The 144179-nt window shown below is 38.2% G+C and overlaps 8 protein-coding genes across 14 annotated transcripts in view; 5 read left to right on the forward strand and 3 right to left on the reverse strand.

Moving 5' to 3' along the window:
- Positions 1-724: 724 nt before the first annotated feature.
- Positions 725-16558, forward strand: LOC109034747 (membrane-associated guanylate kinase, WW and PDZ domain-containing protein 1; the record flags this gene model as incomplete). Its single annotated transcript, XM_072301990.1, is given in 10 exon segments — positions 725-1011; positions 1788-2437; positions 3148-3313; positions 5157-5346; positions 6075-6191; positions 7125-7292; positions 7917-7957; positions 8665-8832; positions 11009-11153; positions 12044-16558. Coding segments are annotated over 10 exon segments (2015 nt in total), but the record flags the coding sequence as incomplete, so codon positions are not given.
- Positions 16559-17682: 1124 nt separating this feature from the next.
- LOC109035270 (uncharacterized) lies at positions 17683-25393 on the forward strand. Its single transcript, XM_019048845.2, has 5 exons — positions 17683-18523; positions 20618-20790; positions 22569-22665; positions 23589-23713; positions 24917-25393. The coding sequence occupies exons 1-5, from the start codon at positions 17974-17976 to the stop codon at positions 24944-24946; spliced, it is 975 nt and encodes a 324-aa protein (XP_018904390.2). The 5' UTR covers positions 17683-17973; the 3' UTR covers positions 24947-25393.
- Positions 25394-29769: 4376 nt separating this feature from the next.
- Positions 29770-37486, forward strand: LOC109035250 (uncharacterized). Of its 4 annotated transcripts, none has more exons than XM_072301384.1 (3): positions 29770-30132; positions 31738-31750; positions 37090-37486. In XM_072301384.1, exon 3 carries the CDS (start codon positions 37105-37107, stop codon positions 37282-37284), a length of 180 nt encoding a protein of 59 aa, XP_072157485.1. In that variant the 5' UTR covers positions 29770-30132; positions 31738-31750; positions 37090-37104; the 3' UTR covers positions 37285-37486. The 4 variants fall into 4 exon arrangements, 3 of the variants coding, with proteins under 3 accessions (XP_072157485.1, XP_018904381.2, XP_018904370.2); XR_011900025.1 differs by having other exon boundaries at positions 29968-30132; positions 31738-35160; positions 37077-37486; XM_019048836.2 differs by lacking the exon at positions 31738-31750 and having other exon boundaries at positions 29923-30132; positions 37077-37486.
- A 3393-nt stretch (positions 37487-40879) lies between these two features.
- LOC109033584 (cilia- and flagella-associated protein 43) lies at positions 40880-63543 on the reverse strand. The gene is made up of 16 exons (XM_019046264.2): positions 63193-63543; positions 62219-62373; positions 60853-61048; positions 60059-60200; positions 58399-58484; positions 57421-57612; positions 56390-56536; positions 55239-55393; positions 54043-54240; positions 51926-52157; positions 50768-50920; positions 50305-50424; positions 47410-47553; positions 45024-45128; positions 41867-42054; positions 40880-41214 (listed from the first exon to the last, which is right to left on the reverse strand). The coding sequence occupies exons 1-16, from the start codon at positions 63511-63513 to the stop codon at positions 41076-41078; spliced, it is 2673 nt and encodes an 890-aa protein (XP_018901809.2). The 5' UTR covers positions 63514-63543; the 3' UTR covers positions 40880-41075.
- A 1179-nt stretch (positions 63544-64722) lies between these two features.
- Positions 64723-82288, forward strand: LOC109033617 (coiled-coil domain-containing protein 112). The gene is made up of 10 exons (XM_072301371.1): positions 64723-65843; positions 66928-67037; positions 67980-68055; positions 69362-69512; positions 71386-71530; positions 73012-73226; positions 75198-75293; positions 76134-76276; positions 77859-78104; positions 81887-82288. The coding sequence occupies exons 1-10, from the start codon at positions 65677-65679 to the stop codon at positions 81915-81917; spliced, it is 1380 nt and encodes a 459-aa protein (XP_072157472.1). The 5' UTR covers positions 64723-65676; the 3' UTR covers positions 81918-82288.
- Positions 82289-111035: 28747 nt separating this feature from the next.
- On the forward strand, positions 111036-126393 carry LOC109034889 (uncharacterized). 3 transcript variants are annotated; one of them, XR_011899987.1, is made up of 5 exons: positions 111036-111211; positions 112173-112277; positions 112961-113241; positions 115096-115326; positions 125429-126393. XR_011899987.1 is itself a non-coding variant. In XM_019048288.2 (4 exons), the coding sequence occupies exons 1-4, from the start codon at positions 111167-111169 to the stop codon at positions 115145-115147; spliced, it is 483 nt and encodes a 160-aa protein (XP_018903833.2). In that variant the 5' UTR covers positions 111036-111166; the 3' UTR covers positions 115148-115436. The 3 variants fall into 3 exon arrangements, 1 of the variants encoding a protein (XP_018903833.2); XR_011899988.1 differs by lacking the exon at positions 125429-126393 and adding an exon at positions 122864-123190; XM_019048288.2 differs by lacking the exon at positions 125429-126393 and having other exon boundaries at positions 115096-115436.
- Positions 116934-133660, reverse strand: LOC109034875 (alpha-glucosidase). Its single transcript, XM_019048275.2, has 11 exons — positions 133068-133660; positions 131925-132121; positions 130285-130464; positions 128065-128228; positions 126628-126753; positions 124386-124621; positions 122292-122481; positions 121433-121655; positions 120323-120518; positions 119187-119330; positions 116934-117698 (listed from the first exon to the last, which is right to left on the reverse strand). The coding sequence occupies exons 2-11, from the start codon at positions 132091-132093 to the stop codon at positions 117515-117517; spliced, it is 1812 nt and encodes a 603-aa protein (XP_018903820.2). The 5' UTR covers positions 132094-132121; positions 133068-133660; the 3' UTR covers positions 116934-117514.
- Positions 133661-136053: 2393 nt separating this feature from the next.
- LOC109034639 (uncharacterized) overlaps positions 136054-144179 on the reverse strand; it is a 13824-nt gene continuing 5698 nt past the window's right edge. Inside the window, exon 3 of one of the 2 annotated variants that reach the window (XM_019047889.2) lies at positions 136054-137520. In XM_019047889.2, coding sequence (XP_018903434.2) covers positions 136913-137520 — 608 coding nt within the window. In that variant the 3' untranslated portion in view covers positions 136054-136912. Of the gene's footprint in view, positions 137521-141402; positions 144014-144179 lie in introns of those variants that run through there. The other variant, XM_019047898.2, reaches the window with a different exon arrangement.

Consider the following 144179-nt stretch of genomic DNA (forward strand, 5'->3'; position numbering starts at 1 on the left):
TTGAAAAAATCAGGGAATTTCAGGAAAAATAGTAGGAAATCAAGTTAATGTGATTGAGAACATGCTTGCATTTACCAATCAAATAGCCCTTTGCTGCTCTTCATTGCCCATAAGGTGAATGATCTTATTGATAGTTTAGCGTAGCTTGATTGTCACTATGTTCATTAGTATTGACAAACAGGGCACACTGCATGAATCAGGACAAAGTTATTAGTTTAAAAAGTGTTTTGTTGTTATGAAAAAAGGAAAAGTTTTTGTTGAAAGATCAAGGACTTCTAAGAGCTAAGAATTTTCTTGACATCAAAAAGTCAGCGAATTTTTTCCTTTTTGAAGAGTCAGAAAAAGACAGAGAATTTGAAGATCCACAAATTATAGTCTTCCCGAATGACCATAATTTGTTAACCCGCAAAACATCTATAAAATGGAAAGATTGTGAACCAATGCACGGTTTTGACGCTCATTGGACAGAATTAATGGAAATTATTCAAAGGTTTTTTTTAACCAAAATCAATCCTATACTTCCCCTAAATTTATATCATCATCCTTGAAAACCACTCGCTAAATTTCCATTCGGGAAGTAGAACCGAAATTTTGCAACGGAGAAGTTAGTTGCAGAGGGCATGAAAAAGTTAGCGAACCTTCAAAGAAATAACCAGTGCGTTTTATTGATGATTATCAGTAGTTAAGGTTCCTTTTTTAATTTGGATTCTTTTTTCCATGTCAGAAACAGAGAACAACAGCTCAAATGCATTCATAGAACAAGATATGTACTTGAAGAATAATTTAATGCGAGGGAATGTTCATAACAATGCAAATGATCTATCAAATCACTCCGTGAAATCGGTGCCTGATCTTTACGCATCAGAAAAAATGCTGAACATTGAGCGGCCGAACAGCACAGACTTGATTCTAGAAGAAGATGAAGGCAAACCAGAATATTTAACAATGCAAATTGTTAAAGGTGCCATGGGGTTTGGTTTCACAATTGCTGATAGTGCCTATGGACAAAAGGTAAGTGATTTTTCTAACTTTTCTGATGTTTCTACTCTATGTAAATCAAACTCATACACAAAACTTTTCAAATATGCACTTACCTAATATTTATCAGATTTCTCTCTTAAACCGTACCAAAAAAAAAAAAAAAAAAAAAAAAAAAAAAACTGAAATAGCAAATTTGTCGAAAAGAAATCATGGATTATTTTGTTTGTTCACTTTGTCAATCATAATGTCAATTAGTATCATTTCAAATAAGTAAGTTATTTAATTTATGGTCAGTCTAATTTGCTGAAAAGTATCTTATAGAATTATCAATAGTTTTCTCCCGAAAATATTTTTAACTTTCACACAAAGCGAACTGAAAGAGTGCAAGGAGGCACTTGAAAAACAAAACTCTAAGTAATGGAAGACACAGTGAATTTAACATAGTAGTCAAAATCATGGGAAACGAAATCTTAAGAGAAAGCCTCTGGAAGTTTTGATTTTGCAGGAACTACAGGCTAAAATTCAAATTTTTGGCAGCTCAATGGAACGACATTTTGCAATTAGGAACTACAATATTTGGCTCATCCGTAAAAACACTTAAGTGCATAGGGAAACTATTAGTACATACGTTGTTTCTGAACTAAGCCACAATTTGAAGTCCTTAATTGCAAAATGTAGTCCAATTTGTTTCATTATTGAATTATGCCTTTGCAAACTCGCAAGAGCTCAGGGACAGAATTATGCTCCTTTTTTTATTTGTTTTCTTGCTTTCAAACTGAGAGAACCAACATATTCAATTTTTTCAGGTGAAGAAAATTCTAGATCGTGACAGGTGTGAAAACCTAATGGAAGGAGACATTCTTGTCGACATAAACAACATCTGCGTCCGGAACATGTGCCACGCGGAAGTTGTCCAAGTACTAAAAGACTGCAATCGGAACGAGGAAGCTTCGATCACCGTTCAGCGGGGAGGGCCCAGGCCTCGGAAGCCCGATCTCAAGCCAGGACCCTATCGAAGCAAAACGCCCACCGTAGACTTCTACAGCTCAAGACCCAAAGAAATAGTCACAAGTAGACCAAAAACTCCACTCATCGACACGAGGTCGAGGCCGAAAACGCCGACGAGAACCGACCAACCGCCCACGCAGACGGACATGTACATCATGGAAAATAGCAATAGTCATCATAATTATTCCCGTAGTTACAGCCCCGGAAATGAGCTGGAACATAACGAGAATAACTGGAGTAACAAAATCCCGGGTCACCACAACGATGATCTGATGTCTCGCGTGTCTCCACACGGAACGTATTACAATGGATATTTAGAGCCCTCGGAGAGGAGTTACTGCCTAGATCTGCCTAACCAGCAAGCTGCATACTATAATGACTGTTTCAAAAAGAGGAAAGAGACTACCAGCTTTGAGAATGAGCAACCTTTGTCCAATTCAGATCTGAGGTAAGGCGATGATTATTGTCAGGTATCAGAAAAACTCTATTTATCAATTCGAGAAAAAGAAAAAAATTTGCTATTAAAATTAGTAATGAAAACCACCTCAAATTCCAAATTCTTTAAAGCACTGATTTTTAAATTTTGCCGCTCCTTTATGTATATCTATTTTATTCGAATGAGGACAAATTTTAACGCTTTACCTCATTTCTACCAATTTTTCATGGTTTTCCTATGGTCACCTCTTTTCCTATCTTCTCAGGTTTGGAGTATAAAACTCCAAAATTTTCCTCTTTTTTTTTAAACTTCAAATGTGCACGAATTTAAGTGCATCCGTCAAAAATGTTGCGTCAAAAACTCTTCTAAGTATTCTGGTTTCAAAAATTCGTGGTCATAAGAAAAAATTTTGAACTTAAAAATTGTCAATTAACTTTCTCCTTAACATTGAGGCCTAAAGAGGAGTAAAATTTCAAACCACTTTTCCTTGATTCAAACCTGGTGGGACTTGTGCGTTTCTGTAAAAACTGGTCCATTTCATGTGTTTGACTGATGGTAATACTAATACTATTTTATAAAAGTGGGATAAGGCACAGACTCTATATTTTTAAGTGAATCGGTAATTTGATTTGTGGTTTGGATCTAATCTTTTATAACTAAAGCTGAATTTATCAATTTTGGCAGCATTTTGTCCTCACTTTTTTCCTTATTTGTCCATGTAGGTACGTCGACCAAGATATGGGTTATCAGAACAACGTAGGTATCAATAGGGTCGAAAACCATCCTAGGCTTCATGGCGGTGATTTTGTAGAGTCAACTATCACATTGATCCGGCAGGATACTGGATTTGGCTTTCGCATAGTCGGAGGAACTGAAGAAGGCTCGCAGGTATTGATTTTTATAGTTTCATCAGAAATTACTGTTAGAATATTGAAAAGGAATCGCTCTGTCGTAGATTTCTCGCAAATACTGGCTTCATTGGTGCTCAATCATTTATTTTCAAATGCTTTTTAGGAAATTATTTTTCAGGGTTGCCACAGTTGGGGAAAACTGGGAAATGTCAGGGAAAATGATGAAAATGTCAGGAAAATTTGTTAAATCACCTTCATCTGCTTTCTAGAATGGGTTTGAGATTTTGAACAAGAAATTTTACGTGAAGACTACTTTCAATTATGCCTTCTTAACCATCCGTCATATCCTCAATTGTCAGGTAATTTCACCAAAATGTGTCAGGGAAGGATTTCAGTTTCTAAATTCTGTGGCAACCCTGATGTTTACTCTCTTGCTCCCCTAGGGTAGAGGAAGTATTGTCATCCGCCAAGAAAAGAAAAAAAAAAAGAGGTTGAAATTTCATCATTCCTAGACGTTTTAAGGTCCCTGGAGTCAAAATAACCATACTTGAAAAAATGTTTGTCTGTCCGTCAGGCGTCCCCCAAATCTGTGTACAGCCATATGGATTGCATTTTGCAAAAAGGAACCACTAGCATTGCAATGTTGCTAAGATTGTGCAACTTCTTTTGACTTGGAGGAAAAACCCGATTATCCATTAATTGTTTCTATTTTACTCGCTAAAAACTGTAAATTTAAGACAAAAATTACCATCTAAATTTCATAGTTTTTCACGATTTCCGCAATTTTATTGCAAAAGATGAAGTTGCACAATCTTAGCATCATTGCAATGCTAGTGGTTCCTTTTTGCAAAATGCAATCCATATCTCAGAATCTATCGGTTCAATTTCATTCAAAATTTGCATTTTTTGATATTTATGGTCTCCTTATCCACGTCAAACGATTTTGGGGTATGCTCAAATTGGGGGGGGGGGGGGGGGGGCTAGAGGCGAAGTTGATTCCTCGCAAAATCACACGGGAAGCTCATTTTGAAGGACTGAAAATTTTGTAAAATGCCTTTACTTCTTTTAAAGTGGGCATCAAGCACACCACCTGAGTCATTAATTTAAGTTCCTGAGAGATCTTTGGACTAAACTCAAAATTCAAGGGATACGAGGCATAAAAAAGGGCACTTTTTCTTAACACGTGTAACAACATTCGCAATGATTCATCATAAGGTTCATCATCAGCATAAACTTACCTGATCCTATGTTCACTAAAGGCAACTAAATGATCCCAACGACTCGAAGAGATTGATGAGCATTGGGTGAAATTATTGAGCATTGGTATGTAAACATGCCAGTAATTGGGCCGTTTGAATAGAACAGGGTTGCCACAGTTAAAAACAGGGAACACTGGGACATTTAAAAAAGGCAGTGTAAAGAGGGAAGTGTTAGGGGAAATGACGCATGAGGCCGGAAAAAATTATCTGATCACCTTAATTTACTTTTGCAGAATGTGTTTGACGCCTCAAATTTCAAATGTAAAGTGTTAGCGTTCGGAAGTGACGGTTTTTAAGTATTCTGCTCAGCACCAAATTTCAGGAAACGTCACCAAAAGTTTTGGAGGAAGCCTGGAAAAATATCTGGGAATTTCATTTTTAACTTTCTGCGGCAACCCTGACAGAATCGAACCATGCCGATCGTTTGGCATGGAGTAATTCCATTTCCGATTGATTTCGAACAGTTCACTTGGACAATACATTCAGTATCATCTCACCCTTTAAGTTTTCTCAGATACGTAGTTATATTTTTGCAACTTACTTTCTCCTTTTGATCTTGAAACTATCAAATTATCTCTATTTTGTGTTGGATGGCCTTTAAATCTGCTTTCTCTGTTGTAGGTCTCTATCGGTCATATCGTCCCAGGAGGTGCAGCCGACTTGGACGGACGCTTATGCACGGGTGACGAAATAGTGAGCGTCGATGGTCAGTCAGTCATCAATACATCACACCACCATGTAGTTCAGTTGATGGCAAAAGCAAGTCGAGTCACGTTAGGCATTCGGAGACGAATATGCTTGCCTGGTCAAGGTCAGTTCTTTTTTCCATTACATACAAGCTTTGCATATTAATGCATCTCCAACCCTTGAGAGGAGAGGTCCTGAAGAAAAAGTGAGAATAATGTAGGACACCTGTTAAGGTTCTTGTTCGCACAATCCAAATCAAGCACTTTAAATGCTTAAATTTTCTCTCCTGTAACAAGAGCGGTAGGATTGAAAAAAGGAAGAAAGTCCAACTGTTGTTTTTGACTTGATAATAATCCGTTGAATATTTGCCGCAGCAGTTGAAATGAAGCAAGTTTTATTTGAACGAAGGTCACCTGGAAATTTTCAAAATCGAATGTAGATTTTTGGAGTATAGCCAATTTTTCCTCCTTCCTCCCCTTTTTTTATTTATGTTCCATTTGATTTGCGTCTAAAGTTTTAAAGATTGAAAAGATTGCACGATCTCAGATGTGTTGTTTCTGTCTCTCTAGTCCATTCTCCTTGAATTTCAAATTTAAAATCTGATCCGTTCATGACTGAATTAATTCCAAAGTAACTTATCTACCCCACCTCTGCGCATTGTCTATTTTTTAATATGTCTAATAGAACTATGTATCTTTTGTCAAATCTAATCGTGCTAAATTGAAACATCTATTGACAAACACTATTTTTGCCCTTTTCCCTGATTGGCCTTGCTTTTTGCAACCTGCTTCAGTTTTGTTTATGCACAAAGCCAATATTTTAATTACTTTTTTATTTCTTTCATTTTCTCAGATATTCAGTATGACACCATGAATGTTTATCCGTATGATGTGACGGTGAAAAGGAGTGAGAATGAAGGCTTCGGCTTTGTTATAATTTCATCTTTGAACAAAGCTGGTTCTACAATAGGTAAGTGTACTCTGTTCACTCGATATTGGCCAAGGCTTATTGTAAGCAGATGAGTTTCTCCTTTTTTTACTGTTTCCTCTATTTTTTTTTCCTCTGACGTAAAAGCGTAACTGTTTTTTAAGTTGAGCCTTATTGTCTGTATAACTCTATCCTGTCAAGGCTAACATAGGAATATAGTTGCGACCTCACGTCAGGAACGATGAATTGACGGTTTCAGCAGAAATAAATATGAATGTGCCTGTGCCTCCATTGTCAATGTATCTCAGTAAGTTTTTTTTTTTTTTTTTTTTTTGTGCTGATATGGAAAGAAGAAAATGCAGAAGTTCCCCCTTAAACGACGAAATCTAATATAAAAACAATCTATTGATCTTCAGATCAGTTCCTTTGCTTCCTATTTAATTTTATACTTAATTTTGTGGAAGTACACTAATTCAGTATAATTTTGTAGCGCAATTGTTTTCACACTGATAACTACATCGATAAGTTTGTAAGAGGAAGTTTATCAATTGAAAACCTGAAGTTGTAGTAATTGTTCCGTCTCATTATCTATAATGTTAAGCGTGCAATGTTGCTGGCATGGATAAAAGTAATCAGCCTATCATAGAGTGTCAAAAAGTCACATGATCTACTTTCAGTGCTCTTGCGGCGGTCCTTTTGGATCTAACAATCAGAAACTCAATTTTTAGGTTATGTATACATCAATGATAACATATGGTGCGGGGCATATGTTAGTCATCGATGTGATTAAGGCTGTTTATTGATTTAAGTCGTACCTTCAGCACAAATTGCTTACCCCTCAGAATTATCATCCCTGAACTTTAAATTAGTACCTGTCAATCAGAACTGATAATGTTCCATGCATCGGCCACAATTTTTCTGATCGGTTTTTAGTGCAGTTTCAAGCGTCTAATCCTTTCTCTGCGTTTTCATTAGGTCGAATAATTGAAGGAAGTCCGGCAGAAAGATGCGGGCAGTTACACTTAGGAGATCATATTTTAGCAGTTAATGGAGTTAACATAATGAGTCTGCATCACGGTGATATTGTCAACCTCATCAAAGATTCAGGCTACTCTGTGACTTTGACCATCGGGCCTCCTTTAGGTAAGACATATATTCTTGTGCAAAATGTTCTTGAGAAGATCTTTAAGTCGGATAAACAAGGAGAAAGTAAAAGTTCCAACTGGACTAAGATAGAAATTCCATGAAAAAGATGGATTTGAAATTTCAGGCTATTCTTCATGACATTGCAGGGTTGCCGTGGCTACAGCCTTTGAGTCCCCGTACAAAGTGGCAACCCTGCTAATGTATTTGCTCCCTATCTACACATTCAGAGTTTGATTTGGTATAGGTATGGACTCTCATCATTACGTAGACAATCCCCTCTATTTCAACCTGAACTTAGAGAGCTTTTTTTTGAGCCTCGGAGTTAGTTTCAGAGAAAACCAGCGGCACCATCGTGTTTCTCATGAAATTTTACCTACAGGTTAGTACTTGAATGGTAATCAGAGCTTCATTGCAGACAATTTGTAATGATCTTGTAGGAAGCTCTTTGATGCTTTGCAAGATCTTGTAGGATCTTGAAATAGTATTTTAATGAAAATCTGTCTTAATTTTTTCAATGCTTCTCTTAAATTTATGAGACAAATTTAATCAACTACAGTCAGCAACAAACACTTCCTTTCCAAGTATATATTTTTTTAAAATAATTTTTTCTTTTCTTTACAGATGATGCATCCAGCACTGCGTCAATGACAGCATCGCATAGGGTAAGACATAATCTTAGGTCCTCTATAAAATTCACTCTTTTGGAGCTCTTATTGACTCGAAAGAAACCATCAAGTTTAAATCAAAGACTAAGAGCATTTTTCCTGGTCTTTTTAGAAATATCATTAATTCTTTCTTATTAAATCTATACTTTTAGCTTTGTCAAGTGCGATACATTTTGAACATAGAGTAGCGTCAATCAATTTTCCTGTGATGCGTAATTACGTAAATACGTAATTTCATCCAATAGGTAATAAACAGGGGTGCCGTAGTCAAGGAATACCAGGAAATGTCAGGGAATTTTAAACTGTCAGGGAAAATAACAAAAATTTCAGGGTAAAGTTGTTATGCTGCCTTTAGTTGCTGTCTAGAACAGGTTTGATGTTTCTAACAACAAATTTTGCCTAAAAAGTGGTTCTAATCACCATCTGGCGTATCTTCAATTGTCAGGGAATTTCACCGAAATGTGTCAGAAAAATCAGGGAATTTTGTTCTGTAAATTCTTCGGCAACACAGATACTTTAAGTTGTGCTTACTTTAATTGTATTGTTTATTCTTTCCGTAGGTTTAAATAATCTGATAACATGAAAGTTGTTCGAATTCCTCATCCTTTTGCATCAGTTTTTTTTTTCTGAAAAAAAATTGGAGAAATTTGATTCATAAATTTTCATCCTTTCTGTAATGGTTTTTGGTCCTCTGGTTTTTTCAGCAAGAAGATGTCATGGAAGGCGAAGAGCAGTACCACGCTGTAGAGTTGAACAGAGGATCTCGTGGATTTGGTTTTAGTATCCGTGGTGGAAGGGAATTCCAGAACATGGCTCTATTTGTTTTGCAGATTGCTGAAAACGGTCCTGCAGCATTAGACGGTCGCTTGAAGGTTCGTTTTATTTTCAAAGATTTTTAACAATTTAATTATTTTATTTTTGCACTCATGACAAAGAAAAATTCATTAAATCAAAATTACCATAAGTAAATCTCAACGCAGCCTACCAATATTGCTTTTATTGGAAAACCAAGCACCCACCTGTCACAGTTCATGATCCTATATTTCATCATCTGCAAGAACCAGAAAATTCAGGTTTGAAAATTTCTGGGAATGTCGGAAAATTTATTAGAGAATTGGTGATAAAAGTAGGAAATGTCTTTCCTTTCTGCTCTGAATTCATTTTGTGTTCAAGGTTGGTCTGTGTTTACTCAGATTCAAAAAATTTTCAGAATTATTGCAAAATCATTAGTTTTACCATGCATTTACAAGAAATGTATTGATTTCTCATTAAAGTCCCAAAGAAAATGAAGGTATGTAGTTTTTATTAAATCATAGCCACCATGGTCTAAGCTATGAATATATCAGTGAGTAGCGTATTTTTGAATGAGCAAAATGCTTTGAAAGTTTTCATTATTTGCCGCGGAAATTTACTTTTTCTTGTGAGAAAAGTCAGAATATGGCCGACAGATTTGACAAAATTCATTATTTAATTAATTTTTTCTACAACTTTGAACGTTTCATCTCAAAATAATGTATAATAAATATTTCAAACCATGTTTTAGTCGTTCAGCAATAAATGCCAAAGATCCAAAATAAGGTATGCAGATTTTTTGAGCCTTTTTACAGGATTTCCAGTGATTTGAAAAAGTCAAGAAGTTTATAGGAATAGTCAGGAAATTTTGTGAATAGCAAGTAGACTCAGCAACTCCAGTCAGCACCATTCAGGAGAGAGCAAACAACTTTTGAATGCCTTTTTCCATAATTTAAGTCTCTAATAGTGGACAAGTTGTCCCAAGTCTAGCAAAAGTCAGTGTAATTAAAAGAAAAAAAAATCTAAAAAATGGAAACTTTGTCAGAAGTTAAGGAAAAAGTCATGAAATTAAGAAATTTTGATGTTAGAGAAACGAGAAAAAAGTCGAGCAAAGTCGTGGAATTAGATATTGATAAAATTATGGAAATCAGAGACTTACCCTAAAGGATATGTTCTTTGTGATAACTTCCAATGACCTAACTTTGATGGGGAAAACAATTAGGGCTGTGCGAGTACTCGAATTTCGAGTCGAGTCGAGCCGAGTATCGAGTACTCGACTCGGCTCGAAAGTTAGGTTAGGTTCGAGCGAGTACTCGAACTCGGCTCGAGTGTCAACAACACGAGTTTTTTCGAGTATTTCGAGTTTTTTTGAGCCGGAAACGCTGAAAGAGTCCAACTTCCAAACATTTCAATCATACTTTAACTATTGTTAGTTTTGCCATCATTTTAAGATTGAATAACATCAGAGTCTCGTTGGCAAATTTCTACCATCCGCAGCGCCAACACGCTACCGCCCGGCGATTTCCTGCCGCGCGCGCGGTTTGTAACTACACGGAGTCATATGAGCGCATTTATGCGCGCGACAAATTTCAACCTGCGGCGGCGACCGCCGCTTGGAAAACTGAAAGTGAGCACGTGTTTTGGACCTTTTGCGCTACAGAAAAACGGTGTCGCGGCGGCAGAAAAAAGGTGCTGCGGCTACAAAAATAGGAATCGCGCGATTCCAAAAAACGTCGCGGCGACACGAATTGCGTGCCTAAATGGGCTCTAAAGCCTTTACTTGTGCCGCCCGAAGTTCCTTTGATGTACGCCGCGCCACGCCGCTTCTTGCCAAGTTTTGTCCTCTTTTCAAATTAAACCGCGGGAAGTTATTTTAACGCGTTACTGCCGAACATTTTGTAATTTTAGTGTAAATCCTTCCTAGTGTGTCATCGTCAATAATTATTAATATCATATTATGAGTCTTGTTTGAAATTATTTGTTGTAGAAAATAGATTAAATCACGTTTTAAAACTCGAAATTACTCGAACTCGACTCGAGCTCGACTCGGCTCGAGGGTCATTTTCAAAGCTCGAAAAAGCTCGAACTCGGCTCGACTTAGTGAAAAAATACTCGAACTCGGCTCGAATCCCAAAAACCAGGCTCGCACAGCCCTAGAAACAATGCTTGAAATCAAGAGCTAGCCCTGAAATTTAATTGATAGTAATAATATTTTTCGTCTATAATTTAAAACTCAATGTAATTTTGTGATTTCAGATTGGTGATCAAATAATTGAAATCAATGGAATAAATACCAAAAATATGACCCATGCTGAAGCCATTGAAATCATACGCAATGGAGGACCTTCTGTTCGACTTCTCGTGCGAAGAGGTGGTCGAGTCCCGCCCATTCCTTTGGAAGGTAAAAATTGCTTCAACCTTATTGTATGATTTTCTTTGCTCCATTGAATATATTTTTGTTTGATGAGCTAATCCTCTTTTTAAATATCCTATATATAGTTGTAGCGCAAGTCTGCTGACCCCAAAAATTGTCCAGTTCAAATTTGCGTCAGATCTGTTTTAGCGTTGACAATTAGCCGTTATTGACCTGCCTTCCTTTGTTATCATTTTCCCCTGAATGCTGCCTAAATCTGCTGGAAGATAATTTCTATCTATATATATTTATCAACAATTTTCTTCATTATTATTATTTCTGCTGTCAGCCCATTTTTACTTGAAAGTCTAAGAAAGAAAAAATTTTAAAAAAAGGGAAATATGTACATTTTAAAAATTTGTGCAAACATCTTGAAAAAGCTCTTGTTTTTCTCATGCCTGTCACCACTAGACTGATACAGTGGCCACATCATACTTTTTAAATTGCAGCTTGATGGTTCTAGCGTAAACAGACGCATAACCTTGTCGTATTTGTGCCATGGTGGGAAAATGGGCTCAGGTGTCTCTTGAAATTTCTCGAATTAATGAGTCGTTAATTCATTTATGACTTGTTAATGACAAATTGTTATGGAACAATACATTTAATCCACGCAGAATTTGGACAAGATTATGTTTGTTTGTCTTCATTTTAACTCTCAAAAATCAATAATATAATGTATCAAAATTACTGAAAATCAACGTTTTAAATATCGCAAGACTGATGCAGCCCCTAAATTAGTGTATGAAGAGTAATTTAATCGGTGAAACATTATACTCCTAATTATGTTCCATCATTCGATTGCTTCACTACTGTCCTTTTCAATATGATGGTAATTTCAATGTTAACAACTTACTAAAGAACTTTTCAATTGTTTTCAGATCAAATGATGTCCGGAAACAACATGCTTCAACAACAACCGAACAGTCTCATGTGTTTGAACATGGCCAACAACGCCTACTAGTAGTGCTGTCTCGCAGCCATCGCTTAGCCTCTTACTTCTAAAACTGGTTTTTCAGTTACCACTCTCAGACTCTGAACAAATGCTCATTTTACGTCATCTGATGTAAGTTGTATATTTAAGACAAAAAATGTTTTTCTCTTTTTTTTTTCATTTGCCAATGTGACCAATGAGAAGGATACAAAGGGTGAAGATTTTAAAAATCAAGTCCCTGAAATTCATTGCTCTCATTCCTTTTTGCCATTTTATGGACCTTTTAATGATGGTTGTGATGTTTGCAGATAATGCTGCCTGTCTGCTAGCAGTGTTGTTTGCTGTTCAACATAGTATAATTTGTGTACTATACTTTCAATTTGAGGTATTGCTGTTTTTAGATTATTTTCAGGGGTGCTTTCTGAACTCATCTGAAAATTTCTGCATCAGACAATCCCATATTTTCGAATATTCTACTGTAGTAAATTTCAACCTAATATTAGAATTCTGTCCTTTTTTAGTATTGTCATGAGTTCCCGTAAAGCACTATTTTGTTCTTGTTTATGGAGTTCAAGATTGATGACGTCCAGTAATATAATATATGTATAAGAAAAGTGTAGAAGATCTGAGCTTGTTCTGCTTTTTATTGGCTCAAATGCTTAATTTTTTTTAATATCTTATTCAGTACGAATATTAAATCTCAACATATTTCAATACGAACAGGTACAAATTTCAGTATTATGATGTATTTTTGTCATCAAATTTTCATGTTGAATACAATTTTTACCACAGAAGTTATTGAAAGTAACTTCTAATCAAGATATTAATGTTCTCCGGTGCAGAATTTCAAACTTCCCAATCGTTGGAAAAAACCATTCTCTATTCGAGATGAATGGAAGGGACAATAATTATACCAAGACAGTTTCTGCTGAATGAAAAATGGCACCTTTAATTTTGATGCTGAAGCTCAGCTGTTGCACATCGTCCAGACTTTGAACAACTCAGGGTGGGGAGAAACACTGCTCAATTAAGAAGCCTGCCTAAATCGTTGTAGTGCATGATTTGATTGACGTAGCCCCTGGTTTTTTTTTTTTTTTTTTTTTTTTTTTTTGTGAGCGAGAAATTCAAATTTGTTGTAGCTAGGGCTGAAGAATTCTGTTGATATCTTGGTTGGGAGTCAATTTCATTCAGTTTTATTCTCCCTATTGTATTCTATGTGAAATTTTAAAGAGGAAATTATCAGAATGCTCAAATCGGTGCCTTGTGCACCTGTACGGATACTGTATACCTTGCACTATTGCTTATTTGGCAGTGTATTATTTGATTCTACATTTAATAAGAGTGAAATTTTATTGAATGAATGAAGATACTATGAAGAGAAAACCTGGAAAATTTCAAAGGAAAAAAAGTCATCAAAAAACGCAAGCTGTGTCAGAACAAAAGGGCTAATTTGTAAAACATGTTACACTTTTCGAATCAATTTTCAAAGACTAAAACAGCCGTGTTCAAAAAACCTCTATCTGATTTATTCAGTGATTGCAAATTGTATTTCGTAAAAAAAACTTGTATTGGTTGTAACATGAACCCTCCATTTAACTTAAAGGTTTTTTTTTAATGTTGAAAGTTGTTTCCTTGATGTTGGCGAAGTTCCTTTGTAAGGAAAATTATCGTTCTTAAAAGAGTTGCACGTACATTTCCAGTAGCAAAGTACGTCAGTTATGAATACTGCCAATAACTTTTTGTTTTTTGGCTGATTAGCTTTACTGATTGTGCCAGTTAATGCACATGTATTGACAATTTATGTCTCTAAACACAGGGTTCTCATAGGCCTCGAGTGCCTCAGTTTTTTGTGATGCACTGTTTCCACCTTTTACTTAACTGAAACATCACAGCTTAATTTTTTTTCGAAGCTTAAAATTGCATTCTGTGAATTTTTCTTCAACAATTTTTGCTGTTGTACCTTTGGACTCATTTTATTGTCTTGAAACTCATTCTTTCTTGGGAACATGTTTCAAATGTCTTAATTTTTGCACTCCCTCGATGCACTCTATCTAGGGGCAGTCAGGTATTTCTCGTAGGATAGTTAGCAATTACAACTGAACAATTTGTATGGTGATTTTGTTGGTTTTTTTTACTCATTTAGGGTATCTTTTAAGACTGTTTCTTCTCCCTGAAGACTATGATTACCTAAGTGCAGCTTCTCTGTTATTCATACTAGTGTTTGACATGATATTTCTCAGGGGTGCAGAAAATGAGGATCTCAAGATAGTGCACGGTTCAAATCGCCGTAAAAAGTATCTTGACATTTATTTTTCTAGGCCCCAAGAGTGATTGATGAATTGGAAGATCGACACTTCAACTCTTGAACAAAGTATCTCATTCAAGGAGGTTTTAAAATCTCTGCTCATATTTTTGTTTTATTAAAGAAGAACATTTTAATATCACTCCTTGAAGTATTCATAGAATTTTTTTTTTGCACGGCGGAGAAAAATCGCGAAAGTTTTTTAGAACTGACATTGAGTAGTTTTCCATTTAAAAAATTAAGTATGACTGGAAGTCTGCATTGTCAGAAATGAAGATGTCAAGATGCTTGAAAAGCGCTTGAATTTCAGCAGTTCTCACTTGCTGTTTTAAGAAATTACAGCATTTTACCTTAAATAGATTGTTTGGAAAAACAAGACCGTTACGAAGGTGGGACATGATGTACCTTCCAAGTAAGCCAAAAATTTCTGACTCGAACTCATGATACAGAGGAAAAAATTGTAAATCTAGAAAAGAATCATGATGAAGATTGTGGAAAGTGCTTGAAAATTCTTCTAAAAGTGCTTTATTTATTATTCTTGAGGCTGCATGAATCATTAGTAGGTAAAAAAATTCAGGCTATTTAATGAAAATTTCTTTCGCCATCATAAAATTTCCACAAGCCATGTGCACTCTCAATAATTTTTATAATTTAGGCAGTTTTCTATCATGTAATATAAAAGTAAGAGGTATTTATATGGAGGAAAAAAAAATTGAGCCAAGTCTAACTACCACAAAAAAAGATGGAAATCTACAGAGAAGGGAGATTTCCACCAGGTTCCTGTGATTCAAATAAAAGCAAATTCCACCCGATTGTGAACTCTCAAAGTTCACCAAATGTTTGCCAGTTTTTTGTCATAGTGCATTTTTTATCGATCCTCAAAGTACTTACACAGTCAGAAAAAATGTTCCTATAATTTTAAAAGAACCAGACATTTTTTCTGTTTTCGTTTCCTGCACCCCTGGCGACATTTCTTGTTGACTTGCTGGAATTGATAGATCATCATCTTATTTTTAAAATAATTTTTGCGGGCTCGTGTCTTGACTATTAATTGAGCGGAGTCCACAGGAATCAGTCTAACTACTTGAGACGTTTCCTAATTTTCTCTGATGTTTTATTTTTAGAACAGATAACTAAGCAACACTGAAACGTGAAATTCTGTGAGTTTATTCTTCTTAATCTAGGATATATTCACAGAAAATGTAAAGATGTTAAATAGTTCAGTACTCTTTTAAAAAAATGAAGAATTAGCGAAAATGTGGCAGTATAAAATGCAGTTGGGGTGATTCTGGTTAATCTAGATAATCTTTTTTTCTTCTTCTTCTTCTTTTTTTTTTTTTTTTTTTTTTGCTTTGAAAGTGCTTTATTTGAATTTAACAGAAGAAGACTTTTCCTACAATATCTGTCCACTCGGTACGCACACTCCTTTGATTATACGTAACTCAGCATTTTCTCTTTTTCACCTATTACACAGTATTTCAGTATTGTAGATATTTTGTACATACATATGTAAGTTGTATATTTTCTTCAGGGTCTTGTTATAATTTTAAGTGAACCCTTGTACGGATTGAAATAGCTAACTGTAAATGAGATTGTGATATTCTCTCATGTGTGTACTATTTATACCGTGCATTTGTTTCTCCACATTTTAACGTCTCTAATTCATTTTCATTAGTGTTACTTTCACCATGATCAACGTTTTATTATTATGACCGAACACTTTTCACCGCAATATTTTGTTGTACAATTCCTATCTTTTGTAGGATTTTCATGCAATATCATTAATGAGACCCCCCTCACCTACAAGTTTTTCAATAGCAGATAAAAGCTATTATGCAAAAGAAAAAAATAAGTTCTCAGTTTTTTTTTCTTGAAAATGCTGTTATTTGATTATTTTGTGATGAAGTGGACTCTTGTTCACAGTATGTGCCTAAGCCTCTTTTTTTATAATTTTAAATTTTTTGTAGAATTTTTACCCTCTATTTATTTTATCTTAGATTTGTCTATTTCCTGTTAAGTTAATCTCAATACAGTTAATGTTTTGTTGCATATTGTAATTGATCCTTTCAGCACTTGCGCGCATGGATTTATCATCGCAAATGAAAGCGCAAAAGTGTACGCTATTTATGATATCTATTAAATTGATTTTTATTCCTCCAATATTTTGTCATTATTTTGCCTATTACCTCATGTTAAATATTAGTATGAAAGTCTCAACCCGTTGACTTTAAGCGAAGGCTGTGGGTGGTTTGGGCTACACTGAGCCAGGTCCGAACTGGTCTCAGAGCTGTCGGTTAACATGGCATCTAAGTTTACAATATGTTCAACAATAGACTACGTTCTTATCAATGTTTATGTGAGTAGTGTCATCAATGTTGAACTTATTTAGTGCGGTAATTTTTTGCTTGTGTGCTCTGTTCTGAGTGAAGAACAGAGTTTCAAAAAATTTTATAAAATTTAATTTTTTACAACTTCTGTAGTGGTCTCAGTATGCCATGAAACACATAGTAACAATGCAGTCTCAAATCTGAAACTTCAGAAAATAAAATTTGAATCAGATTTTAAAGTGTTTTATTGAATACCTGGAGAATTGTTGCGGGTTGCTCTTTTCAGCAAAATTAATTTCCATGTGGAATTCCATTTTGCATTTCCTGGCTGGAGAAACAGAAATGAACCAGACAGGGCTGCTCAAGTCATGCCGGAATCACATGCTGAATTTAGCAGCTGAAAGTGGAAGTCAACAGTCATCGCCCAACGGCTGAAATTTCACAAATTCGAGTATTTTTATCCAGATGTGTATCAAATCTATTCAAATAGTTCAGACAAATATAACATTATCTGATGGTTGCTGAGGATCGTTGCTGAATTTTGCGCAACACGCACAAAATTCGGTTATCGGGCCGATGACTTCCACATTCAAGCCACATTCAGCGTGTGATTGCGGCATCAAAGGTCAAGTATGACAGATAGGAAATCTCTGTGAAATATTCAATGGTACATAAAGCTATGAAAATTATGGAACATATTTTCAGAGCAGCTGGGTAGGTTTACAACATACACTTATCACATGAAAAAGCAAAAACCATAATATGCCTTTCATTTAATGATGCATTTAATTTGAAAAATATTTTTCAGTATCTTGTATAATTTTCTGAAATTTTCAAATTTTCCTCATTAAAAAACTGCAACCCTGGTACTAACTTTTGGTACAATTGGCAACAACGCCGTACAAGTGGCGGGAATCATCAACCAATCACTTCGCATTACAGTGACCTTGATTCTTTGTTTACTTTTCTGTTTCCCTTCCCCTCTCCTACAGTCAGCGAGCGAACCCACGTGGTCACACTGCTACTTGTAAGTGCCTTTGTGTTAAATTACCGTGAAAATTACTGCTATTTTACAGAATTATTAAATGTGAAGCTTTGTGCCAGGACCCTCTACGACTTATTCACCTAAATTAGCGTGAGAGGGTAGTAAGGTGCCTTTCTCGACCTGTACTAAATGAGGTTCATCTCTTGCCGGTGTTCGCAGGTAATCATTAAATGTAACTCTTTAAAATTAGAGAGCAAATTATAATGGACTCGACCGCAGCAACGACTAGTGATCCAGCTCCTTCCAACCCGACCCATTTCAGATCTCTTTTTTTTGACCGCAAACAAGGAGCAGATGAAGAGTTTGATCAGTTTCTCACCGCTGCAAGGACCCTGGTGGAAAAATGTAAATTCGGGAATCTCACTCAACAACTCTTACGCGATAAAGTTGTCAGTGGAATTTCAGACAGTCAACTCAAGAGAATTTTCATCGCTGATCCAAGTATTTCTCTCGAGACGATCACTCAAATGTGCCGTGCAAGGACTTTATCAGAAGAACAACTATTGAAACTGCTTTCTTTAAAGAGAGAAGAAGGCATTTTGAGATGTTGTCAACATGTTAATCAAGTTGAAAATCTCTCAGCACGGACTGAAGTCTTGGATTCTACCCAGAGAGGCGGGAATTTACCTCAAATATTCTCCCAACCCAATATGGAAAATGGTGTGGTGATGAATGGAAGTGCTGAAGAGAGAGTATCTCCAGCCAAAAGAATGAAGTTGACGGAGGAACCTGAGATTTCTTCACATGCTGCAAGTGAGTATAACTCTGAGATCCCATATGACTCCAAGTAACAGTGATTGCGATAAATAGGTAGCGATTTTATCTGTTGGTTATCACTATTATAACGGCAGAAATATATCGAGATGTTATCACATTAAAAATTGTGATATATGGCTATTAAATTGCTACACATTGCAATTTTTGGTTCGACAAAATCACAATCAATTTTTGGCAATAAAATCAAGATTAAATTGCTATTTATCGCAATTCTTATTTCGAAAATATCGCGGTAAATTGCCGGGCAATAAAACCGCAATTTTAGCCTGATACGATGGAGGATAATCGCTCAGATGTTGATGATCCTAGCAATTTTCTCTCCGATAAAATTATAATATATAGTGATTTTTCCGTCGAAAAATTCTACCTACTTGGGTCTAGCCACATTATTCATGAAGATTCACAAATACTATAAAAATTATTTCTGGTCAAATCACGAGTGCTGTGATTATCTACTTAGATTTTCTGCTCTGGATTTTCTGCTAGTCTTGTTGTTTATCTATACATCAAAAGTATCTTTATTCATTCAGGATATCGATTGCTAAGTGCCCTAATTGCCAGCATAGGTATTTAAGAAAATTGCAATGTTTAAAAATCTTCCATTGCGTTTTATTTTAAATTTATTAACTTGAAAAAGTCTGAAAAGTAATTTTGAAATTTGGTACTTAAAGTTATCACTGAATATAGTGTTTCTAAGAGAATCGTAATTTTAGTGCACAAAGTAAAGTCGGAAGTGGCTCTAGATGGCAGAATTCGTAGCCAAAATGACCTCAAGTCCATGATTATTGCAACAAAATTCCTCTGAAACTAATATAAACCCTGATCTCAGTGTACTCTAAGGATCTATTCTGAAATCCAATTGAGGGGCTTGGAGGACAAGGCGCGTAAGTATAGTTTTTGAAAACATTGAGATATTAATGATTTCAGTATGTAGGCAGGTAAAATTAATTTTAATGGATATGCTGAGAAAAATTCGCTCCCAAATTCCAAATTTTGAGCATCAAAAAGTCAGTTTGAACATTTTTCTGCCGTAAGGATCCATGTAATTTCGAAACATGTAAACACATATTTCTATAAATAGCTAAAAGTGCTTTTATGTACGTTTTTCTCCAAGCCCCTTAACTGTGAATTTAGCATCCAGAAAATACTCATTTGACTCAAGCTTGCTCTAAAGGCCCTCAAAAAAGAAAGCAAGTAAATACTTAACAGAAAAAAAGAAGAAGAATATGACTCCAAACTTTTGTCCCATCAAATGATAACAACCTAAAAGTGGTTCCCCATAATAGATATGGATTGCATTTTGCAAAAAGGAACCTAAAGCATTCCAATGTTGCTAAGATTGTGTATCTTATTTAATTCAATGAAATTACTGAAATCATGCAAATAATTAAATTTACATAGGTAATTTTCTTCTTTAAGTTATAATTTATTGGGAGTAAAGATGAAATTAGTCTAGATAATCTGTGTATATTTGCAAGGCAAACCAAGCTGCACAATCTTGGCGACATTGGAATGCTCTTGGTTCCTTTTCGCAAAATGCAATCCATATCAGACTTTTGTCCCAGATTTTTTGACCTCTCCTCCCTCAGGTTTACTCTCTGTCGGCTGTCCATCATCTCTCTTTAAAAGGGTTTGTCAGGCAGTCCCAGAATCTTCTCCCCGAAGTATATACCTGACATTGTTAATGGACAACCAAAATTAATAGCAGGGTTTTCTAAAATATTGGTAGCATCATTTGCAATAGGTACTGTGTTCATCTTAATCAGGAGCTTCATTACCCAGTCTAGGTAAAACTTAATCGACAGTTTTTTTGGGAGGGGGGGGGGGGATCTAACTGTCCGGCTGTCAGTCTGTACCAAGTAAATGCGCTGAAACCACACCCCTCCGAGAATAGAGCCTGACTTACCAAAAATTCAACTTAAGAACAAAGCTATTCAACTTCAGGTCACAAAAGAGGAATAAGAATAGTTTGGCAACACTGGAAAGGCGTAAGCGGAAGTGTCATCTTTTCTGTTAGAACTCGTCAGATTCTATGAGTGTTCATTAATCTGGAGCATCCCTTGCTTTTAGGTGCAGAAAGTTCCAACGCAACCTTCAGATTCAGGGTCGAAAATATCAGCGAACTTCGAGAATGGTGGCGATCACCTGAATTAATCGTCTCCAACATCTCTTGGAGCATATTAGTGAAACCAATAACATGGAAAGACAACCCGTATGCAAAGTCCCTTGCCTGTGCCTTTCAGGTATCTTCTATTTATGTTTTAATAATATATAATAACATATTGTTAATTTTATACCGGTTTCAGAGAAATAATTATGTTAAGTACACTATTGAGCTCCAGGTATGCATAGATTCACTCATCTGCTGCCTCCTTTTCGTCAGGGACAATTTGCAATCTTGCCGCCCTGGGGTAACAAAACTTTCAACCTCTAAATTTCCTTCAATACTCAACTCCTATGCCTTTGCTTTTTGGTTTGACATGATTTTTTTTGGAGCATGACGATTGAAAAGCAAAAGAAAAAGATTGTCACTTTTGAAATTTGCTCCTTCCCTGCAATGATTTTACCACCCCCTTTTAATGCAGCCTTAATTAGGCCACGACGTACGCCTGTAGCCATACCTGTTGAGCTCAGTGATGTAACAATGAAGCTTCATGAAATTTCGGTAATATTCTCAGTGTAGTCAATGTACCTAATAACACATATTGACTACCTTGTGAGAATTGCTAAGTAATCAATTCATTATTGTGCTAATTCTTTGGTTGTGAACTATTCACAATCAAATTCTTTAGATGTGAACTATTCACAATCAATCAGTCAAATCAATTTAGAATCAATGTTTTTTGTTTTTACAGAAGTACTTAAATGTAAGTGAAAATTTGTTATTACCTGAGCAAATTAAAGTGAATGAAAAGCACCTTGAAGAGTATCACAGATGAAAGAGTTTAGTGACGATTTTTTAAAACGCACTTATCTAAAGGTATATTTCTTCCATGAATCTAACATCAAAATTAATTTTTTGCTTCCGTTCTGGAATCTGAAAATTCACCTGTGCCTAGAGGGGTCTTTTGTAAAATGGACGTATTTCTGTCAAATGGAACTATGTGCATTATGACGTGAGCCTTATTATGCATATATTCTCATGGGTCTCAGGGCTTATGTCTTAATGCACATAGTTCCGTTTGACAGAAATACTTCCAAATATGTAACACTCTAAGAGGGAAAGGGGTTGAGGAGAGTGCTCCACCATTTTTTTACATGTTGCAGTTTAGGAACCTTTGTCATAAAAGCATTACAGGAGGAAAATTTAGCATCACTAAATATTTTATCAACAGCAGGATGAAAATATGACAACCTTAATATTGGTGCTTTAGCTCAACCATTGCACATTGTTCGTACTTTGAACAATATAGGGTAAGGAAGGAACTCTGCTTAGTGAGAAATCCATCAAAACTGTTGTAGTGCGTGATTTGATTCAGACTTTTGTTTTTCTTGTGAGGGAGAAATTCAAATTTTTTATAACCAAACCCAAGTAAAAACAACCATATTGTAGCTGGCAGAAGTTAAGTAATATCAGTAACCTTTGTTGTGCATCATGAAATTTTGCGTCCTACATGATTTTTTGTGTTCTCCATGAAATTTTGCAGCATAAACTAACATCAGGATACTTTTATTCGCACCTTGTCTAGGGATCCATTATGTTATCAAGAATTTTTCGCAGAATGCAGATTGTTATTAAGTGCAATAAACTAATCAATTCTAACTGATGCCTCACAAGGCCATAACTAATCATGTAGCACTTTGCCATACAAATCATATTTCCAACCGTAAGGTTTCTGAAAAATGTGTATGTCGCATAATTTAATTTTAAAGGATTTATTTCTGTGTATCATTCCTTCAGAAATTTCATTTTAGTTTTAGAGTCACACTTCAGTCCTTACTTGCATCATTACTTAAACCCCAGAAGCATTATAAATTTAGGGATTCTTTAACTTTTTCTCTTTTTGCTTTTAATTTTTAGTGTGTTCAGAGACCCACCGGATTTTCTTGGAGTTGCTTTGTAATATTAGAGCTGAAAATTCTTTCTCAGAAAAATGGAGTAAAGCCGATTTCAGGCAGTAAGTATTCCTGAACAACACTGTACTCCTGATTACAGGTATTATTGGCTTGAAGATGACCTCGAGGGATGTGAAAATAATTTGAAAGGAACTGTCAGTATAAATTGTGTATGTATGGAGGATGCAATAATAAACTATTATCGCTTCAAAAATAAGTATATTACCTACGGAGGAGATGATCAATTTTTCCTCATAGCGTTTATAACTTGTTGGCAGCTATGTCGCTACCAGTGACTGACGGTGTTCTTAAATTTTGGATGGCATCACCCATAGGTGACAGATTTTCAAATTTATTGAAAAAATAGCTCTTTCGCCCGTCATGATGTCATAATCTCTTAGAACATCCTAAATTCATGCATCCTACTTAAATATTGTTTACACTGTCATGTTATTCGGCACCTCAGTTTGAAAATCAACAAGAACTTCATTTGGGCCTGTATCAGATACCAGGAGCTGCTACTAGCTGACATTAAACTGTTGTGTTGTTTCCAAGATTAAGGAATGTATCTCCATTCCAAGGTTGCATCATTTACCTGAAAAAGTCAATTTTTTACTGGAAGTTGATTTTGAAATTCTTGTCCAAAATATAAATAAGTTTAGCTATAAAAAAAATATAAATAATTTTCAGTCTGAAATACTTACCCAACATTTTCCAGGCACAAGCACGATCAGAGAGTGGAAATGTTACACTGCTGAAACGTAATCACATTTCTCTGTCAGAGAAAGGATGATTTTTTTTGTTGCCAAAAATGACCTAAGTGCGACTGTCAATAATCGTGAATCAAAAGAAATTATAAGATTTTTCAGGTAGAACTTAAAATATTCCAGAATTAACCAATACAGATATCTTGAAAATGGCTTTATTTCTTGAATTCAATCTTTCTTATTTTTACTAATGAGGATTTTTGCATTGCTCTCTTTAGGAATTCAACAAAAGTTTGACAGCACAAAAATGCGGAAGAAAAGTCTTAGAAAAAAATTCATTCCTTGGAGTGATTTGTTTAACTATGAAAAGGTCTATGTCGTAGATGACTCTATCACCCTAGAGGTAAGCGTTTTCCTTGATGCCACTTTTATCTTTCATGTGTATTCCATCTGAAGGCAAAAAAGAAGCACTTGATATGATTTGTTCCAGGAAGGTATCCAAATTCTTTATTCAAAAAGAATCTTTCAAATTTGGTTTTGTTTTTTAAATGATATCATTTTAAAGATTCTCGGAGCATAAAAAAGTAGGTATGAAATTTAAGTTTTCTCTAATGCAAGAGTAGATGCTTCCATTTGAGCTGAAAAATAATTCTGCTCTTCTTTCCTCATCACATTTGACAGTATTTTACACGCATAATGAGAGACGATGGGGCCCTTCTGAAGGAAGTTTCTGTGCAAGTTCCATGAGAGTTGCCCGAAGTATGTAATACGATAATTAGTTTGAGCAAATGCAAAAATCTATTGACGTATGGTTCAGACAAGCATCCAGACTAAGTTGTCCAACTAAATCTATTCAAGGTCATTTAGTTGAAAATTTGCTCAGGCATGGCATTTTTAAGCTGATTTTTTGCAACTGGCTGCCAGATCTTTAGGATATTTTGCAAAAAAAAAAAAAAAAAGAGGAAGGAGTCATTTTGTGATCAGGTAGAGATGATCTAGATGGATTTGACCAGATGGTAATCACAAAAGCGTAAAATAATCGTGTATTAGGGAACAGACGACCCAAAGCATGTTGACTGGGACTTGGAAAAACCAAGTAGTATACTGGGATTCATCAGGGAATGAAATGTATCTGTAAAAATCAGGGAATTGGTGCTGGAAGTCTTTTCTGTGGTCAGTGTTGACTCGGCTTTAGAAAATCAGACAGAAGATGGAAAAGTTGTTTTTTTTTCCCCTGAGGTTTTTTTTTATGAGAATCTAGAGGAAATTTCAGGTCTTCATCCATAGGAATCAAGATAAATCTGGGAATGGACAAAGTAAAGAATTTTACACACCTCTGCTTATGCTCTTGCCATAATTTCGCCAAACAGAAGATTTTCAGGCTGATGCGAGTTTTTCTGTTTTAAGACCCCTCTTCATGACTCTCCTATTTTCAAAACTCGTTTTCAGAGTCTATTTTTCCTTACGACCAACAATGACCTGCGGGCTGCAATTGGAAAGTTTTTGAATCTCTGTGTATCCCTTGAGTTACCCAAGTTCAACCTAATTGTGCTTCGCAGGACCTGATGAAATTGAATGAGTAATTAGTTTTTGTTTTACTTAACAGGGCACTTTATCCGTTGCAATGGAAGTTTAGAAGTCTAGCATTTTGTGTCTTACTGGGTACTGAAGATACTCAATGAGCTCATCAAGTTAAGGCAGTGATTTTTCCTATGATCTCTGTGAGATTGTTATAACAAAGTATTCTGTACGTATTACAATAGTTTAAATTTGAAGAAATATTTACTCAATCATTCAGAAAATCATTCCAAATCAATTTGATTCAATTTCTCAAGTTGTATTATTCAATCTTTATTCTTATCATTTTCTCGTCAGGACCTAGAGATGTTCTTTCAGTTAACTTTGTATCTCTTGTTTCATCTCTCAAAATTGTTTTTGTTTTTGTTTCTTGAGTGTTCTAAAACTATAAACTAAGTGTGATATAATAAGTATACAGTCTACTGTTTACTGTTTCAAATGTGTTTGTTTATATTTTATGTTCAACTGTTATTTGATAGGAAAAGTAAAATTGTGCATAATCATATTCTTACAGTACTATTTAATTCATATAAAGAGTTTCTAAGAGTGAAATAATCATCTGCATACCTATAATAGATCATTTAACCCTTTCTTGGACGCTTTGTAGCATTCCCTCAAAAGTACACACATTTAAAGATCATGTAAAGCAAAGGGCGCAGGGATTGACCCGGGACCTGAAGCACTCTCCAATTAAACTAGGAAGGACATGAATCACACAACACAAGAATTTTTTGTGTTTAAAAATGTGTGAATGTAAAACTCAGTATCTGTCGATTGACTTCTGCAATGTCTGAAGTCATTATAAAGTATCTAAGTCCAAATTAAAGCACAACAAAACATTTATGTGACTTATTTTCTGATGAAATGACTCTTTTTATAAAAATAAATTTGTGAAACATGCGAAATGTACCTGGTTTGACGGAGGAACTGAGAGTTTCCATCAATGTCTGCAGAAAAATTCCTTTCCGAACTTTCAGCCAAAAATGCATACATGCATTCCAAAAGATCCTGAAATTTTTTGAAATTTTAACTCTATCTGGACGCATTTTGAGGCTTTTTAACACAGATTTTCCATCAGTTTCTGCATAAAAATTACGCCTTTTTTTACTTTTAGCATAAAATATTTTCGAATTCTATGCATTCAACAAATCTAGAAAATTTTTGAAATTTTAACCCTATTTGGGCGCATTTCGAGGCTTCCGTGACGCAGATTTTCCATTAGTTTCTGCTTAAAAATTACGCCTTTTTTTTTACTTTTAGCATTAAATACTTTCGAATTCTATGCATTCAACAAATCTAGAAAATAGTTGAAATTTTAATTCTATTTGGACGCATTTCGAGGCTGATGCATATTTTCCATCAATGTCTGCAGAAAAATTGCATTCCCTTTCTGAACTTTCAGCACAAAATGCATACATGCATTCCAAAAGATCCTGAAAATTTTTGAAATTTAAACTAAAAAAAAAAACCAAGAAAAAACACCATATAGATACAATTTGGCCCAAAATTTATTGAAAAGAATAAAAAACAGCTGGCCATACAATCTATCCAAAACGAAATCAAAAGTGTGCCTGAGTATAAATATGTAAGGCACGCTAAAAACGAGGCCCGAATACCTACGTCTCTCCTATCTTCGGCTGTGTTGCGCACGTACCTCTTAAAGCACCACAACGAGTAAGACAAACGGATCTAACGCAACATGGAAATAGAGCGAGGGAAAGGACGCGCTTGTTGACGGCGCAGAGATACAACTATTCGTGTTCGATGGATGTCCGGGCTGCATCTGCAAAATTGAAGGCGCGACGCGACGGCGCAGAGCGATACATCAGACCCGCCACATCCCATGTTGAGCCCTGGTACCAGTTTTAAGGTTCGGGCTCCATGACTGCCACCAACTCCCCCATCCCTCTCCAGCCCCTCAACACCAGAAAAATAATTTGTAATATTGTGCAAATTAATAAGGTTAGAATGACGATAAAGAAAATAAATGCCCATTACATTTTAAGGAGGGAAATTTATTCGCATTCAAACAATGATTTGAGCTTTCTTTGCTTTTAAAATTGCAAAGCTGTTGAGGACGGAAGAAAAATCAACATTTGCAGGCAAGGCCGTGATGATTGATGGCGAGATGAGCAAGGGAGTTGAGACATTGAAGTCGAGGATGCCCAGACTAGAAACTCTTAGCATCAGACGACGGCAGATCATGAAACGCATGTCTTAACTAAAAAATATCATTCCATACCTACTAAAATTCTTGAAAATATATAGAAATTTTCAAAGAAGTAAGAAGAATTATTAAGTGCCCCAGCGTGTTTTTGAAAATGTATCCACCCTCTGCGAAATTTTTAGGGTAAAATTTCCACTTTACCTCGCAAGACAAGGGTTGCACGCGAATTCGAAGTGGTTTGTCACGGACCGCGGTACCAGGGCCAGGGACCCAGTATCCAGCCCCTTGTGGCGGGCCTGGATACAACTATTCGTGCTTGATGGATGTCCGTGTTGCATCTGCGAAAATTGAAGGCGCGAGGCGTCAACTCGTAAGCTCCGCTCTAGATTCGGGTGAAAAGTTAAAAAACGAGGCCCGATTACGACTCTCCTATCTTCGGTTGTTGACACTCGATTTTTTTTTCAATTTGACGTCTGATTCTTTTTTCAGGTGTATTTGTAGACCTATGTCTGAAGCTGAAGCTCGTATGCACTGACCCCGTACAATCCGCGGGGCTCGTGTTTTTGGCAAGCCTCGGGCATTGGCGGATCCAGCAAATTGGCAACGTTGCTTTTCTCCATTTAAACCTATGGAAATGTATCGATTCTTAGAGGGGGCAAGTGCTCCGACAAGAATCGATTATTTAACATAGCTTTAAATGCGGAGAAAATCCGGTGTTGCCAAATTGCTGGATCCGCCTCTGGCCTCGGGTCACTTTGGCCGATGGGCATCCAAGGGTTGGAGAGTTATTTTTTTAAAATGTTCAAGTTTTTCAAAAGTGTTTTCGGCAGTGGGTACTTCTAGAGTTTTAATGATAGTTCTCGTTAAGAAAAAGGAACAAGCCTATAGACGGGGAAAAAGTAATTTCTTTCAATAGAAATCGTATCAGAATTGAGTGTATGCATCCGGAATGAATCTAATTTTTACGGTGCCTTGATCGCTGAGTGAGAAGAGATAAGAAGAGTATTATTTGAAGTTTTGTCTGGAAAGTCCACTAAAGCTATAGTTATCAATCAACCAAAAACTATCAATCAAAAAAGAAGCTAGACTAACTGTCATTTGGACTATGCATTTTGCAATTTGGAACTATAAATTCTGGCTCATCTGAAATAACACTTATGTGCATAGGGAAACTAATGGCACATACGTTGTTTTTAAACCGGGCCGGAATTTATAGTTCCTAATTGCAAAATGCAGTCCATTTGAGTCACCGCAGGAAAGGAAACACTTATCCCAAAGCTCCCGTTGTTATCACTAATGAAATTGTTTTTGCAAAAAAAAGAAGAAAGATCAATGCCGCGTGCAGGAAAAAAGAACGGGGATTGGAGTGACGGAGAAAGCAAGGCCGAAAAAACTTAACGTAGCTCTTTGACCCGGTGGAACAGTGATGACGTTTTCCGAGAATAGGGAAAAAACAGAGAGAAAACAATAAGGAAATGATCCGGTGCATAGTAAAATGCAAAGTGCAGAATTGCACATCTGCCAACTTAGCAATTGTATCAGACTTCTTAATCAGCCGCTACCGCTCACCAGAGCGGGAAAACCGAACGAAATAACTATAGACAGGAAAAATTATTATTGTGGAGGTGACAATTTGTCGGCATAAATTACCGCCTAGATAGACTCGATCATCAGTGATGCCGTGTCTAGTCGAAATAATGGAAAATTGTCAGCGCTCTCGGAAACTCAGTTCCACAAAACAAAGATCGCCTTTTCTTACCAGGTCTTTTAATTTTTCCCTGAAAAAAGTACCTTATAATGCAGAAGAAGGTGGGCCGCTATTGCCAAATTTGATTCGTCAATTTAATTTTTTAAATGAAAACGGTTGTGCGGATTTTTGTGCATATTTCAGTAAATTTTCTGCATAGTGCGAAGCAAATTCTTCAACAGTTTCAGAGGTTTCCGCACAAACGTTCTCTCGTAAAAAATTAAATTGCCCGTCAAAATTTGGCCATGTGGCTTGGTTCCTTTCTGCTGTACGCGGTCCATGTATAGTAATGCTGACCGTTGAAGAGCACTTTTCAAAACTCTCTTAAAAAACGGAGAAAGATACGTATAGAGAAACCTTTTTTGTTTATTTTTTTAATAAAATGTATGAAAGGAGAAGAGTTTTAAAGAAAACAAAAGACAAAATCGGATTTTGTAAGAGTTTTTTCGATACTTAAAAAAAAGGGGGGGGGTCAAGTTTTATGATAAACCTGTGGATTTTTGAAGAGTTTTTGAGCTCTTTTCTTATAATGTACTTAAATTTTACCCTTCCGGAACACTTATCAACAAATAAGCAGAAAACGTTTGATTTTCTGTAAATTTTATCAATTTTTTTAGGGCTCTTCCGTGAAGAATGTATGAACCCATTCTATGAAAGTTCTTTTAACAATTGTTGCTATTAGTAAAAACTCGCCCTTTACGTTCCCAAAATTATTGCGAGGGTGAATAATTGGGACAGTAACCACCGGATCTCAATTAGATTTAGCAGAAAAGGAGAGAATTTTTTTCGGGAAACAATTGGTCTAGTTGATGGAAACATATTTTTAATTTTCCTAAAGAAACTCATCGTTTCACAGTGTTCATTTTAACTAAGTGCAGGAGTTATTTTTGTTCATTTCTGGCAAAGGTTGAATTTACTTTAAATCTTTAATGCCTAACGGTGTTCCTATCTCCTTAATGCAAAGAGAAATTTAATTAGAATTTAGAAAAAGGAACCAAGAGAACAGTTGGTTCTATCTCAGATTTCTTAAAGCTAAAACTGTGACCTGCGGATAAAATTTTTTTTAAATATGGCAACGTATTGGATCAACTTAACAATAAAAAAGCGCCACAAAGATTTTACACTACACCAAAGCTGTAGATTTTACGCTAGGGGTTTTCCCTGTTTTCTGTTTCCCTTTCGTGTCCACAATTTCCTAATTGGTGTTATTAGAAATTGTGCAATGTATCCCTTTATCTGATAGATCATTGAAGATGCAACTATAAATACTCGCGATCATCACAAAAGCTCAAACCAGTTGGTGCTCCCGTTCCTCGCTGACTTTTCTGCTGTAAGTATAGAGCATTTTTAGCTTTTTCCCCGCCTTTTAACTGTAGGCACTAAGCAAGCGATTGAGTGTCGTATTAAAGTAAATTAAAAGCAACGAATAGAAAAATCTTCTTTTTCTTTTTTTTCAAATTCACAATTCAGTGTTCAAAATATACACTGTACCATCTCGAATAACCGCGATTCGCGTTGTTCGCAGTTTAAGGACGCGTTTTCTTTGACTATGCTTCGAGGGTTGCACTGATTTTTTACCACCGGAAACCCCCAAAAAATCAACTTAAAAACGCCCCAAAATTCGGGTTTTCAAAATTACAACGGTCCCCTAGTTGCAGAACCACAGAAGGAAAAGATAAATATTATGTACGAAAGTTAATTTTTTTTATATAATTCATGCATACAAACGTGTTAAAAGTGAACATTTTTATGTAATCATCATATAAAAAAATGTTGTAATTTTCGTGAGCCTTTCGCGAACATACTAAAAATACTTCTAATTCGCGAAAAGCTCGCGAAAATGATGACCTATTTTTTTATATAATCGTTACATAAAAATGTTCACTTTTAACACTTTCGCATGCATGCATGCGCATGCATCATTTTTCATATATTACGGTCAGGTCTGAACTTTGATTTTTTTTTATGTAAGCGTTACACGTTTTTTATATAAAACGATCATTTAGATAACAGATATGTTTTTTTTATACTTTTTTTAGAAAAACAAAAATTTGTTCTGCTACTAGGGTCGCCTCACGGTTCACGGTCAAGGAATCCGGTACCTACTTCCGTGACGTCACCGGACATGACAAACCTGATCTCTTCCTCGTATACAATGCATTCCTTCATAAAGAATTGACAGCCGCTTGATAAAGAGACCAAGTTTGTCATGTACTGTGACGTCACGAGCATACCGGCTCCGTTCCCGCGTAAAAGTGACCGCTTTGAAGGGATCGGTTCCTAAAACAGCTTTTTTTGAAATTGGGAGGCGGTTTCAAGATTTTTCCATATCGCCATCGTTCTTTTCGTAAAATTTTCCATTGGTATCAGTTTTTAGTATGCAAATCCCAAACCTTGCATCAGGCCCATTAAGTGCTTGCACTTAGCTCAGTTTGCCTGAATTTGCCTTAAGGTGATTCGATGGACGCCATTTTTTATGTTAGAACGACATGCGATTTATCGCATCGATTAGTTCCATTTTTTAGCTACTCACAATTTTTCTCAAATTTTGAGATCGCAATTCTATCGTCAGGAGACTTATCAATTTCGACAAACAAATGCAACGTAAGAAAGGCGTGGTTTTTAGAGGAAAAATATCGCATTCGATACCGATATCGGAACTGCACTCGAATGCGATATTTTCTCTCTAAAAAAACCACGCCGCCTATATTACGTTGAATTTGTTCGTCAAAACTGATAAGTGAATTCTTTAGTCTCCTGACAACAGAATTGCGATCTCAAAATTGGCGAAGAATGACGAGTAGCTGAAAAAATGGAACTAATCTATGCGATATATCGCATGTCGTACCGACACAAAATATAACGTCCATCGAATCTTCTTAAGTGCATGTCCGCATTTCAAATTAATTGATTTGAATCTGTCTATGTCTTGCAGGTTGACCGTTCTACAAACCGAAGTCACCATGATGCACAAGCTATTCACTTTCCTCCTCCTCGCCGTGGTAGCCCTATCCATGGTCGCTGTCAACGTCTCCGCGTGTCTGACCAAAGGTGCCAGTTGCAAAGGTGACGGTTCCATGGGAAACTGCTGTTCCGGTTTCTGCTGGCAAGCCAACCCAAGCTCACCAGGATCCTGCACATGAAAAACATAAACTAGAACTCCAACCAGGCCCAACACCACCGTTCATGTTGCCCCGTTTCCCAACTTATGAATGGATACTCAAACTCGTTTGTACATAACTCCATAGCTTTTTCAAAATTCATAACAACACGATCAATTCGTCAATAAACCAAAACCACCACACACCAAACTACCTTCGTCGCTTATTTGAATCCTAAAACCCAAGTTGCCCGGCGCAGTGAAAATACTTAATTAAATTGCGATTTAATGCAGTAAATTTGCAATTTAATGCGATGAAATGTGAATTTTTTGTAAAAAAATGCAAATTTTAAACAATCAACTAACTGAGTTGTATGAGATAGAAAGATAGGCAATTTGCAATGCATTGAAAAATTCCAAATTATTTCAATTATAATGTAACAGATTTTGATAAGAGGTGTCCCCTTCAATCGGTTGATAGGCAACATACACAACACTCAATGCAGTAGCAATAATCACGCCATTCAGTTACAATAATATTTTCAATTCATGCTACTATGGAATTCTAATGGATTCAACCAAGATAACCCAAATACATCAGATGTGGCCTAAGCTGAATTTTAAATGTCTTCAAACAGGAGAACAAATGAAGTCCATCTCGGAAAACAATTAGGTAGCATTTATTATATTCTGGTTAAGAAACGGCACAACCAGAGAGTATGGTAATTTTCATCAAAATTATCGTGAAAGTAACAGGATTTTTCCTTATTGTTACAATAATTTTGGTGGTAGATACCATACTGTCTGGATGTGCCGTTTTTTAACCAGAGTATGGTAAATGCTGTCCAACTTTTTTTCCGTGATGACTTTAAATTTTGCGGACGTATTCCTTGTAATCGACAAAAAATTTACAAAGAGTTTCAAGTCGTCAAGTTGTTTAAATTTCTGTATTGAAAAGAAGGGGGACAATTGAAATATGATAGGAAATAGGCAACCTTGAATGCATCAGTCGGGCTGATTCTCTCGCCCAATTCCATGGATATTTAACCAAAACCAGCATAACTGCATTGCATGTTGCCTAACCTCTAGGTACGTGGTTTTGCACTTTCGCCATCGATATACTCTATAAAAAAAGGTAACGTCTGGTGCAGTTAGGTTGATCTCGGTTAAATCCATCAAATTCGTAATCACTGGTAGTGGGACTTAGCCGCTCATACAAAAACTGTGTCTATCTAGATTGCAGTGCCGTTTTCTGCAAATGAGCTGAGGAAGTATGACTGTTCTTGTTGAAGACTTAGTATAGACCTTTTTTCGTTTAAGTGCATCCACGTGTGTGCTTTATAAGGTTCGTGTCGATTTGTGTCCAGACAATGTGCAGCCCGACATAATTACAAATGACACATAAATAATTTCGATGAAAGTTGGAAAAAAAATACATAAAAACCGGACGGTCTGGGGCGAATAAGTACCGACCCCTTCTCCAGCCAATAAAATTAAACTACAAATTGAAAACCTTAAAAACCTCCTACCATCTCGCCAATGCTCAATCTACTCTACTCATTTGCCCAAAAACGTTCGGGTTTTTATGTGTTTTTGCATCTTATATCCCAATTATTTTTTGTGTCATTTGCATGGGTATAGAGATAGTGACAGACGAAAAGATATCTATGTAGACATAGCCACTTAGGTATATGATGCACACTCATGGTTGATTTTTGTGCAAAATGGGCATGGCGATGCACAACCCGGCAAACTTGTGCCTCAAATACGGTAGATTGGAATTTTAGGTAGCTTTTATCGTAAATACAATCTTTGAACTGAAAACTTCAACCTTATCATAACGTGGTCGTCATAATGTGGTTTGAAAATGTTTGTTATTATCATATTGTTTTTGAACGAAATTCCGTTCGAATTTCCTTCGCTCTTTCAACTCAGTATTCTCTGAAATTATCGCTAAAAAATGTGGAGTCTTCTAAAAAAAATCATATTAGGTATGCCTGCAAAGACACCGCAAATCCGCAATTGAAACCCATTATGGTTTGGGTATTTTTACCATTAATATGGCAGGATCTATGTTCGTGCAAAAATCACTTCCCCAGTAAGCATAATCTTTGAAAACCATTTTGCAAAGTCAGAAGAAACTGTTATACATCATTTTTCAGGAGACCCTTTTGAGTAGGTACATTATAAATGAAAATTACGTGAAAAAGTCTTTAAAAATATTATGTACTATTTCTGTAAGAGTTTGTGGATATTTTTTTTTTCAAACATTTCAACTGGCTAAAAACAAGGGTAGATATTTTAAGGGTGTTTTTTAAAAAAAAATTAAATTGCCTATCTCGTAAATTTTACTTAAAAACATTTTCCCAATCAGTCCCCTGAAACACCATTTTCATGATAGTTATTTACAGATTTACCAATTTTTTAAAAGTTTCTCAACAGGCATTGCTATTGTGGTCACAGAATTACCATCAAGTTTTATGCAGGTTTTGAATGTTAAACGAAGTTACATCTAAATTTTACTATAAATTAGTCAGTAGTAATTACTACTGTATCCGTCATCAATAATAATAATAATCCATTGATGGATACAACACGCGTCAATCGAAGAAGGAAAACAGCTATCACGAAAAAAAGTTAAATACATAAAAAAAAAAAAAATAAATAAATCATGAGCTATTTATCTACCATCAAATTTATAGATGCGTTTTTCCTCATCTATGAGCAGAATTTTTTCTCGTCTGTGCGTCCACCAATCTAGGTAAAAACTAGATGAAAAAAATAAACAAACAAAATAAGGAAAAAACGTGACTTAAATTTTGTCCAACTGGTGCTTGCTGTGGCGGGATTCCCGACCGGTGTTTCAAATCGCGCATCAAAAAATCAGATTTAATGTCCAACTCGCATTAATCTTATTGGTTTAATTTTGGCGCAACCTCACACCGTAGCGACGTTGTTTTGGCGCGTTTCTTGAACTTTCAACTTCTGCCGCCGTATAAACTCATACACGGAGCCTCCGGGATTTCCCCTAGGATTGGGTCACTCCAGTATCGTTTCGAGGATAATCAAAATTTAGCTCTAAACCAAAAAAAAAAAAAAAAAAAAAAAAAAAAAAAAAAAAAAAAATCAACATTTCTACTTATTTAATTTTTTCCGAAGTGTTCCACCAACTTTTGTGGGAGGGAAGCGTATAAATATTATGACACTCTCATCTTAGCCTCAAAGTTGTTCGCTCTTCCGAAGCTCTCTCGTTTTTCTGTAAGTACCTTTTTGCTTTCTTTTTTTGGAAGATATTTTATTTAACTTCAACGTAACTACTACAAGAATATTTCTTGTATCTAAGTATATACATGATTTAAAACTAAACGAATTTCATTACATTAAATTTACAAAGTGACGTTATATAGAATCATTCTTAGTACCTATTAAGTGTTAGCATTCCTAACTGTTATCCTTTCTGCTCCTGGTGACTCCCCACTTTGAGGAAAATGTAGAGTTAAAACTACCTATGTCAATGATGTTCCATTTGAGCTCTTGATTAGTAGAATCTGTGACCCATTACAATGATATTTTTACCGCAAAAGTAAATTCACCGCAACGTAGATGTAAAAATAGCACTTTTTACACGTATGATCACTATTAAGTAAGCGTTCACATGAAACACCTCTAATGTAGTACTTTTAATCGTTAGCTTTTTCCCAGCGCATCAACGGTGAGAGTCGAATTGTACACATCTCAGTGGCGATTCTGGAAAGTTGGCGACAACGTTTTTCCTCCATTTAAATGCATGTAAAACAATCGATCCTAGGGGAGGCAGTTTGCCTCACCTAGACTCGATATCTTAAATGGATATAAATGGAGAAAAAACAGTGCTGCCAACTTGCAAAGTTGTCACTAACACATCTAGATTTACGGCGTTGTAAATTTCTTATCACGCATTATTTTTCATAGAAAAAGCTTTTTTACTCTCAAAATTTTACCGATGTTTGTTCATTCTACACAGATTATTCTGTACAAATTTTAAACAATAACGTTCATTTTGTTTTTTTTCGTGAAAAACGAAATGAACAACAACAATTTTGAAACTTGCCCGGGCTTTTCGACTTTCATTGGCGATATGTGAATTCAAACTCACGACTTTTCTGTCGTTAAATAGCTTCAACAGTGAGATGCCATTTTTCTGGGTCATTATTTTTTATCACATAGTATATAGGGGAAAACATTTGAATCGTGTATTAATTTACATTTTTTGTTAGTTTTTCGATGCGTCTAATCGCAAAACAGCTACACTGGAAAAAAGTTGCTTGGATCTAGAGTCCTGACTCTATACAACTTTGACAAGAAAAATACTCTTGATTCAATCGGATTCTTGCTTGAATCACAAGGAAATTTGCTTAATTTAAGAAGCTTGGCTCTCGATTCAAGCAAAAATCCAGTTGAATCGAGAGTAATTTTTCTTGTCAAATTTTTTAAGAGTGTAGACTCTAGATCCAAGCGACTTTTTTCCAGCGCACGTTATAAATATTATCAGAAATCTAGTACTGCGGGCTGATTATTGAAATTGATAGACAAAGCTATAGACAAAGGAAACTTAGGGAGCATGGCGCGATCCTATTGGTTGAAACGAGTGGTTTTTACAGACCATGGGGGAAAATGATGAACTAACGGTAGGGTCTCTCGTGGTTAATTAGTCTATTACTTACCTTCTCTGTCCATTGCAACCTTTACCTCCACCGATGGGATTTGCTTATTTTCAGTTAGTCAGCTTTGTCTATCGCTCTGTCTATCAATTTCAATAATCAGCTCTATGCATGCCATGAGATCCTGAGAACCCTGAAAAATCAGGACTATATTAACCACTGGTTTCTTTTCAGAACGCCACACGGAGGATCGAGTCAATCAGAAAAGTCGGACATGAAATTTTTGACTGAAACGGAAAATTTTGATGATTATTTCGTCACGTTTTAAACTTTAAGGGTGCTTCTGGAAGAAAATTTTACGAGGAAAGCAATGGAACCACATTTAGAGCCTCAAAATTGTGTATAAACGGAGCTGTAAGCTTCTAAAGTTTCCAAATTTTGTCCGACCTCTGCTATTGACTCGATCCACTGTGCGCCAGCATCTTCCATCAATTGCTCGAATTTTAATAGAATCTTCTATTTACTCTATCGCAGGTTGACCGTGCTCCAAACCGAAGTCACCATGATGCAAAAGATATTCGTCTTCTTCTTCCTCGCCCTGGTGGCCCTCTCCATGGTCGCCGTCAATGTCTCCGCGTGCCTCTCCAAAGGTGCCGGTTGCAAAGGTGACGGTTCTTTAGGAAACTGTTGCTCTGGTTTCTGCTGGCAAGCCAACGCAGGTTCCATAGGTTCCTGCACATAGGCGTCCACTATCACCACCAGCTCCAACCAATCATCACGCAGTTCCCTGTCTTTTCACCCATCAATGTACATACCGAAAATCATTTTCAATCATCATAGTCCGTCTTGGACGTGAGCCTACGCCATAGGCCCCCATGCAAAACAATGTATATCAGTTTGATCCATGTGTACAGTAAATAAAATGGATACTCGCCATCACCAAACCGACTGACTTTTATGAATATTTGTTCCTTCCCACCAGATATACATGAAGTACCGCCGTGATAGGTAAGAATGTCGAATAAGCCATCAGGCGTTGCCAAATTTCCTTCGAAAAATCGCGTAATTATAAGAAATTTTGTGAATATTTTCCCTCCGATATTTCTGGGGATTTCGTTCGTAATTTGATCGACAAAGTCTTAAAATTTCAAGGAAAAATATTCATAACTTTCCTTTAAAAAACATATTTTTCAAGGAAGAAATTTGGCAACATTTGAATGCTTATACGGCGTTTTTCCTTAGCACGGCAGAATAGATCCCGCATTTCAGATAAGTTTACTTTTCATTTTCTGCGCGCGCGTGGATACTGTGATAGCTGTTTTCGAAAAGTATGCTTATTTGGAACAGGGTCTTGCAGAAAGAAATCGACGGCCAACTTTTTTTTTCCTCATAAAATTTCAGGTTTATCAAAAATCCTCATCGCTCCTATCATTTAAGGTGCCCGACTCCTAAACTTTTATTTTGAATTTTACTTATGTGCCTCAATTTCAAAATTTTCTAATTTACTTATATTTGAAGATTTATAACGTAGTAGCACCTTGATTCAATCTACCGATAATATTTTACGTTTTTGCAAACTGCAGAGATCATTTCGTCGCCCGGCTAACAAAAAGGCGTAACTACACATTGAGTTGAGCCCGATTAAGAACTGAGTTAAATGGACTATAGGGCTCATCGCAAAATGCAGTTACGCCTACATGACAGGAGGGCGACGATATATGAAGATATTATATTCTAAACTATTCTAAATTTTAAGGTACAGTTAACGCACTGGTGTTAGTTTGGAGTATCGAGTGTGTAGATTTAACGAGAATCGACATATCTGCATTACCTGTTGTCTCATTACCTCTCTTATTTTAGTCGTCCAGAAAAACCTGCTGTAAAAACTGCCCGCGCATTTTCTTTGGATTGTAGAGACTGTTCTTGAGAAATTGTAGAATCGAATGATTTCGAAGAAAAGGAAACATTTAATGCAGTAGGGCTATGGTTATGGTTAATGCCTCTCAACTATCATCATCACAAATTTTAATAGTCTTGCCCGGTGGATCTTTGTGAAAATTAAAGTTTAATTAGAAAGTCACGCCAGCTCGTATCTTAATTGGAAAATCAGAATTCGGTCGATAATTTCACGTTTCACTTCAGCATTATGTGCGTGGATCATTTAGGTTTACATATCGATCATGAAATTCCGAAACCATTTATCTCGCTTTGCGACGTTGCAGACTACCTTTTGTACTTCAGCTTTCTATTCAGTTCACTATTCAACGTCAATAATTGAAATAGCCTCCATACACGCTGGGTTTGTCGATTTCCTTTGACATTTTTGCAGTGGTGAATGCATAGCTGAAGTGCGCTCGAGCTAGAATTGTATTTAGCAAATGGGTGGTTTTTATACGAGGATTAAAAATAAACAAGTGGTACGGAATATAACAAAAGAATATGAACTATTCGAAACGATAATCCGGGTATCGGAACTTGGCTGTCTTGAAAACGCCTTCAAATGCGGCGTGATACCTCACGCATTCCGGAGAGTTCAAATAGTTGTATCATTGCGCCGTAAGAATGTGACGGAAGATTAGAATAATTGAAATAGCCTCCATACACGCTGGGCTTGTCGATTTCCTTTGACATTTTTGCAGTGGTGAATGCATAGCTGAAGTGCGCTCCAGCTAGAATTGTATTTAGCAAATGTGTGGTTTTTATACGAGGATTAAAAATAAACAAGTGGTACGGAATATAACAAAAGAATATGAACTATGCAAAACGATAATCCGGGTATCGGAACTTGGCTGTTTTGAAAACGCCTTCAAATGCGGCGTGATACCTCACGCATTCCGGAGAGTTCAAATAGTTGTATCATTGCGCCGTAAGAATGTGACGGAAGATTACAATTTATTCTTAAAAACCTCCTTGATTTTTCTTCTCTGTACGAAGAAAATTCTGTGAGACCCTCATAACACTTCAAGGAATAGTCTTGATTTATTCTCCTTCGGACAAATAAAAAAGGTGCGTAGATTTTGTAGCACGGCAATTGAGATACTTACGTGCTTTGGGAATTTCATCATCGATATATATTAAGCATGATGTCTAATTTATCGTGCGAAGGAAGCAGCTCCGCTTTGGTTATGCCTCGTGATCATGAAGTAACCATCACCGCATTCTCCTGAGCAGTGATATATTGGCCGAGCTGACGTGAATGTAGAATAAATTGCTAACTGACATTTTGAAGGCGTCTCTGTCATGAACATTTTGTTCATTGCCTCCCTTCTTTTCACGCGATATTTTAGGGATTTTTTTTCCAATACCGGAAATTATTCAATGTGACATTCCGGGGAAAAATCTCTAGTTCCTCTATAATAATAATATTCTAAGAAATATTTTCATAAATCGCGGACCATTTCTGATTAGTTTAATGGTTACGACTCTTTTAAATGTTGCATCGCTTTAATGCAATGTTTTATGCAACTTTAATGCAATGAGATATACGCACTTTGGGGATTTTACGGTTGATATGCATTTTTGCTGTTGTATCGTCGATTAGAACATAGTCGATTGATTGTTAGAACAACATTTAGTTTAGGTAATTTAAAACACTATATATATATTATTCTTTCCCTATTGAGATAAGTTAAGAATTTAGTAATAATAATTTCGCATAACCGACAAAACTTCATTATAATTATAGCTTCTGACTATGTAAAAGTAAACAAATGTGGTAGCTTACCATCGAGGATAAGCTACCACATCTGTTTACCATTGTACCTCGATAAAAATGACAACTATCACGTTATGTAAAAGTAACCAGGCAGCGCGAAGCTGGTTCCGGCGTATTTGACCGAGTAAAATGACTCTCTGTCGACGGACCGAAACTCACATCACCATAAAAAGCGGTTCCTAATCCAGCTCCCATTAATTCGTTTTCTGCATAATTGTTAGAGAGCTTCGCACTTCAAACGTTGAGCGCGCTGCGCGTCGGTGCGGATATAAAATTTAAATTCCAGATGCCAACTCGAGTGCCGAAAATCTCTCCGTTCCTTCACATGTCGGCCACTCTCTAAATTTGCGACCCACCGAATGCCACGTCGCGTCGTTTTTGCTAAACACCAAAAGTGCCACGGATCCCATCTCAAAGAAACAAAACAAACTGTGCTGCGCTGCGAGTTCGCACTAAAATGGACGGCGTAAAATGGACGGTTCTACTAAACCATAAAAAAAATTATTTCCGTGGCATTTTTTAAACAAGATGCGCAGATTTAAAGAATATCAAACATCAGGTGTGTGAAATGGATAAATAATTTATTTACATATAAAAACATCGACAAGGAGACATGTTTTATTATTATCTACGCTTTTCTTATGTATGCACGTTTGTTACATCAAATTGTTTGCTATCTTTAAATTCTGAGAACGCGATTTTCTCCCACCGCTATAGTTATCGCTCTCAATGGAAAAAAACATGTATGAACTTCGGGGCGATTTCATCTTGAAATTCTGTAATACAAATATTTCCGATCTCTTCGGGCCTTGGATACTTTAAGTTATTGGGCTGGCCTTTAGGGTAGGATATGTCTTCATCCGCAGTAACTCGAGCTTAGACTGCAGCGTCGATACGTTAGCGTCAAGTTGCTGAATTTCTGTCAGGAGAGTGCCTCGGCGGGATATCAGCAGCAGTCTGCAAAAGGGATACTTCAAATTACACTTCGAGAGACATTCGTAAATTTTTTTCAAATATGAGTGGCAATTTGCAACGTCACAGTTGGAAATACGAATTTTTCTGCTCTCCGTTGCAATTATGATTTATAGTGCATATTTGAAGAAATGGGGTGCAAGCGGAAATTTTGAAACGACCAAATAAAAGTGCGTTATGTATGTCGAAGGCGATTAGTCAAATCAGGCATTTTATCAAATGCCTAGGCCGGTAGTCAAATTTTGACAGTTTACGGAATTCTGTAAATTTATGGCGAGGAGTTCACGGGTTTCAATATTTTGGGGAGATTAACTCTTCAAATCTGCGAACTCTCCTTGTTCCTTCCTTTTTACATTTAAATGTTAAAATTTTAAAAATTCTATGTTTTATGATGCGTTGAAAATTTCATGATAAATGTGCATTCAGGATCATAAATTCGTTTAAAACACTATTGTATGCTGCATATTTTTACAGAGAATTCTTTTTTACAGGAGCAACGAATCATTTTGTCTAAAATTAGGGTAAAATATCAAAATTTCAATCTAAGTAAGAATATTTGACTATTTGTCTAGGCATTTGACAAAATGACTGATTTGACTATTGGGCTTCGACACATACAAAGAAGTGCTGCTCGCACCTGTGCCTTGTGACGTCATTCAGTGTCTCTTCAAATTTGAAATCCCTCCTTTGCTTCAGCTGGGTTATTTTCTTGGAAATATCTTTCATTCTCTCTTCCATTCTTTTGTTATCATCTTTTATCCGATTGATCCTTCTTTCGGTTCGGTCCGTTTCCTCTATAACGAGCCGCATTTTCTTTCTCAGGGACTGTAAATAAAAAGAACGTAAGAGCATTATTTCGTCGCCCGGCTGTCAAAAGAGCATAAATACACCTTGAGTTGAGCCCGGGATAGCATAAAATTCGGTGACGAGGCGTGCTTTGCGACGTACCTATAGCTTGACATGTCATTCAAACCTGTGGAAAAGGATCGATAAACAGTAGGGTGGCCCACAAAAAATGAATTTCGGAAATTTATAGCCTTAACCCTCTGAATCGGTTACAGCATGTTCAAAAACACGGTAAATGAAATTTGGGGTCAATCGGACAAAATTAACCCGACGCGCAGTTGCCATTTATCCCCGCAAAAATAGCGAATTTTTACTGTTTTTCAGTAATTTTTCGCTCCCAAAAAATAAAGTCGGAGGGGTCTGCAAATTAAACAGAGGGCAAAATTAGTTCATAAACTACACCCTAGTGAAGTTTTGGTCCCCCTCCATGCTTTTGACCCGACGCGCGGTTGCCATTTTCACGCATGAAAATAGCGAATTTTTGACTGTTTTTGATGATTTTTCCCTCTCGATAAATTAACTTTACAGATGCCTAAATTGTAATCAGAGTGTGAAATTAGTAGCTTAGATGCTCCCAATGCTCCCTTCTGATAATTTTGACACGCTGCGACGTTGCCATTTTTCTGAGCAAAATCGTGAATTTCGACTTATTTCAATATCATCTCTCTAGACCTAAAAAAAAAAAAACTCAGGAGCCATCGAAAAAGTGCGCTAAAACACGGTGATTATATCATGAGTATCTTTTTTGAAAATTTGGACCCTGTAAAATGTTTTAGTCGGCGTGAAGTTACCACTTGGCAAACAGTGGTTGACGGTAATAGTCAATTTTCATACGTTAATGCGCCTTCAATTACATTGGATACTGTGCAATACTTTCGTGGTGGAATAGTTGCATTGGCACCTACAAACCTAACAGGGATACTTCACTCATTGCGCAATGCATGCAGTATCCCTGTTAGGTTTGTAGGCGCCAAAGCAACTATTCCACCACGAAAGTATTGCACGGTATCAAATGTAATTGAAGGCGCACTAACGTATGAAACTTGCCTGTTACCGTCATGGTGTCAGGAGCTATTTTTCAACGAGGAACTTGAATCTCAACTCAAATTTTTAAAATTCCAAAAACCATAATGGCAGAAATTGCCAAAAATGTTATCTTGAGACTTTCGAAATCTCAGACGGTTGACTGCCTGACCCAATTGAATGCTCTTTGTCACATATTTGGAATATTTATTTACTATTTATAAGTATTTAAAAGAAATCAGAGACATGTCGACGGTGAAAGTCGCAATCACATAACTCGTTTGCGGTGTCTGAAATCTCGCCTCTACGTCATTTTTGTAAGGAGAACTAAATGATATATTCTTGAAGTTTTTGCAGAATTTTCTTCGCTTGAGAAGAAAAACATGCAGTTTAAAGAATTGCCGTTGAGTATTTTCCATTTAAAAATGAAGTATGACAGGAGTCTGCGACGTCGCAAACCGAGTTATGTGATGCGACTTTCACCGTCGATGTGGGAAGAAGGAGTCTGCTCGTTAGTTAAGGGCCGTAAGAATGAATGCCAGTGCCAGTCACTGGCATTCATTCTTACTTCTCAAGTTTCATACGTTAGTGCGCCTTCAATTACATTTGATACCGTGCAATACTTTCGTGGTGGAATAGTTGCTTTGGCGCCTACAAACCTAGCAGGGATACTGCATGCATTGCGCAATGAGTGAAGTATCCCTGTTAGGTTTGTAGGTGCCAATGCAAATATTCCACCACGAAAGTATTGCACAGTATCCAATGTAATTGAAAGCGCATTAACGTATGAAAATTGACTATTACCGTCAACTACTGTTTGCCAAGTGGTAACTTCACGCCGACTAAAACATTTTACAGGGTCCAAATTTTCAAAAAAGATACTCATGATATAATCACCGTGTTTTAGCGCACTTTTTCGATGGCTCTTGAGTTTTTTTTTAGGTCTAGAGCGATGATATTGAAATAAGTCGAAAATCACGATTTTGCTCAGAAAAATGGCGACGTCGCAGCGTGTCAAAATTATCAGAAAGGGAGCATTGGGAGCATCTAAGCTACTGATTTCACACTCTGATTACAATTTAGGCATCTGCAAAGTTAATTTATCGAGAGGGAAAAATCATCAAAAATAGTCAAAAATTCGCTATTTTCATGCGAGAAAATGGCAACCGCGCGTCGGGTCAAAAGCATGGAGGGGCATCAAAACTTCACTAGGGTGTAGTTGGTATACTTGGCGTTTTTCTGCTCCAAAATGTTCGTAGAATACTTCTCTCTGCTCGGGCATTAATAATAACTCGATTTGCGGTCTTTGTGGACTGAGGTCATTTTCCTCGCAGATGATCGCATATTCAAAATGTCCACTCAAAAAGTGTCATTGACGGATCCAGGAAGTTGGCAACATTGTTTTTTTTTCTATGAAAGTCTATGGATATGTATCGATTCTCGAAGGGATCAGGTGCTCTACCAAGAATCGTATATTCAACACAGGTTCGGATGGTAGAGAGCCAGTGTTGTCAACTAGTTGGATCTAGAGTCCCTTTATACTGAGAGTCAAGCCAATGTGAATCCATTTCTGATTGGTTCCCGTATTTTAGGCCTTCACAGTGTCACAAACGGGAATAAAGATTACATTTTCACCGATTGCAAAGATTATAATCTGGAATGGACCAGGGAATAACGGGTTCGGCAAGGAACAAACGGAATGAGAGAAGGAACGGAGAAAGGAATTTAAGAATGGGCCGATCAAAGATTACAAAAAACGCTCAATTTCTGTAATCTTTATTCCCGTTTGTGACTCCATGAGGGGGTGTTGTCTTGACTCTCAGTATAAAGGGACTCTAGTTGGATCCATCTTTTAACAGCTTAAACGGATCAGAGATGTCACCCACCAAGTAATTAGAAAGGAGGAAAATGTAGGTGGTACAAACCTCTCGTAAAGCCATTGCTTTGGCATCCATATCGATTCCTTCCTTTTCACGCGGGTCCATTCCACCCGAGAATTTTTGAAGATTCTCGAAGATTTCTTTGGTGACCTGCGCTCAGAAGTAAATGCATTCATAGCTTAAGCACCCTTAGGCATAATTATTTGGACTTATTCGCCAAAGGATGAAAAGTAAAGAAGAGTATTAATTAAATCCGCAGTGGCGTGGCGTGCTCAGCGATATATCGATTGCTCTGCCATTTAAACCTATGGAAAAGGATCGATAAACAGGGTGTTCGCAATGAACACCTTAATTATCGATTCTTTACCACGGCTTCTAATGGGGGAATATCGGTAATTGATAAGTCACGCCTCACCCTTGATAAAATTGTATGAACGACAGGGTTCAATGCTGATTGTAGTTACGCCCTATATTAGGAGGGTAACGAACATCTTAATAATCGGTTCTTCACCATAGCTGGTGAGGCTTCACCCAATGGGGAAAATTCGATCATCGATCATACACGCCTTGCCACTATGTAACTGCAATTCGGATTATTCACGGCTTTTCCCGTGGCTTTGGTCCATAAAGAATAAACACTGAAATTTTATAGCGCACACTTCTATAAAAAATTTCCTCCATGGACATTTTTGAAAAATTACCGAACTTCTTTGAGGTAAAATTTCTTCATTTTTAGCCAATCATTACATCTCTGCCAATTATTTGACACGCATTTTAATAGATTCTTTTTAAAAAGCTTTTTGATTTCCTTCTCTAGCCAAATTGCTTCGATTTCGGAACATCCTCAAACTTCGATTATCCGCAGTGTAGCTCCGTCCCCAGGTTGTAAATTCAACTCTGCCGTGCTAAGGAAAAACGCAGTATGAGCCTTTAGATGTTGCCAGATCTACTTCAATAAAACCAGAATTTTCTTGGAATATTGTGAAGATTTTTCTTCAAATTTTTCAGAAAATTTTGTTCGCATTTTCATCTAAAATATCTAAAAATTTCAAGTAAAAATATGAATAAATTTTCTCAAAAATACTTGTTTTATCCGGAGAAATTTCACATTGGCGCCTACAAACCTAAGGGGACACTTCAAACATTGCGCAATGCGTGAAGTATCCCCTTAGGTTTGTAGGCGCCTGTGCGTTTCGCACCGGCGGCACGAATATTTTTCTTCAAAATTTTCAGACTATTTTGTCCGCATTTCATCTAAAATATCTTAAAATTTCAAGTAAAAATATTAATACATTTTCTCAAAAATACTTGTTTTATCCGAAGAAATTTGGGAACTCTAGAATGTTCATACGGCACTTTTCCTTAGCACGGCAGCACCTTTTTACCGTCTTAGTTAACATACCGCCCTCCAAACACTTTCCGGTACAGATTATGATTCTGGTGAGGATGCTCATGCTCAGACAGCAACGTAGCAACGTCTTAATGAGTCAGTTGCGCTGGTCACACAAAATCGTGCTTTGATGCTTGATTCTTGTAGATTAGTGAAAAATAAAAGGATCTGTCCAAACCGCAACTTTCTACAGTCAATGTTAACAGAGATATCGCCCTTTGAAAAGTCAGGTTTTTAACGTCATCCACCGCGGCAGGGGCGCCCTTGGTTTCTACCTCTTTTGTTCGATCAGTGATTTAGAGGGTGCAACGCGAAACTTCACCGACGTTAAATGTAAGAATCTTAAGAAACAGACGGATTTGCACTTTAAAGATCCTCTAATCATGAGACGATGCACTCGCCGCGAAAAGATTAGGCGGTCAGTCAGTTCGCCTCAGTTTGTTTACGTTTAACGTCGTTGAAGTTTCATGTTGCACCCTCTGCATCACTGATCGAACAAAAGAGGAAGAAACCAGGGGTATCACTGCCGCGGTGGAAGACGTCGGGAACCTGATTTTTCAAAGGGCGATATCTCTGTTAACATTGAATGTAGAAAGTTGCGGATCGGACAGACCTTATTATTTTTCGCTAATCTACAAGAATGAAGTGCGTGAATGAAGAATGAGTGCGTTAGATAATGGAAGTCGAAAATGACATCGTGTTCGACGCCATGACCAAACAACTTGTCTGGTACGGTCATGTCAATAGGATGACGGAAGAGAGGCTGCCAAAAAAAGATGCTTCATTGGGTTCCTCCTGGGTGGAGACGTAGGGGACACCCAGTGAGAGGTTGGCGACAGGGAGTGTTAAATGAGATGAGGGAGTGTCAAGTGTCAACTCCCTGATGACCTGTGGGAAGACCGAGCTATGTAGCGATTAGGCGTCGTAAAGCGCCAAAAAGCGCTTTAAGAAGCGACTCATATGTATGTATGTACAAGAATGAAGAATCAAAACACAATTCTGTGACCAGCGCAACTGACCCATTTAGTGATTTTTACTCACTTTAAATTTTTCCAAATATTGGAGCCGCTTCTCTAGATTTTCTATGCGGTTCGTCAATTTATCGTATTCCCATTGGAGATTTACTATTTGGCCGTTGAATTTTATCATTCTTTCGAGAGCTGCTATTTTCTTTGCACCTGCTTTCTGTAAAACAATTATCAACAGTTAAGGATCAGTTGAAAATGGAGCAGGATCAGCGCGTATAAGTTCCAACATAAAAATGATTTGGATTACGCTACATCGCGCTTAAGAGGTATACCCTTTTGTGAGCAGTGGTTCAAACAAGCAGTTTTATTCTTGATTCAAAACAAAATCTTCTTGATGGCATACTTAAGAACGTTTCTGCCTAAATCGAGTCATTTTTTTCTCTAATGATATTCAAAAATTATGCTGAACGTTATTCAATGCGGATGCTAGGACATAGTGAGTTTTTGGACTACCGCTCTCTTTTTGTGCCGTAGTACATTGATTTATTTTGCGAAGAAAGCCCTGTACTCTTATAGGATGCCTGTCATTCTTAATGTGCTGGAGCGCCTTCAATTTCGTATGATACTGTGCAACACCTCTGTTGTCAAATAGTTGCTTGAAGCGCCGCGCCATGGCATGCTACGGCGCGGCAGGCGGGCGGCCAGCACGCAACGCGCATTGGCGCCTACAAACCTAAGGGGATACTTCAAGCATTGCGCAATGCGTGAAGTATCCTCTTAGGTTTGTAGGCGCCTGTGCGCGTTTGGCACGGGCGGCACGCCACTCCGCTCTGTGTTTGGCTGTAATATTTTAACTCGCGAAGTCAGCGATTTTCAACTGATGATTTTGAAATGTTTGCACACTCTGCGTGGATTATTCTCATTTAAAGTAATGGAAACAAATATGTATTAAAGGAAAAAATAATGTGCGTTTTGTAAATTTTAGGGTTGTTCCGTGTCAAATTTAATGATTTCCAATGCTTTGTGATTTATTCTTTTACATTATATGATTCTACTGTGCTGCTGTGTGATTACGCGCAACCAAACGCTCAAAATTGGACGTATTTGACTCTAAAAAATCGATGCACAAACGGGTTACAACCAAAGATTGCATGCTTTTTGGTTTTCTCCCCTCTTTTATTCATTATTGTTTAGTTTCTTAAACTACGGCTCGTTGAGATTAATATCGATGCCATAGCTTGGAAAAGGTTAGTAGGGTAGATATGGGGATATACCAACATCAATGTTGCCAACTTGTGCAGAAAAATCGTGATTAATTTGGGGTGATGGTTGGGTGATGGGTGTTTTAGTGGATGATATGGCAAAACTGTTTTCATGTTATGACGTAACCAACGTTGTAAAATTGTGCAGAAAAATCGGAATTAATGAGGGAGTGTTTTAGTGTATGGAATGGCAACCATGTTTTCACGTGCGACGTCATCAGTGTCGTAAAATTGAGCGGGAAAATCTGATTTGACCAGGGGGTCGGGTGTGGATTAGTGCACGGGGTATGGAATCCGTGTTTATTGTTGCGGGTTGCCTAAGCGTTAAGGAGGGCTGCCATTATGTGACGTCATTAACAATGTTGCTAAATTTCCGACCCCGCTGGAGATCCCGATTTTACCGAATTAAAAACTAAAATACGAAATTTTACATCTTCTTTCCTTTCTTAAGTATGGCTATTTTTTTTCTATTTATTTCTTTTTTTAATAGTTTGTTTTTTTCCACTTTTCCAGGTCTCACTCCAGTCGTTGACAACATGCGGCTCACTACAATTATTTCTTCTCATTTCACGGCCTGGGTTGGCAACTCGGACCCCAAACTTATAATTATCAATATACTCGGGCCAGCGGGGGCATTGAAAGCTGAAAGCCCTCGCCGAAGCGCGGATTGCGGTGGAGGTGGGGGGTTGGCTGTCCTCCTCCCACGAAACACTCACGCGGTAGGACAAACCCAAGGGCTATATCGTCGACGATATAAGCTTCATGCTTAAATATTGGCCGGTGCCCGGTGAGAAGAGTCTATCTCTGGTAATTTATGGTTAAATGGAGATGTTGCATGTGTGAGGAATTTGCGATTTTGACTGTTGATTCTTATGTAAAAGTTTGCAAGAAACACGATGGTACCACTGGTTTTCTCTGAAATCAACTCCCAAGCTCAAAAAAAGCTCTCAAGTTGAGGCCAAAATGGAGGGGATATTCCACGCTATCCTGAGAGTCCACCTCTACATCAAGACAAACTCTCCATGCAAAGATAGGGAGCAAATTGACAGGGTGCAGGGCAGAGCAAATTGACAGGTGACAGGGTGCAAATTGATTGACAGGGCTGCCACTTTATTTGGGGACTCGGCACTGAAACACGGCAACCCTGCTAATGTATTTGTTCCCTATCTTTGCATGGAGAGTTTGTCTTGAGTTAGACGTGGACTCTCAGGGTAAGGTGGGATATCCCCTCCATTTTGGTCTCAACTTGAGAGCTTTTTTTTGACCTTGGGAGTTGATTTCAGAGAAAATCAGTAGCACTATCGTGTTTCTCGCGAACTTTTACATAAGAATCAACAGTCAAATCGCAAATTCCTCACACATGCAACATCTCCATTCGAAGATTAACACCTGTTAATTTTCGGATTTAGCCCGATCAGGAGATAGGTTTCTGCATATACACAGTATGGTTCATTTTCAATTCGCCGATAAAATTGACTAAAATTCCAGGGCGTTCATATTGAGGCATCGTGCGCTTTTCCGATGAGTAAGTAAAATCCTTGAGAACTTAAAGCTTCATTAAAAGCACGGTTTCCAAATGAGTAGATGCACTATGATTTGCTGTGGATTTTGAATCTCATTCTGTACACAAGCTAATTAATTTACTTTATGATTCTCTGGTTTAGGCTTCAACTGAGATCGTGCGTTTAGTGACACAAACAACTTACATGAAGAACTCTGTTGAGTTGTTTGATAGAGTTTCGTGTGAGTAAAATAGTATTATCAAAATCCGAAATCTGCCCGGAAATTGGAACTTCCAAAATTGCTTGCTTCAAAACAATCTGCAACTACATAAAATGAAGAGGGTGTCACTATAGTCTATATTGAGCTATTTTTTATGCAAAAAGTATGGAGACGTTTGCGACTTTAACAAATTTCAACAGACCTTCGTCAGGACTCAGAAGAAGACAACTGTATAGTCGGTAGTGAGGAACAAAAATTTTACTTAATGATGGTTTTTGCAATTGATAAAAGTAGTCAAAAATTATGGAGATTTTACACCACGGTGATGTGTGTGGACTTGTGTATTGGAGCTCTTTCATGCAGACCCTACGCAGTAATTTATAGATCATAGTAACTTTACATGTTGACTGACCCAGCATTTAGAGTTCATTTAATTTAATAAATTACCTGAATATTTTGCTGGAAATGAGTGCGTTCACTTGACTGCCGCTCTAGCTGATTTGCTATTTGACCGATTTTTTCCTTTGCTGGTTTTATGCTTTGCGAAAACATGTTAACTGAGGATTCTGCCTCGGCCAGCTCGACACAAATAGCTTTTATCTGAAACCGAAATAAATGCAACTAACAGTTTAATGTTTTGCGCCTGAAAATGTCAGGAGGAAGTATTGATAGCTTCCCTGAACAAATAAATATTACGATAAAGGAGTTCGGTAACCCTTGAATATTCAAACGGCGCTCCCTTCATAACTGCTAGCCATGGTTCTCTGAACCGCTGTAGAAAATAATGCGGTGTCAAGTGTGTGTTGAGTCGCAAGAATGCCACTATTCTAACACCGAGGAGCTGTTTTTGCATATCCGGTCAAAATGAAGGCAAATAGTGCTTTGTAACATGGAATGGTTTCAGTAGCGACAGTGTTGTTTGCCCTCATTCAGATCGATGAGAGTTTTATGACGTTTTGTCTCATAATATTTAGTAAAGATACTTTACGAATTTTGATTCAATTTCTTAAACAACTTTGTGAACCATGATATTTATTTCTTATCAAAGACATCAGCTGTGTACCAGCACACTGGGGTAGTATTTTCTATTTTTAGATCACTTAAACTCACCCTAACCATGAAAAATGAAAATGAACGAACATTCCCTGCGTTTTATCGTTTACATTATCAAATATTAACGCAATTCATCGTTTTGCACGTTATTAACCATAGTTGGATCAAATTTCATAAATTTCTCTCACTAAAACTAGGAGGGTGAATAAAATGCGATCTTAAACATACCACTACCAATGAGGCAACTCGTTTTTTCCCCGACGAGGGAACGTAACTCAATTCCAAGGTTGCAACATTGACTCTAACGATTTAATTTTTTACAAGAAAGTACCCGGCAATTTTTGTCTGAAATTTATCTGATCTTTGCACGAGATCGGAAGAAAAATCAGCGAAATTCTTACTTAGAAATGCCCAAGATTCCCCTGGTAAAAATGAATTTTGTAAAGGGAAATTAGGCAACATTGAAATGTAGTTACGTTCTTTCGTGAGAGACACGACGAACTGAGGTAAATAATTTAATTTCAAAGTCACTTTGCGATAAGTGAACCCTACCTTGAGTTCCGATTTGATTTTTTGTCTGCGCAGCTCGCAAAAACACTCCCATTTTGACTCATTGACCAGATGGGATGCAAAGTTGTAGCTATCATACTGTTCCAGGATCCGGAGGTACTCAACACATTCGGGGGGTAGGAAAGTGTTTAAATTTCGATGGACTACGCACTGAGCTAGTTGCATGATGACTGCCGTCGGGGCTGTGGCTGTCTCTAATAATTTTGGCCGTTTTCTGGAGGGGAAAGTTAATTTTAAAGATTAGAAAATTTCCGCAAACACGCAGGATCAATATATTTAAAAGTTTCCGCCGCCATTTTATTTTTTAAAGAGAAATTGTTGGTTGAATCTGTTTCAAAATTTCACTAAATTTTATCGGCAGCCTAAAAAAAATTGAGTGGAATTTTAGGACATCTTCGTTGGTGAACAATTTTTCTGTAAAAAAATAAAATGGCGGCAGAAATTTTTAAACGTCGCACAGTAGATCGAGTCAATTTGAGAGGTCGGACAAGAAATTTTTGCTAAAACTGCAAATGTCGATGTTTATTTCGTCACATACTCAAGTTCAAGGGGTGCTTTAAGAAGAAAATTTCACGAGGGAACCAGTAAGGCCACTTTTAGAACCTCAAAGCTTTGCATAAACGGAGATATAAGCTCTTAAAGTTTCCAAATTTTGTCTGACCTCTCCTATTGACTCGATCCACTATGCGTCGCATGGTGCTTGTGATACTTTGGCCGGAAGGTGACTAAGTGTTCTCCTACTCATCAAGGTGTTGGAAAATAAAATGATTTTCACCATGGTTATCATGGCCAACTGGATTGGACGAATAGGGAGTTGTTGCGTCATGGAGTGGTTTACTTCCTTACACAGCGTTTAAGTCTATAAGCTTTCTAGGTTGTTCCCGACTAGGATATTCTAGAATCAAAGCGGGTACTCGCATTCTTGTCTTACGCAGAGAAGCGATCGACCAATCAGAAAATGGACTATCCAGCTCCAATGCTTTTTTATACGGCGATCCGTGGATAGTCCATTTTCTGATTGGTCGATCGCTTCTCCGCGTAAGACAAGAATGCGAGTACCCGCTTTGATTCTAGGATATCCTAGTCGGGAACAACCTAGAAAGAAGCCAATCAGAAAATGGACTATCCAGCTCCAATGCCTTTTTATACGGCGATCCGTGGATAGTCCATTTTCTGATTGGTCACACGATTTGAAACGTGCAATAACACGTCCATCAGGGAAGCATTGGAGGGATTTTAGAGGTAAATTTCTTGAAAACCTGCTGATTTACTATTTCCGAAACTTTAAAAGTCCAAAGATCAGAGCACTAAAATGCTGATTAAAGTGATGGAACTTTTAAAAAACTGGCTGAAATTCAAGGAATAGCAGACTACCGGCAACGGCAGCGGCATCTCCCATATTTCAACACTCGTAATTTTGAACGATATGGACGAGCGAATAGTACATTTTTGGTGATGCGAGTGCCCACTTTGATTCTGGATCATCCTATTCCCGCCTCCTTAAGGTGTTGAAAAATAAGATGTTTTTTATCGTGGCTATCATGCCGACTGGATTGGACGAATGGGTAGTTGTCACGACATGAAATGGTTTACTTTTCTACCGTAGTGTTTAAGTCTCTGAACTTTCAGGTTTGTTCCTGATTCATTAAATTCCCTATGCAGATGAATGTTTTTATAGATAAGCTTAAAATATAGTCCAAATCGACCACATGTTGCATTTTGGAACTACAATTCCTGGCTCAGCTCAGAGACGACTCATGTGCTATTAGTTTCCTTACGCACATGCGTGTTTTTACGAATGAGCCAGAACTTGTAGTTCCTAATTGCAAAATGTAGCCCAATTTCATGGTTCAATTGCTCATACAAGAGAAATTAGCATTCAAACATTGCTCTCGAAAAAAAAACCTTTACTTATTGTATCAATTAAGCAGAAACAATGCATTATTTCAATATGCATCACTAAGTTATCACTACACAGATGGTGGACGGATAAGTCAGTTGTGAGATCGTGTATTTTGCGATTCACATTCCTTTCAAAATCAAAAATAGAAATCCATTTGCAATATACGAGCAATCACTAATTTGTATGGACGACTAACTTGAACAATTTGAACAGTTGCTCCACTTGTGTCTTTGGTGTGTTTTGCCTGAATTCAAGCTTAAATTTCTTCTCCAGCAGTTTGTCTTTTGCCAGGAGGTTCTCTTGTTTAAGCAGACATTTTGCCACGGACTCCTCCATGGACCTCACAATATCATTCAAGGCACGGAATTCGGCCTCAGCGTTCAGCAAATCATTCCTGAAATTTTTTTTTGCAAAACTTACTCTTTATAACACGGAAGGGAACAACATTTATCATTGGAGGCACATGATTCAGACGCTGCTATCAGCGATTCATTTCGGAGAAATCTCATATATATTCTCTTCATTATTTCTAATTCTCTTTTAAAGAAAATTATTTTGTTTATACTTATTTCCTCCAAATGTTTCGTTTAATTGCATGTTTTTCATGTTTCAGATAAAAACCATGCAACCACTCAATCGTTCAAACTTATGCTTGATCGCATCCCTACCTCCAATGTTTAACTATCCTCTAAAGCCGTAGATACTGCACGACCCATTGAGCAACCATTTCAACCTCAAATTGGCTTCCTATGATGTTGGTCAACTCGTATTTTGTTTCATTTGCAAATTTTAGTCCATCAAAAATGGTTCTCAGCTAAAGAACCATAAACATAGACGAACTTTTAAAGTGTCTGTAATGCAGTCTGCCGGCCAACTAGATGAAATTTGCATGAAATTCCCTGCTCTAAACGTTGCTAGTGGTATGGTGATCGCGATCATTTACACAAACAAGAATCTCTTTCGGTCGGGAGACATTAAATTAAAATTCTTCAAATTTTTAAAAGTCGTCAAAGTCATCGTTGATACATTCAAAATATGTGTACACTGTATAGCATAAGTGTACTAGTGTAATTACCTATTATGAAGTGATGATTGCTATACTGAAAAACTAAAGATATAAAATATGTTTGATGCACGATAGATGCAGGTTTGACCGGTTTCAGAAAAACATGCTAGCACAAAAAAACGCTTGTGAAAATATTGCACTACTTGTAAAGAATGGTATGAAGAAGGTTGTAATCATTATCAATCTTCAACTTACATCAATATATCTTTTTTACTAAGTGAATATTAATGTTTCTTTTATTCGTTGGCCAGGAAATTCACCATGAAACGGAGAGGCGTTTTGTAGAAATGTCCCAAAATATTACAAAACATGTGTTAACGTTGTACCTTAAATTTTCCTCTTTCTTGAGTAGAGACTTGAAACGTTGATGGTATAACTGAGTCCGGGCAATGATCAGATTTTTCAAATTAATGGCTGCTTCAACTTCCAATCTGAAGAGGTATAAGTTCAGAAGTTTCTTGTCAAAATCTTGAACTCTTTCCTAAATCGTTGGATGAAATAACGAGTGAAATTGAAGAGGAAATAAATTAGAAACTTTTAATGAAATATTGTTTGAATCCTGAAATATTTCTCCTTCAAGGAAATGTATATGCTCTCTATGTATGTTCATCATACTAACAGAACATACCTACAGGCACAAACATACATTTATCTTTTCCTCATACTCAATATGGGTTGAGTTCTAGATCTGAATGTATATATGGCAGTGTATTCATCACTTAATGGATTCAGATACTTCTAATTTTAAGTATAAATACTGCACTTTTAAAAATCGACTTTTTTCCAAACATTTGTAGGCTAATCAAGACAGGAATGTTACCATTTGTGACTAAATTATTAAGAAGTCATTTCGTTTATCATGGATAAAATACAACAGATTCAATGATGACATTTGATGACAATCAGAGGCGTGGCGTGAATTGCGATGTATCGATTGTTATGCCATTTAAACCTATGCTAAATAATCGATTATCAAGGTGTTCGCTGCGAACACCCTGTTTATCGATCCTTTTCCATAGGTTTAAATGGCATAGCAATCGATATATCGCAAAGCACGCCACGCCGCGCCACTGATGACAATGTTGAAAAGTTAGTATCGTCGATGGCGAAACTTAAAGAGTGCGAATGTTTGATTCAGACGTTGGAAATCTAAGCATAAAATACCAGATTATACTTCTTTTTTTTAAAAAAAAAAAAAACAACCAACGATTTGTTTTCAACTTTCTTCGCTCATTCTAAAAAATTCACAAAAAAGTTATGAATTTTGACATTTGACACATTTTGAATAGTTTATTATTCTTTTTTTTAAGGAAATAATTTTAGAATTTCAAGAGTTGCACTGAAAAGTTCCTTTTTTATTTTGGCTTCAATTTTTATTTCAGGTGTACAACCCTTAAAAAGTCTTTAAATACTCCGTGAACTTTAAATTTTCGGAAATTATTGTTTTTGCATTACTGCCGTGGCGACTCAAACGTACCTGTAAGTTTTCGATTATTTGCAGCCATTCCTCGTCAATCTGTTTTTTGTACCGCTTCCTCCCCTCTTCAAGTTCTCTGACCTTTCTTTTCCAGTCTTCAACTGCCTTCTCTCTCTCTTCTTGCAGTTCCTCTGGAATTTTAGATAGCTGCAAAATCACACATTAAGGTTATAATCAAGGTGACCCCTAAGGGGCAAAATAGTTAATATAGGGTCTCAAGCAGAGAACTTAGTAATTCTGAATATCATGGAAGTTCGGTGCGTCAAGAGATACCCTACCCCTTCGTGCAACAACAGTTGCCACTCTAACATTGTGTGAAATGTTGTGTAATTTTGAATCTTTTGCAAGTTCAAAAAGATATTTGGAAGCTTAATTGAATACATGAATTATTTCCTGAATAATTGTCTTTGAAATTTTAGATATACGAACATTTTTGATCACATACATTTTTGGCGCTAAGAGACATTAAACAAGAAAAACTCTAAATGCTATTATTAGTCTAGAATATTCATCGACCTACTAGACTACATTTTGCAATCAGGAACTAACAATTTTTAACTCATCTGTAAAATCATTTATCTTGAAGGGGAGACTATTTGAATTGCATTTTGCAAAAAGGAACCAAGAGTGTCCCAATGTCGCTAAGATTGTGCAAATTACATTCTTTGCAATTAAATTACTGGCATCATGCAATAACGTAAATTTACAAAGATAATTTTCATCTTGAATTCACGCAGTTTATTCGCAGTAAAGATAAAACTTGTTTAGATGATCAATTTATACTTGCATGGTAGAAAAAATTGCACAATCTTAGAGCCATCGCAATGCTCTTGGTTCCTCTTTGCAAAATGCAATTCAATTGTACCTCCGTTGTTCTATGGGAAGCAAAAAATATGGTGGCTCCATCTTGCAAAATATAGCACAATGAAGCAATTACAGTAAGCAGAGTCTCAAACATTTTGAAAGTAATCCTATATGATGTTTTTATTATTGTAGTCAGTCAATTTTCTTCGATAAAGGCTTTACCATACCACTTCCTCCAATGGCGGGACGTCCTTCTTCAAGAGGTCCTCCCACCGCACCTCCAAAACACCATCCATCATTTTCACCAAAGCGTTTTCTCGGAATGAGTCCGTGGCGTACTGAAGCTGAAGTTTACTCTCGTCAGTTTTCTGCTTCCGAGTGTAGATCGTTTTTTTCTGCTCAGGAGGTTTACTCTTTATCTGGAAAACAATGCACAACACAATGATGGAAACTGGAGGGTACGTTCCCTGGCCTCTACGCGGCCAACCCCTCAGAGGGCGTTCCGCGCTATCTGAGGCCCACTCCGCGGGTCCCCGTGAGTTAATGTAAATAGAGCGGGCCTATCTATAGATCATCTCCCGTTTATGACCGCTAAAATTATGAAAATCAGCCCAGTAGATATTTAAAACGAATTATGACGAAAAAGGAATATTTGCATTGTTTGAACGGGAAAGTACACAATTCTATCGTACGAAATTTAAAAAATCCGGGTTTTGTTTCCAAACTCTGAATCAAACGAGCTCACTTGAGGAAAATCTTCTGTCGATAGCCGCAAAAATAAGGAAAATCGGCCCAGGAAAATTTTAGAACGAATCGTGACCAAAAATGTAAATTTAAATGGTCAGCGAGTTTACAGCAATAATGATAAAGCCACAGAAATGTATTTCTGAGTCTGTGTGACAACTTCATTCGATTCGTGCATGTATGTGAAGTACCCCCAAAAAGTGCATTTGATTGAGGAAGGGCGGAAGAGCATCGTGGTAATCTCCTCCCTTTGAATTCTTCCTTATCATTCTTTATCAGCTCTCTAAATTTATTATGTATTTTAAAAATTCGGCAGTTCTCTCCTCTAATGGCCACTAAAAATCCTAGAAAGTTTGATGATGAAATTTTGATGTAATATCTGTATACTTAAAATATGCAAGGCCCATGGATTGATATTCGAGATTCCTTCAAAAGGCATGACTGCAGCCCCATAGGCTTACCTCATGAGGTGCAACTTCTAAAATTAGATGGGATTTTTCAATCTGAGTCCAGACCGGATCTTGTGGCGTTGACTCCTCTGATGGGACTAAAAGAAAATAAATACATGATGTGAGATGGTGAAAATCAAACGGATTTCAGACCTGAGGCCTGAGGCTTCAATTTAGTAAAAAAATATAAAAAGTCTAGTGAGCAATAAATTTCCATCAATAAATGTTCGTATGTATCAACGCAACATCGCCCAAAGGATTAAATTCGTCGAAAAAACGAGATTAGATAGAAAATCTTAAAATATTACATTAAGTATTAATTATTGAAAATTCAATTACAAAAAGGCTCGCTACAATCGTCAAACTGACATTTCATCAATTGCATGACCTTGAAACACCCACTACCAAAACGAGTTCTCATACATAATTGGACCGCGTTAAACAGAAAGGAACCAAGCCACATCAGCTAGAGCCAATTTTAATTGGGCAATTTAATTTTTTACATGAAAACGATTGTGCGGATTTTCGCGCAAATTTCAGTGAAAATTCTCCATGGTACGAAGCAAATTCCTTAAAATTTTCAAAGAAATCCGAACAAACGTTCTCTAGTAAAAAAAATTAATTGCCCAGTTAAACTTGGCAATAGCTGATGTGGCTTGGTTCCTTTCTGTTAAACTTGGTCCAATTGCTTTCCACCACTTCCAAATCGTCACAACCATAGCACTGTTTCACATGTACAAGAGTTTTTCATGCCAAATTTTTCGTGAACCTTTCCAATTACTAGAATTTTTGCTTTCCTCTAACATTTCTACCATTTTCGAGCCAAAGTCCGGGAGGAGGGGGGAGAGGAAGAACTCCCGAACATCGTAATTAAAAGTACTCGGGAAAAGAACGTGGATTTCTTGGTTTCTCAAAACTGATCATGCAGACTTGAAGCTCAGCTCTATGAAAATGATTCAGATTTGTGCATGTAGTACAGACATATGAGGAGCATCCGGGAACAGTATTGTGGCTTCCCAATAATAATTTATCGTTCTGCGAGAAAAGGGTTTCTTCTCCGCGGAGGATGTACGCGGTATGTACAAAGAGCATAATTTCTGGACTAGGTAAGTAGTAGGACTAATAAATCAATTTTAAGTTTTTCGTTTCTTAAGGTGATTCGATGGACGCCATATTTTGTGTCAAAACGACATGAGATATATTGCATCGATTGGTTCCATTTTTTCAGCTACTTGTCATTTTTCTCGAATTTTGAGATTACAATTTTGTTGCCCGGAGACTATAGAATTCACTTACCAATTTTCACAAACAAATTCAACGTATTAAGGGCATGGTTTTTTTAGAGGAAAAATGTAGCATTCGACACTGATATCAAAACACTGCGACTGCGAAATTTTTCCTCTGAAAAAACCACGCCTTTAATACGTTGAATTTGGTTGTCAAAATTGATATGTGAATTCTTTAGCCTCCTGGCAACAGAATTGAGATCTCAAAATATGAGAAAAATGACAATTAGAAAAAATAGGACTGAAAAAATAGGACCAATCGATGCAATATATCGCATGTCGTTCTGACACAAAATATAGCGTCCATCGAATCACCGTAAGTCCCTTTTTCCGTGAATTATCAAAAAATGAAGAGGCCTTAATATAGGATGACGTATTATTCCTACTTTTACAAGAAGCCGCTCTTTCATACTGTATAGTTCTCAGCCGTTCGTGCTTCTCTGACATCTCTTGTAGCTCCTTCTCCTTGAGGGCAAACATTTCATCAAAACGCGCGTTGAAGTTCTTTCGCAGCTGAACAGTAGCTTCCTGCGAGCCAAAAAATTGAGAGATGAACCAACATCAGAAGAATGCCATACGAAGTATATTTTTTTTTTCAGGAGGTCGTTCAGAAATTAAAAAGAGTCCACTTGTGGACTGGGTCCTTTTCTTCAAATCTGAGCACTGGCCAGCGAAGAAAAAGGTTGGTAAAAGCAAAAGCAGCAATTAAGCCATTTAAAGCGATGCAAACAAAAATTAGAGATGTAGTAAACAACAAAATGAAAGTATAGTAATCAAAAATCAACAAAATAAAGGAAATCAAATCTGGGCACGAAAATCAGCCCGACTGCATTTGACGTTGCCTAATTTCCTCTCGTGTTTGATTTTGTGAACAGAAATCTGAATAGACTTCATTAACTTTCTGTAAATAATTAAGAATAAACTCTCGAAACTGAAGGTTAAGAGCTTCATTTTCTCTGGAAAAATAAATATACAAGAGTAAACTAGGCAACGTCTGATGTAGTTATGCTATTCCGGTCAAATCTGTAAAATTTTTTACTCTAAAAAATTTTCATTTAAATCAACAAAATTCAGCGTTGCCAACTTGCAAGGATCACTACTGATCCGACCCGAAGTAGCCATTAATTTCCTCGATTAAGCATAAACAGAAATGTGCAAAAAATCCTGACCTCAGTCTTACCATGAGGGAAGGGAATTCCCTCGCGGCGGCCAAGAAACTGTTCAATTGAAGTTGGGAGCAACCGCGGAATTCTTGAAAGACTCCAGCAGGACCATGACTTGGTGGGGCTAGAATGTCGAGCTCGTCCTCAAAAGTTTTTGGAACTTTCAGCGATTTTCCTTGCGATTTTGAGACTGCTCTTCCAAAATTGTCCTTTCTGGAAGCATAGATTGGAATATATGCACTGACGTGCTGAGGAAGAACGCTGTATGAACATTCGAATGTTGCCAAGTCTCTCGCTATTCATTGTTTATTTTTGAGGGAAGTTGTCAATATTTGAGTGGCTTGGAGGACAAGGCGCATAAGTGCAGTTTTCGAAAAAGTTGAGATAGTAAAGATTTTAAGTAAAACTAGTCTTAATGGATATGCTGTGAAAAATTCGCTCCCAAATTCCAATTATTAAGCGTAAAGCAGACAGTTTGAACTTTCTGTTCACCATAAGGATCCATGTAATTTCGAAATTTCAAACACGTATCTTTCGAAACAGCAAAAACTGCACTTATGCACCTTGTCCTCCAAGCCTCTCATTTGTTCCATGAAATTTTTGAATATCTTAGATAAAACTGCGAATAAAAATATTGACAGTATTGCCAAGGAAAATATCCACAAGTTCCCCAGAAAATCCGTATAGTAATCAAAGTAAATTTGGCAACGTCTGAAGGCTCATAATATGGCGTTTTTCTTGAGCACGGCAGAATAGTTATCTTAACAATAAATATAATGGATCAGTCACGCTAGTTTCAGGATCTGGTTTTGATGCTGTAACTCGTTGTATTGCGGAAAGAACAGGTTTTCTCCAAATACAGTGTGTTTCTGCGTGTGTGATAATTTGCCTTCGATTGAAGAGATATGCCAAACGCATTCCCTTGTGTCGATCAAATTGATAGCTAAACTGCGAAACAACTTATTTCCATCGTGGGTTTTCATAAGCTATTTTGTTTTTTCGAAGAGAGGAAAGTCAACTATTTAACTTAAGTCTACGAATAAAGAAGGAAAATTAAGGAAGTTCTCAAGGAATTAAAGTAACTACTTTTCAAATGAAAAAATGAAGTAGGTATGACAGAAAGTCTTATCAGATTGTACTTACGGGTTTTTCCGTAACTTGGCAGAATTAACTTTATCCACCATAGTTTTGTATATTATGGCTCCATAACTTAAATTATCATATAATATTAATAACCAAAATCATGTGCGATTTTTCACTGTCAGCTCAATGACACAACTCAAAAAAGTTGTACAGGAAAGTATAAATGTAAGACCCAATTTGAAGTTTTACCATGCATCAACGATGACCATGGACAAAGGAACGAGGCACCAAAGTAATTACCTTTTGGTAACGTGAGCCCACGGTTTCGTACTTTGATCCTTTGAAATTGAAAAATCCAGCTCTCTTATCTGAACAGAATGTTTCAGCTTCGCGATAGCCTCAGAATCCGTGTAAGGTAGAGCGAAATTTTCAACCAAAAAAGAGTTCCCTATTGCCTGAAATTTGTTTAAAATAAAATTTTAAGTATAGATTTTGCCATGAAGGGAAGTCACATCATTGAATTTTTTTAGAATAATTCGCAAAAAATCAATGATAATCAACTGACGATATCGCTTATCGAGAAGCCAATTGTGTAATTAAAGTGACGTCATTCAGAATATAAACAAACTACGATTTCAAATAAATGAAAATACTCGTTGGACCGCATTCAGCAATAAGGAAACAAGGCACATCAGCTATTGCCAAGTATAATTGGGCAATTTTATGTCCTATAAGAGAACGTTTGTTCAGATGTCATTAAAAATGTTGAGGTTTTTCCTTCGTATTATGCAGAAAATTCCCTGAAATCTGCACAAAAATCCGCGCAGCCGTTTTCATTTGAAAATTTAAACTGCCCAATTAAATTTGGCAATGGCTGATGTGCGGCTTGGTTCATTTCTGCCTAACGCAGTCCACTTACGAAATGCATTTTTTCGAGAAAATTATATGCAAAATCTGAGAGTAAAATGGCTCACATTTTTTTAAAAAAAAATTGTATTTAATATAAGGAAATTTCGGAGGGTCTGGGGCGCCATGCAACGGCATCATACACAGAAAAAAATAAATGGTGCTGAGACAGAACCTTCTGTTTACAGGGCTAGAGGCTGTGAGAACAGAACTTCGGTCGTGGGAACAGAGTGCTCTGTCCTCATAACGGAAGCTTCTGCGACTGTTACAAAGAAGTGCATGAGGCCTGTGAACAGAACTATTTTTTTCGGTGTAAACGAGAGACTAATATACTAAAAATTGAAAAAATAAAAGAAAAAGTCACTTACTTTTAGGCACTTTCCTTTGAACTCCATGACGTCCCAGCACTTTTCAATTATGACGTCTTTCATTCTATCCCATTTGCTAATTTTGGTTTTGTAGTCCACCTGGGTCTTTTCGCGCTCCTCGGCAGACTTTTTGTAAAGCTTTTCTGTGTTTTCGCTATCCAAGTCAAACTCCGATATTGGCAGCTGCTCTTGCTCCGAGAGAGTTTCATTTTTATCGAGCAACTCTTTCAGCTGCGATTTCAAAGTTTCAAACTTGAGCAAGATGTCTTGCTTTTCATTCTCCTCGTCCGAGGTTGTAGGGTTTATTGCTCCCTCGCCCATTGACCTTCTAATATTTAAATCATTGCCGCGAGCAACCGCTTATCCTCAAAAAGAGATACACTGGAAAAAAAATATGGTAAATTTTATCATACATTCGGGGGAGCTTTACCGCACAAGAAAATGACTTAAAAAGTTAAAAGTTAAATTGTTTACTCACTTGCAAGTGAGTCGCGATCGAGCATCGAAAATGGTCCGTACTGACCGAAACGCGTCTGCGGAAAAATAATTAAAAAACATGCAAGTGAGTAAACAATTTAACTTTTAACTTTTTAAATTTTATCATACTCTGACACAGTGATCCGAGTGTGGTAATGAACACCAGACTCGATGGTTGAATTTACCATGTCATGGGAAGTATCACCAAAGTTCTGGTGAATACTATCATAAGTCTGATTATTTTCACTAAACAGTATCACTGTGTAAAAAATCAAGTAGGCTCATGGTAGATGTTACCATACTTTTCTTTCAGTGTAGTCTGAAAAAAAGGTTACTGTTAAAAAACTCGATTTACCTCAATGAAATAAAACGCGCCCAGCACAACATTTTATTTTATTGAGGTAACTCGATTTTTTTTATCACTAACCTTTAGCTTTAAAATCTTAATTCCCCAATGATTTTTAGTCTCTATTTAACGGCATTAAATACATCAAGTCCCCAAGAAGGGAACAGCCAATCAAAACAAATAAATCCTAATCGCGAGGGAGTTGGTGTTGATTATACCAATCTTTTCACCCAATAATAATGGGCGAATCAAAACAAATCCTGTTCGTTATTAAATGGACTAGGTACATTTTACCATTAGGAGCTATCAATTTTGGCTTACCCACAGAAGCACTTATCTACAAAGGGTTAGTCAGGGCACATCAGTTCTGTGTGATTTGAGCCAAGAATCAATGTTCCCTTTTGCAAAATGTTGTCCAAATAATGGGCGACTCTTGTGAAAGGAGGGGATGAGTAAAGGATTTCGGGGAAATTTTTACTTAGGGTTCAAAGATAGCAATTGAGTCACGTGGTTCATGAACGCTGTAAACTGACACTACCAAGATGATGTCTATATTATTGTAAATCAATATTGCTTTTCAGTGGTACATAACTCTAAAATGAGTTTCACTAAAAAAATTGTTAGGTTCTCGATTTTCCAAAATGGTATGATTCCTTCCCATAGGAAGAACTTAGCCATGCAAGTCTCATTGAGGTTCGTTTTAGGGCACTTTAAACGGCAACGAAGATGTTATGAAACATTAAATGCTCAAAGGAAAAACTACTTTAACTTTTTCTTCCCTTCAATGTCATCAATTCTCTCACAAGTATTACGGTGGTAAAGCGTTCTTGTGGACTTCGTGACTGGTATCTTGACTGGAGAAACTACATCCGCTGTTTACCTACTACACTGGCGATCACTTTCAGACCTTATCACATTTCTAACTCCCTGTCGCTTTATATATCCTTCCTTTGGTTGTAAAATGAATTTATTTACATCACTTGGAAATCTTTAAAACATGTGGACTTCAGAATACAATCATACGTAAATAAAAAGAATTACACGTGTACTGTATTGCCATGCAGTTTCTGGATCTTGCGCTCAAACGAGGTAAACAACAGTGATATTCCCCTAACAACCGCTCAACAGTATCAGTTGGTAGTGAGATCACCGCGGTGGTGTGTTGGTGCGACCTGTCGCGCCCTCAGGGTAGGCGTCCCTGTTGCCATGGCAAACAACAAACCCTCGTGTTCATATACAGTGACACGATCCTTGTTTGTTGGGGTTATGCTGTGATGTAGATAATTCTTAACCGGCGCGTTTACTAACCAAAGTTTTAATGTTGTCTTTAAGTCAATTTTACAGACCGAAGTCTGTAAGTTACAACACGTATTATGCCATCCGCCATAATATTAGTAATTATGTTTGTGTTGGATTTGTAATTGTTTAATTTGTCCAAGTTAAGATCGCCTCATTTTTATACCCTTAATTTTTAACATGACGTTATGATCTTACCTATCTTTACACGTAAGCAAGTGTCTGTGCTCAAATTTTAGAATGCTCATTGCAGAATACATTGCTCGGATTAAATCTAAATTCAACACTCATTGGTGGGCGGACGGGATTTTCGGATTGCAGTCTTCATTTCTTTTGGAGGGAAATTGAGATAAAATAAAAACAAAATGTCTCTCAGTGAGTTGGTGGCAATTTTGTGCGGAACCACGCAATTTAAGAAAAAAGAGACGTTTTTGGATAACATGCGGAATCAGTTGATTCAAGACCTAGTGAACAAAGACGCCGAGACTTTCAAACCAGTATACGATTTTCATAATGCTGTCAAAGCGGAGAGGTAAATACGTTTATCTATCTATAATGCATCGAGAGCATTTACGAGGTTAGATCCACATCTAATTTTAGTGCTGTGAAATTACTGGCGCCTGGAATCATACTGTCATGAGTTATGAGTTTTCATTAAATGTAAATATATTTATTTAATTGTTATCTATATTTTCGATATGCTAATCCCTCAACCGCCCGGTCAACAACCCAGGCTACCGCCACTTATAATTTTAAGGGTGGTAAATCAATCCGTACTCAACGTACTATATTGAATGAATATCAACAACCAACATTTCAAAAATGTCAAATTTCCACGAGCGATTTTATTTTTACCGGAAACTTTTTTGAATTTTCTACTAAAAATTGTACATATATTTTCCAATTACTATCAAAAATTAGAGAAATTTTGGACAGGATTTGCGTCGTCCCTTTTGTATGAAAGGTGAAGTGCGGAAGTAGATTCCAAAACCATGGAGTGGAGATACATTTTTTTTGTCCAATGGAAAACGAAAATTCTTCACGATATAGTTGAAAGACGCATATACTCAGTAAAAGTACTACATTATCGTGATGTTCAAATATTTATCCGAGGCACGGAAAGATCCTCATTGACAGAGGCGTATCCAGCAATTTCATAACTCCGGATTTCCTCCACTCAAACCTATGTTAAACAATCGATTCTTGTCAGATCACATGGCCCCTCCAAGAATCGATACATTTTCATGGGTTTAAATGGAGAAAAACAATGTTGCCAATTGATCATTACAACAGTGTTGCCGGATTGTGCTATGGTTTACTCATGACTATTTCACTGGTATTTACGAGTCAGAATAAGCGATTTTCCAGTTGAAGAAACTGCAACGGGCCCGCCGTATAACAATCCGGCAGCACTGTCCTGATGATCATCAAAGTTTTTTGTACATCTGAAGATCATTTGAACATTATCTGGTGTTTTATTTTTACTAAGTGGGTATAAGGCATTCGCATAAAATTAATTTTAAAATTGGTACCTACATTTAACTTTAGATCATCTAAGCAGAGGCATTTCTTGTTACGTTTTCTATGCCAGTTATGCCTTTTTCATTAATGCGCAGAGATCTGGACCAAGAGAGAATGGAAAAGTCTACACTGCCCTTGATTGACGCATTCAAAGATATCAAGAAAGAAAGCAGTTTGAATAACGTTGAAAATTTGAAGAACTTGGGTAAGACTGGAACAGATGTAAAACTAAACTCAAAGTAATTGAATAGTTTTTGCTCAGTTTATAGTTTACTCGCATGTCTTGAAAAGCCGCCCAAAAAAAAAAAAAAAAAAAAAAAAAAAAAAAAAAAAAAAGAATCCACGTATAAGTCATCGAGTATTTACTCGAAACTTAGGATATGCCTTGCCACAGATGTACGTCACGTATTTATGCTTGGAACTATATGCAAGTGGAAAGATGGGATGTGCTGATTAGTGCTCGGACCATAAGCGTGAATGGGAAATTAAAAGCGCCAGTGACGTCAGCGTTGAGGACCGGGCTCAATGATGCGCGACGGAAGCGACGAGGACTAGGTCGTCAGTCTTTAACTCATGAGCCCTGTCCTCAACGCTCTTGTCACGTGCCCACGGCTCACGAGTTAGCGCTCAGTTCCTTTTGATTTAATGTCAAATCCCGCTTTTCCATCTTTTCAAATGGAACTATATCCACTTTTAAATTGTTTCTTATCCAGCTCACCATGAGCACACCCCATCTTTCCACTTGCACAATGCACATAGTTCCTTTTAGCATAAAACCGTCCAACTTACGATTCTATTCAATACTTCCCGATCTCGGTATCGGCCACTTTTACGCATATTCGTAGAATTTTTGATATATTTGGGGATTTGAAGATCTTTGTAAGGTTCATTTTTCAAAATGAGAGGTCAAATACCGCTCTAAAAATTGAAACTGGTTTGACTCGGACACATATTTTTAGAACTGGGACAGGGACACACATCGCTCCAAACCTGAGTCCGTTTGACAACAGGAGCCTCGTCCCGTTTATTGAGTCATTTTTTGAAATTTTGAACCAATTCCGATTGAAAAAAATCAATTACGAGTATACTAAGTATAATATAATTTGACCCTGAAATAATGAAATTACTTTTTTAATGTATTTTATAGATCTATCCTCTTTCAAAAAGAAAATGATCGCATTTGAGAAAGAGCTCTCAGATTTGGATCAAATGTTTACCATCACGTAAGTAAGATCAAAAATCACTATTTATCTATTCATCCTTTACTTGTTTATTGATATTTTAATACGTAGAGGAATTCTTTATCACATAGAAATATTTCGATCCTTTAAACTATACAGTAATCCTAGGAATCATTTCAAGACTTGTATTTTTTTCTCAAAAATTCTTTCTGTCAGAATGATACAATTTAAAGATAGAATATCAGGTATGCATTTAGAAAGCTTTAATAACATTTTCTTTACGTTTATAAGTCCGTAAGAGTCAAAATTGATTAATGGCAGTGACTTCACGGGCCTTCGGCTTTCCTTATCTTTAAAATGATGAAATTTAATTTTAAAGGGGTCTTTGGTTGATGATGTGTCAACAGGAATATTTCCAGCCTGGACGACTATCCCTTCTGAATGAGATTGCGTCACTTAGAGTTTTTATATGGATCTTGCTGTCTATTAAAGTAACTTTGCTCTCTTATTAGGTGTATTCAGTGTGTAAATTCAGGATTTCTTGGCTAGAGGACTTTCAGGCTCCTGTTGTCAACTTGTATATCGACGGTGAAACTACCAAACCACGTATCTCGTTTGCGGTGTTTAAAAATCTACGCTCACATTTTATTTTTTTGAAGTAGACCAAATCAATATCATTCCTTGAAATTTTCACGGAATTTTCTCCGCACAAAGAGGAAAAATCACAGAAATTTTCAAGACTGGATGTCAAGTAGTTTTTCATTTAAAAAATAAAGTATGACAGGAAGTCTGCGACGTCGCAAACCGAGATACGTGGTTTGGTAGTTTCACCGTCGATATGTACTTTAATAATAAACTCGTTAAAAAAGAAAAAATTGAAAGGGGTCTGCAGAATGTCAAGCCAATTGAACCAAGTCTCCTGAAACTTAGTGTCTCATCATTGAAATAATATTTGAGCAGAGTGTACAAGATCATCTTAAAAAAATTGATTGCAGCATAACTTGGATTGCGTTTTGCAAAAGGGAACCAAGAGCATTATTCCAATTTCGCCAAAATTGTGCATTTTTTTACCTCGCAATTATAAACCAATCATCTAAACAAGTTGTAGCTTTACCTACTCCTGATAAACTATAAAAAGAAGAAAATTAACTTTGTAAATTTAATTTTTTGCATACTTTCAGTAATCTTATCGCAAAGAATATAAGTTGCATAATTCTATCAACATTGAAAAGCTCTCCAAACACGAATTAATTTTAACAGCTCTCTCCATTCAAGCGTAAACTTAAAGAGTCACTTAGCGTTACTAAAAAACTGTGCGATGATTGTTTTTTTTTTCTCTCCTTTTTAGTCTAAAAAAACTAAGCGTGGAGAGTGATGAGCTTGAGGAAGAAATTGGTGAGTTGCAGCGGAATTTAGAGCCAGTAGACGCGCTTGGCACGGCTGTTTTGAAACCCTTCAGTATTTCTACAATCCCTCCTGCGATTGCCTCCAAATACCCGGTAAGCCCCTGAAATAATCTGAGGAGCACCGACCTCTGATAAAATGGCACTCATAAGGGAAAAAATAATCTCGATTGTCTCATAGATTTTCCTCGCCAATTATTTTGATCGAGAACACTCATAGATGGATACACAAGATGTATAGACAAGGTATATCAACAGAATAAGGTATAGGTACAAGGTATATGACAGGAGGGAGGAACAGCAGCAGGGGGGATAGGTAAGGGTAGGAGGTATAGGACAAGGTATAAGTAGGTTTTATACCTAGACAAGGTACAAATTTAAGCTTTCTGGTGTATGATTCCTCTTCAAACTTTATAACAGAGTCGCGGTACGAAAGTTAGTGAATTGAAAGCTTTTAATCAAACTACACTGAAAGACACAAGAAAAACGGATAACCAAAGCTAAAAAACAACGGAACATTAAGCCTGGGACGTTTTCAGGTAGTTTTAACCCCCTCCTCGATTAGGAAACAAAAATATATAAATAATTGGCCGTATTTATGCTAAAAGGAACTATGTGCACAAGGTTTGGATGTAACATCGTTACTTTTAGCATAAATACGTCCAAGTATAAAAATCAAAATAATTAGACCCCTGTTTAGTGATACAAAAAGTGAGGTCATTACAGTGTCTGTATGACAGAGGTCCACACCCTAGTGCCAAGATCGACTTTTAATCAAGATAATTAACGTTTTCATTGAGTAGTGGTCGCGAAAAATTTGAATTTAAAAGAAAAAAAAAGAGAAAAAAAAAGAGTGAAAAAAAAGTCTTAACGTGAATCAAATCGCGCAATACAAAAGTTTCGGCAGGCTCTTTAATAGAGCAGTGTTCTCCCGCCCTAAGTTGCTCAAAGTGTAAACAATAGATCGTCTTTGATAGGAGTTCGATGTATCGTTTGGTTCAAAACAATAGAACATAACCTCGAACAAAAGTTTTAGGATTTAAGTTAGAAAAGCTGAAAAGGAGGAAATTCGTAACAATTCATTCATTCGTTAATTTCTTTATTGCAATTCTGTACTCGTAAGTATAAAAAATCCATCACGAAAAACCCGTTTGCTCAGATTACTTAATTGACTTTTGAGGCTATGTTTACATGCTGAAACATTCGGTATCAATACAATCTCACCTGTTTGATGTATCGAATACGATACATAAGTAACAACTGAGCCAAAGTGCCGAGATTGAGATTGCCATATTTTTATGCAGCAGAGTCTGCTACGACGCGACGTTCAATGTGCGATTTTACTCAACTTTCATGAGTGAGAAGTTTGAAGCATGGAAGAACGATACTTTCTGGTTAAGGAGTGACCTCAAGTAATTTTCGTTGTACTGACCGTGTTCTACGTGAAATGGTGTGAAAAAATAAAGCATAATTCTTAAATTTCTATCTCGGTATATTGCTCTTTGGCTCATGATTGGGTTATTCGTCGTGTCCATGGTTTCCCCCAAAATTTGGCCTGTACGCGAAAAATGAGAAATTGTTTATTTCCATTCATTATTTATTAGTTATTGTCCGTTGAATGTGCGAGCAGACTGCGATTCATTTAAAGAGCTGACTGATTGTCGTGTGTACGCCCATCAGCGGGCTGATTGTTGAAACTGATGGACAAATCGAAAGATAAGGAAGACAAAAAAGATATGGAGGGATCCTATCGGTTGAAGCGGGTGGTTGCAATGGACAAAAGAGATAGGTAATAGACTAACTAACGGTAACTTACGAGAGACCCTTTAATTAGTCCATAATTTTTTCGTTAAGTCCACCCATTTCAACCAATAATCTCGCTCTATGCTCCTTATGGTTTCTTTGTCTATCGCTTTGTCTATCAATTTCAACAATCAGCCAGCTGACTCGTCTACATTTTATTCCGAAGGAAGTTGAGCAGTTTCAGAAATATTTGAAGGACTGGGGTGGCCATTCAGGAGGCTGGACGGATGAGGACCACGAAGTTTTTCTGCGACTTAGGGCCAAACATAATCCCAACAGTGTGGCCTACTATTTACGTCAAGAAATGCCAGGTACTGAACATGTTTCCTAAGCTTGCATTTTATATTTTCATGTAGGACACTAAATTTCATTCTGTGTCTGAACCTTTTAAAAAAGTAAAAGTAAAAACATGTGAAAACATCTTTCTTCATAAAAAATTCATTTAATTCAAGTTGAAAATCTTGAGATTTTCCAATGTTGATTTTGAACAAGAAATCAACATTTTTGGATTAAAATTTTGCAATTGAAACTCCCTCTAAAACCGTAATGAACCTAGATCAAACTGACATGGAAATAAAACATAAAGTTTGGCTATAAACTGCAATTCCACAATTCCGTTTCTCTTATGCAGGATGATTATTTTTGATGGACAAAGCGAAGGACAAATAAGATGAAGGGAAAATGCAGCGGTCCTATTGGTAGAGGCGGGTGGTTGCAATGGAAAAAGGAGGTAAGTAATAGACTAACAAACGGCAATCCACGATAGACTTCATAGTAAGTCGATCATTTTCCCACTTTCAGTCATTAAAAACTATCCTATTCAATCAGAAGGATCGCCCCGTTTTCCTTTTTGTCTTCTTTCTTTATCGCTTTGTCTATCAACTTCAATAATTAGCCACTGAATTGAAAAAGTTCGGTGTCCGATATGAACCGAAGTTCACTCCCTGCAACGAAAATGTAAATCTGAATGTAGCCTCCGACAATTCTATTAGTGCGTTATAAGTCTCTCGGTTAGTGTGGAATATTCGCTGAATTTACAACATTTTCGGCATATTACTCGCGCCTTGGCCTCGGCATTTTTTTCTATCATTCCGTCTATAATTTCAAGAATCTGCGTGCTGATGTTTATAATTTTAAACTTGTTAAAAAAAAAATACATCACACTGAGAAATTTATTCTTTCATAAATATTTTAACGATTTGCAATGATTCGTTTTGTGTAAGGAGTCTTGTTCTACTTACAACAGGTTTATTTATTTATTTATATTTTTCGCAAACTTTTTACTGACTAAAAATAATAACTGTGCATGCTTATAATCTACATTTCATACATAACGATTCCTTTAAAGGGAAGAGCAGGAAAGAAAGCTCTTGGGCCAATTCGATAAGGCTCTGAATGCAACTATTCGTACACGTGATGACGCACCAATTGCCTAACCTCCTCATTGAGGGCGCTGTTAAGCGTCACGGTTACCGATTCTCACGCTCACACGGTCGTCACTTCAATTCTGCTGTGCTGACTGCTGAGGCAGAACGTCGTATGAACATTCGAGAGTTGCCAGATTTCCCTTGATGAAACATGTATTTTCGACGACATTCGTGCATATTTTTCCTTGAAATGTACGGATATTCTTGAGTAAATCGCGTACAAAATTGTCTGAAAATGTTGGAAAATAATATTCCTAATTTTCCCAGTAAATTCGGTTTTTATCGGAGGAAACTTGTCAACGTTTGAAGGCTCATACGGCATCCTTCCTTAGCACGGCAGAACTACTAAAGCTCTCTTTTCATAGATATCAGTGCAGCAGAGGTTGCGCGGCATGAGTCTTGGTACCAAGAATATTGCGCTCTCAAAGCTGCCCAGCAGAGGGCCATCAACGATTGGCGTGAGTCTCAAAACTTGTCGAAAAAAGTTGATCTACATCAAGCGGCCATCGAACCCCCACCTGCTCCTTCTCCGGTGAAAAAAAGGGACCCAGCGATCAAGGAAAAGATTCAAGCTTGGAAGGTATCATTTCAAAATTTTACGAAATTTCTTTTTTGGCTTAAACGGGATTTGATTTTCACGCGTCCAACCATCTGAAGCGCCTCGCGCCTCAGGCATTATCCGTCACTCGTTACTCTTAGGATGTTATAGTGTAGAGCAAGATGAGAAATGTCGCCGGTAGTTTTAATTTGGACGTATTTCTATCAAACAGAACTATGTGCGGGTGGAGAAGATGGGGTGTGCTCGTTAGTGCTCGGGCCATAAGAATTAATGGGAAATATAAAGCTCCAGTGACGAAGCCGCCGCTCCAATTGCCCTTCGTCGACTTTTAACTCCTGAATCCCGTACACAACGCTCTTGACATATGCCCAAGGCTCATGAGCTTTGCATTCAGTTGGCACACAGTTCCGTTTGCTGAATTTGAGAAGCGGGATTTTACATTGTGTCAAACGGAACTATGTGCACACTCCATGAGCTGTGGGCATGTGCCAAGAGCGTTGTGCATAGAGCTCAAGAGTTAAAGTCGACGAAGGGCAATTCGTCGCCCTCCTGACATAAGGGCGTAAACTGAAAAAAAAAAATCTCGGTGTATTTACTAAGAAAAGGGTAAAATTAGCAAGAATTCAGGGTTCGATTTGATTCTAGTTTTTTCTTGGTAAAATTACCATTATTACCATCCATTACCATATGGAATAGGTAATTTTACCGAGAAATCTCGGTAAAATTATTGAACTTTCTAGGTAATTTTACTGGACCTTGGTAAAAACGCCAATATTTTTTATCGGCTGTGGTAGAATTACCGAGATAAAATGGCAAAGTTGCCGGGAATTGATTACCAATAAAAGTGGTATTCTTACCTGGAAAAAACAGTAAAAATACCGGTTTTTAAGTAAGCTTACAAGTCTGTCTTGGTAAAATTACCAATAATTGGTAAAAAAAGTGAGATGGTAAAGGTACCAACGGACCTTGGTAAAAACGCCGAGAATTTTTTTTCAGTGTAACTACACTCTGCAATGAGCCCTATCGTCCATACAACTCAACGCTTTTCAGGGCTCATCTCAATGTATAGTTACGCCCTCATGCCAGCCAAGCGACGAATTGGACTATTTCTATCAAACGGAACTATGTGCATTTAGGCATGAGTTCTAAGACCCATACGAATATATGCATAACATGGCTCACGTCATAACGCGCATGGTTCCGTTTGGCAGAAATACGTCCAATAGGAGTGACGGCTTCGTCACTTGAGCTTTATATTTCCCGTTAATTCTTATGGCCGGAGCACTAACGAACACACCTCATCTTTTCCACCTGCACATAGTTCTGTTTGATAGAAATTCTGTCCATTTAATGATTAGCAATCGTTAATTTTCCTATGACTATAAATACTATTGGAAGAAATGCGGTTAGAGACGATATGTTTAATATATGGAATATTTCTTACCGTGAGAGAAAAATTATTTTTGTAGGTCACTGACTTTTGTAGGTGACTGATGACGAACATGTTGAGTAATTTTTTGAGTAAATTAAATTTATTTTGACAAAATTGCGATGCAAACGGTTTGATTATGCATTCAGTAGTCACTACAAAATCCATAAAATAAAAGGATTGATTTTTATAGAGGAACGACGCTCAAATAGAATAAGTCGAGAAGAGCTGCGAAGGCAATTCCAAACACATAGTTCTTAAATGTACTCATTTAATTCACTTTTACATACCTGAATACACATTCGATCTGGAAAACAAATTTCTGAATTTGTTTTTGCTCAAAATCTGGTAATATTTTATTTAACATTTTAATGCTGAGCAGTTAAGTAAACTTGTCCCCCCTGCACATATTATTAATGCCATAATACAAACAGTTTTATGCTTGCATAAGTATTTATAGTGAACATAAAATGGAATGGAATGAGATAATTTTCATTCCAAAAATCTTAAATCTTTTCTTTTTTTGAGCAGACCAGTGTTCTAATAAATTTTTCCTTGCCCAGGAAGCTAAACAAGCAGAGCTTGAGGCAGACAGAGAAAGAAGGTTGATGATGGAGGAAAAAAGAAGATCTGAAGAGGAAGCAAGGATATTAAAACAGGTACGATGAGTTGAGTTTTGTGAAGAAAGTATACATTGTAATTCTTTGCTTAAAATGCCAAAAAGAAAGGAAAGGGACAGTTCGTTTCCGTGTAGTTTTTTACTTTATGAATTTGCATATTATTAAGAGTAGGACACCGGTTGATAATGATATCTAGGAAAGAAGACTGGAAGACTGAAAGACTGGAGATAGACTGGAAGTAGACTGGAAGACTAGAAGGCTGGAGAACTGGAAAACTGGAAAGCTAAGAAACTGGAAAGCAGGGAAACTGGAAAGCTGGGAAACTGGAAAACTGGGAAACTGGAAAACTGGGAAACTGGAAAACTGGGAAACTGGAAAACTGGGAAACTGGGAAACTGAGAAGCTGGAAAAATGGGAAACTGGAAGACTGGGAAAGAAGATCGTATTCAGGAAATTCAGAGAGGGTATCCGTTGATTGGTGAACTTTTTACAGAGGATCGGTTGTTGGTGACAGTTGGGAAAAGAGGACATGTGACAGGTCAGATTTGGGGTCAAGGATACGAAGCTGATTTTACCGTATAATATCATAATCCCCCCCTCCATAATTTTAGAAAAATGATTAATAACGGCCGAGTTATTTTTGTTTTCCAGTTCAATTGTTTTTGTAAAAATGAAATAAAATTCAGGATCTCGACAAAATCGGCCGTCTATGTCGTCGCTTGACACTAATGTTTCCTCACTATTCCTTGTGATAAGATGAATTTAATTTAAAATACATTTGAAAAAAATTAAATTAAACTAGTAACACGGATCATGTGGTATTTTTAGCAGCCAATTTAAAGACTCAAGCGTAGTTCTTCTTTGAATTGTTCGATACAGATGGAACTGCGGGAGAAAGTAAAATTATACAAAGCTAGGAAACTTGAAGAGGCGCATGCTGCTGCAGTGGCTGAACAGGACAGAGCGGTACAGGAGGCTCAAAAAGCTGCAGAAATGGCGAATACACTCATCAAACAATACAGGTGAATACTCGCATTTTCTTCATCATCTTCGTCACTCTCCTTTTTTTCCTCCCCAGTTTTCAATCCTGTGTTTCATTTGTCTTCTTCGTCCTCTTACATAAGTGTTAATGGTCATACTGCTAAGGCCGCTTTAAAATAAACGTATATGAGCGAAAATTTCAAGCAAGCTGACATCTCTGTTGCCGTGCTAAGGAAAAACGTCATAATAGCCTTCAGGCGTTGCCAAGTTACCTTCAATAAAAAACCGAATTGACTGGGAAAATTATGAATATTTTTTACCGAAATTTTTAGACAATTTTGTACGCAATTTAATCTAAAATATCTGAAAATTTCAAAGAAAAATGTGCATGAATGTTGTCAAAAATACATAATTTATCAAGGGAAATTTTACAACTCTCGAATGTTCATACGGCGTTCTTCCTTAGCACGGCAGTCCGGCCCTCGGGTGCCGGGTAAGGAAGCGATTCAATGTTCCCTCGAATAGTTTACCTATTAAATTTAATCGAGCGGAGGCGAGTTGAAAAATGGCAATGCCGTGAGTGCAAAATTTAATACGTCTTAAATCAGTTGAGTTCTTTTTCGATTTTTCATAACCTCACAATCGAGTATTCTATTAATCGACGTAAAAAACTTTGAAAGCGTGTAAAAACTGTTTCTTCATTAACGATTACCCAAAAGCAGTGGCGTGGCGTGCTTTGCGATATATCGATTGATCTGCCGTTTAAACCTATGGAAAAGAATCGATAAACATGTTGTTCGTAACGAACGCCTTAATAATCGATTCTTTGCCATAGCTTCAAATGGGAAAATATCGATAATCGATTGTTCACGCCACGCCACTGCCCAAAATTTAAATGAGATGCGCTTGAAATGAGCCCGGATTTTGGAAAATTGCTCATTTGAGATGTCCTTTCGTCCAGAAGTATTTCAACAGAAACGGATCATTTGAAGTATGCTATGGATCTCGGTATTTTTGCTTCGATTAAACGGGTGAACCATAGATCTACAGAGTAGTGAATGGAGATGTTGCATGTGTGAGGAATTTGCGATTTGACTGTTGATTCTTATGTATAAGTTCGCGAGAAACACGATGGTGCCACTAGTTCTCTCTGAAATCAACTCCTAAGCTCAAAAAAAGCTCTCAAGTTAAGGCCAAAATGGAGGGGATATCCCACGCTATCCTGAGAGTCCACCTCTACATCAAAACGAAACTCTCCATGCAAAGATAGGGAGCAAATACATTAGCAGGGTTGCCGTGTTCTCAGTTTTGGAGTCCCCAAATAAAGTGACAGCCCTGCCAATGTATTTGCTTCCTATCTTTGCATGAAGAGTTTGTTTTGATGTAGAGGTGGACTCTCAGGATAGCGTGGGATATCCCCTCCATTTTGGCCTCACTTTTCAGAGCTTTTTTCGAGCTTGGGAGTTGATTTCAGAGAGAACCAGTGGGACCATCGTGTTTCTAGCGAACTTTTACATAAGAATCAACAGTTAAATCTTGAAATTCCTCACACATGCAACATCTCCATTGATCTTTTGAGTAGTGAACAATTCCAAGGCGAGCGACGAATCGTATTGGTTTCAGGCAGGAGGACACGAAATGGATAGAGAGGAAGAAGATGCAACGGCTGCATTTCATCCTGGAGGAGGAGCAGAGGCTCGAGAGAGAGCGGGCACTCGCCGCGTCCGTCGCCAAAGACATCAACGTCCACCGGGACCCCCGGCGCCTCCTTCAGCCGACAAAAGTTTGGGAGAAAAGACTCCAAAACTCGGAATCCGACGAAGAAGTTGAGAAACCCACCGTCAAGGATATCGATCAGGTCAAACATCTGTAAGTATCATCTGAGCCTATTTCAATAAGTGCTGCCATTTTATTTTATCATTAGATTCCGATATAATTTGGAAACATATACCGATTTGCAAAAGTTCCGAGAAAATTCCGATTTTTTAAAAAATTCCGGGGAATAATTCTGAAAGATGCCCGGACTTAGCTCCGAAGATCGTCTTTGATCAAAAAGTCCCTTAATTTGAGCAAACAAATCGTCAAGCTGGCGAAAAACCGCAGATTTCGAGGAAATTCCGAAAATAGCTTAAAATTCCTGAGATTCAGACGATTCCAGGTAAAGCTCCGATTGTTTTAAAAGTTCCGAATTTCGGAATTAATTCCGGGAAATGGCAGCACTGATTGATATTGCGTTTCTAACTTTTGAAGGGAGAATGGGGTTTTATATCAATACTAGAGGTCTGTGGCCGCTACAGCTACGCGGCCGCCAACCTTTGAAAAAAACTAAACGTAAAACGTGGAACAACTATGTTCAAGTTCAGCGAAAATTGTAGTACACAATGTCTTACAGGTAGTAGCACTGAATATATTGGTATGGAGTGAGCCAAGTGCTAGAAATAATGTAACATTTTCTTCAAAAAAAAAAAAAAACACTCACATTTTATTAATAAACTTTGACCAAAGCTTTTCGAAGCAATTACGCTTCATCGTCAGGGACTCGAAAGTATAAATCACAAAAGCCATAATTTAGGTAATTTCAGACAAGGTAACAGATTTCAGTGGTAACAAACACAGCAATGTATGCTTAGTACCTATAATTAGGGGATATAAGGTACTAAGCATAAATTGACGTGTTTCGATTATTGAGGTGTTTTGATCTGTTAATTGTTACCACTGAAATCTGTTACCTTGTTTGAAATTACGTAAATTACGGCCTTTGTGATTTATACTTTGCGGCCCTGACGATGAAGTGCAATTGCTTCGAAAAGCTTCGGTCAAAGTTTATTAATAAAATGTGAGTGTTTTTTTTTTTTTTTTTTTTAAAGAAAATGTTACATTATTTCTAGCACTTGGCTACACTCCATACCAACTATGTTCAAGTTTTTTAAAGAGATGAATGGATTAAAAACCTACGGGTGCAGTGCACCCGAAAAAAAGCGTATATTTATCTCTGATTGCAACGTTATGCTCCTCTTTTATGTTTTTTTTAAATTTTTATATATTTTTTTTAATAAATGATTTAAAAAACAACATACAGTTTTTTTTGAAAAGTTTCCTCAAATTTACCTAAATGATATCAATTAAAAGTATCGAAAATTTCGACGTAATATTTACTTTCGTTCCATTTTCTTCAATGTAACAAAAAAAATATAATAAATAAAGATAATTTCATCTGAGTTTCTGAATCGTTACCATGAGGATACATATTTTCCCTTTCATTATGATAAAAACTGGAGCTGAAAGTCAAGAATGATGATAAGCAGTCCTACAACATTCCTACAGTCTTGTAGGCGCTAGTGCGTGTCTCACGCCAACTGACCGACTGTTTAGCGCAATGCGAGAAGTATTCATGCAGTCTTGTAGGCGCTGATATGGGCTTAACGCCGACCGCACTGTTTAGCGCAATGCGTGAAGTATTCCTAAAGTCTTACAGGCGCCAGTATACGTTTAATGCTGGCCGCACTGTGTTTGGCGCGATTATTCGAACTCGCGTTAGAGTAATCGCGGCATCGAATAATAGGGCTTCAAAAACCTATGTTGCGTTTAGAGGCCGCAGGGAATTCCAACGTTGCCTCGTTTCTCCCGATTAAATATTTTTTCCGAGAGAAGTTAGGAAAGTCCTTCATACACACGACAATTATTCAATCTTTTCACTTCATTTATCAACAGATGGTACTAGGGGGCTATGGCTCCTGGCCGCTTCGCGGCTCAACCCCCAGAAGGCGCTCCGCGCTCTCTTAGGCCCGCTTCAAAAAAAGAACGACCCAAAAAAATGATATGATTATCATACCCGACTCTCATTTGTCTAATCTCCCGCCGACCCGAATCAATTGGACCAATAAAAATTCAATAAAGAAATCGGCATTTATTTTAAACTTTACGCCAAGACTGGAACCAAATGGAACAAATGGATCGGAGCGTTCCGTCGCTTTTGGATAGTCTGCAGCAGAAGGAGCATACCTTTGATTCACTTACCTCACCTTCTAACGGACCAAGATTCAACATTTCCTGCTTAGCTCAATTTTCCGCTAAATTTTAAATTCCCGCTATTTTTCAATAAATCCCATTCTGAAAATCTGCTTTCTCCCGCACTGGATTGAGGGGGAACCGAAGTGCCCCCAGATTCGGCGAGCCCCGGGGGGGTTTTCCAGGCCCACTCCCAGGTATCAGATACCAATCGCGGCCCGGTCCGAGTGGAACGTCCCCGGGCATCGCTGTCCGGGGACCTCGGTCCGGGAGTGTGAATGGTTATGTGGGTTTGGCCTATGACGGTAGGCCCGCCAAACACTAACGACACTCCCCTTGAGATGCATCCGCACTACGCATCCCCTTTTGTCCGAGTTTAATTCCCACCCAACGGTCAGCCTACGGCCATTACCTCGTCAGGCGAGAGGGCCCCCCGCAGCAGTGTCCAGCCGGACCCCACCCTCATAGGAGCACCCCGTTGCCTCCGGAGTACCTAACCCCCGCCAGGAGGGATTTAAACCTCCCAGCAGCTCTGAGGATGGGAATCCGTACCCCGAGGGGTCCGTCGGCACTGGAGCCTCTGAAGCGGAAAGGTTACCTCCCGTGGATGTGTGGGGGATTCCAGGTGGCACCCGGCCAGGACTCCAAGGAGTCCTGTGTTACGCCGGCGCTCCGAGTCCTACCCACTGCACCCATGGGACTCAGACTTCGCAGCGCCCCTCCCTACGAGTAGCGAGCGACGCGGCCGGCCAACCCCATCCGAAGCACTAGTCAACTTTGACTTGCTCCTCCGGTCCGGCCCGCTTTCAGCCCCCGCCAACCACCAGGGCCGGATGCGCGGACTCAAGGTCCGCATTCCGGGATCCTGGGGGGCGCGGGAATCACGAAACCAGACACGTCAACGATCCCGCTTGATCTGCCGCCGCGTTGCCGCCGCGACAGGATGTGGGCTAACGACCGAGGACGCAGGCACAGTGGAGCGGCAACATCAGGGGATGCCTATCCCGCCAAAAGGCGGGAGGAGGAAACCCGAGAAAGTCACCGAGGTGGCAGTCTACGGGGTCGAAGGGTAGCCGACTATCTCTAGCAATTTGCCGGCTAACTCGGGTACGGGGGAGCGTCAAACCCCAGATCCACAGACAGATCCCCTGCGTTAAGTGGCAGACCTGTTAATGTATTTCCTCCCTATATTTGCTTATAGAATTGGTCTTGATATGGAAAGGGAACCTCAGAGTCGCATGGGATATCCCCTCGATTACCACCTCAACTTTGAGATCTCTTTTTGAGCTTTGGAACTGATTTCACAGAAAACCGGTGGCACCATCGTGTTTCTTGCAAAATTTCACGTAGGGTATCAGTGCTTGAATCGCAAATATCTAACACATGCAAGAGATCTATTGTGGCTAGAACTGAAATAATGCATGTGATCATTTAGAAGGAGTATTTACTCAGTGAAAGGCGAATTTGGTAAAGAAAATCATTCCCTCAAAAATTCCTTTTTTTGGCATCAAAGATCAAACCATAAATTACAGTACGCTAACTTCAATTTTCAAAATTTCAACTACAGGTCCCTTTTTCGAATCGAATCACGTTAATTCAGGAGTGATGACTACATTTTTTTTTGTTGTGCCTTTTTGTTTCAGTGGTATCCCAGAGTGGCGATTGGGATTGTAAGCTGTGTAGTGTCAACGCCGCTGTCTGAATCAAGAATTCAAAATTGCCATAAAATCCAGACACCTCAATACCCCCGTTACACTGTCAGTAGGAAAAGAATGTGGCTTTTCTTGGCAGGCACGTAGCAAGGATTTTGTTTCTAGGGTGGAGGAATTACGCTGGGTGAGAGAGATCCAAGCCCCCCTCCAAAATAAGGGGGGTCAATCATTCTAGATAGAAACTAGCAAAAACATTCGCCGCTGTATCAAAAGCCACTAAATGAATTTGTTAAAATAACTTATTGCTTGAAAAAAGAAAATTTATTCTCTATACAACAACCGTTTAATATCTTTTTTACATAAAAAATAAAATGTATTGTCATCTACAAATTAAAAGAGTTTGCCATTACCGTGGATGTTCCTTTACATCCTTTCATCTCTAATACCCAGAGCAGGTTCTCAGGTACAGCATTGATTTATTCTGCGCCCCCAGAATCAGGTCATCATAGTCAGGAATAGCAGTCCAAATAGCACAGAAATATAGAAATATTGAAATGGAATTTCGTTTATTGCAATTATAATGCAATTTTTTCCCTGATGTAATTGCAATATTTTAACATCATTTGGTCAATAAGTGCCGATTTCAAACGATTACCAAATTGAGCACCATACCGGGATGGGATAAAGAATCGCTCGTAACACATCATAACTTGCTGTTCTAAAGTAAGGGGTCCCTGTTTGAAATTGTAGATATTTATTGGGGCTGTGCTTTCCTCTCTGGTCCCCTGGGGAGGTCAAGAGGTCATGACTCCCCAAAATTTGTTTCCTTCAATGATTCGGACAACAGCCCGAAATAGATCATTTTAACTCAATAACTGAAAAAAATATAGAGGATCGATATTATTTGCCGACCCCGTAGTGTCAGAAAGATAGGCATTTTGCAGTGCAATGAACCATTGGAACTTCTTTCAATTTTACACTGGAAAAAAGTCGCTTGGATTTAGAATCCAGACTCATAATAATATTGACAAGAAAAAATACTCTTGATTCAATCCGACTTTTCCTTGATTCGAAGAGCCGAACGTTTTGATTTAGGCGGATTTCTTTTGATTCAAGCAAAAATTCTGACTGAATCAAGAGTATTTTTTCTTGTCATAATGTTTTTAAGAGTCTGGACTCTAGATCCAAGCTACTTTTTTTCCAGTGTATTGCAATTAATTTCAATAGGATGTGTTCCGTCAAACAGTGTATAGGCAACTACACAACACTTCGAAGCAGTAACAATAATTTTATTATGTAATTGCACTTTGTTGCAATCTGTGCTACTTGAGAGGCGGAAACTTTCTGTAATTATCTTTCATCACTCCTTCAAAAGATATGAAGGAGGGGCGAAAGACTGTGTTTTATCTGCAACGAAAGTTTCAGTTCACACTCTGCAACTGTCCTCTCGGCTTGTGTGATTTTAAGTCATCCTCGAGAAAGGAACGTTTATTTTCATCTTTACTGTTATTACAGCACGAGTAATTTCTTCACTGTCCTCGCCTGACATTCAAATGTTTTTTTTTCTCTATCTACGTACATTTCCACCAGATCTAAATCATAAAACTGACTGATCGGGTCGTTTTCTGCGCGACACCACTGCCGCATCTTCATAATACGAACAGTTGAGAGTCGTAATTGATTCACATACTTCAAGCAGGTCGTCAAGAGCTATGGGATCTAAACGGTGTCTCCGCCATTCTTGAATAAACTGTTGAGTATGATGTTAACTTAAGAAATGTGCGCACATCCAAAAGAGGACACTCACATTTTTCATACGTTCAATTCCCGGGCCTCTCTACCAGTGGCGTGGCGTGCTTTGCGATGTATCGATTAATCTACCATTTAAACCTGTGAAAAAGGATCGATAAAGAGGGTGTTCACAACGAACACCTTAATAATCGATTCTTTTCCATAGCTTCAAATGAGGAAATATCGATCGATACTCGATCACTACACGCCTCGTCACTGCCCTCTACCACCATTCAGCCGTCCTAAGGAAAAATGCAGTGTGAGTATTCGCACGTTGCCGTATTTCAATGGCGAGGCGTGAATGATCGATTATCGATATTTCCCCATTTGAAGCTACAGTGAAGAATCGATTATTAAGGTGTTTGATGTTTTTCCGTAGGTTCTAATGGCAGATCAATCGATGTGTCGCAATGCACGCCACGCCACCGCCACACAGTGGATCGAGTCAATAGGAGAGGGTCGGACACAATTTGGAAACTTTAAACGCTTATAACTCCGTCTATACAAAACATTGAGGTTCTGAAAGAGGTTCCATTGGTTTCACTGTAAAATTTTCTTCCTTAAGCACCCCTTGAAATTTAAAATGTGACGAAATAAACATCAAAATTTGCAGTTTTAGTTAAAAATTTCACGTCCGACCTCTCTTACTGACTCGATCCAGTGTGCGTCATTTCTACCTTCAAAATATGTATTTTTGAGATATCATTAAAATGTCCCCTCGGCATTTTGATATGCACCGAATGAACAGACCGAGTTCAGTAGAAAAAGCTTTTTTTTCACGAGGAGTCTTCACTCTTCACATTGTATACTTTTTTCCCCGTTCCGTTTTAAAATTTGAATTTGAATGGATTGAGGAGATTTGTTTGTTTATTCTAGGTAAAGAATATCAAATTTTCTGCACAATAAATTATTTTTATGGAAATTTTTAGTAACATCACTGCGCTTTCCTGAATGCAAAAAGAGCTGAATCAATTAAGGTTAAAAAACCAAGTGTATCTCACCTCGTACACTTTACGAAGTTTGTAACAGGTCGCGAGCTAGTTGGTCCATTTATGTTAGGTTTTCTTGCGTCACTCTTTTTGGGCAAACCTGATGTTCCTGATCGTCGGTCGGTGAAAAAAATTGACCGGCGACATGAGAAGTTTGGGATACCTAACAAACACCGTGGCATGAAATTCTCGCAGAATATTCTTCACATAGAGAAGGTATAATCACCGAAGTGTTAAAGAAATAAACGAAGTGTACAGTAGTTTGATTTGTTGGCGTTTATTGACTCCCGTAGAAAATTAAATATGACAGGAAGTCTGCAACACCACAAACCAATTCCTGCAGTTTCACAATCGATATTTGATTCGATTATATTGTGGTGTTTAGCTTCATTTCGCGCAACTAACTAGACCCCCTCTCTTTCGCTTGCCAAAACGATTTGGTCTTAAACTCGATCCAAATTGTTAATGAAATCCCCTCCCCCAAGGAAAAAATCTTATAAATTGACTTTTCCAAAAAAATTCATGATTTATGAAAGGACATTCGACAACATTCCAAAATTCATACTGCGCTTTTATTTATCAAACTGCATACTTACCCTTCATCGTGTCTCGCAAAACGCGTGAAAGAATAGCAGCCTGTATTTCAACCAGTGCATTTTACTGTTCCAACGGAGGTGCGTGGATCAGACCTACCCGGATCTCTGGCGTGCTAAGGAAAAACGCTGTACAAACATTTAAATATTGCAAAATTTCCTCTCAGACAAAAACCTTTTTTTAAAGAAAGTTATCAATATTTTCCCCTTAATTTTTCAGACACTTTAGATCAAACCACAAACGAAATGCCTTGAAGAATTGGACGAGAAATATTGAAAACTTTTCCCGGAAATCCGTGATTCGGAAATGGGAAGTAGGCAACGTCTAAACAATTATTCGGCGTTTTTCCTTAGCACGGTAGATCTTCACTTAATTTTTATAGTGCAGCTTGTTAAAACTCCCGCGGGAAAGGTGGAAGTGAGACTCGGACACTCAGTAGATCGTTTTCGATACATCAAATCGGTGAGATTGTATCGATATCGATTGGTTCAACATGTAAACATAGCCTCAAAAGTCAATCGAGCGATCTGAGAAAACGGGGTTTTTCTGATGGATTTTTGATTCTTATGAGTGACTAAATGGCATCGTAAGGTGAAATAGTTAGGAATTTTCTCATTTTCAGCTTTTCCGACTGAAATCCTGAAAGTTTTATTTGAGGTTATGTTCTATTGTTTTGAACCAAACGATACATCGAACCACTATCGAAAACGATCTGTTCCAGGAGACGAGCGGGAGGGGGAGTTGCAATGAACTTCCGCACGTTATGATGAGCGCTGCGAGCGCTGCGTCTGGACGTGTGCCACGAGTGGAGCGTGAGGTCTCAATTACATCGTCGATGATATCTGGGTAACTACTTTTGCCCCGTCGCCCTACCTCTGCTCTGCCGCCCTAAGTAAAAACGCCGTATGAACGTCCGTGAGTTGCCAAATTTCCTCCTTAAAAATGTTCATTTTCAAAGAAAGCTATAAGGATATTTTTTCTTGAAATTTTCAGGAAATTTAGGTGGAATTCCTAACGAGTAACTTATCTGAAAAACTGGAGTAAAAATACTTACAAATGGACGTATTTCTGTCCAATGGAACTAAGCGCCATCGGGGGAGGTAGGTTGAGGGGGGCTTGCATTGGCGGCGGAACCAGGCCCCGGGCTCATATACTCGCAATGCTTTTCCATGGCGCTTAGTTCCGTTTGACAGAACGCGCTATCCGGCATTCTAAATTCCTCAAAAGGAACTCAAATTGGCGATTAGTTCCGTTTGGCAGAAATACGTCCAAATGGAACTAAGTGCAAGAGGAAAGATGGGGTGTGCTCGTGGAGGCTGCATATGAAAGAAACAACGTAAAAGTGGATATAGTTCCTTTTGAGAAAATGGAAAAGCGGGATTTGACATTAAATCAAAAGGAACTGAGCGCTGATTCGTGAGCCGTGGGCATGTGACAAGAGCGTTGTGGACAGGGCTCATGAGATAAAGACTGACGACCTAGTCGTCGTCAATCCCGTCGCGCGTCGTCGAGTCCGGTCCTCACCGCTGACGTCACTGGCGCTTATAAATTCCCATTCATTCTTATGGCCCGAGCACTAAGAGCACACCCCATCTTTCCACTTGCACATGGTTCCATTTGGCATAAATACGTCCAAATTTTCCCAGAAATTTGCGATTTACCAAAGGAAATTTTGCAATGCCTGAAGGTTCATACGGCGTTTTTTCTTAGCACGGCAGTGCTGCTTTCACTGCTGCTGTATCATTTCTCTCTGTTAGGCATTTCATGTGTCTCCAAGTCTGTCTTGATAGCAAGGAAAGCCTAAGTGCAAAAATGAAGTTTGGAGGAAATGAACTCACTGCATCGTTTCTCTCACGAAAGAACTTACCTACGTTTCAATGCTGCCAAATTTCGCTTCGAAAATTGCATTGTTACCGGGAAAATTTCGGGCATTTCCGATTGAAAATTTCACCGATTTTTCAGCTGATCTCATGCTATAATCAGATATATTTTACACAAAAATTCCACGGATATACTCTTGTAATAAATTGAATTCTTGAGCCAATTTTACAATATTGGAATGGATTTAAGTTCTTTCGTCGGGACAACGACGACTAACGTCTGAGTGAGACATATCGTCGCTCCTCTGACGTATGGGCGTAACTTGATTTCTACGTGACCCTGTGCTCCGTATAACTCTATGCTTTCTAAGGCTCATGCAAAAATCTAGATACGCCTTACGTCAGAGGAGCAACGATATTATTGCAAGAAGCCTCCGCTCTTTGTCTAATTCTTCGCTTGGATCACACAAGGGCGTAACTACACATTGAGATGAGCCCGGGAAAGCATTGAAACGTATGGAAGACAGGGTTCATTGCATTGTGCAGTTTTGCCCTTATGTCAAGTAGGCAACGAATTGCCGCACCAATCATCCGAAATACTCTTAAAAATCGTTTCGATGGTTAAAAAGCAACCTAATTTATTTCAATTATTATATAAAAAGGGTATTATTCAATTCCATATTAGGTTGGTGCTAAGCAAGACAGCCGTAAGTGTATTCTGTATTCTTTCGTAGTTGCGTTTTGGACACACAACAAACACATTTTCAGGTTATAAATTGGCAGAAAAGGGTGGCATTTTCCCTGAAAGCACCGTTTTTATTGGCTCTCTGAAGGAAAAATACTCCTGGCTGTTTTTTTGTCTGAAAGTACGTCATTTTTTGCGCACATCGGCTTTCTCATATGTCTCGTTTAGTCGTTATCATAAGAATAGGACAAATTTTGCTACCTTTTTAGCTATTTCAGTAATTTCATCTATATATATTTTTTTTTTTTTTTTTTTTTTTTTTTTTTTTTTTTTTTTCTTCAGGGACATTCCCCATCTGACTTTATTCAGTTTTAATGTGATACAAAATAAATGAGTGTGCATATAATAATTGTTTACATGGTGTTGATAAAATTATTTACATTTGAATAGGACGGAAATTATCGGTAGATATCTCTATCGCCCTTGTTAGATTTATATATGATAATTATAGTCTCTAAGAATAAGGAGTACATGAGAAATAATATCTTAAGTCTATATTATAAGGGACCAGGGGAAGATGCCCCGGGACCATCTGTAGTTATTACATCGGGGGAATGTGGATTATTTACATGTAAGTTATTTTCTATTTCCTTAAAGTATTTAATTTTAAGTTCTAAGATTGTTTTAATATATATATAGCCTTTGTGCCAGTTGTCCTTATTACTAATCATAGTTTCTAATAAATTATTTTTATTTACAATAATTCTTAGTTCTTTACTTAAATTAGTTAATTTATCCTTAATCAAAGTACAGCTAAAAAAAGTGTGTTCTGGCGTGTCTAATTCTCCGCAGGAACATAGTGGAGTAGTTGTTAATTTTCTCTTCTCGAGATAGGTGCCAAAGCTCCCATGACCCGATAAAAATTGGGTCATGTAAAAGTCTGGGCAACCGTGGGGTCTGTCTAGCCACGCATCAAAATCAGTAATAACAGTTTTTATCCATTTGTTTCCTGTCTCAAGATCCCATTTTCTCTTCCATTTTTCTCTGATGTTAAGCTCTACTTCCTCTCTATTTTCTTTTCTTGCAATCCTTAATTTTAATTCGGTGAGAAGTTCGATGGGAGGGACACCAGATATAACGTCTTGTGCGAAATTAGATACAGATTTGTATCCGCAAATGAGAGTTCTCTTGAGAGGACGGATTGATGTTTCTAACCTATTTAGTGTCTTTTTCCACTGAAGAGCTGTAATCCATATAGTAATACCGTAGAAAATAATTGATAATAAAGAATAGAATATAATTTTACGTTTATAAAAAGATGGGCCGAAAGTGTTGGGTAGAATCTGTCTGTAGTGATTGGCAATATTATTCAGTTTCTTACATGTTAGTTCAAGGTGCTTATTAAAATTGAGGTTTTTAGTTATGAAAAATCCTAAGTATTTTAGAACCTCTCCTGTGTTAATCTCAGTTTCATCAACTTTTATCTTAGCAATTGAGTCTTCTTTTCTGCTACTTAAAACTAACGCTTCTGTCTTGCTTTCTTCCATGCTGAGGTCTTTACTTTTCAATTTCTTTTTTAGTTTTTTTGTAGTGATTTCAGTTTCTTTAATTAGGGTCTTTTTGTCTTCAGCTTCGAAAGCAAGCAGGGTATCATCCGCATAGACATTTTTCTCTATACCCTTGTTTAGTCTGAGTCTAACTATATCATCAAATATTATCAAAAAAATGAGAGGTCCTAAGATGCTTCCCTGGGCACCACCAGAATTTCATCTATATAATCTTTCATCTTTTTTTCTGCAAAACGAGTTTAATCAAATCCGTCGATGGACTAGGGAATCGAGCAACATGAACACATAATATGAAGAGAAGAGGTTTGAAATTTTCTCTCTGTGAGTGACGTTCAGTGTAAACAATTAGCTATGAACCTTCGCGTGAGATATTCGTGGGCTTTGATTTTTTGATAGGAGGACACATTGTGCCTACTTCTTGCGCTTTAAATCACTCGTATTTTTCAAGAATATTACTTTTTTTCTTTTCCTTCGATGCAGTCCAAATGAAACAAGCTTAGAAGAACAAACCAAGCCCTTTCACTTTGGAACCGAGAAAAGGGGATTTCAAGTTTCAGTGTAAAAATCAGCTTTGAGACCAGTGGCGTGGCGTGGCGTGAATAGCGATATATCGATTGCTATGCCATTTAAACCTATGGAAAGGATCGATAAACAGGGTGTTCGCAGCGAACACCTTAATAATCGATTCTTTACAATAGGTTCAAATGGCATAACAACCGATATATCGCAATTCACGCCACGCCACTGTATTGAGACTATATCTCTGAAATACTGCATGTAATTTGTGGGCTACAATTATGTGACAGAAAAATGTTTTGGTTGAATCTACAATCACTCATAACTCATTATAAATACCAATATGACTATGGTTATTTGCTGTCAAACAACAGTCGAAACAGTGTCGATTCTCAGAAGTTGGCAACACTGTTTTTTTCTCAGCTTAAATGTATGTTAAACAATCGATTTTAGATGAGACAGCCTGCGTGTCGATTATTGAAACTAAGAGACAAAGCTATAGACAAAGATGACAAAAGGGATTCGTAGGGATCCCGTCAGTGGAAGCGAGTGGTGGCAATGGACATAGGAGGTAGGTAATGGACTAACTAAAAATGGCAGCTCATCAAAGACCGACCGTTAGTTCATCATTTTCTTCCCTATTCTATAGGAAGCAATCATGTCAACCAATAGGATAGCCCCATACGCCTTAGGTCTTCTTTGTCTATCGCTTTGTCTATCAATCCCAATAATCAGCGCGAATCGATATATTCAATGGATTTAATGGAGGATAAACAGTGTTGCCAACTCGGAAGAATCGCCACTGAGTCCAAATGAACCGACTTCAGCGGGGAAGAACCAAACTTCATTAAGTCAGAATTGAAGAAAGAGGTTCGTAATTTTCTCCTTTCAAAATATGCCGGGCCAAATTGAGGGGCTTGGAGGACAAGGCGTATATAGGTGCAGTTTTTGAAAAAGTTGGGATATTAATGATTTCAAGCAAAACTAGTCTTATTGCGTATTCTGTGAAAAATCCGATTCAAAATTCCAATTTTCAAGCATCAAAAAGTTGGCTTGAACTTTCTCTCCGCCATAAGGGTCCATGTAATTTCGAAACTTCAAACACGAATTCCTCGAAATAGCAGAAACTGCACTATTTGGAAAATCTTGTCATGTGAGTACAGAAGATTCGAAAACGCCTTCAATTGAGGCGTGATACCTCACGCGTTCCGGAGAGTTCAAATAGTTGTATCCCTGCGCCTTAGCAAGGCAATGGCAGCTTAATATTGAAATAACGTCCCCGCTTGGTTTTTTGGTTTTCCTGTGGCGGAGTTAAGGAATTTCAGGGTGGGCCCAAAAAAGGTCCTTAACGATACCCCTCCTTTGATAAATGTCATGGGAATTTGTTGGGTCGACCATTTTTCAAAGGCAACGAGAGAAGTAGGACAAATCAACCTATTCTCAAAGCTTTAATACTTGTACAAAATACGTCGTTTCACGATTGAAAAATGTAACTACAATTTTTGCCGATGTATGTAGGAATATAACTGTGCAATACTACCACACCTAGAGGAAGAACACCGCATGAGTCTTCAGACGTTGCTAAATTTCCTCTGACAAATTATGAAAAGAAATCTGTGATTATCTTCCACCAATTAATCAGAGAAGTATATTCGCAATCAGATCTAAATTATCCGAAAATTTAAAAGAAAAATATTCATAACTCTCCTTTAAAATAGACATTGAAACTTCGGCGAGAAGCTCGAATGTTTATACGGCGTTTTTCCATAGCACGGCAGAATACTGCCGTACTAAGGAAGAACGCCGTGTGAACATTCGAGAGTTGCCAAATTTCCTTCCATAAAATGTTCATTTTTAAGGAGAGTTATGAATATTTTTTCTTAAAATTTTCAGAAGTTTTATAGATCAAACTGCAAACAAAATTATCTGAGAAATTGGAAGAAAAATATTAACAACTAGTGTTTTTTTCAAATGAAATTTGGCAACGCCTGAAGGTTCATACGGCGTTTTTCCTAAGCACGGCAGAAGAGCTGCCCGAATCATGTTGATTTCACATGTAATCAGATGAAAACTCTGCCACATTTTCAGTTAATAACTTGATAAATACAATCTGGGAGCAGGCGTTTCGCTATGTTGAAATGTAGTTCCGTACTTTTGTCCAGGCGACATTGGCGGATCCAGCAAATTGGCAACATCGTCTTTCCTCCATTTAAACCTATGGAAATGTATCGATTCTTGGGGGGCCATGTGCTCCGACAAGAATCGATTTTTTAGCATAGGTTTAAATTGAGGGAATCCGAGGTTGCCAAATTGCTGCTCCTGGCGACCAAGAATCCAGTTGTCTGTAGTTCCGTGCACGGGCTCAGTGCTACGTAATCTCGAGGTATTTTTCTCATGCTTACACATTTTTGATGCGCAACCAAATCCTCAACGAATATTACGAAACATTCGTGGAGAGACTACGATAATCTTCCTCCATTTGATATGCATCGAAACATATCGAGCCGCCACATGAGAAGAGAGAGATCAGAAATGGGCTTTAGAACTTGTTCTGAATAATTGGATTAAGATTGTTTCCTTCTTGTTTTATGCTTATTCACACCTATCCTGTCACTCATGTCAGCTTACCAGGGAATTAAGTCACAATATTCGTGTGCGTTTATGCGTCTCCCGCTATCATCCCAATAAGTTTATAAAAGTCAGCAACTGCTTACTTCTTCTTCATCATATTTCGGACGATGGAACGTAACCCAATTCCAACGTTGCAAAATTATTCAAACCATTCAATTTCTCACAAGAATTTTCCAAAAATGTAGCCCGCATGCATGAAATTACATAATTTGTATTATATTAATCTGACATACCGATACATTTTGGCAAACGCCATCATCAAACGCACATACTACAATTAACAAAACACAGTAATAAAAAACCAAAATTATGTGTATAGGTTGAGAAAGAGACGAGATGTGAGAAGGAAACGACAATTAAAAAGGATAAAAATTTAAAGCAATTAAAAGTTTGTGATTTCGCGCATCTAGACTAATTTTTTTGTCAAGTCATAATTAATAGATGAAATAATGCAGAAATTCAAGAAAAATAACTTTCCCTCCACTGTGAAAGTAAACTTCGTGCTGCAGCATTTAAACGTCACCTTGGCTTACCATCAATGGGCATCGTACTTTTCTACTTTTCTACTCCTGCGTTAAAGTCCCCTTGTGATAGACTCGGAACGGTGCGGTGCTGTGTAACACAATGGTTACAAACCGTAGACCCTACACTGCCGTGCTATAGAGAAACGCCGTATGAACCTTCAAGCGTTGCCACATTTCCTTTGATAAAACACGAATTTCCTAGTAGAAGTATGAATATTTTTCTTCCAATTTTTCAAATAATTTTGTTCCCAATTTAACCTAAAGCTCCAGAAAATCTCAAAGAAAAATGTTCATAACTTTCCTCAAAAATAAACCTTATATCGAAGGAAATTTGGCAACTCTCGGATGTTCATACGGCGTTCTTCTTTTGCACGGCAGTATACCACACAGACTTATGACATCACCTTGGCCTATCATACATGACGAGTAGAAATTCAAAACCTGGCGAGCGTCATCAGGTTATTGCTAAAATATGCATGTTGCTCCTCAGCGTAAAGTGTCCCGTTTTCATTGGATTTCCATCAGGAAATTTTCTCTAAATTTGGTCTATTAGAAACTGATGCCCATTATAGGCACCTGATGGCAGTTACCAGGTATTTAATTTCTGCTCTCCGTGTAAAAAAGAAAATTCACACTTCTTCAGCTTCGTGTTGCTCTCACCTGAAAATTTCAGTTTCGTATGGTTCAATAAAAAGATTCTCAGGTTTTGACGTCAGCCAGAAGCTATACTGCCGTGCTAAGGAAAAACGCCGTATAAACCCTCAGGCGTTGCCAAATTTCCTCCGCGATATCACGAATTTTTGGGAAAATGTTTAAATATTCTTCTCCCAAAGAGCCGTATGCAAAAACGACATTTTTCGCCCCCCCACTAAAACTTATTCAAACTTCGTCTATCAGTTACTAATACTGGAGCGCTTCTTTCCCCAAATTTTCAGACCCCCAAAAAATTTTGGGGGGGCGCTAGGGGGGGTGGAAGTCAAAACCTGTGACCCTCGATATCTTTCGAACGAAACAAGATATTGAGGCCCGGTTTGGACGAAAAATCGTCTAAAATTGCATACTTTAAGATTCTAAAGGTCAAAATCCCAAAATTAAATTTTTAACTTAACTTATGTGCTTTTTTTCAGTTTTTGAGGAAAAACAATTTCTTTTAAACAGATTAAACTGAAATTTCACATTTTTTGATTTGAACCAAAACCAGTTTTTTAAATTGTTCGTCTTTTTCCGCATCCAACGAGTGGTCGTATAAGCTGGGGAACCGAACGGTTCCGGAGTTATGATCGATTGAAGTTTCCGCTCAACGCGCGCCGACCGATTTTCGCGCGCAAAAAAGTCGGATTTGACTGTTATTAAATCAGATTTAATGTTCAAACTGAGCAAAATGCATTATTAGGGACCCTTGAGGGTCGCTGAGTCCAGAAATTACAGATACTTCCAAAAAATTCACGTTTTTAAAATTACAGCTCCGTAGCGCTATTTTAGAGGCCCACTGAGCGCCGACCGGCCGCTCAGTGGTCCTGTACGGAGCTGTAATTTTAAAAACGTGAATTTTTTGGAAGTATCTGTAATTTCTGGACTCAGCGACCCTCAAGGGTCCCTAATAATGCATTTTGCTCAGTTTGAACATTAAATCTGATTTAATAACAGTCAAATCCGACTTTTTTGCGCGCGAAAATCGGTCGGCGCGCGTTGAGCGGAAACTTCAATCGATCATAACTCCGGAACCGTTCGGTTCCCCAGCTTATACGACCACTCGTTGGATGCGGAAAAAGACGAACAATTTAAAAAACTGGTTTTGGTTCAAATCAAAAAATGTGAAATTTCAGTTTAATCTGTTTAAAAGAAATTGTTTTTCCTCAAAAACTGAAAAAAAGCACATAAGTTAAGTTAAAAATTTAATTTTGGGATTTTGACCTTTAGAATCTTAAAGTATGCAATTTTAGACGATTTTTCGTCCAAACCGGGCCTCAATATCTTGTTTCGTTCGAAAGATATCGAGGGTCACAGGTTTTGACTTCCACCCCCCCTAGCGCCCCCCCAAAATTTTTTGGGGGTCTGAAAATTTGGGGAAAGAAGCGCTCCAGTATTAGTAACTGATAGACGAAGTTTGAATAAGTTTTAGTGGGGGGGCGAAAAATGTCGTTTTTGCATACGGCTCTTTTCAGATAATTTTGTTCGCAATTTCACCTAAAGTTTCTGAAAATGTCAAGGAAAAATATTCATAACTTTCTTCTTTACTAAACGTTTTATCGGAGGACATTTGGCACCTCTCGAATATTCATACGGCGTTTTTCCTCAGCACGGCAGTATAAAGCACAAATCGTAAAAGGAACGGGGAAACAATTTTTGAAAAGCTCGTTTCCACACCACCTTAGGATAGTCCGATCAGGTAAATGATACGGTACTGCTCCTGGAGGTAGAGCTTTAGGCGCGCTTTTTTTAACGTGGTATCGCCATGAGCCCTAATCCACGGGGGGGGGGGGGGGAGGAAAAAATAAAGTACTTACCAATGCTGACGCAGCTCCATGCTTCCTCTGCTCCATGCCATTTTTGATTCTGCTAAAAAGCAGCTCTGCTCGGAAGACGGAAGTAGTGCCCGCTAAAACTGCTTAACGATTATAACCCTTATTTACAAATGAGGAGAAATTAAACGGTATCTTACCTTCGGTTGCGGGAACGGCAGCTGCACCTGAAACAGAAAAAAAAAAAAAAAAAAAAAAAAAAAAAAATTCGACGATCCCGGTACGATGATCCTGGTACGATGATCCCGGTACGACGATCCCGTTACGATGACGGCCTCCCCCAACCCCGGCTTCAGGCCCCTCCGGCCCCCAGGTTCCTTTCCCACCTCCTCCCTTTTTTTTTTTTTTTTTTTTTTTTCCACTCGTGGCTTGCTGAGATCCTCCGGGGCGTAACGCCCCGGAGCCGCCGTCGCCGGCAGGGGCGCCCGCCGGGACCCCATAAGGGTCCGCTGGGCGCCCCCACCCCCGACCCCCCGCGAGGGGGGAAAAAGCCCCCCCTTGCGGGGGGGGCAAAGACCCCCCTCGCGGGGGGTCGGGGACAGGGACGCCCAACGGACCCACGGGGTCCCGGCGGGCGCCCCTGCCGGCGACGGCGGACCCCGGGACGTAACGCCCCGGAGGATCTCAGCAAGCCAGTCGCGGAAAAAAAAAAAAAAAAAAAAATCCTACTCCTCCCCCCGTGATTCTACTCCGCGGCCCCTCCCCCTTGGAAACCCTACTCCGCGATCCTACTTAAACCCCACGGACATCCCCCCTCTCCCCGGGAACCCCCCTTAGGAAACCCTACCCCGCGATGCCGCACCCAACCCCGCGGACCCCCCTCTCCCCGGGACTCTCCCCCCTGGGAATCCTAGTTCCGCGATACTTCCCAACCCTACGAACCCCCCTTCCCTGGGAACCTCCCCCCTCAGCGATCCCTCCCCCCAAGCCCGAATCTTCAGCCGCATCTGAAACAAACAAGGCAAATCATGAATTATTAGTATGATTAGCAACAGGTGACAAAACTGGCTTCTACATTTCTATCTAATCCCTCATCCACGTAGTTAAAAGTTCTGTTCTATGATCATTAGTGGCATGGCGTGAATTGCGATATATCGATTTTTATGCCATTTAAACCTATGGAAAATGATCGATAAACAGGGTGTTCCCAGCGGACACCTTAATAATAGATTCTTTACCATAGGTTTAAATGGCATAACAATCGATATATCGCAATTCACGCCACGCCACTGATTATTACGCTGGACTTATAAATGCTAAAGGGAACTATTTGCATGCAACATACTTCCTTTTAGCGTGCATAGGTCCATGATCCATTTGTCCATTTATCTCTTGTCAAAATTTTAGTCAAGGCACCATGCCAAAATTCAGATATCAAAGTTTAGGTATTACTTTTTCAAATTTAAAATGCAGTTCCGTGATGCTTTTGGACTATATCATGCAGCGTTAATTGCAGAAAGATGGGAAAATAGTGCTGGGTCCACACTATTTTGTGAGGGAAACGAGGCCAAATAGAACTTTTGATTTCTATTTTTTCGAACTTTTTGGCCTTGTTTTCCCAGCAAAATTGTGTGGACGCAGCACTATTGTACCATTTGGCTTATCTACTACTATTTTATTATTAATCACTGTTGTACCACCTTGTTACATACCGTCCCCTTCTGATGTAAGGGCACATCTCAATTTCCATGTGAGCTCTATTTCGCATATAAAACCATGCTTTCTGAGGCTCATACGGAAATTGCGGTACTCCCTTACGTCAGATAAGCGACAATGCGTCCGGGCTACGTGGGTTTATGGTTTTGTTTCTCTCGTTAATTTCAAGTTTGCATTCAGCTGTAAGTAACTGAACTGTATAACGCAAAAAGAAACTAATATTTCTGGCTCATTTAGAAAAATTCATGGCATTTATGTCTATGCTACAATAAACCGAAAATGATAATTCCTTTCTACATGATTCAGTCCAATTACTTTCAGTTGAATGCGGTATTGTTCGATAGTAGGTATCACACGAGAACTATGCATAACTTATAGGAATTGCAAATACTTTTTATCTCTTTCAGCAACTGAGGGCATTTAAGTTATGGATACGATAGAACAAATAGGTACACATTTTGGAGGGCACTACTTCCGTCTTCAATGGCTCATCATGCGGAGCATTTTCTTCGTTTTTTGCAGACCTGAAACAAACTAAGAATAAAAAAAAGAAAGATTAGTTGGAGCTTAACCTAACTTGAAAATAAAAAGTTTCGTGAAAGATTTATTTTAAATAGAAGTTGTGTTTTTATATAAAGAAATTTGATAAATATTTTTGTTTGTTTGAATACTATCCCCTTTTCTGTTGTTTTTAATATGATGATCCTTCGGGCTTTTTGTTCATGTAAAATCAATTTGATGAAGCTGATACCCATCTCTTATTCTAATACAAAATTAATTATTTATTTGGAATGTAATGTAGCTAATTTCTACTTTTGTCTTTTCTTTCGCTATTTGTTATGTCGTCGCTTGGCTGCGGGCCGATTGTTGAAATTGAAAGATAAGGCGATAGACAAAGAAGACATAGGGAGTATGGAGCTATCCTATTGGTTGAAACGGGTGGTTCCTTTAGACGAAGGGAGAAAATAATGGACTAATTATCGGGTCCCTCGTAGGTTGCTGTTACTTAGTCTATTACCTACCTCTTTTGTCCAATGCAACCGCCCGCTATCACCAATAGGATCCCTCTATATTTCTTTTGTCTTCTTTGGCTATAGCTTTGTCTATCAATTTCAATAATCGGCCCGCTGACAGAAGGGCGTAACTACAGATTGAGATGAGCCGCCGGAAAAGCATTGAATTAGGTGGAAGACAGGGTTCATTGCAAAGTGTAGCTACGCCCTTATGTCAGGTAGGCGACGATGTGAGCTACTAATAAAAGTCATTTTAAAGTGATTTTAAATGATAAAAAAGTGATAAGTAATTAGAAACGACTCAGTGTTTCCTGCTTAATCATGCGAAAATCTATGTTAATATTTGCAACACTAAATATTATTAATGTGAAATTCAATGATCAAATGCGAGTAAAACAGCTTCCGCTGTGAGCGCTTCGTTTCTTGCCGATCTGAAAAGAAAGATAAACAAAAGAAAATTAGGTAGTTTGAGGTTTACGGAATATGAAACGGAAACTAAGCTGAACAGTTTGAAAAACTGTTTTTCATACTGGTCTGAAACTATGCAAATAGAGGAAAAGTAGTTTAAAGTATACAATAAAAAACACTAAATAAAACAAGGTGAAACAATTTTGGAGGGTATGGATTCGATCGACATGAATCGATCGAAAAATGAAAACGTGAATCGATCGACGTGAATCGATCGACATGAATCGATCGACACCGATTCGATCGACAAATTATTAAAAAACCGGTGTCGACTCGATCGACATGAATCGATCGAAAAATGAAAACGTGAATCGATCGACCTGAATCAATCGACACCGATTCGATCGACAGTTAATTTAAAAACACCCGTGTCGATTCGATCGACATTGATTCGATCGACAAAATTCGATCGACAAAATTCGATCGACTCACGGGTTTGTCGATCGACTCACGGTTGTCGATTGAATCGGTGTCGATCGATTCACGTTTTTATTTTTCGATCCATTCATGTCGATCGAATCGATACGGGTGTTTTTAAATTAACTGTCGATCGAATCGGTGTCAATTGATTCATGTCGATCGATTCACGTTTTCATTTTTCGATTGATTCATGTCGATCGATTCACGTTTTCATTTTTCGATCATACCCTCCAACAATTTTTACTGTGTTCGTTTCATATTCATCTGATAAAAAAATAAATGAAAGTAAAACACAGAGAGCAAAACTAGTATCTTATTCGGGAGAGTAATAAAAACGCTGTCAATCAATTTTCCTTCTGATTAAAATGCTGAAAATTATCTAACCGCATCTCTCGTCAATTCAGAAAAGATACATACAAATGAGAAAGAAAAGCTGACGTGAAGCTTTTGAGGAGGGGGAAAAATCTGGCTTAAGAAAAAAGTTTAACAGTTAACAGTCTTTACAGTTAAGGAACTTTATTTTATATTTTTAAAATTAAAAGTTTTTAATTTCAAAAATTTTAACTTTTACATTTTAGAATTAAAATTCTTACTTTTTAAATTTTATAATTTTTATTTTTCAATTTGATTTTTATGTTAATGTTTTACATCATTTCTTCCATTTTTTCAGACTCAATAGATCAAAAGTGTATATATACTATAAATATTGTAGTAGTAGGCATATAGTGAGTAGTATGGTAGATAAATAAGTATAGTAAGTACAGTAAGTAAGTAAGTAAGTAAGTAAGTAAGTATAGTATAAGTAGTAGTAAGTATATAGTTGCGGTAGTAATAATATATATGTATTATTGACCTATTGAGTATGAATAAATTGGAAAAATGATCATTAAGATAAAAATAAAATTGAAAACCAAAGATTTTAAAATTTATAAAGTAAAAATTGAAATCTAAAATTTACAATGTAAAAAATTTGAAATTAAAAAAATTAAAAAATAAATTTTTGAATTGTAGAGCATATAAATTTTAAACTATAAATTTTCTTGCAGTAGAAGTTAAGAATAAGCTATTATACACAGTGTACTCACGGATTAGAACCTGTAGTGTAGGCGACCACTACAACACAACACAACACCACACAACACTACCGACTGACCGACTGACTGACCCACTAACCTGCTCACCCATGAAATTACTTCGCTTGCTGAAACCAAACTGACTGAAATTTAGGGTTGGGTTTGCCCTTTTATAATCTCGTAAACTGCTGGCCTGAAGCCACCACAAACAATCCCCCCCCCCCCCTGGCTGACCCCTCTCGCAATTAGGATGTATTCCAGAAACTTCTTCCTTGTTTTCCAATGGCGGAAAATCCGAGCTTTGCGGATTTCAGCAAGGGGTGCATTCCATCACTTTCGGATGCGGCCAGGCGGGGTCCTTTGTTTCACTAAGATGGATGATGGACCTTACGCGTCACTGTTATCAGGACATGGAAATCCCCTGTTTTGTTTCTTTGGCGGTCCGGTCAAGAAACCTCCGGGCTGCAAAACAATGGGAGAGGGGGGGATCGTAAACAGGAAAAAGAACACGGAAATAAATTATTTCGGAAACACATCCGTTACAGTGAAAAAGCAAAAAAATACTGAACTACAAAGAGAGAGAGGGGGGGCGGGTGGCAAAGTCCAGAGAAAGTCTCTAAGTGGGTCGAATTTTGGAAAAAGGTACCATCGCAATTACAGTGTTGTAAAAAGATTGCTTCTTCATAATTATCAAAGAAATCTCCCAGAATAACAAATGAACTACATTTTGCAATTTGGAACTATAAATTCTAGCTCAGTTTAAAAACAATGTATGTGCCATTAGTTTCCCAATGCATATGAGTGTTTTTTCATATGAGCCAAAATTTATAGTTACAAATTGCAAAATGCAGTCCAAATAGTTCTGGCTTCTCACGAAACAATTGTTAGTTTTGAAGGAAAATACTGAAGGTAAGTTCTAACACTGTACATAGATTATAAGTAATTTTAAACGTACAGAAGAAGGTGCACGATCTTGAAAACACTGTAATCGCGCTAGTTCCTTTTTGCTAAATGCCATCCAAGTGAATTGCGTAGTACCACAAACAAAAGCTGTGCGTATCACGGTAATATTAATATTATGTCTTGGTGAGGTATGGTATGAATATTTTTCCTTGAAATATTTAGATAGTTTTGATGAAATCGCGATTAAAATTCATAAACAAATTTTTTTTTTTGGGGGGGGGGCACAAATTCCCAACGAAATTCCCGTTTTATCTCACAAATTTTGGCAACGTCCGAGGGCTCATAGGACGTTCTTCCGCAATATAGAGTTCGGACTGACGGGATTTGAGTGTTGACTTCAAACATTTTTTCTGCCGATTGATTTTTCTGGCTATAGATGAGAGGTATTCTACAGCTGGGCCTGCTCTCCCTAGATCAGGGTGTCTTTAGGTCCGGAAAACCCGGAGATTACTCTTTTTTTAGGGTGGCTCCAGTGGCGTGGCGTGCTTTGCGATATATCGATTGGTATGCCATTTAAACCTACGGAAAATGATCGATGAACAGGGTGTTCGCTACGAACACCTTAATAATCGATTCTTTACCATACGTTTAAATTGCAAAACAATCGATACATCGCAATTCACGCCACGGTCCACCCAGGTCCATTTGTTGTCAAAAAAATTAAACTCTGGCGTAAGATGAGTCGCTTTTTAAAGCCATTTTCAATAACGATGAAAAACAGGAAAATTCTAAAAAGTTTTTTTTAACAATGAGCGCAAAGTTTGACATCAACGAAAATTGGCCAAAGTGACTCTCTTCCATCCTTAATGAACATACTTGAAGGACTTTTTTGTCCTCCGAAGGAATCGGTATAAAACAGCGCGTTGAATGCCGAAAAACCCGCATTTTTCGCCAAAATTGGCCTTCAGACCCATGTTTGGGCCAGTGATAGACCCCGAAATAGATCGAAAATGACCAAACCATTATGCACTCCGTAAAATATAGACCTTCAATGACCCAAAAATCGCGGAGTTAAGGAATTTCAGGGTGGGCCCAAAAAAGGCCCTTAACGATACCCCTCCTTTTAAAAATTCATAAATTCAAGATGGCAGATGTTGCCTAAAATGTTATCTCCTATTTAAACGCGCATCGTCGAAAAATCCCAGATGTCGTGTGGTAGATCCCCTGAGTGACGGTCACATAAGAGGTTTTCTTTTTTTGATCGGTAGATCTGCCTAAATTCACCGATGGAAATCCATCGGCCGCCATTTTGGTACGAAATTGCCCGCGATCAGTCGGGAGTTTAAGAACACACTTTCCACCAATGTAAACAAATGGATTTCTTCCTCTCATCAAACCTTTACCGCAATGATACTGCAATAGTGCAAATATATACTCAATGTACCAGCATTAACTCCTTTTTTGCTACAAATAAAGTACGGGGGAAAATATCACTAAAAATATTACATAATTCAATACATAGGCGACAATGACGATCCAAGCAGAATCATCAGACTCAGCGACGGCGGGAGGCGCGAAATACTCACGGTTTCTCGTTTGTTTGCTTGTTTTTGGCCTGAGATCTGGCTGAAGTAAGGTTAGGTTGTCCACCGGTGGAGCTGTGATCGGAGAAATGACTGATCACTCCGATCACTGATCGGTGGTACCAAATCCACCGGTCGTACTTCCACCGGTCGTGACGTCAGCACCGACGGATCAATTAACGAACACAGTTTGGTGATCGGCGGTCGGCGGTACCACCGATCAAAAATAGAAAACCCCTATATCGACCGTGCGTTCCCTCCAGCTCGATTGATGTCAGTGTGCACTGACATGGATAACTGGCTTTTAACGAGCTAACAAATTACCAAGCCCATCGGAATCTCTTAATTTTCATTAAAATCACTGTTAGGTACTTTATTGGAATCGGAAGAGTATTTAGAAATTCATGAGTATTAAGAGCGCGCTGGAAGGATTACGTGGTCAAAAGCGTGACCGTCACCTAGGGGTTCGTCAGGCTCCATCTGGACTTCCTCGGACGCGATTAGGGCGAATACGCAACTTCAAAATTGTTTTCCGTTGGTTAATAATGTTTCAAAAAATCGAAGAAAATTCCAGCAAACTGTGCGTAGGTACTCAATCCTCCAAAAAAATGGACAAATTAAAAATTACTGAATAACCTCATTGGTTAAATTTTAAAATCCAATATGGCGGATGTGGCCTTCAACAATAGCTCAATGCCTGAATCGTTTATGTGAAGTTCGGTATTAGGGGCTAAAAATGACAACAGACACTGTTTTTGTTTACATACGAAAATTTTAACATAGGTAATCAGCACATGAAGGGAATTCACGATTCGACGCTGCTAGGTAAACCACGCACCTCGACGAGGCGGTGTATTGTGAACGTACAGTGTCATATATTTAAAGTTTACAAACGTGGAAATTTTCACATCTAATCCACATTGGCAAGATGCAGCGGGAATGCACATTGATGTTAGGTAGGTATATTTGGGCTCCAACCCCCTCCGGCCTTCACAACCCGACCGGTGCGCGTTACGCGTGTTCATTGGCGGCCATTCTAGACGTGCAGTGCGTTTGTTTAACAAGGAGATAGCATTTTAAGCCAGATCCGCCATCTTGGATTTCTGACTTTTAAAACTTTGACCAGAAATTCGAGTTTCCCGTTCAAAAATACTCCCCAATACCAAGTTTCACCAAGATAGGCTGGACAGGGGCCGAGATAGCATTTTAGGCCATGTCCGCCATCTTGGATTTCTGAATTTTCAAAATTTGACCTGAAATTCGAGTTTCCCGTCCGGAAATACCCCCTGATACCAAGTTTCACTCAGATCGGCTGGACAGGGGCCGAGATAGCATTTTAGGCCATGTCCGCCATCTTGGATTTCAAAATTTTCAAAATTTGACCTGAAATTCGAGTTTCCCGTCCAGAAATACCCCCCGATACCAAGTTTCACCAAGTTTCCATCAAGCTCTGCCGCGCGCGCGTTAATCGAGTGGAGATAGCTCCTTTTGATTTAATTCGGAATCCGGGTTAGCGCATTAAATCAAATGGACCTACGTGCAAAATCCCCTGTATCTCGCAAAGTATCCATTGTTTTCGGAATTTTGGCAACGTGTGAAATTAGAGGAACTCTTTAGCTTTCAAACAAGATAAAGTAAACCAAAATCGGTCCATTAGTACTGAAACGCCAATGGTTTTAGTCAAACTTGCTTTACTGAGGAGTTTGGAAATGGCGTTTAGTTCCTTTTCGCATAAATACGTCCAATTTAACTAAATAATAAGAGGAACTCAAATCAACAATATAATGCAAAAAAATTTGGAAAATCTTGTCATGTAACGCAGAAGATTCGAAAACGCCTTCAATTGTGGCGCGATACCTCACGCGTTCCGGAGAGTTCAAATAGTTGTATCCCTGCGCCTTAGAAAGGCGATGGAAGCTTTACATTGAAGTAGGGTCACCGCTTGGTTTCTCGGTTTTCCTCTGCCGCTACTGCAGTTTCGACTGTTAAGGCCGTAGTTTGAGGGCGCTAAAGCCAGGATTTTATTTCGCCAATGGATAATCCATGGAAAATATTTAAAATTAAAGAGGCGGGAGAAATTTAATCAAGTAATAAAAGGAACTAAACTCAACAATATAATGCAAAACAATTTGGAAAATCTTGTCACGTAACACAGAAGATTCGAAAACGCCTTCAATTGAGGCGTGATACCTCACGCGTTCCGGAGAGTTCAAATAGTTGTATCCCTGCGCCTTAGAAAGGCGATTATAGCTTTAAATTGAAGTAGCGTCACCGCTTGGTTTCTCGGTTTTCCTGTGCCGCTACTGCAGTTTGGACGGTTAAATTCGTAGTTTAAGTCTCGTTTTGTCCTCCTAGAGCCACCGAAAATCTCAGCCTGTAATCTTCAGTGACTATATTCTTGCGCAAAATATTTCTCCTCGACTTTGAATTGTTGTGAGGAGATAATTAACCACTGTTTGAATTAAAAAGTGTCTCAATAAATTTTTCCCCTCAAAATGCCACGTGATACGTTTATATTAAGGTTATTCGATGGACGCAACATTTTGTGTCATAACGACATGCGATGTATCGCATCGATTAGTTCCATTTTTTTAGCTACTTGTCATTTTTTACAAATTTTGAGATCGCAATTCTGTTGTTAGGAGAATAAAGAATTCACTTACCAATCTTGACAACTTAACCTATTAAAGGCATGGTTTTTTTCAAAGGAAAAATATCGCATTCGATACCGATATCATGACAGCACTCAAATGCGATATTTTCTCTCTAAAAAAACGACGCCTATATTACGTTGAATTTGTTTGTCAAAACGGATAAGTGAATTTTAAGCGCTCAGCCGATAGGCAGCGCTTTTTGATTTCGACTTGCCTCTGAGTACTAGTATACTAGTGCTAATGCGTTTAAATGGCGCACCAGCTCATCGATATGTAGGCTTTTTTTTTTTGGGGGGGGGGGTCCATTTTTAAAATAAATAAAGCTGTGAAAACTGTATTTTATGCTTTTAACGTAATGCGCAGTTAGTTTCGATCGTTTGTCTATTAGAAAATTTCTTAGCGGTAGAGTAATTCTTATCGAAATTGATCGTTGAACTCAAATGAAGCCTAAAAAAAACGCGCCTGATGAGCTCAACGGTGAGCTCATTTTCGGGAAACTAAAATACGCGCTTACACTGAAAAAAAAGTAGTTAGCGTTGAGAACTAATTTGGTAAGTTCTCGCCAAGTAGAATCAAAATTAGGCTTCAGAACTAATTTATTGTACTGAAGCACCAATCAATTCGCTTCATACGCTGACTTCACTTTACTAGAGCGCGAACCAGAATTGGAAAACAGCACTAGCTGTAAAATTAGCGCTGTGGTAAGACAAATTCACCTTCGGGTCAAACTAATTCGCCCTCAACGCTAACTGCCACATTGTCCGTTACATTTATTTAGTTTCAAAAAAGTGGCGTCGGTACAACAGCCTCAATCGCGTCAGCTCGTGAAAATCAATTAAAATGTGAAATTTCGGGCTCGTTTGACAATGTAAATACTCCCGGTATGATTTATAGTGTCCTCTCTTTCTTGAAAACGTTCGAAAGCAACATAAATAAACCTGTTAAGGTTAGAAATCGTCTGTTCGATTCAAAACGTAAACAAGCATGATATTCGTTGGAGTCGTCAATCTTCTGTATTAAATTGCGATTAAAGCGTTCCGCGTTCAGTTTATATTTTACGAAAACCTGTGAACTTACTGCTTACTTCTATAGTTCGTGTTCTCCCGTAATTTCAAAAGAATATCTCAAGTGTTCGGACGAGATATGTTTATTCAGTGTGAACATTCGCTACCGTTTCATGTGTGAGTGTGTGTCTCTCTAAAGGATAATTCTGTCTACTTGCACGTACCTATGGGATATTCCTTTCCTCTGTCGTTCATTTGGAACCGGTCAGTTTATTTTTACCTCTCATCTTTTAAGAAATCTTCTTTTCCTGAAAGTATTGTCCAGTTATCATTCGCTAAGCCGTTTTCTCCTCTCTCAGTTTTGAGGTTAGGTTGACCCAACCCTACCGAATGCGAATTAGAGTAGCGGAATTAGTTTCCAGCACTAATAGTGGTTAGTGTACAGAAACCAAAAATCATGTGTGTCCAAATCACACAATTTGAGTTAGTGTATAGAAACCATTTTTAGTCATCTGACGCTAACTCATTTTTTTCAGTGTACGGTTTCCTTGGTAACCTTTGTTTGCTATCAGCTGATGTTTTATTTCCATTTTCCAGCCAAGTCGACGAAGTTAATACGTCCTTTCTTCACTAAATACATTTACTAACACCTGAGCGCTTTTCTAATACGACAGTATTAGAACTTTCCCGCTTGTTTTAGTTTCCTGACAACAGAATTCGAGAAAAATGACGAGCAGCTGAAAAAATGGAACCAATCGATGCAATGTATCACATGTCGTTTTGACACAAAATATGGCATCCATCGAATCACCTTAAGCTCGGTTCAGTTGTGCGTATACTTCGATCTTTTGACAGGAAGAATATAATGCACTTTCTGAGCTTAGAATCGCTCATAACTCATTCTCCTTGAAAATGTAACTTCGTTCTTTCCCTCCATGCTAAGTCCCTTTCTATGTATGTATATATGTATATGCCCCCCATATATGCATGCATTTTTTGCTGAAAGATCAAAAAGGAAACGTAATTTTTTTGCAGACATTGTTGGAAAATCTGCTTCACTGAAGCCTCAAAATGCGCCTAATTAGATTAAAAATGTCTACAATTTTCTCTCTATCAATTCTAAATAATTTTCTCTAATTTTCTCTCTAAATTCTCTAAAATTTTTCAAAAGAAAGAATATAATGCACTTTCTGAGCTTAGAATCGCTCATAACTCATTCTCCTTGAAAATGTAACTTCGTTATTTCCCTTCATACTAAGTCCCTTTCAATGTATGCATGTATGTATATGCCCCCCATATAAGCATGCATGTTTTTCTGAAAGATCTAAAAGGAAACGTAATTTATCTGCAGACATTGATGCCGGAAAATCTGCGTCACGGAAGCCTCAAAATGTGTCTTATTAGATTACAAATTTCTAAAATTTTCCCTCTATCAATTCTAAATAATTTTCTCTAATTTTCTCTCTAAATTCTCTAAAATATTTTGAAAGAAAGAATATAATGCACTTTCTGAGCTTTTTAGAATCGCTCATAACTCATTCTCCTTGGAAATGTAACTTTGTTCTTTCCCGTTATACTAAGTCCCTTTCTCTCAGCATCGTGAACTTCACGAGTCCACATTACGTCGTCCTTCCGACGTGTGGGCGTATCTCAATTTCCTTATGAGCCCTACTTTACACATACATCCATCTTACCTGGGGCTCATGAGGAGATCTAGATACGAGTTAACGTCATAAGGGCGACGATTGCAGACGTCCATGGCACCGGAGGCGCCACCCGCCACGCCAGGAAGGAATCGCAGTTTGTCTCTGCCATCTTTCACCATTCTTTCTCATTCTCACAGAGGCGGCTCTGGCTCCCCCTCGCCCCGCCGTCTCCTCCTCCTGGGACGAAGATGAAAATATAACAACACGTATGCTAATTGTAATTAAATTATGCAAATGAAATTAGCTCACTTGCCTGCGCAATTCGTCGCGGCTACCGACGCGGCGCACAGCGGTCCGAGTCAATAGGAGAAATCGGACAAAATCCGGAAACTTTCAAAGCTCAGAACTCCATTACTACAAGACGTGGAGGTCTTAAAAGTGGTCCCATTGGTTTCCTCGTAAAATCTACCCTCGGAAGTTCTCCTCAAACTTTAAAATATCAAGAAATAAACATCTAAATTGGCAGTTTTAGTCAAACAAATTATGTCTGACCTCTCCCATTGACTCGATCCACTGTGCGGCGCGGTGACGCGAGGCGAGGCGGCCACCAAGTGGAAGAGTGGTTCCCAGGCGGGATGCTCTCCGCGGATTTCGAGAAAAATTAACGGCAGGGGTGCCACGAGCTAGAGCACCTATACTGCCGTGCTAAGGAAGAACGCCGTAAGAGCTTTCTGACGTTGCCGAATTTCCTTCGATAAAAACCGAATTTACTAGGCAAATCGACGGTGAAAGTCGGCAATCACATAACTCGGTTTGCGACGTCGCAGACTTCCTGTCATACTTTATTTTTTAAACGGAAAACTACTCCACGGTAATTCTTTAAAACTTCCGTGATTTTTCTTCTACGTGCGAGGAAAATTCTGCAAAAACTTCAAGGAATAATGTCCATTTGTTCTCCTTTAAAAAAATAACATAGTTGAGGAGATTTTCAGACACCGCAAACGAGTCATGTGATTGCCGACTTGCACCGTCGAAATGGAGATGTTGCATGTGTGAGGAATTTGCGATTTGACTGTTGATCCTTATGTGTAAGTTCGCGAGAAACACGATGGTGCTTCTGGTTTTCTCTGAAATCAACTCCCAAGCTCAAGAAAAGCACTCAAGTTGAGGCCAAAATGGAGAGGATATCCCATTCTATCCTGAGAGCCCACGTCTACATCAAGACGAACTCTCCAAGCAAAGATAGGGAGCAAATATATTAGCAGTGATGCCGTGTTTTCAGTTTTGGAGTCCCCAAATAAAGTGGCAGCCCTGTTAAAGTATTTGCTCCCTATCTTTGCATGGAGAGTTTGTCGAGGTGGACTCTCAGGATAGTGTGGGATATTCCCTCCATTTTGGCCTCAACTTGCGAGAGCTTTTTTTGAGCTTTGGAGTTGATTTCAGAAAAAGCCAGTGGCACCATCGTGTTTCTCGCGAACTTTTACATAAGAATCTACAGACATATCGCAAATTCCTCACACATGCAACATCTCCATCATAAATATTTTCTCCCACAATTTTCAGACAATTTTGTACAGAATTTAATCTAAAATATCTGAAAATTTCAAGGAAAAATATGCTTAAATTGCGTCAAAAATACACGTTTCATCGAGGGAAATTTGGCAACTCTCGAATGTTCATACGGCGTTCCTTAGCACGGCAGTATAAAGGGAGAGTACGGACATGTCGGTAATTTTGAAGTTAGGTCATGAAGCTCTAAAGGCCCAAGAGTGCAGCCCAATCTAAGAGACGCATTGTTTTACTTCAGCCATCGATGTATAGCGTTTTAATGCGGACTAACGTGGCACCTGACCTCGCATTGTTTATGACGACTGCAGTGATGCGGCTATTCGGGCTTATTGGATTTGCGTGTTGCATGCAACAGAATTGAAGGCGTTCTGGTCTCCACGCGATCAGGCTCAGTGGCATCGCCAGTCGCCGCACACTAGTCTCAGGAGTACTGGGCAAAAAAGCCTCAAAAACTGATTTCATCGGCGCTCTAGTACATTGCGACTCTCTTTCACTCTATGGAATTTGATCGACATCTTTGCACCAGAGCGGCAGGGGTGCGACCCAAAGGAGAAAAACGATCTGCTGAAATCAAGAACGAAACTCAGTTGCTTGAAGTATTCTAGTCAACGTTTGCATCCACCCACGTCTTGACTTGCCGAGGATGGAGAGTCGAACATTTCGGAGGTGGTAGTCAATGCTGCCACCATGAAAGCCAAAGGGACGTATTTCTACCAAACAGACCTATGTGGAGGTGAGAAATTTGGGGTGTGCTCGTGGAAGCTGCATAAGAAGCAATGTAAAAGTGTGCGTGATTCCTTTTGAAGAATTGGAAAAGCGGGATATTGCATTCTATCAAACAGACCTATGTGCAACTGAATGCGGAATTCATGAGCCGCGGGCATAGCAAGAGAGCCTTGTGGACAGGGCTCATGAGTTAATGACACCCCGCGGGGATCGCTCCGGTCTCGTTTGTTGCCGCTGACGTCACTGGCGCTTTATTATTTTCATTCACTCCTACGCAAAGAGAACTAACGAGCACACCCCATATTTCTCACTTGCACATAGGTCTGTTTGGTAGAAATACGTCCAAATGTCGCAGGCACACTATCGCACGTAGGGGATTTCGTTTTGTTGCAGCGTAGGTGGGCAGTTACTAAAAGAACTTGACGAATTCGCGGAAATTTGACTTGAGTCAATGCAACCGCGTGGTCGTGAAGTCGTGGGGTGTCATCATAAAATGGATCTTGGCATGATTATCCGTCAAGAATTTAAGTCAACAAGATTGCACACACCACAAAGAAAACTGCTGGGTTCTCGATTAGTAAGCATCCTGAATTAAAAAATAATTTAATTTGTTAGTCCAACGAGGTTTGATCAATGACATTTATACATTGCGCTGATGGAATGTTTAGTCTCGGCTGCCATTATCAGATCGTTCGTTTTTTCTTGCCCCCCCCCCCCCCCCAACCGAGTTTACTTGATCCTTTATTCTTTATCAACAATTTGATTACCTTTCTGTTGCGCTCAGTATGCCTATATGCACCGACATACTCATTTAGTGATAATGTCAATAACGTGTGCGCTTAGAGGGGCCGTTGCGCGGTACTAAATTCAACATGAATCATAACCATATTCTCTCTTCACATTTTTCATTTTCATCATGACTTCATTTGGCGTCGTATTTATTGCATTTTTTGTTTCTGAGGTAAGCGCACTAATGACAGAAATTTAACTTTTTCCCCCTCACTTTGGAAACAATGCACGTGCCATATATTTCTTCATACAGGTAGATACTTTTACAGATGAACGAGAAACATAAGCTTTTTACCAAGTAATCTCATTCAATAATTGTTCTCTATTACAGAGGAGCATATCAAAAGCGCAGTTCCTCTTTGAAATAGTAATTCCTTCTTAAATTTTTTTTATTTTAACTTGTATCGACGTGTGACCGTTGTTTTTCATCAAATTATTAATATTAAAGCCGGCATGTGTTTTCCATGAGCATTTAAAAAGATTTTAAATCTGGTGAGAAGAGTGAAGTATCGCACAAAACTGAAGGCGTTTTCTACTGGTGACAATGGTGACTTGGCTTGGTCTGAAGTCTGCAATTCAGAGACATAATTTCGAGGAGGATTGGTTTTAAATTCTATTTCGTCATGCTCAAGGTACGAAGATTCGAAGTCAGAAGAAAATGTATGCCCTCCTATAATGCCACATTCCTCAATAAAACCACGAGATTTTCGGGAGTTTATAAGGTAAAAGTAGGACATATCTTTAACTCGTATAACACAGATCATAATAAAAGGAAAGGTTAGAGCGAAACAGGAATTCCAGTTTGACTACGTTGCAATTTTTCCCACACTTTATACGTCATATTTTCAATCACATTGGACTAATTTTTACTTTTAAGGTGATTAACGAGTTTTTCTGTATTCTGAAGAGTCATTGGTTTAATTTTGACTGAAAAAAAATTGTATTTTCTACCTGCAGTAATGTGGATGCTGCAAAACTGCCATTGAGTTCTGAACTAAAGTTATAGGACATTGCAAAGTTTTTAGTGCACTGCAAATCTTTTAATTCACAGTTTTGCAATACCAAAAACGCTAGAGCTCTGTCAACCAGTGGGTGGTCTGAAATATTTATCAATAATTTTTCTCTTTTTTCAGGCACATGGATCTCTATTACAACAGTCAGAATCAGACGACTATGGGTTTTTGGTAGATAGAGGACCAACTTCAGATTCCAATTTAAAATATAATTCAAAACTACAGGTGAAATAACTTTCAGATCTACGAAAATTTTGCAATTTCAAATATTCAAACGCACATAATATATTTTGAATGAAACACCAAAGTACTTATGTAAGAAGAGTAGGGACTTGTCGAAATATAGAGCTCTCAGAGCTCTAGAAGGTATCCAACCCTCTAAGACAAAAAATGTCCCTACCAATCTGCAGATTCCAACATCAAACCAAAATGGCCGAGAATGTAAATAAACGAACGTTCTTCCGCAAAAAAAAAAAAAAAAAAAAAAAAAAAAAAAGTTTTAAGGTTATATTTTATCATGATCACACCATAGACGCAAAAATAACAAGCAAGAGATAAATACAAATTGCTTGCGTTGGTCAGTTAAAATATTACAAAAATGGAAGCTATGCAACCTTAATAACAGAGATGGTTTGAATGGTTGCACATCTTAACTTTGGAAGGAAAAAATATCAGGCCTACAAGTCTAATCTTAGGTTTCCCTGATGTTAAACATCATTTAAAACACGTGCATGCAAAAAAAAAAACTAATAAAAAAGAAGATCCTGTGTATTTCAAATACGGGCCTAAACTGACCCATTATTGGCAAATAAGTGGAAAAAACTAGTTTGGCAGACTTGGGGGGTAGGGTTAAGCTTCATGACACATGTTTTCTGAAACTCTAAAAGCTCTATCGTGATTGGTTCCAGAAAGATGCCGAGTCCCTCACTGCGTTCTGCTTCGGTGCGAAGAAAGACGCCTTCTGCACGGATCAATGTAGGAAAGTAGCCCGGATCTCCGTGCAGAGGATCTGCCAGGATCAGAAGTTCTTGTCCGATACCTACAAGGAGCTGGTGCCCTGTGACCACGTCGGGCCGGGAGTCTGTCGCTGGTTTAGGTGTCACTGCCATCCTCTCTCTGAGCCGAACGGAACGAAGGTCACTGAGGTTACGGAGGTTACGCTCGGCTTTTGCAAGAAAACACTCCTCAGGTACAGAGATTGTTAATGGGCCTGTTGCAAACTTTTGCTAGAGCAAAAATAAGAGTTGTTTCTTATAGATAATGCCTCGAAAATCACGATGAGCGCATCAGCAAAGTCTGAAATGCACTCATAACTTCACAGTCTGCGTAAGAAATTTGCGGTTTTTTGAGCTTCCCGCTTCAAAAACGATACTACGGCACAGGTGAACATTTTGTAAGAGGAGTCGTTCCATCGTCGGCAATAATCATCATGGCCGACGCCAATCCGCCAAAACACGTTTGATGGGACGAGATAACATCTGAACTGGATTAGACCAGATAACAATCGGTGTGTTAACGTTCATATTTTCCACGCCCGAATTGATTGACCTTGAACTCTCCTCGAATTACGCGCGGAACTGCGCGCAAGCGTCGGCCATGATGAATATCGCCGACGATGGAGCGACTCCTCTAACAAAATGTTCACCTGTGCCGTAGTATCGTTTTTGAAGCGGGAAGCTTAAAAAAACGCAAATTTCTTACGCAGATTGTGAAGTTATGAGTGCATTTCAGACTTTGCCGATGCGCTCATCGTGATTTTTGAGGCATTATCTTCAAGAAGCAACTTTTATTTTTGCTCTAGCAAAAGTTTGCAACAGGTCCATTGCATGCAACTTTTGAAACTTTAGGAGATGTAATCAAAAGGCCTAGACACGCCTTAGAACATTGATAGGTACTCGATTTTGAAATCCGCCCCCCCCCCCCCATCACTCACTCTTCTAACAGCTCAATTTCGAAACATATTTACGCATCTTAAGTGGAGTACATTTTGAAATTAAAAACTACAACTTCGGGTTTATTTTAGAAACGACCTAGCGCTATCAGTTCCTCAATGCAGATAGGTTTTTTTTATGTATGAGTCAGAAATTGTAGCTCCTCTTCGCAAAATGCGGTCAAATTATTCGGGATGTATTGACACTCTAGCTCCTTGAGCAACACAAATTGGACTACATTTTGCATTTAGGAACTCCTTTTTCCGGCTCATTTTAAGAACAGCCTTATGTGCTCTTAATGTTCTTACACAGGCAGATGTTTCCTCCTTACCTTGTTTTCTCTTTTTTCTCTGTCATCTCCTACTGCTTCTTCTTCTTTTCTTCTTCTTCTCTTCTTATCTTTCCCCCTTTCCTCCTCTAATTGTTTTCCAATTTTTCTTTCTATTTTGCTTCCTCATATGTTCTCTTCCTCTCCTTTTCCTCCTATCTTTTTTTCTTCCTCTTCCTATTCTCATTTTTGCTTCTTCATTCTCTTCTCAGCTTTTTTTTCTTTTTTCTCTCTTTCTACAGTTTCATATTTTTCACTTGGTCTTCTTTCCTAGTTTTCTTCTTCTCACTGTCATTTTTTCTCTACCTTCCCCACTTTGATTCTCCCCTTGACGATAGGTGCTTTTAGAAATGAGCTGAAAATTGTGGTTCCTTATCGCAAAATGCAGTCCAATCATTCGTGATGCAATGCTACTGCAGCTACCTTGCAAAGAACTCAGAGGACAAGTCCCGTTGAGTTCCAGCAACGGAAGTATAAAACATTATCTAGCGAAGGACCGATTAAATGGTCTCCCAAGGCCTATAACTTTTACGCGGCTCAGATGTTTTCATTTGTATTGGAGGGTAGGTTGGGCTGAATTTCTCTCTAAACTTCCCTTTGTGCCCCTCTTTCGTGTATAGCACCTCACAAGGGTAGTATTCCTTGCCGCATCAGCAGAAAGATCATCTTGAACGCTCCCGGACTTCCAAGGGTTTAATATGAATAATTCAAACTAAATTATGAATTTAAAATTTTGCGATCTTTATTCGAGCGTTTTAAAATTTCACTTTCCATCTCTGCTCAGGTATTTCGAACTCAACAAGGAGCTCGGAACGGTTGGCTTTCAAAAGGATTGATCGATCGCCCGAAAAAAAGTAAAAGTGTTGCGGGGATAGGTGCGTGATGGACTCTGACGAATGGGAGATGAAGTCGCACAAGAAATCGGAGGACAGAGAAGAGGAGACGGCAGAATAGGAAGAATGAAAAGCAGGAAGAAGTGCAAGGATCTCGATTGAAGAAGATACTTCTGGACAAGGTATGAATTAAAGCACTACATAACATGTGTAGTCTATTCAGAATTAATGGTCCATTGGGCAGGGTACGAATTTAAGCATTCTAAAACAAGTTTCTTAACTAGAATTTCAACGAATTTTTTTTTTTTTTTTTTTACTACTTTAAATAGCCCTCAAGGGCTAATCCCACGCTTTAAGTCCCATCCCCCCTCCGTCCCTACTGAACCAGTCCCAGGCAACCATTGTTTGAGACCATCAAACTCGGATTGCCTGGCCGGGAATCGAACCCGGGACCTCCCGATCAGAGAGCAAGCGCTACAACCACTACACCATAGGAGGCCGACCGAAATAACTGAAATAACTCAGCTCTAAGGTATAAACGCTTTTGTTGTATTTTTTTATGGTTTTTTGGCGTTTTATCTGAGAGATACTGAGGCCTTGGAAGGAGGCACCCTTATATTGGTTAAAGAAATGTTGAATTCCCCTCTTACAAGAACAACAATAGACGGGGATCGCCCGATTCCCTAACTCCCCATTGATCCAAAATATTGACTCCTGAATCCTGTGCTTATGATCAGTCCCAAATCATTCTGATGTCAAGTCCGGCTCTTTAAATTTTTAGCTTTATAATATCAAGGTTTGGTTATAAATAAGGAATGAACAAACGGTTGGTGCGTGGGTAGTGGAAAAATTGCGTAGGCCACGACCTTGAGTAATGGATGATATTGAATTTATTACGGTTTGATTGACATGCGCTCAATTTGTGCGCTCACCCTCGGAAGTTGTGGACCCACGCTGCCCTCCGCATATACGAATCGCCTACGCATCTCAGAACTTGGCGTGATATGCGAGTCTAGCCAAGAGCGAGACCAAAGGGATCGGGCTTGGGGAAACGGCGCGATGCTTGAAGTATCCTCATAGTTTTGCAGGCGCTTTCCGCGCGATGTTTAAAGTTTTGGAGGTTTTTTTGTCTGGAAGATGAGGTCTCTTTTCACAAAGCCGGTCAAGAACATGAAGCAACTAAGCTTTCCCGCATATCTGCAAAAATGAGAGGATTGGTTTCTTTTCCGCTGATTCAGAGATGTAGCGCTGACCGGGAAAGTCGAATAGGGCGAAACGCGTAATATAATTAATGCGACTTCCAAGTAAAGAGGTTTTGTGAGAAGAGACCTCATCCTCCAATTAGAAAAACCTCCAAAACTTTAAACATCGCGAGAAAAACGATTTCGGAAGGCGCCTGCAAAACTATGAGGATACTTCAAGCATCGCGCCGTTTCCTCAAGCCCGATCTCTTTGGTCTCGCTCTTGGCTAGACTCGCAAATCACGCCAAGTCACGCACAAATTGAGCGCATTTCAATCAAACCGTAATCAATTTAATATCATCCATTACTAAAGGTCGTGGCCTACACAATTTTTCCACTACCCAAGCACTAACCGTTTGTTCATTCCTTATTTATAACCAAACATTGATATTATAAAACTAAAAATTGAATGAGCAGGACTTGACATTAGAATGATTCGGAACTGATCATAGCACAGGATTCAGGAGTCAATATTTTGGATCGATAAATACTTGTTTGTGTCATAACATTTTGCCCAAAGCCCCCTTACACAAAAACGTAAAGCCTCTTTGTTTGAGAAAATAAGTACTTTATTTGTTTTAAAACATCGAGACAAGATTTACGAATTACATAGAAGAAATTTTAGAATTAGGAACTACAGTTTCTTGAAAAACTAAAGGCACATATATTGTTTATAAACTGAACCAGGTATTGCAAACGAACTGCAAAATGTAGTCCAATTCGTCCAACTGATCAAGTGAACAAATATGGATAGAATATTTAAAATTCCAACTTCAATAGGCCTCTCGCTATAAATTATGAATTAAGGCACAACGCTACACGTTTTCGCTTCAAAATTTCACGAGGTAGAGGAAGCACACGACAGAAAGTCTTGAAATCAACTCCTACACAAGGTATAAGTGTTTTCTATGGACATTAGTTAAATGATAAAAATACAAATGACGTCCTTAAATTTTTACAATCCTAACTTTCATTAGATTCTTGTTTAAAATACTGGTAATAGTTCGTTCAGGAGTTAATTTCCGAACTTTCCGTTTTGTGCACTGTTTTTGATGCGAGATTTTGAGGAGATAACATGTGATGCTTTCATCTAATTCAGCCCTTGTCTCTTGGCCCATTCTACAAAATTTAATAATATTTCCAAAGAAAAGAGGATACTGCAAGTGAAAGAGCAGCTGTAAGAAGAGGATGCACAGGAATGCCAGCAATACTACTTGCAGAGCTTGAGATAGATGTCAATACCAACCCAGATCTTGGACGCAGCTCTGGGCAATGGGTCCCATCATTGGCGTTACATACTACGAGTTTGTCCCTGAAGGCAGAAAAGATCTTATATTGAAGAGACCCATATTTGTGAAAAAATGACATAGTGCTGAGTACTAACTGTTCAGATCAAATGGAGCCAACTGATATGGCAGTACTGCTGAGACGTACAGTCGTACAGTCTGTAGAGCTGACCTTAATGTTGACCGACTCCAGCACTACTGCCATACTAGCTGGCTCCATTTGATTTGAACAGTTGGTGCTCAGCACTATATCCGTATAAAAGAGGGGCTTGAAGGACACGGCGCATTAGTGAACCCTTTGTTGTTTCGAGAAATACGTGTTTGAAGTTTCGAAATCGCATGGATCCTTATGATGGAAAGAAAAGTCCAACTGACTTTTTGATGCTTAAAAATTTGAATTTGGGAGCAAATTTTTCACAGAATATGCTTTAAAACTAATTTTACTTGAAATCATCAATATCTCAATTGTTTTCTACTCCAAAACTCTACTTACGTGCCTTATCCTCCAAGCCCCTCATATGATTTGAAATTGATATAAAATGACAGAATATCGAAAGCATTTGACATAGACGTCCTTAAATTTAACGAGAATGGATCACTAGACAAGATACGCATTTAGGCATTTCCGAAGTTATCGTGGTAGATGCACGAGTTGTTCAGACAATAAGTTGGTAGTGTAACCAAAGTGCGTTCTAATTCAACACGAAGCTGAAAATCTCAATTCAGTGAGAAAAAAGCTAACTTCAGGACAATTTTCCCTCAGAGAGATATGATGTTTGGTTTTTTCGGAATTTAATTCCTTATGAATCAAATTGCGTATTTCAACGATTTTGATAGGCTTCTCAATAAACAATGGCCCTCCCCCACCCTGCATGCATGTCGATGGTATAGCTCCAAAGCCATGTATTTCGATTTGCGACATGGCAGACTTTCTTTTTTAGATGAAAAACTTTTCAGCGGCACTTCTCAAAATTCTCCGTGAATTTCTTCTTTTGCGTGATGGAAATTCTGTATGAACATTTCATGGAATGACGTTGATTTGTTCTCATTGAAAAAAATAAAATGGGAGCGGGAATTTTTAAATACCGCACAATCACAATACATGGGAGTTCCACCGACGGTGTGTTGTTCAATGTGTGAAAAAACGTTTAATAGCTGACACTGAGTTGAGGCGCCGGTATACGGTTATTGTATTTTCATACCACAAAGATTGTTCAGATAACGCTTAGTGTGTTATTTAATTCAAGCAGATTATTGTCTTTTCGATGAGGAGGAAGTTTGACTTTGTGCATCGGCAAACTTTCATATCTTTGTTTGGAGTTACTTTCAACTCGTGTTCAAAGTAAAATTTTAACAAAATATCGTTAATCGTAATGCTTAAATTCGCACTTTGTCTAGTGGACCATCGATAGGTATTTGCCTTTGAGCGCTTTGAACCCATTTTATTATTCCTAATCATCCATATGCATTTCTCCGTTCTCTCAACGTCCGGCCAACTACCTTTCTTGACTTACCCGGTTTTGAAACCAGAGTTGGGACTGGCGGTATGAATTTCCATTTCCCTCGGCAGACTAAATGAGCAGTCATTCAGACTGATAACTTCCATCTCTGTGCCTAGATTGACAACCACTACGATTGGTGCTTCACCATCTAGATACCTTGAAGAAAAAAATATTAAAGGAATTAATCAATAAATATTTTATGAAAACTGCAGGTTCAATATATTTCAAATATATTTTCTTAGTCTTGAAAGAAAATGACCCTTCATTCGCAGATCTAGTCACTTGGTTACTATTTCCACCCTTCACTCTTCTTCTGTGAATGCGGGCCTGTTGCAAACTTTTGCTGGAGCAAAAATTGGAGTTGTTCCTTGTAGAAAATGTCTAAAAATCATGATGAACACATCGGCAAATCCTAAAATGCACCCCTAACTTCACAACCTGCGTAAAAAATTAGCGTTTTTCTGAGCTTCCCGCTTCTGAAACGATATACTACAGCTCAGGTGAGCATTTTGTGCGAGGGGTCGTCCTATTCAACCCCTGTTCAATAGGGTGTTTTGGAATATGGATTGTGGCCGACGCTTACGCGTGTAAGTCGAGGGGAGCACGAGGTCAATCAAGATGGACATCTCTCAAGAGTCTCAACGCGAGGAAAATTTGAAGACGCCGATTGTCCTCAGGTGGTCAGAATCTCGTCCCGTCACACATCTTTTGGCATTTTTCGGCCATGTTGAATATTGAGTAGCATCCTATTGAGCAGGAGTTAGATGGAAAGAGTCCTCTGACGAAATGTTCACCTGTGCCGTAGTATCGTTTTTGAGGCGGGAATCTCAAGAAAACGCAGATTGTGAAGTTAGGGGTGCATTTTAGACTTTATCGATGCGCTCATCGTGATTTTTGAGATATTTTCTGTTGAGGAAAGTCGGGGAACTGGGGATTTTCTGGATTTCGAGGCCCCTTGCAGTCCAAGATTGAGGCGCCGATACAGCTCACTTTGAAGTCTTCCGAATTTTCTTTTCTTTTAAGCCCTTTTTTTAACCCTCGTTGGGGCCTCAGCGAGCTCTGCTCAAATTTTTGGTTAGGGATCCCGACCTCCCACCCAGGCCAGTCCGCCCCGATAAAGTCTCCTCCTCTTGCCTCTTTGGCCTTACCTTTGAAGAACAAAAAGCCAAGGAGTAGGTGTGCACATGGCCAACTTTCCATTCTTGACGGTAGGTGTCTTCCTGAGTTTCATTAGACGTTTAAAATTGTTCAACTGGCTATCTTTTTCCCCCGCTTGCCTCTTTACGTTGATTGACCAATAATTTGGGTTTACAGGCAACCAGGGTATCCTCTTTTTGGTAAAACCTGCAATCAAAGCAAACATATATCGACGGTGTAAGTCAGCAATCACACTCGCTCGCGGTGTCTGAAAATATTTGCCTCTATGTTATTTTCTTAAAGGAGAACGAATCGACATCATTCCTTGAAGTTTTTGCAGGATTTTCTCCGCACAAAGAATAAAAATCACGGCAGTTTTAAGGAATTGCCAACGAGCAGTTTTCCGTTTAAAAAATAAAGTATGACAGGAAGTCTCCGACGTCGCAAACCGATTTATGTGATTGCCGACTTACACCGTCAATATGCATTATTAATGTTGTATAGTTTTTAACAGTCATGTGACCGATACGTGCATGCCGATCTGTTTCTTCACACTTTTAAATGGGACGTATTTCTGCTACACAGAACCGCAAAGGCAGGTTAGAAAGGAGGGGTGTGCTCGTTAGTCGAGAGCCGTAAGAATGAATGGGAACTATAAAGCGCCAGTGACGTCAGCGGCTTGAAGAATCAAGCATCAAATCACGATTCTGTGCGACCAGCGCAACGAGCCATTCCATTGAATTTCGAATGGAAGCAGAGACAAGAAAGCCTCCACTAGCCTCCTAGCGACAGGTGGAAGCTTTTACTTTCGGGGTTTCAACAATTCCTTATGGACAATTATTAGGGAGCAACAGTTATCACCCTAGTTTCGGCTGTTGACTTACCTACATGGTCGATGATGAGCTTCGGATGACGTCATGAGCCAAACAACTTTCCCAAACGTCGGCCATTTCCGGCTTGTTTGCAAAACGAAACTGCCAACACGTTGTTGAACATCAACCATGTAGGTAAGTCAACAGTAGAATGCTGAAGTCCCGAAAGTAAAAGCTTCCACCATGGCCAAGATACTAGTGGAGGGTCTCTTGTCTCTGAATGGAAGGCACATGGATGATTAAACTTGCCTGAGTTAGGAGAATCGTCCCATTGCATTGGGGTCCTGTACATATTGGCATCATGCGGGTCCTTGTCCTTTTGATCTGGGCGTAAAGGAAGCTCTGTCATCGAAATCTCCTCACCGTAGTAAGAAGTTACCACTCCTGGGAGTAGAAAAATTATCATGAAAGTGGGCAAGGAGATCTCTGGGCCTCCTTTATCCCCGACTCTTCCCCAGTCGTGATTACCAACCTAGGAAATTTAACATAATTGAACTCGTGTGTTCAGATGCGGTGAAAGAAGATCAACTACATGTATGTGGCAACGTCGAGAAAAATATGAGGCATATTAAAGAAAAATGAATGAACAAAGATTGAAAAAATTTGTATAGCAACTTTTATCAACGGAACATCGCCAAACGATTCCTTTTTTTGAAGTCGAAAATAACGGTATTTCACATTCTTATAATCTAGCATATTTCTACCCCGGTTACTTTCAATTATCTAACTGCATGCCTTGCCGATGCTGCCAGATGTTAGAGATCTGATCTGTGCGAAAATGATTTTGTGCGGCAACGACAATCGGAAAAATTACCACAAATGTACTTTGTGCGGAAAATATATTCTGCCTCGCAACGAGTTATGTGATTACCGACTTACACCATCGATATCAGTGGCGTGGCGTGAATGATCGATTATCGATATCTCGCCATTTGAAGCTATGGTAAAGAATCGATTACTAAGGTGTTCGCTGCGAACACCCTAACAATCGATCTATTTTCATGGGTTTAAGTGGCGTATCAATCGATATATCGCAAAGCACGCCACGCCACTGGTCGATATGTGGTTTCGCACTTTAGCCATCAATATGACTATTATTCTGACTCACCGACCAACTCGGTGCTCCGGATAGCGATGAGACCCTCAATTGCGTTTGGATCCAATTTAGAATCCCACTTGAATTCAAATTCCTGTCAAGAATGAATGGAGCCAAATGAAAATGTAGATTTTTATACGTCTCATTACCCATGTGCTTTTGAATGTTTTCCGGAGGATCGAAAGATTCAAATCCCATTACCCTGAAATAAGAAATATTACTTTATGGGAAGAGTGGAAAAGCTGCCAAAGAATAAGTGTTTGATTGGGTTCTATCTGGGAGGATACGAAGATAATACCCCGTGAAACGACAGTCACCCAGGATCATACGCGGAATTAGAGAGTGGCAACTCCCTGAAAGACTTCAGGAGGATAGAGAACTGGACGTATTTCTGCCAAACGGAACTATGTGCATTGAGACATGAGCCCTGAGACCCATAAGAATATATCCGTAACGAGGCTCACGTCATAATGCACATAGTTCCGTTCGGCAGAAATACGTCCAACTGTGCTGTCATGTAAAGAAGAACGTCCTGCGAGCATTCAGTCATTGTCAAATTTTCTTTGATAAATTTGAATTTTCAGGGAAATCTGGGAATATTTCTCTTCAAAATTTTCTGAGAATTTTATTCGAGATCAGATCCAAATCATCCGAAAAGGTCAAAGGAAAATATTCATAACTGTCGGTAAAAATAAGCATTTCATCGAAGGAATTTTGGCAACTCTCGAATGTTCATACGATGTTTTTCCATAGCACGATAAAGTGGCGGACAGGCGTCGCAAAGCGCGAGAGAGCTAGTTTCAAAACGGCTTTAATGTATGTATAGACCCGACAAATCGTCTTTGTTACGTTACGTTAGTGCGTGTATCTTCAAATCGTATCTTTTCCTATTATACAAATATTTGTCAGTGCTTTTCGTGTTTTCGTCGCTGCTCTTTAGCCCTAAAAGCACCATATTTCCAGGAATGGATCCAGCAATTTGGCAACGCCGGATTTTCGCCATTTAAACCTATGTTAAATAATCGATTCTTGTCGGAGCACCTGGCCCCTCCAAGAATCGATATATTTCCAAAGGTTTAAATGGAGAAGAACAATGTTGCCAATTTGATGGATCCGCCAATGCATATTTCGAAGTGTTCGTACTCATTTCATGAATGAGTTTTAGCTCTAGGCCAAATGTCGAGTTTTTCTTCCTCTATGCAGTGGTACTAATAATGCAATTTTGAATTTTTGAAAGATTAGGTCTCCTTTTACATGTCCTATCAAGATTCTTCATGTACATCCAGGCAACAGCTAAGATTGTATACGAAGCGGGGGCAGGCGCATTTTTGGCGGAAGTAAGAATATCAAACGTTTTAAAACCTTGGTACATGAGAAATTATTGAATTCCTGAGGTGGGAATGAGAGGAGTCTGGTTTGGGGGGGGGGGGGAGGGGTTTACCCTTAAGACCGCCAGTGAATATGTATAGAGCAAAATAGTAGATATTTGCATATTGAGGTTTGTTCTACCCCGTGACGTAGGTCGGTACAGGTACTCCAGCAAAATCCGGAATTCGAAGTACGAAAAATGGACTATAAAGTCCGATTTATTTTGCTTCAATCAACTCATGATATAATTTCAAACACTGTGTATAAAATGACTTTTCTCCATAAACCACACCATTTCCAAGAAAATGGATGATAAAAATCGTCCGCACCGACCTACGTCATCAAAAAAATCCAAGATGCCCGAAACGCAAACACCTCCTTGTTTTCTCTATGGTGAATATGCGGATGATAAACGATCATATCGACGGTGAAACTACCAAACCACGTATCTCGGTTTGCGACGTCGCAGACTTCCTGCCATACTTTATTTTTTAAATAGAAAACTACTCAACGTCAATTCGTGAAAACTTCCGTGATTTTTCCTCTTTGTGCGGAGAAAAATCTGTGAAAATTGTAAGGAATGATATTGATTTGATCTCCTTCAAAAAAATAAAATGTGAGTGGTGATTTTTAAACACAGCAAACGAGATACGTGGTCTCGTAGTTTCACCGTCGATATGAAATCTAACGGGTTATGATAATGGACAGTGAAATGACGTCACAAACAAGGCAATCTACCTGGATTTTTTGGTGCTTGCCCCATATTCATCCAACAGTAAACGCCACTCATGACTTACTTCGTACGTTTCTTCCTGATTTTTACTGTACTTGTGAATCTGGGCATGATAGCTATCTACTCCAAACATGCCAGGTTTCCATGGGTTGTCTCTCAGCATGGCATCCTCTATCAGATGTCCAATCGCATCCACCCGAAACCCATCAACACCCAAATCTAACCAAAATCTAATGACATCCTTGAACAGAAAAAAATTAATCATCACATTCCACGGCGAGGAGCCGTAAAATCCCAAAATCATGATTTTTTGGGACTCCTATGCATAAAAATAGAATTTCCAAACTCGGAAGCAAAAAACGTCTGGAGTATTAAATTACATCAAGAATTCACTAATTATGAGTTTCAAGAATGAAAATCTTCAAGTTTCTTGTGACACATATTTCTTTCCACAGACGAACTTGCGACTTGTACTCGTGAATTTCTTTGCCCAATGAAACTGTGCGTCACTTCTCACACGACATTCAAGTGAACATTCTAAGCCGCATGAGAGATTCTCTCTAAAGAAAATAAAACACTCCACGGGAAATCAAACTTATGTGTTATTACTAGAGACATCTTATAACGAGGATGGTCCAGGAATGAGTCTACTTATTATAAATCCACAAACTAAGACAGGTTAAGAAAATCTGTAAACATTGTCAGAAAGCCACTACTCTCAGCTTCTTAACGCGGTATAGATTTTTTGATTTGTTCCAATGAAACTCTGAAATAGTGAATTTTTAGAGCCCACCTCTTCTCAGCGCGGGTTTAAGCTTCGCCAGCAATTTAGCGGCTATATTTATTGCTTATCGCAAGAGAGTACCTTAAGATGGTCTGATGTCAAATGAAACATAGGATAGGACATTCATCAGCTTGTAATTAGCAAGGGTTGACCGTATTTATTTGGATATAATTGGTAGGTCTGAACTTTGGTACATGGAAAAATTAAGTTGCGTTTGGTCAAACTGTGGTATATCGTTAAATTTTTAACTTTTTCCCCTAACAGGAGTGATAACTAACGGGCAACATCGAGGAGATCCGTGCGAAGGAACAACTCGCGTCATCGCGCCTTCAATTTTGCAGATGCAACACGGACATCCGTCAAGTACGAATAGTTGTATTTCTGCGCCGTCAACAACGAGCTTCCTTTTCCTTGCTCCATTTTCGCATTGTGTTAGCTTCATCTCCCTTTGTTTTATTTGTAGTAAAGCTTCTAAAATACGTGCACTGGGAAAAAAACACATTGGATCTAGAGTCCAGACTCTTAAAAACATCGACAAGAAAAAATACTCTTGATTCAATCAGATTTAAGCTTGAATCGAGAACCAAGCCTTTTACTTTGAGCGGATTTCCTTTTGATTTAAGCTTAAATCTGCTTGAATCAAGAGTCCTTTTTCTTGTCAATGTTTTTAAGAGTCTTGACTGTAGATCCAATGTGTTTTTTTTTTTTTTTCCAGTGTGAACGCAACACAGTCAAAGAAGAGACTCGGAGTTGGGTCTCCTTTTTTTTACTTTTCTCCCAAATCTGAACAACACTTCACGGGCAGCATTGCGAGTTCACGTTTCCCGTCATCGCGCCTTCAATTTTGCAGATGCAACACGGACATCCACCAAGTACGAATAGTTGTATCTCTACGCCGTCAACAACGCGCGCCCTTTCCCTACTGGGTTTGTGTCCATTTGTTCCATTAAATACAGCAGCTCTTTCGCTGGTGACGCACTGACGCTCCATGAAAAAGTCCCACGCGAAGAGGAGGAAAATTTAGTTTTTCAGAGATCTATTGCACTAAATTTTAAAATCTGTAATGCGTTAAAATTTTGAGAGGATTGACTTTTTATCGCTATCTATAGAATTTCGTCATATAATTTAAGTTAACAAAAATTGAATACGTAAACTTGCTTTCTGGACGACCCTCGTATTTTGGGCGGAGGCAGGACGTTTCAACGGTTGCGTAATCAAAAAACGGTCGTTTAATCAAAAGCTTCTTCTTCATAAGGGGTTAGAATCTAAATATTTTTTTATTTTTTTTTTTTAAATTAATGGTAATTTTCTCGTTCATATTTTTTTCTTGAGTATACACAAAACTAAATCCAAATTGTATATTTCCGGGTGTTTATTTTTATAGCAAAATTGTGGTCTGTTGACCAGCTAGCACCGCCTCTACTGTTGTGAGGATTAAAAATATGCCCGTTTCTTTGACTAACCTTCATCGCCTCTCTTACTGCCCGGTTTCGGTAGTTCAGATCAGGTTGCTCGGGCAAGAACTGATGCAAATAGAATTGGTTCCTTTTATCGTTCCATTTCCACATAGAACCATGCTCATTGCTAATCTAAAAATTAGGTGGTAGAAAGATAAAATATAAAGAAAAATGAATTACTCACAATGGATTTTCATAGTAATTTGTCGCTACAGCGTGCCTGTAATGAAGACATTCGAGCCGCAGCTGAGGAATTGGACAGTATAACTTTGACATGTAAATATTTGAATCGGTGAAAACGCAAACACACCAACTCGGTAACTCTGAAATCCTCAATTTTCATGAAGGTCATTGAAGTTAGCGAATCTGTTCCAGCTTGAACCTTTAATGTGTCCTTAAGTAATTGTCTTTCGGCACCGAAAATCTTCTTCTCGGACTTACATCTTCACCTACCCTGCAGTTTTGTGTGTGTCCTCATTTTTTTCATCTTTTCGTGTTGGTGTGTTTTCGTCCTCACTGATTCATTTACCGTTCGGAGTTTTATTTTAAAAGTTCACTCTGTTCATTTGGAAGAACAAGATGATATACAATTAATACCACATATTGAAACAACGTGATAAAAGGATAGATACAGGACCGGTTTTTGAGGAGCCTCTCAGTGCTTTTTTCTTGTTGGCCCACGTGTATATTGCTGCCAATTACCTTCAAAAGCCAAACTGGGCCTAAAACTAAGCCTCTTTTGTCATCGATTTATTGCAATGGCTCCAAATGTAAATTTTTAACTCCTCATCTTTTTTTTATTTTTTCAAATATCCTTTTGCCCCCGGTCCAATTTCATCGTCCTGTTCTGCCGAGCTGAGGAAAAATGCTGTATGAGCTTTCAGGCATTGCCGAATTTCCCTCGACATATCAATAATTTTCAGGAAAATTTGGGAATATTTTACCTCCAATATCTACGATAATTTTGTTAGTAATTTGATCGGAAGTGTCTGGAAATTTCAAGGAAAAATATTCATAACTTTCCTCAAAAATGAACATTTTTGAGGAGGAAATTTGGCAACTATTGAATGTTCATACGGCGTTCTTCCTTAGCACGGCAGTGCTAGGACGTATTGATTTTTGACGTATGACTGCCCTCTTTTTGTATCTAGCTCTCTTTGCTGAAGTGTTATTGACTTTACTTTGTTGAGACACCTTTAAATAAATGTCCTCACCAACCAGCAATTCTTCAGTGAGATTTTATGGTGCTTAAAGAACCCTAGCTGTTTATCATACCTTATCTTCATGAAGAAATAGAATTCACCCAAAGGTTTGTGACCCTAACCCAATCCAAATAAATATGGAGCAAAAGTACTCGTGTTATTTTTAGACTGAATTTATTCTCTACATATTTGCATATTTTTAATTTTTAAATGTTACCAATGCAATTTTCTGTCATCTTACCCAGTTGTTAAGTGGGATCGGTTGGTTGGTCTCCGGGTCGTACTTTCTCGGATTTTCCCAAACATAAAAATCCGTGTAAGGAGCCTCTCTATTGACGGACCTTTTAAACCACTCATGCTCAACACTTGTGTGGTTTGGAACGAAATCAAGTAGAATTTTCATTCCTGAGAGTATCACAAAAAAGCTTTAGTCGATTAATTAGTAGATTGAGTCTTCATTGAAAAAAAAAAAAAATATTTTGACAAAACATATTTTAGATAATAATATCGAGTTTGATTAATTGTAATTCAACCACCTTCACTAACTTTTTCTCAACCTCGGAATGTGCCGAATATTTATTGCGAGAGTAGCTGCATTTCGACAGTGAAACTACAGAAATGCGTATCTCGGTTTTCGAATTTTCAGCCATTCTTTTTTAAAAAGGAAACTATTAAACGTCTATTAAAACTATACGTCTGTTATAATTTTATGACTAACTATTAAAATTAACGTCATTTTTTGAAAAACCTTCAGGAATTTTGTTTTCTCTATGCGAAGAATATTCTGTGCGACTTTTAAGTCATGGTGTTGATGCGACCTCCTATAAAAAAAATAAGTAGGAGCGGAAATTTTGGAACACTGCAACCGAGATATACATTTTTTGCATTATCGCCGTCGACTAGCATTTATAGTTCCGACGTAGTTCTTATTTCCAAACTTAATTCTCTTCATTAAATTCGATGTTGGCATGTTATTTTTCAAGTTCTTTAGGTTGAGTTACATTGAGTCAAGGACGATGAACGAACTCACATTTAAATTGGTAAGGAAGCTACATTTGGAAACTTCAAAATTGATCTACTTTGATGACGATGTACATGCAACGTCTACGTGATTTTAAGTGGATTTCTTGACATGTGGAAAACAAGCTAACTCTGAGTTACCCAGGAGCTCGAAAGTTAAATTTGGTGAGGGTGGGGAGGGGGGGAGGCTGGCGAATTGGACATAGGATACTCATAGCTCGAGAGAGGCCCACTTGAAAATTGGTTCCACATCGTGCCCTCAGTTTCCAAATCTAACAGCTATAATATAATAGTGATCCAACGTTGAAATTGCTGTGTTCTTAATCTATTTTTTTAAACATTGTTGCTGAAAAAGGAAAGTATTACCTGCATTAATGGCGTGGATTCGTTGCGATGTATCGATTGATCTGCCATATAAACCTATGGAAAAGGATCGATAAACTGAGTGTTCGTAACGAACATCTTAATAATCGATTCTTTGCCACAGCTTCAAATGGTTAAATATTGATGTTCGATCATTCACGCCTCAACACGGTTGATGGGCATTTGCACACACATTTTTGCAAATGTCCAATATTTTGTGAGTACTTGCACAAAAAGGAACAGTAGTCATTTGCACAAAGACCATTTGGACGGAGTTAAACAGAAACCAAGGAACCAAGCCCCATCGGGATCGAACCGAGAAAAAGAGGTTTAAAGTTCAGCTTCTGCATAAGACTCAATGTAAAAGATAAACTTCAAGTTCAATTTCTGCAAAATTTGCTCCAACAAAAACTTTGAATTTTTGGCGACATGAATAGTAGAGCAGTGGTTGAGTTAAAAACCACTCATAACTCAATTTTTTCCAAAATGTGGGTTGGTTCCTTTCTGCTTAACTCAGTCCATTTGGCAACGAAGCACGAGGGCATATGGAATAATGAAATTTAAAACTTTCAGTACACACTTCTACAGGTTTAGGACTGTCTGATGTTCCCATCATTGGGCGTGTTTAAAAACATTTTTTTTTTTTTACTTCTGAGGGGGAAAATTACCCAGAGTCGGAGGAAATTGAATGAGGTGAAAATTTAGCTTACCTTTGTCGGAGGGACTTTGCGTCCAATGGCATTGAGGTAGTTAAGCATGACAAAATCCAGGAAAAGGGAAATAATTTAGAGATCCGATAACCTCTTATAAATCATTCGATTATCGCTCGTGACATCTTTACTGTGCTACTTCAGTGCTTCCACCTCTCCAACATAAAGAAATAATTAGGCATATTTGTGCAAATGTCCATTTCCTCAAAAACAAAACCATTCGTGCAAATGTCCGGTAGCGCTCACGACTGATCTGCATAGTGCATAAGTGAAGTTCTTTTATCAACTCTTCCAGAATATACTCTCCAATGTTGGACTTTTAGTTTGACTTTCTTAACTTTTAAAAATTGGAACATGATCGATCGTACCTCTGTCATGAATTTCATCGATCAAATTTTTCAATTCCTTCGTGGTGCCAAAAATTGGATCTACGTCTTCATGATCAGAAACGTCATATCCTCCATCGATGAAAGGTGATTTCAAAATGGACTCGATAAAAATTGTTTCGAATCCTAAATCTTGAATATAATCCAGTTTCTCAAGTATACCTGAAATGAAACTTTTTATACTTCATATTTATAACCACAGGAGTTTTAAAATCAAAAATAAATTCAAAGCCTATGATCTGAGATATATTGATGATGATTTCATTCCGTTGATAACCTCGGAGCGCAATAAGGTTACAAGGCAAAAATAGATGGCATAACCAAATATAAGCCGTAAAGGCGCCGATTTTTACTTCAAGCTCCACATCTTTTTTGACATTTCTGGTATCATTACAGCAGCTTTTTGATGCCTTCCGTGTAGAAGCTCTCGCCTTGGCTCCGAAACTAGTCATTGACTGCGATCTGTACCTCGGAGCCGGTTGGCAATCGCTTTTCATCGTTGAAGTTTTCCCGCTTGGGAACAGATGATGAAAGTCACATAAGGCTAAATTAAGAGAGTACGGAGGATTGGGGGAAAATTTCCCGACGCAAAGCAACTGATTTGGAAGTGCAGATCGCTGTCAATGACATGGTTTCGGAGCCAAAGCGAGAGCTTCTACGCGGAAGGCATCAAGAAGCTGCTGTAACGATACCAAAAATGTCAAAAAAGATGTGGAGCCTACGTCAAAAAGAAAGGTAAGACCTACTCAATGAAATTTTTAAATTCCTTTTTGATGTTATGTTTAGAGGCGAATACCCGAGTCTGACATAAATCGACTCGAGGTGGCACGCGGCGACAGGAGGCTGTCTCAGTAAAATTAACTTTACTTGCAAACCCCTTGACCGATTTTCAGAAACTTGGGCTTGTTTCAAAGCTCAGAGTATCTCTAACATGTGTCTTTTTACCGATTTAATGTATCTGTTTTCGTTCGGAAGATAAAGGTAGGGAAACTTACTTTTTGGATGACCCTCGTAGAATAGAGAGGATAAGTCGGGCATCGAAACGATCTCAGTTCTCAGTAGGTGGTATATGTTGTATACATCCGAACTATCGAACTATACGAGTATGCTTGAAATAAAAATCGGCAAGCTTTAGGGGGGAGTTGGGTCTGAAAAGGGGGCGGGGGTAAACCCCAGCTTTACATAACAAACCCGAGGCGGAGGAAAATAAAATTCGAAAAAACGTACAAAAACTGAAAATCCCGCCTTCCCGAATAAAATTTTTGAAAGTAGGGGGGGTCAAGCCAGCGTTACGTTATTGAAACAGGAGTGTAGGGCTGCGTTACGGATGCGTTACAAGGAAGTAAGGGATAAAAAATCGGAATAGGTGCCTCGCATCATATTTGGAGTGCATTTTGCAATTTGGAACTATAAATTCTGGCTCTTCTGGAAAAACACGTACGTGCTTAGGGAAACTAATGGCACATACGTTGTTATTAAACCGGGCTAGAATTTATAGTTCCAAGTTGCAAAATGTAGTCCATTTGAAGGGCCCCTTACGTCACTCATGCCGTCGTTCTTCTTTCATTTTATTCAAGGTCCAGTATTTGTTCCGTAGATTGCTGGAGGGTTAGAGCACTCACCTTTCAAGTCCCCATTACCATCATTATTTGAATCCATGAAAGATCTCGTGTACACTTGGTAAATGGATGTTGTCTTGTACCATTCATTATCGTAAGATTGAGCTTTTTGTGATAGACAAAGCGCAGCTATCATCCAGAAAATCAGACATGTGGAGCAATACATGTTCATCCAGAGGTCGTTATCTCTTTAATTTTCCCTTGCAAACAAACGAGCCATGCCAAAATTTAATTTAATCATCCCGCTGAGTGTTTGATGATATTTAAGCCATAGTTGAATAATGGGCTCATTTATAGTAAAAGGAACTATGTTACACGCAAACCCTACGCACATGGTTCATTTTACCATAATTACGTTCATACGTGCCAAAGTTGGAATGAATATGATGTGTTTTACGTAAAATCACTGTTTTTCAAGTTTTGCCTGGTCAGGGTACGGTCTATGTTTGCGTTTCACGAAAACCAAAATGGTTCAGACCTTTGAGATTCCCAATTTCCGATCAAAACATGTGTCGCAGGCAAATGATCAAATCAAGAATTTTGTCAAATATGCCTCGGCAGATAATAAAGTAATCTTATTCAAATTGGATTTTGGTGCTTTTGCTAATTTTAGAATAAATAAGTCGAAGAGGTTATTCAGCGGTACGGTACCCTGACTAGAAAATCTTCTAAATATGTCTAAGGTGACTTTATCGGGTAACTTTATGACCGCTAGCCGAAAAGTTTCCTATCGTTAAGGTAATAAAATACAGTATCTTTCAAATTTTTACGGAGAAAAATTAGGGAGGGAGGGACTTAGAAAGGAAAATGCGAAGAAAGTGTATTGACGCTAAAACGTTAAACACTTAAACATACTAAACTTCGATAATGGTTAAAATTTGACAATTTGTCCAGGCATTTGACAAAATGCCTGATTTGACTATCTGCCTGTGACACATATAAAGTAATTCAGCCCTTTGCAGACAAAGCCAAACTAATTTTTCATGAGTATACGTTAAAATCAAAGGAAATTCGCTCTAGAGAACTTTTATAATGGGGTGTATTTTGAACAAAAATATATAATTCTGAAATGCTTCATAGTTTCAAATTTTCGAAAACGCATGGAATTATGAAAAGTTAAATAATGAACCTGAAATAATAACTTACCAGACGGAGTGAGACGACTTTATTTGATCTCACATTTAATGTACAAATGCAATGTTAAAGTAATTTAAACCAACCGTTTGAATGATAAAGTCATTGACTCCATTCAAGTCCTTGTCTAATCTATGAGACAGTGGCGCGGCGTGCTTTTCGATACATTGATTGATCTGCCATTTAAAAATATGGGAAAGGATCGATTAACACAGTGTTTGGAGCGAACACCTTAATAATCTATATTTTACCGTAGCTTCAATGGGGAAATATCGATAATCGATCATTCATGCCTCGCCACCGCTATGAGATAATGGTCACATTATAGTCATAATGGTCAATGACTTGTCTGCGTTTAAGTGGCTTGCAATTCCAGATTTTGAAACCTTTTGAGAATAATCTTTAAATACATATTTAAAAAAAACTGTGTAGAGCGCAATAATGCTAAAGAGCAATGCTAAACAGGGAATTATAGAGAGTGAGCTTAAAAGATCAAATTTAAGCGCTTGAAAGATAAGCTACAAAGATAACTGCATTCACAACAAGTTCCTAATCATACATTGCGGCATTTGCAAATTGATGTTTAGCATTGTCTTCAGATTGTGCTAACAGTTCAGTATATTTCCTCATTTAACACATTGTAAAATATCCAGGTTGTTTCACACAATCTAGGAACCTTGATCAGCATTGCGATATCGCTTATCGCACTGCTTCGAACTATTATATTATGATTAACTAAAATTAGCCCTGGAATTTGATTTTTTTTTTTAATAGAAAACTTACTTAGTTTATCAGTTATTTTATGCGCATTCATTTAAATCTACCTGAAAGAGAATCCAACGATCGTGAGAAGTCACCATCTGCTTTGTTTACTTATACGGTCTGAAGATCACCATATTCGCCTATTTTTTGAGATCACTGTAACTGCTGATCCTCAAATTCCGACGCACACAAATGCCTTTACTTTTCCATGCTTGGGTGCTCTAAAGGCTGATTAGCTGCAGATCACTATAATATCTAAAAGTTCCTTCATTGCGTCGGGTATGCAATCGCATCATCAAGGAGATAAAATAAATGTATCGAGACAGTAGCAGACTTCCGACCAAGATCAAAGGGACGAGCCACGAGGAGGCGCCGTTACTTCAACCACTCAGCTGCTGATCATCGTAATCATTCTAAGCTCCTTCACCTCATTGAGTATGCAACCTCAATCTCCGGAAAATTAAAATGGATGCTCCGAGCTCAAGTAAATCTCCACGACCACCGACCAAATTTTCGGGCACGGAGGAGCTACTGTCCATCTTAAAACTGATGTGAGACTCTTGATTTTATTACCACGCGTTTACAATAGGAACAAACTCAGATGTCATCGATGACACACGAAGCCTACTGGCTCGGCCATGGTGTGATTCCGGGGTATCGGTGACCCTCCAATTTGTCCGTAATTTGACAGTGCTGGAGAGTCTTGCAAATGCTCTCCCACAATGCATTGCCTCAGTCGAAGCGGTCCGTCTCCATTTTCCTTCAACAATGCTGACCAACATGAGCCGCAGTCATATCCTCTCTATTCTGATAAAATCATTTAAGACGCTCGATGAACGGGATGAGGCCCTGTCTCCCCTGAGTAAGACGGTCGATGGGTAGGAGTGAGGAAGGGGAGCCCAAAGGTCAAGGTTTTGTTAGAGTGGGTCTTTACTTTTGGAGGCCTTAGTATGGTCATAGACAGCTATAATGTGGCCCTGTCAAGGTCGACGTCCAAAAAAGGGATCCAAATCCAGAGTAAGGCGAAAGTCATTAAGAATATTGTTTGGCGGGAAATTTTTCTTTGAGACATAGTTTCTGTTATTCAATTAAAATAATTTGCTCATTATTACCACCAACGGGCGATTTCGACGATTTCGCTGGCCGCGAAGCGGCCTTTGGGAGTATGCGCAGCGCCCCGGGTGTTAGGCCGCGTAGCGGCCAGAGGGCATAGCCCGCATAGCCTCCTACTTATCAATACTTCAATTTCCTATAATCAATTCTTCACCACGGCTTCAAATGGGGGAAATATCGATAATCGATTATTCACGCCTCGCCGCTAGCTTTTTGGATCAAGCTCCGCGATTGAATTAGGGAATTCTACTGAATGAGCTACTGAGGAGTCCAGTAACGCCCAAATCGAAATTGAGTTTCCTTCGAATTCAAACGTAAACAGACTGATTGATGCAGTTAAAACAACAAAATTCGTTTTATCTTCCTCAGTAATATCATTTCATGAGAATAACACGCAACGCCCGAGGCGCGAAGCCCTCCTGCGGGCCGATTATTGAAATTCATAGCCAAAGCTATAGACAAAGAAGACAAAAGAGATATGGAAGGATCCTATTGGTGGAAGCGGGTGGTTGCAATGGATGAAGAAGGTAGGTAATAGACTAAGTAACGGCAACCCAAGAGGGACCCGATAGTTAGTCCATCGTCCTCTCCCTTAGTCTTGAGGAAGCACTCATTTCAACCAATAGGAAAGCTCCATACTCCCTATGTCTTCTTTATCTATCGCTTTGTTTATCAATTTCAATGATCGGCCCGCTAAAGGTTGAATCGCAAAGCGGTCAGAGGGCGTCGTAGCCCCTTATTTTGCAAAGAAACTTGAGGTATGTGAAAACAGAGTCCACGCAAAAATTTACGACTTTTTGGGAAAAAAGCAGTAGGTAAGTCCACATATTTCCACGGGAAAGCTGCACTTACCGAGTTTTTTTTAGTGAAATGATACTCTTTCCCAAGGTAGGTGAGACAAAGATAACCCCAAAGAATGCAAGAATTCTTGCACAAGATAACCCCAAATTTAGCCTCCGTACGACCGATTTCAGCCCAAATTCACCCATTGTACAGATTTAGGTAAGAAGGCCAAATTACGTGTGACTGGTTTGCCTTCCTCTTTATAATTTTGAATATTTTGAAGCGTATGGATTCAAAAAGGCATAAATTGCAGAGATGAAACAAGAAAAAGAAAAAGAAGTCAATTTTGAGAGCCAATGAATTTAATCAGTCAAAAAATGTACTTAAACCAAATGCCTTAGTATTTAAATATATGTCTCTGAATTCTTCCGGATTTTTTTAGATTCGAGGGGGAGGGGAAGCTTTGGTGGAAGAGGTGCTTTGAGTCTCCTTTCCGCATCCATTTCCGTATTTTTCTGCTTTATTTCCCACTCAAGATAATGTTGACTCACTATAGGTATTCCGTTCAGTTTAATGACATTTATGCTTGAGCCTGAGTTTTATTTCTCCCTCTTAAAATGTGTGTAACATGCACTTATTTTTCATGTCATCTAATTTTATTTCTTACGAAGAATGTGATTCACGTACTACACGCCTCGTATGCGTGGCGTGCTAGCGAGTCAAGGGCGTCACTCATTTCAAACGAGAGCCAATTTGACCATTAGGACAGGAAACTTTATTTTTAAGCCAATTAGGAGCCAATAAGTGTGGAGGGGCGGGAGCCAATTCGAAAACTTCCCTCTTCCTGGATGAGAGGCAAACTGCGACATCAATCCATATGAGACAGTGGTAATAAGGAACAAGGATGACGCTCAGTTGTGTGTTAGACCTACTAAAATTGCTTGGAACTCATTAGCAAATGCACTTTTCAATCATTTGCTTTCAATAAGATAAGAAAGTATTGACTATTTTACATATTTTATCGGAATCCGTCATGCAATCAAATATACGTAAGTAGGAAGTAGAATACTCGTTACCAGTAGGAGGAGGGAATACTTGACCGCCCCCGAATAAACCCTTTTCCTTCAAAAACTGAATTCTCAAGTTATTTGGCACACGACTGAGTTCAATTCGTTTCATACCGATAGCTCCTAAATCTTTTAAATACTCCCTGTTATTTCAGCCCCGACGACATTGCACAATTGCCAGGTGAGATACCCTTTAATCAAAAACATTCTTTCATAACCACTGAAGCCCTTTGCTGTATCAGGAGAGGGAATGAGACCTGCAAATTCTGGATATTTAATGATTTTAGGAAGTACGTAATTCATCGTATGACATTGAGGGTTAAAGTGTTGAACATCTAACTCTACCAGGTCGAATCTGAAATACTGAGGAAACATGAGAACTAATCTTTCGAACGTGATCATGTCAGGAAACGGTAGTAAGTCGTCATCAGGATCGATGTTATTAGGCAAGGAGAAATGGACGTCGTACTTCTTCATGAGGTCTCGCTTTGGAAAATCTTGATGATTCGTTCCGACGGACCCGATCAATAATTTGAGCTCATATTTGTACTGCTCAGGCGGAGTTTTAGTACGGAGAGCAGCTGCGATGAGTCGCTCCTCGAGGTGTTCCGGATCAAAGTTGTATTCATAAAACAAGGGGCGTCTCAAGGAAAGTAGCTGATCTATTGAGTGGTTTCTATATTCATCGAGGATGGATCCAGATGTAACGTTGGCTGCAATTACATCGTTGTGGTTGTGGCCTGTACGGAAAAAAAGACCAAGGATCAAATTAGGACGGCCTCCTGAGGCGTAGCGTGGTGGTTGTATATCACGGAAAAAAGCGTGAGGGGTTATCCCCTAAAATTGTGGTACTACCCCAATTTGTTGGATGGTATGGACATTTCTAATTAATTGCGGTAGTACCAAAACTCAAGTCAGGGTAGTACCACAACATTTGGGTTAGTTACCTAATTTATTGGGGTACTATACCATAATTAATTGGGGTGCTAACACAATTAATTGGAAATGTCCATATCATGCAGAAAACCTCGTGCTTTTTTTTCCGTGTAGCGCTTGCTCTATGATCAGGAGGTTCTGTGTTCGATTCCCGACCAGGTGACCCGAGTTTGATGGTCTCAAACAACGGTTATCTAGGGCTAGCTTGATTAGTGATGGAGGGGGGGGGGTACTAGGGATGCTATAGCGTAGGATTATCCCTCGTGTGATACTTGAAATGTAAAAAAAAAAAAAAAAATTGGCTAGCACAGGTATGACGAAGTATTTATCCAATATATTGTCACACTACTGTCAATCTTTTCAGGTATGACTTTATCTTGGAAAAAAGTATGAGTATCTCGAAGTTTTATTTTTCTCGTATGGAATATGGAATATTGTACACACGTTTTAAAAAAATAGTATTAAAATCAGTATTGAAGTAATAATTTTTTATTAATATTATTACTTAAAGTTTGAATAAACTTTAAAGTAAAAAAATATTTATAAAAAAGTCTGATACTATTGAAAAATATTATATTTATACTGCGGCCGTATTTTAACATGGTCATGCTGACTAAACTTTAAAAAAGTATAAACGGAATAGTGAATAAATAATGGTTTAATATCACCTATGTGTTCAACATTGGCACAACATTGAGCCGCTCGGCTCAAGTATTTTGCGCAGATTTTGACTCATCGTTGTATAAACATGCTTGTCATATCTATGATTGTAAGGCTCAATATCCAGCGCTTTAAAGCAAATTTTTTCCCCTGCAGAAAACCGAAGATTACGTTTTGCATGCTTTATACAGTGGTGACGATGATACTGATGGTGCATGAATCAAGAATTTCTCCTTACAAAAGCAGCGTGTTTGCAATTCAAGTTGTTATTATTAAGTAAGTGAAACTTAACGTGAGAAACAAAGGACGCAGTTTCATCTCAAATTAATTCAAAAGGTCACACAAATGTCTCCAAATTTTCTTTGGTCGTGTATATATAGCAAAAGAGATAACCAAGGGGCAATGACGACTCTTGAAAGTTGACAATATCGCTTTTCCTCCATTTTCAGGTGAAATTTCAGCAGTGGTTCCGGAAAAAACCACCACGCCACGCTACTAAAATCTGGCTCCGAAATCCGTGAATGTTCAAAAGTTACAACAGCTATATTGAATTCTAAGACTCATAAGTTCTAGCAGCATATCGACGGTATAAATCGGCAATCACAGAACTCGTTCGCGGTGTCTGAAAATCTCCGCCTCTATTATATTTGTTTAAAGGAGAACGAATTGACAACATTCCTTAAAGTTTTTCCAGAATTTCACGGCAAACCACGGCAGTTCTAAAGAATTGCCGTTGAGTAGTTTTCCGTTTAAAAAATAAAGTATGGCAGGAAGTCTGCGACGTCCGAGTTATGTGATTGCCGACTTGCATCGTCGATATGTTTGGAATTATAAAAACCAAACACGAGCTTATTTAGTTTATTAATAAAGGCTACATTTGATTCCAGTTCCTCTTATGGGATGCCTGGACGTGCGGGAGAGAGAGTTCATGGTGGGAGAGAGATATCTGCAACTACTGAGAGAGATCGCACGTGATTGGTCGCATCAAGTCATTTTGCTTAACCCTACTTTTTTCTAGGATCAAGTCGCAGGGTTTCAGAAATTACGTTACATATCTTTTTAAGTATCAAAACGAAGAAAAATGTCATAGCTAGAACTTATGACTCTTCGATTTTAACAGGAATTCCTATAATTTGCATATAAGCTCAAGGACTCACTATAAGCTGTACGAACTCTAATTACGTGGCCCTTAATATCAAAACACAGCAGAGGCGCCCCCTGCGTGGAGAAATTTTTTACTTCGCGGAGCTGTAGATAACCCTTAATGTATGCAAAACAATCGATCCTTGGTGAGACACTGCCTCATCTGATATTGGTATATTCCGAAATATCAACCAGGTAATACTCATTTATCAACCTGGTAAAATGAAAAATTCATAAAGTTTAAGAGAATTTTTTAGTATTTCAATTCAAACTGAATTTTTCTAAGAAGAAGAATAACATGCATGCTTGGATTCAGCAAGAAAGTAGCTTTAAATTAAGCAGCAGTAATTATTCATGATCCAAGAAAAAAATTTCCTGGCGTTAAAATGATCTTTCTTTTAACCAGTGAATGCATTGAAAGGACACTATCTTCATTTTCAGTCGATGTTCATTCATAAGTTTTATTTTTTGCTACAAAAAGAATATTCAGCCCTCTTTAATATGATTCTTTATGGCGCATTTATAACAAACTCATTGGAAATGATACGCTCCTAAGTAGTTTATAGCCATTCTTGTACATCTGAAGTAAACATGGGCGGAGCATGCTGACTCTAGGACGACAAAGCTTTATTTCTCTTAGCTATGAGTCATCTTGTTTGAGTGCGAGTGTCGTAATGTTCGCATTCTCCTTGCATATATTTTAATTGGAGTACTGAAGTGTTAAAATGACAAGATTTTTCAACTGGAAAGAGGAGTTTCGGAATATCACTCCGACTAACGAACTTCCAATATCGAGATTTGTGTACAGTAAAACTCGAATTTTTGGTGTTGATACGCATGGGCGTAGCTAGGGGGGGGGGGGGGCTGCCCCCCCCCCAGAAAAACGGGATCCTCCATTCCTCACCCCCTCCCCCGCTCTCTTCACCACGAGAGGTGGTCCCATGGCCCTCCCCAGAGAAATTTGCTAGCTACGCCCCTGTTGATACGTGCGGATTATAGAAATACTGAGATGATTTTTTCGCAGAGGAGTTGAAGCATTTAAACACAATTACATAATTAGTTTACATAAATTTCGTTTATTTTTCACTTTGAGTGCTGAAAATTGATGTGAAAATCAACAGAATGCTGCACTTAAACTAATTATGCTGCATGTCTCCGCTCATATTTTATTGTTTGAGCGGAAATAAATTCGATTGAAATTTTCTGTGGAATTTCTTCATGCACCCACTTAAACAAGGCAAAACAAAATTGCATGGGAAATGTTGATCGGTTTTCCATGAAGTAGATGAAACACAATTATAATTATTAAACTTTCCAAATGAGACACACACTTAACAGCTGTAGCCATCGATATGTTATCTAAAATTTACAACGGTTTACGGACAGTAGGTCTAAAAGAAAAAGGGCTACAAAAAAAAAGGCTACCTTTTTTGGTCTACAGTCAAAATGTCTGCATGAAAATGCCTATAAAATAGTGTCTATAGGAAAATATGTCTGCGGTATTAAAATGTCTTTGGTTTGACTGCCTACTCCAAAAATGTCAAAGTACGTATTTATGTCGTCTGGTAAGAATCTCATTTGAAAGTGTATCCCCAAAGACAGGACGAGGCTGTGGATGCTGCAGAAGCTGATGCGTAAAAATTGTGAGTCCTATTTCGCGAATAATTGACCCTATAAATATCATGTGTATTTTATATATATTTTATTTATTTTTTTATTTTAGAAATATATTTTATATATTTTCAGTGGCCAACATAAATATTTTGACATTTTCTAAGTGGGCAAACAAACCGTAGACATTTTAATAGCGTAGACATATTAATCTGTAGACATAATTTCAGTAGGCAATTTAATGTAGACGTTTTGACTGTAGACTAAAAAAGGTAGCCCTTTTTTCTGTAGACGTACTGTCTGCATACCTTTACAACGATGAAATCTTTTTCCTCGGCTTAAAACGCCGAATAAAACTTACAATGTGATTTTTTTGGAGGAGAGGGGGGCTGCATACAAATTCAGTCATAGGGCAAGAAATCTTGGAGTGATTCAGTACAAGAATCCAGCAATTCGGTTGTGTTTTTCAGCGAGTGTCAGCTAAACCAGACACATGAAAAGACTCTATTCAAAGACGCTTTCATTGAAAAGAGCAGCGGCAAGGCGTGAATGATAGATTTGATAGTTCCCCGTTTGAAGCTATGGTAAAGAATCGATTACTAAGGTGTTCGCTGCGAACACCCTGATAATCGATCTTTTTTCATAGGTTTAAATGGCATAGCAATCGATATATCGCAATTCACGCCACGCCACTGGAGAAGAGGTGGGCTGAGGTACCTCATACTCATCCGTTTTATTATTTCACTACGCTGGGTTAGTATTAGTTCATCGCCTACCTGACATAAGGGCGTAACTATACTCTGCAATGAACCCTGTCCCCCGTAAAATTCAATGATTTTCCAGGCTCATCTCAATGTGTGGTTAAGCCCTTGTGTCAGCCAAGCGACGAGTTGATGACGATCACCCTTCTCTAGACATTGACCAGGAATAGTCGCAATTCCGCAAGTCAGCAACACTTTTTTTCCTCCATTTGAGACCAATAGCTTGTGCCACACTTTCTAAATACTCCATCAAAATGTCAAGGTCAAGTGCTGTGATTGGTCCAAGTCATCGAACAAACCAATCACAACACCTGACCTTGATATTTTGATGGCAAGCTTTGATAGTGTGACACAGGCAATTAAAAATGTCAATTTTAGGTGAGACAAACTGCCTCAACAAGAATCGATGCTTTTACGCACATCTCAATAGCCTGTATCACGCTGTCAAAGCTAACCATCAAAATATCAAGGTCAGGAGTTGTTATTGGCTTATTCGATGACTTGGACCAATCTCAGCACTTGAACTTGACCTTTCAATGGAGTATTTTGGTAGTGTCACACAGGCTTAAGGAGGAAAAACAGTGTTGGTAACTTTCAAGAATCGTCACTAAAGAGAATAAAAAAAACCACCTTAACACACATATCCCTATCACAATATTACGCGCGTAGGACACTAATGGCTTATCAAAAATTTCCAAATTTAACCCATAAAGGAGAAATGATCGTTTTCTTTTTTGACAGTTTTAAACTTCCCGCTTGACAAAAAGCGAAGTGTACTTTTATCAAAGCGGCAATCAAAGTAAATTCAATGTTCTTTGTACTGCAGACCAATTTTCTGGGTGTGCTGAATTTTCCTTAACAAGTTGAAAGATACCGCGCACTAGAGTAAGACATCCATTTTCGTTACGTGAAAGATTCATTGAATGATCCTTTTAATTTCAGTGACCAATTTAAGCTCCGCTGATGGTTTTTCGTTTTTCGCGGCAATTTCGAACTCACTTACTACTTTGTGAACTGTATATATTAATTTCACATTCGGGTTATTTCTCAGAGGCGATATGTAAACTATGTATCGTTTATATATTACAAAACAATATGTAAAATATGTAAACTATAAACGTTAATATATTATTCCTTAAATTGGACTTTTCCAGAGTGTTTGAATTATCATGCATGAAATTTCGATTAAGAAATATATCCTGAGGTTCTTTAATTCTTATACTCTAGTTGGGATAGGCTTGAGTGCTTACAGTATAGATGTCGCGGCCTATCGTGGCTTTATTTACGATGCGGATTTTAATAAATCACTACATCATCTTGTAATCGCCAAATTCAATTTTTTCACCACTTTCATCAAACGACGGTAGAAACAAATCGAAAGCTGAATCTATCTGGGGCATCTTGTTAAAATCAGAAAGTTCGCGTGTTTTCTTCAAAAACTGAATTCTCAAGGCATCTGGTAATCGGCTTATTTGCATTCGTCTTAGTCCGATAGCAACAGTTTTCCTAATTTCATCCACCGCCACTTCAGCTTCTTCGATGTCACAAATTTGCCAGGTAAAATACGCCTTGATCAGCTTCTTCCACGCGGTTTTTTCGAGGCTCCCGCTAGAGGTGGGTATGAGACCTGCAAACTCCGGATGCTTGATGATTCCGGGAAGCTTTTCGTACAAAAATTGACAATTCTTGTTGAAATCTGAACCGGTAAGCTTTCCCATTTCATTTTTTCGCACCAGTTTCACCAAATCAAATCTGAAGTATTGAGGGAACATGAGCGCTACTCTACCAAGAGTAATCGTATTCGGGAATTGCATTCCTTCACTGGGATTGACAACTGCAGGGAAGGAGTCTGAAATATTGAATTTATTTTGGAGACGTGCTATCTCCAGAGATGGCGATGATGAAAAACCAGCCCCTACAGACCCGACGAGCAGTCTTAATTCGTCCCGGAATTGTTTAGGAGAAGTGTTAGTAACGACAGCAACATTCTTGAGTCGATTTTTGAGAAAGTCCTCATCGAAGTTGAATTCGTAGAACCGGGGGTCTCTTAGTGCGAGTAGCTGATCTATGTTGTAGTTTTCATAATAATCAAGGTCATCCACACTGTCATAGTAGTAGTCGTCTGCGTGCACAGAAATATGAAACAATAGATTAAACTATTTTCAATTAAGGATAGTTTCTGCCATTTTCCCAAGATGATACACGGGTTTTTTGGCGCATATACGTGGCATACCACCTATGCGATCATCTCGACCCCCTATATACTCGATACAGCGCATCGATGGCAA

Source organism: Bemisia tabaci, chromosome 6 (assembly GCF_918797505.1).
Source record: "Bemisia tabaci chromosome 6, PGI_BMITA_v3".
NCBI lineage: Eukaryota > Metazoa > Arthropoda > Insecta > Hemiptera > Aleyrodidae > Bemisia > Bemisia tabaci.

Excerpts from the sequence above, each read along its gene's own strand:
- LOC109035250 (XM_072301384.1), top strand. The coding sequence starts at position 37,105 with ATGATGCAAAAGATATTCGTCTTCTTCTTCCTCGCCCTGGTGGCCCTC.
- LOC109035270 (XM_019048845.2), top strand. The coding sequence starts at position 17,974 with ATGGACTCGACCGCAGCAACGACTAGTGATCCAGCTCCTTCCAACCCG. Across the intron at positions 22,666-23,588 it reads AGTAAAGCCGATTTCAGGCA|GAATTCAACAAAAGTTTGAC; the intron begins GTAAGTATTCCT and ends TGCTCTCTTTAG. Across the intron at positions 23,714-24,916 it reads ATGACTCTATCACCCTAGAG|GGCACTTTATCCGTTGCAAT; the intron begins GTAAGCGTTTTC and ends TTTACTTAACAG.
- LOC109034889 (XM_019048288.2), top strand. The coding sequence starts at position 111,167 with ATGACTTCATTTGGCGTCGTATTTATTGCATTTTTTGTTTCTGAG. Across the intron at positions 111,212-112,172 it reads TTGCATTTTTTGTTTCTGAG|GCACATGGATCTCTATTACA; the intron begins GTAAGCGCACTA and ends CTCTTTTTTCAG. Across the intron at positions 113,242-115,095 it reads TGCAAGAAAACACTCCTCAG|GTATTTCGAACTCAACAAGG; the intron begins GTACAGAGATTG and ends ATCTCTGCTCAG.
- LOC109033584 (XM_019046264.2), bottom strand. The coding sequence starts at position 63,513 with ATGGGCGAGGGAGCAATAAACCCTACAACCTCGGACGAGGAGAATGAA. Across the intron at positions 54,241-55,238 it reads AAGAAAGAGGAAAATTTAAG|GAATGATTTGCTGAACGCTG; the intron begins GTACAACGTTAA and ends AAAAAATTTCAG. Across the intron at positions 41,215-41,866 it reads AATGACGTCACAAGGCACAG|ACTGCTGCTGATATCCCGCC; the intron begins GTGCGAGCAGCA and ends TCCCTTTTGCAG.
- LOC109034875 (XM_019048275.2), bottom strand. The coding sequence starts at position 132,093 with ATGAACATGTATTGCTCCACATGTCTGATTTTCTGGATGATAGCTGCG. Across the intron at positions 130,465-131,924 it reads TGGTAATGGGGACTTGAAAG|GTATACTTGAGAAACTGGAT; the intron begins GTGAGTGCTCTA and ends GTTTCATTTCAG. Across the intron at positions 121,656-122,291 it reads CCGGAGCACCGAGTTGGTCG|GTTGGTAATCACGACTGGGG; the intron begins GTGAGTCAGAAT and ends TAAATTTCCTAG.
- LOC109033617 (XM_072301371.1), top strand. The coding sequence starts at position 65,677 with ATGTCTCTCAGTGAGTTGGTGGCAATTTTGTGCGGAACCACGCAATTT. Across the intron at positions 67,038-67,979 it reads TGAAAATTTGAAGAACTTGG|ATCTATCCTCTTTCAAAAAG; the intron begins GTAAGACTGGAA and ends TGTATTTTATAG. Across the intron at positions 68,056-69,361 it reads GATCAAATGTTTACCATCAC|TCTAAAAAAACTAAGCGTGG; the intron begins GTAAGTAAGATC and ends TCTCCTTTTTAG.